General features: G+C 51.2%; 2 protein-coding genes across 5 annotated transcripts in view; both read right to left on the bottom strand.

Annotated features, from left to right (window-relative positions):
* The window catches only part of CACNA1B (calcium voltage-gated channel subunit alpha1 B), a 195,004-nt gene extending 154,306 nt beyond the window's left edge, over nt 1-40,698 (bottom strand). For 2 of the 3 annotated variants that reach the window (XM_065879257.1, XM_065879259.1), the window contains exons 1-4: nt 40,297-40,580; nt 39,222-39,327; nt 36,046-36,185; nt 574-665 (exon numbers count right to left, since the gene is read on the bottom strand). In XM_065879257.1, coding sequence (XP_065735329.1) covers nt 574-665; nt 36,046-36,185; nt 39,222-39,327; nt 40,297-40,580 — 622 coding nt within the window. Of the gene's footprint in view, nt 1-573; nt 666-36,045; nt 36,186-39,221; nt 39,328-40,296 lie in introns of all 3 variants that reach the window. The other variant, XM_065879258.1, reaches the window with a different exon arrangement.
* A 25,131-nt stretch (nt 40,699-65,829) lies between these two features.
* EHMT1 (euchromatic histone lysine methyltransferase 1) lies at nt 65,830-141,022 on the bottom strand. 2 transcript variants are annotated; one of them, XM_065879541.1, is made up of 26 exons: nt 140,962-141,022; nt 136,441-136,997; nt 128,702-128,882; nt 125,260-125,417; nt 124,896-125,084; nt 117,392-117,469; nt 116,117-116,237; nt 113,098-113,229; nt 110,991-111,136; nt 105,138-105,281; nt 104,135-104,361; nt 101,990-102,163; nt 100,836-100,918; nt 99,619-99,725; nt 94,569-94,691; nt 88,822-88,923; nt 87,156-87,260; nt 81,397-81,551; nt 80,451-80,618; nt 80,193-80,337; nt 79,765-79,842; nt 78,710-78,825; nt 77,494-77,580; nt 76,994-77,072; nt 66,131-66,306; nt 65,830-66,004 (listed from the first exon to the last, which is right to left on the bottom strand). In XM_065879541.1, exons 2-26 carry the CDS (start codon nt 136,987-136,989, stop codon nt 65,830-65,832), a joined length of 3,798 nt encoding a protein of 1,265 aa, XP_065735613.1. In that variant the 5' UTR covers nt 136,990-136,997; nt 140,962-141,022. The 2 variants fall into 2 exon arrangements, with proteins under 2 accessions (XP_065735613.1, XP_065735614.1); XM_065879542.1 differs by having other exon boundaries at nt 125,260-125,396.
* Nucleotides 141,023-144,179: the final 3,157 nt, after the last annotated feature.

Raw genomic sequence — 144,179 nt, 5'->3', positions numbered from 1 at the left:
TCGGGCGACACAGCCTCAGAGCCCTGCCACCCAGGCTCTGAGGGAAACCCAAACTTCCACTGGCTTGGAGGAACACGGGCACAGGCGGTCACCAGCTCTCGAGGTAGCCTGGCCACCCCCTGCCCTCGCGTGGCCTCTTGAGCAGCCCAGTCCCGGAGCATGTCTTAACCAGGTCACAGGTCCCAACAGCCCTGCCCAGCCTGAGCCAAGACAGGTGGTCCTTTGCAGCCTCTGAATGTGTTCTCAGGCATCCTGCCCCACCACCTTGGTCGATCTCGCACCTGCCCTTTAACCACAGAAAAAGAAGCAAAGAGCTGGAAATACAGCAGAGGGTGTGAGGAGGATCAAAGCTTCCACATAGGGAAGCCAAGTTACCCTCTGGGTTTTCACGGAGTTGGGAGAGACTGGAGAAGGGCCGCTCCTCCCTTCTTCGTGCCTTGTTCCCCGGGGTCAAGGGCAGCGAGCTCAGAGTCACCAAAGGGCCCACTGTTAGGGCCTAACTGGCCATGACAGGGGTTGGGAGAGAGGTCAGTGTCCAGGTAGGCTGGGCCTGATTGCTTTTGCCAGACTCACTTGGAATCCCAGACACCAGCTTCAGGGGCCTCAGCACACGCACAGCCCGCAGGGTTCGCAGGTCAAAGTCAGTGCCAGCTGTGGCGAGGATCCTGGCAGGAACAAAGACAAGGGGGAAGTGAGGGCTTCCGCATGGAGTTGAGAAGAGGGCACGTCCCTCCCACCACCCATGTCCTGTCTTCCAAGAGCAGTGACACCTTTGTGCCTGTGTCCCCCGCTGTCCAAGCATGGGGGTGGGGGTCGGGGGCGGCGTACTAGGCAGGGAAGGCCAGGAACTGAATTCAGACGTCCTCGCCAGCAATGTTAGGAATGGCTTTTACCAGCATAACCATCCCTCCAGGCATCACCCCGAGAGGACACTTGGTCTCTGGTCCCTGGCCAGGCCTTGAATCTGTCCTTGAATTGAGTCCAAGCCTGAACCATGTCCCCAAGCAACCCCAACTGCACTCCAAGCTGCCTCATGACAGGTGGTGATAGCAGGAGCGGGAGTAGAATGGAACTTGAGGGACTTCTGAACAGATGCCACATGACCTATTCCTCACTTTACCACAGGAGAACACAGGAACAAACAGTGGGGAAAGTGAATAGAGGGCTCAGAGGACTCCCTTAGCATAAGAACATACCCCAACGTCTCCCATCTTAAAACAAAGCAGAAAATTCCATATCTGCCTCCAACCCCCGCACATTTCTCTGCTCCCTTCACTCCAAAGCTCATTGAAAGTGTCAGTCCTTGGTCTCCCCACTGCCTTACCTTTCTGCCTCTCTTTAGCTTTGTCCAACTATGTTCTCACCCGCACCATTCCACTGAAATGTTTTGTCAAGGCTTCTCGCCAATTGCAATGGTTAAGTCTCCTTCTATAAATGGTTTCTTCTCTTGCCCATTGGTCAATTCTCTCATTTTCCTCTTAACATCCTGGGAGTCTCTTCTAGGTCTTCTTTGCAAGCTTTGCCTCCTCTACCAGACTGAAAAATTAGATGCCTCAAGGCTCACACCATATAGGATCTGCCCAATAGCTTTGAACACCACGGTATGCTTATTACTCCCGATTTACACCTTTAACTCAAGTCTGGGACTTTGGGCTCATATATCCATCCAACTGCCTTTTTTACCATTTCCACTTGGATAGCAAAAAAAGCATATCAAACATTAATAAAACTAAAGAATTCTTTTTACAACTTTAATGTAAATATTAAAACACGTACTTTTTTAAGTTCAGAGTTGTTACACGATGGTGACTAGAGAACTTTTTATTCTTTCTCTCAATCTTGCTCCTTCCCCAGTATTCCCCCCTTTCTGTGAACAACACTAGTCAAGTGTTTCATAAGCCAAAACCAAGACTTCATACCTGACTCCTCTCTCTCTTACACTCCACATCCAATTCACTAACAATCCTGTTGGCTCTACCTTTAAAATGCACCCTGGATGCTTGGTGAAAAAGGATTGTTGTCCCCCTACTCTAAATACATAGCAGCAAGGAATAAAATTTGAGATGCAGCTGGGGTAAAAAATAAGATAAAATGGTCAGGGGAGAAGAAAAGAAGGGCAACGAGAAAATCTATACAAACCAAAATTCCATAGCATGTGAGAAAATCCAATACTAAGAGTGATATTCAACTACTAAAATCAACTATTGAAAGATTAATTTTGTTCAGATGAAATCAACAAATTATGAAACAAAAATAGGCAGAAACAGGTAGATATTCTAAAAACTAGCTAGAAGTTTTGGAAATAAACAAATAGTTATTAAAATATTATCAATAATAATAATCATACTCTAGGCTGGAGACATAGTTGGAGTGTATTAATGGTTTAGGAAATAGTACTAAGGAATCACTCACAGACATTGGAAAGACAAAGAAAAAAATGAAAGACAAATTAAGCGATATGGAGGTTAGATCATATATCTAACACACATCAAATGTAGGTTCCAGAAAAAGAGAATAGAGGGAACGTGGTGAAGAAGCAACATTTGAAAAGATAACAGATGAGAAATTTCCAGAATTAAAGACTTGCTTTCTCAAATTTAAAGTGCATTACAAGGTACCAATCACGTAAATAAAATACATCCAACTAGAAATGGTGTGAGGAACTGCAGAATATCAAGCATAAAAAGAAAGTATTAAAGGCTACGAAAGAGAAAAGATAAAATATCTAGGGGAAAAAAGAATAATTAAAAGGAGAGAAAACTTCACCTCAGCAAAAAAAAAAAAAATATATGCTAGAAGACAATTAAGTAATACCTCCAAAAAGCAGCAGGAAAATAATTGACATCTTAGAACTTTATATCCAGCTAAACTGTCAATAAAGAGTGAGGGCAAAATAAACATTTTCAGAGATAAAATAAGTCATCACCCCAGATCTTCAGTAAAACATGGGAACTGAACCCAAAGGGAAAGCACAGTATACAAGAGCAATGGTAGGCACAGAAATTTTTTAAATAGTTAAATTTAATTAATCGTTGATTTTTAAAACTATGATGTCCAATTTTTCATTATTTTCTACATGCAAAACTAACAACCTAGGCAATAATAAAAAAAAAATATTTACAGAAGGGGTTTTTCCACGTGTAGTTGCATCAAATTATGTTATAGAGGCTAAATCACTCTTCATTGTATTAGGTCAGAGGATGGCAAACATTTTCTGTAAAGGGCCATTAGTAAATATTTAGGCTTTGTGAGTCATAGAATCTCTGTCACGACCACTCAACTCCGTCATTGTAGCATAAAAGCAGATAATATGTCAATGAATGGGCAAGGCTGTGTTCCAATAAAACTTTATTTATAAGCACAGGTTGCCAGACAGATGAGCTATAATTTTCTGTCCTCTGCGTTAGACAAATGTATAGTTATGAATATATATTTAAAATGTTAAGGATATCCAGTAAATGGATAGAAATACAGTCTATTTCAAAACCATCAGAGGTGAAAAAGGTATGTAGGGAACAGGTAATATACAATATTTTGTCACACTACAAAAGTCAGGAAAAGACTCCCCCAAAACAAAGAAATAATATAAAGAGGAAAAACAGAATAAGATATTAGGCGTAAGTCCAAACACACAAGTAATAATAAGAAATATAAATGAATTTTCATTTCCTATTAAATCATACATGATTAGATTGGAGCTTTTGAAAGTCCAACTTTCAAAAAGTTGCTACCTACAAAAGCCATACCTGAAAAAAAAAAAAAAAAAAAAAGCCATACCTGAAAAAAAATACAGAAATGTTGAAAATAAACAGATTTTTTAAAAGAATATACTAAGTAAATGCTACAGAAAAGGAAGTTGGTATATAATACTAAAGACAAAATATAATTTAAAGCAAAAAAACAATCCTAAGGTTAAAGAGAGATATAATGCATAATACTGAAAGCAAAATTACACCAAGGAATATGATCATCATTAATTTTTATGCACCCAAACCTCATAAATTCAAAACAGATAAAGAAAAAGAATGAGAACTCCTCCAACATAGTGGAAGGTCCTCACAAAGCTCTCATCAGAACCTGAAAGACTAAACACCAAAATTTAGTAAGGCTGAACAAGATCAAGACAGAATTAGCACCTTGATCCATCTTATTGTTCTAATCTTCTATATCTTTCATATATTACCTTTATCTACCTACCTATCTCTCATCTATAATCTATTTTCCTAACAAAATGTGTTCCTAACAAATAGAAAATATATACTTTTAGGAGTACATGGGAATAGCTTTGAAAATATCCTACATCACAAAAGAAGCCTCAGCAAACTTCAAAAACTTAGTAACATATATTATCGTACTTCTCCAATTAAATAAGAATACTACTATAAAACCACATTTTTAAAAACTTGCATTATAGAAACCTTCAAAATGCACAACTAAATAACTCATTAATTAAAGACATTACCAAATATTTAGAACTCATCAACAACAAAAATACTACATATTATATGTGTGAGGTTCAGTCAAAGTGATGCCTTAGGGGAAATTTATAAACTTAACTGATTTTATTTTTTTAAAGATTAAAAATAAATAAACTGGGCTTCCCTGGTGGCGCAGCGGTTGAGAGTCCGCCTGCCGTTGCAGGGGACGTGGGTTCATGCCCCGGTCCGGGAAGATCCCACATGCCGCGGAGCGGCTGGGCCCGTGAGCCATGGCCGCTGAGCCTGCGCGTCCGGAGCCTGTGCTCCGCAACGGGAGAGGCCACAACAGTGAGAGGCCCGCGTACCGCAAAAAAATAAATAAATAAATAAATAAATAAATAAATAAATAAACCAAGTGTTGCTATGTCTCAAGGATCTTAAAAAAGAATAGCAGGGTAAATTTAGAGAAAGTAGAAAAATGGAAATAATAAAGAGTAGACATGGTGAAAATAGAAAATAGAGAAATAATAGAGAGCTGAATCTTTGAAAGTTTAATCAAATGAACAAGCTTCTGGCAAGAATAATCAAGAAAAAGAGAGTGTACAATGCATACAAAAGATACATGTACAAATAAACATAGTGTATGCATGCACGCACACATCTGTGTGTGCATACATGTGTACACACATGCACAGGAAAATATAAAAATACAGGGAACACAACTAAGACAGGAGAGATTTTTAGAATCACAAGAGAATATTATTAACAATTTTATGCCAATAGATGCTAAAACTTTGAGGAAATGGATATATCCTCTTGAAAAGCAAGTTACCAAAAGTGACAGAAGTAGAAAACCTGAATAAACCATGAACAATTGTATTAGTTTTCTATTCTGTAAAAACCTACCACAAATTTAGTGACTTGAAATCGCACCCGTTTATTAGCTCACAGTTCTGTGGGCACATCGTGGCTAACTTCTCTGCTGCAGGTCTCGGGAACAGCCAGCTGCATCCTCATCTGGAAGCTAAACTAGGGAAAGTGATGCTTTCCAGCCCCTTGAGGTTGTCTGCAGAGTTCACTTCCTTGCAGTAGGAATGGAGTCCCTTTGCCTTGCTGTCAGCCGGGGACTTCTCTTAGCCCCTGGAGGCCACTCTCAGATCCTTGCCACCTGGCCCCTCAACAGTCCCTCTCACACTTCTAAACTCTCTGGCTATAGGAAGAGCCCAGTCCCTTTAAAGGGATCGCCTGATGAGATCAGTCCCACCCAAATAATCTCCCTTTTGGTTAACTCAGAGTCAACTGATTCATAACCTAACCACAGGAGTGATATCTCATCACACCCACAGGACCTGCCTGCACTCAAGGGGATATGGCTGTGCAGGTGGGCAGGCAGGGGACCAGAATCTTGGACCATTTACAAGAATTAATTTGGACTCAGTTTTCCTCTGCCAGAATATCAGATCCAGACAATTTTACAAGTATGTTCTTACAAACATTCAGAGAACAGAAAATTCGATGTTATACAAACTGTTTTAGAGAATAAAAATACAAGAAAAGCTCCCAACTCATTTTATGATGCTGGTATAATCTTGACATCAAGACTGGAACCATCCAATAAAGATGTTTAAAAAAAAAAAGACTGGAACCATAATTCAAAAAGATACATGCACCCCAGTGTTCATAGGAGCATTATTTACAATAGCCAAGACATGAAGGCAACCATGGACAGATGAGTGGATAAAGAAGATGTGGTATATTTATACAATGGAATATTACTCAGCTATAAAAAAGAATGAAATAATTCCATTTGCAGCAACATGGATGGACCTAGAGATGATCATGCTACGTGAGGTAAACCAGACAGAGAAATACAAATACCATATGATACTGCTTATATGTGGAATCTAAAAAAGTGATACAAATGAACTTATATACAAAACAGAAATAGGCCCACAGACATAGAAAACAAACCTATGGTTACCAAAGGGGAAAGGTGGGGGAAGGATAAATTAGAAGTTTGAGATTAACATATACGCACTACTATATATAAAACAGATAGCCAACAAAGACCTACGGTTTAGCACAGGGAACTATACTCAGTATTTTGCAATAACCTATAAGGGAAAAGATTCTGATAAAAATAGATATATATGTATGTATAACTGAATCACTTTGCTGTACACCTGAAACTAACACAACATTGTAAATCAACTATGCTTCAATTTAAAAATTTTTTTAAAAGACTGGAAAAGGGGGCTTCCCTGGTGGCACAGTGGTTGAGAGTCCGCCTGCCGATGCGGGGGACGCGGGTTTGTGCCCCGGTCCAGGAGGATCCCACATGTCGCGGAGCCGCTGGGCCCGTGAGCCATGGCCGCTGGGCCTGCGCGTCCGGAGCCTGTGCTCCGCAACGGGAGAGGTCACGGCAGCGAGAGGCCCGCGTACCACAAAAAAAAAAAAAAAAGACTGGAAAAGGGCAAGAAAAATTTATACACATCTCAATTATGAACACAAATTTTAAATAAAATATTAGAGTAAATCGAATTCAAAGGTACATATGTTAAGAGTTTATAATGGCCAACTGAGTTGTCATAGGAACATAAGAGTAATTCAATAGTAGAATAACTATTAATGTAATCCACCACATGGAAAATCAATATAAAAACCATATAATCATGTTAAAATTTTCAGAAAAATTATTTGATAAAATTTCAGTATCATTCATGATAAAGAGAATTAGGAACAGGAAATTCCTTAAAGTGACAATAGGTACTAAAAACCATTAGGAGCATTTCTCTTTAAATTCAGGGATAACACAAATATACCATTTATATCATATGGAGGCCCTAGCCAAGGCAAAAAGACAAGAAAAAGAAAAAAAAAGTTTAGAAGGGAGGAAACAAACTGTCTTATTCACAGATAATGTGATTTCTACATAGAAAATCCAAAAGCATATACAGTACAGCAAAACTATTAGAATTAGAAAGCTCAGCAAGGTTATGAAATACCAAACACATATACAAAAATAAATTGTTTTCATTTACTATTAGAAAATGCAAATTTTAAAAGCTCTTATTCTAATGGGTATGGGACTCCTTCCTGGGGTAATGAAAACGTTCTAAAATTAGTGGTGATGGTTGTACAACTCTATGACTATACTGAAAATCACTGAATTGTATACTTTAAAAGTATGAATTTTATAGTATGTGAATTACATCTCGATAAAGCTGACATAAAATATTGTTTATAATAGCAACAAAATCTATAAAGTATCTAGGAATAAGCTCAATAAAATCAGTGCAATATCTTGATAAAAAAAGTCATAAAATATTCATGAAGAGCAAAGAGATAATAGAGATGAGCCATATTAATAGATGAGACAATTCGACATTTTTATATGACCCTTTCCCCAAATTAGCCCACAAATTCAATGAAATTCCAATAAAAATCTCAACAGATCTTATATGTAGAAAATCCTAAATTTGTAGAAAATCCACCAATAATTACCAGAACTAATGAATTCAGTAAAGTTTCAGGATATAAAGTCAACACAAAAAAATAGGTTGTATTCTATATACTTAAAATGAACAACCAACAAAGGATATTTTTTAAAAATCCATTTATAATAGCATCAAAAAGAATAAAATACTTAAGAATAAAATTAAGGAGGTGACAGACTTGTACCCTGAAAACTACAAAACACTGGTGAAGGAAATTAAAGAACACTAAACAAACAGGAAGGCATCCCATGTTCATGGATTGGAAAACAATATTGTTAAGACGTCAATACCCAAAGCAATCTACAGATTCAATGCAATACCAACCAAAATTCCGAAGAGATTTTTTGCAGAAATAGCAAAACTCATCCTAGAATTCATACGGACTCTCAAGGGACTCTAGATAGTCAAAACGATAGAATAATAACCCAGAAACGAAGTCTTCCATACACAGTCAATTGATTTTCAACAAGAATGCCAAGACCATTCAGAGAGGAAAAGACAGTCTTTTCACCAAACTGTGCTGGAAAAGCTAGATGTTCACATGCAAAAATATAAAGTTGGACCTGTATCTTATGCAATATACAAAAAGCAACTCAAAATGGATCAAAGTTCTAAATGTAAGACCTTAAACTATAATACTCAAAAGAAAATACAAGAGAAAATCTTCATGACATTGAACTTGGCAATGATTTCTTGGAAATGACACCAAAAGCCTGAGCAATAGAAGAAAAAATACAAAAATTGGACTTCATCAAAATTTTACAAAACTTTTGTACATCAAAGGACACTATCAAGAGCGTGAAAAGACAAGCTACAGAATATGGGATAAAGTATTCACAAGCCATATATCTAATAAGGGATTAATATGCAGAATATATTAAGAACTCCTACAACTCAACAACAATAAAAACCCAATTTAAAAATAGGCAAAGGACTTGAATGTATATTTCTTCAAAAAAGATATACAAATGGCCATTAAGCACATGAAAAGGTGCTCAACATCACTAATTATTAGGGAAATGCAAATCAAAACTATAATAAGAGGGCTTCCCTGGTGGCGCAGTGGTTGAGAGTCCGCTTGCCGATGCAGGGGACACGGGCTCGTGCCCCGGTCTGGGAAGATCCCACATGCCGCGGAGCGGCTGGGCCCGTGAGCCATGGCCGCTGAGCCTGCGCATCCGGAGCCTGTGCTCTGCAACGGGAGAGGCCACAACGGTGAGAGGCCCGCGTACCGCAAAAACAAAACAACAACAAGAAAAAACTATAATAAGATACTAATCACACCCATTAGGATGACTATTATTATAAAAAAAAAAAAGGAAAATAACAGTGTTGGCAAGGATGTGAAGCAAGAAAAGCCCTTGTGCGTTGTCGATGGGAATGGAAAATGGTGCCGCTGCTGTGGAAAACAGTACAGTGATCCTCAAAAAGTTGAACATAAAATTACCATATGGTCCAGCAATTCCACTCCTGGGTATAGATCCAAAAGAAATGAAACAAGGTCTCAAAGAGATTTATTTGTTACACCCAGGATCATAACAGCAGTATTCACAACAGCTAAAACATAGAAGGAACACAAGCGTCCACCAGTGGATGAACGAAGAAGCAAATTATGGTATATGCAAACACTGGGGCATTATTCAGCCTTAAAAAGGAGGGAAATTCTAATACATGATGCAACTTAGAGGAACCCTGAAGACAGTATGCTAAATGAAATAGGCCAGTCACAGAAAAACGCAAATACTGTAGGATTCTACACTGGAACATTATTCAGCCTTAAAAAGGAGGGAAATTCTAATACATGATGCAACTTAGAGGAACCCTGAAGACAGTATGCTAAATGAAATAGGCCAGTCACAAAAAAACGCAAATACTGTAGGATTCTACTTTTATGAGATACTTAGAGTAGTCAAAATCGTAGAGACAGAAAGCAGAATGGTGGTTCTCAGGGTCTGAGGGGAGGGAGAGATGAGGGTTGTTGTTTAATGAGGACAGAGTTTCATATGTGAAAGATGAAAAGAGCTGTGGAGATGGACGGAGCTGATAGCGACCCAACATTATGAATGTATTCGATACCGATGAAATGCACACTTAAAAGTGATTAAGATGGTCAATTTTATGTTATGTGTGTTTTGCCACAATTTTTAAAGTTGGAAAATAAAAGTAGGCCTCAGTGCAGAGAGCAAACTTTAAAACTTTGAAAAAACAAAACAAAACAAAAAGACATGAGAACAGTTCTATGACTATGAGTTAAGGAAGGGTTTCTGAAGAACACATAAAAATGGCAAACCATAAAGTGGTACACTGATAAATCTGACTACAATAAAATTGAAACTATACTACAAAAGCTATTGAGAAAGTGAAAAGAAAATGATACTTGCAATGCAAAAAGCTGACAGAACTGGTTTCCGGAATACATAAAGAATTCCTATACATTCATATGAAAAGTACACATAACCTATATGAAAAATAAGCAAATTACAAAAGAGAAAAGATGTTCAAAACCACCCGCAATCAGGGAAATTCAAATTAAACTAACAAAGAGAGACCATTCCACATCCTGTTTAGCAAACAGTGTTACAGCTGGTGATGCCGAACAGCAGCTCTGCTGGTGGAAGAGAAAACTGTAGAATCGCTCCGGAGAGCATTTGGCCACTTCTAGAAAATTTTTAAATGAATATATGGACTAGACTTGCCTCCCAAACGTTTGCAGAAATGTACACAGCCATGTTCGTTGTGGCACTGTCTTTAATAGTGAAAGACAGGAATCACCTACTGCTCATCGCACAGAGAGAGAAAACATTAATGTGGTCCATGCACACAACGGAACGTTATTGCAGTAAAATATGATGAGCACGTGAAATTAAACAAACTACACATATTAACATGGACATGCTTAAAGCAACGTGAAGGGGTAAAAAGGCACGTTGTGAAACAATTATGTATCTAGGTTTAAATGCATATACACACTCAAACAATTAAAACCATGCAAACAAGACTGCATATTATTTATCAATAGGGACATAGTTAGTACAAGTTGGAAGCCCTCCCCACAACACACACGCACTGGATAATGAGCACAAATCAGGATAGTTGTTGCCACCAAAAGGTGAAAGAGAAGGACAGATAAAGAAAAGAGAATTTGGTTGAGGGATTGTAATCAGAAGACTTCAACTGTATCTAATGTTTTATTTCTCTAAGACAAATCTCCAAAGCTAAGAGCCCATTTACAGGGAGGTGTGAGGGAGGGGAACACACATTTTAAAACAACACACGGGCATGCTGCCCGCAAAAGACAGAAACAATCCGGACGGTGAAGGGCACTGGAGAAGCTCCATGGCCACTCCCAGGAGAAGACAAATCACACAGAAAGAAAAGCCATCCCTCCCTCCGCCTATGGCTTCCTGTCTCCCAGGCATCATGACATTCACAGGGTTGTCACAACCCTGACATGTCAGTAAAATGACCTGAGAGGTCACGCCATTGGCAGACACGAGCGATACAGAAACTCGTTTTGCCATGGCATTGTCGTCACGGGCCTGTGGGACAGGAAAACAACTTTTTGTTTTCTAATGAAGAATACAAAAGTTTTCAGACCCAGGCAGGAATGTCTACAGTCTTAAGAACCATAAAAACACAAAATTTACCCAACTGATGAAAGCAGCCCCATGGAGTAAATCACAACCTAACTACAGCCACTGGGGCTTGAGACCCTGTGTATGAGAGGTCCTGCCACGACATCAGTGTTCAGGGAAGGGTCCGTCCTCATTCTGCCTGGGAAAGCTTTCTGAGGAGGCCACCCGGGAGCCACCAGGGAAGGAAATTCAGTTCATTTGTTCTAAGATGACAGTTTCCTTAGTGGATCAGCAATATTAAACTCCTAGGAAGAATCAGAATTAAATACAGAAATGCTTATGAAAATCAAACCTTCTGTGTTAATAGTACAGTGTTAGGATTAAAAGAATTTACCAGAACACATTAACACGCCAAACAGGGCTGCGTTTAGCATCACATTAGGCCTGTGATTCTAATTTTTAAATGTAATGGAAGAATTGATTTAGACGTGGGATTTTTTTTTCTTTTTTTTTTTTGCGGTACGCGGGCCTCTCACTGTTGTGGCCTCTCCCGTTGCGGAGCACAGGCTCAGCAGCCATGGCTCCTGGGCCCAGCCGCTCCGCGGCATGTGGGATCTTCCCGGACCGGGGCACGAACCCGTGTCCCCTGCATCGGCAGGCGGACTCTCAACCACTGCGCCACCAGGGAAGCCCTAGACGTGTGATTTTAAGTTGAAAACTTCATAAGTTTGTAAAAAGTATTGCAACACTTAAGCAAATGTATGAATCACCATATTTACACTCTAATTAGCTGGATATACAGAACTTAAGTACTTAGGAAAGTCCAGTTACAATAAATTTATAAATGAAATATTAAATGTTTTACATTAAGCTTATGAAATGGAATAAAAACCCTACTTAGAGTCTCCTTTAAAGTGATTGTTAAAAATTGCAAAATGAAATATAATTTTTCATAAGCTGAATCTAAAAACAGTTAATATTTTTTCCAGTTTTATTGAGAAACAACTGACATACGTCACTATAAATGTTTACGGCATACAGCATGGTGGTTTGATTTACATGTATTGTGAAATTATTACCGCAACAGGCTTAGTTAACATCCATTATCTCATGTAGATACAATGAAAAAAAGAAAAAACATTTCCTCCTTGTGATGAGGACTCTTCGGATCTACTGTCTCCACAGCTTTCTTGTAGATCATATCCAGTGTGAGCCACGGTCACCATGCCGCATATCACATCCCCAGGGCTTATGTATCTTGTAAATTGTACTTTTGTACCTTCTGACCATTTTCCTCCAGTTCCCCCTCCCCGACCCTCTATCCCCACTCTGGGAACCACAAATCTGACCTCCTTTCCTATGAGTTTGGTGGGTTGTGTTTCTTTTAGATTCCACATATAAGTACAGTATTTGTCTATCTCTGTCTGACTCATTTCACTTAGCATAATGCCTTCAAGATCCATCCATGTTGTCACAAACTGAATCTAAAATTTCTTTAAAGGAATTATATTTTTGGATTTGTCATGTTAATAAACTGAATGATGATTTCTGGAAATTAAAAATTTTCTATGCACAAAATCCACTCTCAAGAGTACCAACAAACCCACATGTATCATGATTTCCTTTTAAATCATAAATCTCATTTAATCTTATATCAAGAGTTCTGGCTAACATAACAGAATATGAATAAGACATAAGGGAAGGAATAGATAAAAGAAGTATTTCTGGAAGATAATGATAAAACTCCCAGGAACTTGGTCGAGAGCAGAGTTTCTCAAAGCACCATCCCAGGACCAGCAGCGGGTGTGAACTCTGGGCCCCGCCCACCGGCCCTCAGAGGGTGGGCCCAGCACCAGGATTGAGGGAAGCCCTGCAGGTGATTCTGACACCCACTCAAGTTGTGCGGGTCGCTGGTCAGGAACATCACCTTGAACCCCTTCCTGCAGGTTTGCAAGTCTCACCCTCCCCCCACGACTTCCACAGAGGACAGAAAGTAGAGAAAAGTACAGCACAAGAGCAATTATAGAAAAACAACAACCTTTAGATATTGTCATCACAGCGCTGAGAAATCTGGGCTGGAAAAAAAACAAAACTTGGCTGCAAGCTCACCACCAATCAGCAAACAGAGACCAGCGCAAGGCCCCTCAGAGTGGCCTGCAGGGGCCAAGCCTGGGAGCACGACGAGAGTGCAAATTCCCCAAAGCCGAAGTGGGACCAAACGTGGCCAGTCGGAAATCTAATGAAACAAAACTGCTCAACCACAATGGCCTCACACACAAACCACTGAGGAATAACTTTAAACTGTGAGTGAGCGGGACTTCCCTGGTGGCTCAGTGGTTAAGAATCCACCTGCCAATGCAGGGGACACGGGTTCGAGCCCTGGTCCAGGAAGATCCCACATGCCGCGGAGCAACTAAGCCCGTGCGCCACAACTACTGAGCCTGCATGCCGCAACTACTGAAGCCCGCACGCCTAGAGCCCGTGCTCTGCAACAAGAGAAGCCACCGCAATGAGAAGCCGAGTAGCCCCCGCCCAAAGCCTGCACACCGCAACGAAGAGTAGCTCCCGCTCGCCGCAACTACAGAAAGCCCACAAGCAGCAACAAAGACCCAACACAGCCAATAAATAAATAAATAATTAACTAACTAATTTTTTTAAAAAAATGTGAGTGACCTACACCAAGAAAACTACAAGACTTTATTTACCTAGAGGGGAGCATCGAACACATGTTAAGATACATGCTACTCCTGGATGGGCAGAAAAACATGGATTTTTAAAACCTGATTCTCCACAACTTGACTTAGAGATTCTCAATAATTGAAACAACCTCCCAAAAGGAATTCTTTGGACTACAGCAACATGATTTCAGAGTTACCTGGAAAACTAAATAGGCAAAAAAATTAAAGAAAGATTCAGAAAAGAAGAGTAAAGAGAGAAGGTTTTGTTTCATGAGATACTGAAATGCTACTTTGAGCTCAACAGCTAGACCACAGGCCAGATGGGTTCAAATCAAAGCAGAAGCAGCACATGTCACACACGAAAGCACTTAAATATGTGATAAAGGAAAAGCACAACCAAATGACAGGAGAGTGAAGAATTTTTTAATATGATTTATTGTCGTCCAACTTCTAGGCATCTCTCCCAAGGAAATAATCAGAGGTGTGGCACACATGTATGTGTGTATTTTGGTCTTTTCTATAAAAGCAAAATTGGAAATAACTTAAATGCTCAACAATAAGGGGGTGACTGGGGTCAGTCCACATGCAGAAGAACCGTGTCTTCAGCACATGCTCAGTCACCAGGCCCCTGTGTGCAGGGTGCCCGCTGGGGACCCCTCACATGGCATCGTGGGCAACCCTGCCCAGCTGACGAGGCAGCCTGCTCCTACGCCCCTGGTGTATGATACCAACTGTGTATTTTAGAAACTTACACATAGAAAAGGCTCAGAAGGAAGTAACTCAAAATATTAATAGTGGTTATCTCAGGATGGTGGGATTGTGGGTCATTGTTTTTACTCTTTCCAATATGAGCATTTTAAAGTGAGAAAATCAATATAGTTTATTTATACAGAAAAGGAAAACGTGTACCGTCCACTGACATTTTTAAAAATAATAAAATAACTTGGAGGTACTTTAATTAAAGATGTTATATTAACAACAATAACAAAAGGGTAATTATAGCATACATCCTACTACTTCCTAGAGCCTAAGACTTTGGTGACTACTATTCCCAAAGTCTTAGGCTCTAGGAAATCCTGGAAAGCGAGGCAGGAGGTCAGCCTTGCAGGGAGGGCAGGGCTGGCTTAGGGCTGGGGGCCTTCCTTCTCAGCCCACACCCAGCAAGGCTCCTGGTAGGAAGTACGTGCTCAATAAATGTTAGTGAAGAAGCCCTGACGTTTCCAAAACTAAACGGCAAAGAATCCACACATATAACTCATAAAAGTAAACACAATTCAGTAACGTGCAAACACATCCAAACCATCAGTCACCGAAACGAAAGATAAAACAGCAACAATTGTAAGTGGACTTTACACCCGATACATTAGCAAGAGCTTTAGAAATGTAACCCCCAGTGGTGGTGAAGTTGATATTGAACTGATGATTTAAATAGAACTAGTGGGAATGTAAACTAATGCATCCCACTTGTAAAACAACTTGGCAAAATAAAATGCCATAAAACGTTTAAACACTTTCAATTAGTCTGCTCTAGGAATCTGTCCCATCAAAATAATGAAAAATTCAGAAACCAAAGTTACAAAGATAGACATCACACTATTGAGATTAAAACCCCATGTAGAGGGACTTCCCTGGTGCCGCAGTGGTTAAGAATCCGCCTGCCAATGCAGGGGACATGGGTTCGAGCTCTGCTCCAGGAGGGTCCCACATGCCGCGGAGCAACTAAGCCCGCGTGCCACAGCTATTGAGCCTGCGCTCTAGAGCCCGCGAGCCACAACTACTGAGCCCGCGTGCCACAGCTACTGAAGCCCACGCACCTAGAGCTCGTGCTCCGCAACAAGAGAAGCCACTGCAATGAGAAGCCCGCGCACTGCAACGGAGCCGCCCCTGCTCACCGCAACTAGAGAAAGCCTGCGTGCGGCAACGAAGACCCAACACAGCCAAAAATAAATAAATGAATGAATAAATAAATTAACTAATTAATTAAAAAATAATTTTAAAAACTCATGTAGAACCATCTTCATGTGCAACGACAGTGGAACCCTGGGTGCTCATTACACATAATAACACATCACATCGGACCTAATGTGTTTGTGAAATAACGTTAAAAGAAACAGATGAACTGATTCAGCGATGAACCTTAGAAACACTGTACTAAGTGAAACGCGCCAGACACAAAGGGCCACACACTGCATGATGGCATCACATCAGTGTCCAGACAGGCTCGTCTACAGGGACAGACAGGAGATGAGTGAGTACTGGGGCCGGTGGGGAGGGGCATCGGGGCGTGACTACGAATGGGAAGGCGTTTCTTTCTCGGGGAGATGGAAATGCTCTAAAATTAGGTTGTAGTGATGGTTGCACAACTCTGAGATCATACTAAAAATCACTGAATTGTACGCTATAAAAGGATGAATATTATGGTACGTGAATTCTACCTCAATACGCTGTTATATAAAAAAAGGGTAAAATGCAAGTTTTATGCAAATTATGGTAACAACTACTTAAAATATGCAGGGACTCAGGCCCCAGAGCACACACTCACCCAGCTAGTGACTACTGTAGCCCAACCCCCAGGCCCAGGTCACCCCGGCACATGGAGCAACACGGCGTAAAGACATGGCCGGGACTTGGGGACACACAGGCGCGTGGCATGTGCTCAGACACACAGCCCCACGAGTAGCCAAGCGCCCAGTGTGGACAGCAGGAGCCACGGACACACTGCCTGGACCACAGATACCAGGCCCACACGGCGCAGACACATCAGCCAGTCCCTGTGTGGAGTCCCACCCGCACAGGCACCTGAGTTTGGGGGTGCTCCCGGCCACGTGGGGTGGGGAGAGGTGGCAACACCCGCTGCAGTGCTGGCCTGGGGCCCTGACCCTGACCCGGGCACCCCCCACCCGCCCAGAGTCTGGGGTCTCGGCTGGGTCTTTGTAGCCGCATATGGAACATACTGGCTAGAAGGTCACCCTGCCTTTCAACAGCTGTTTTACGATGAGGGGGGGGTCGTCCTCTGCCCTTCCCCCGGCCAAGCTGGGAGCTCCCCCTGAGGCTCCCAATCCATCAAGTCAGCAAAGGGAGCAGAGACACCCAGGACACCCTTAGTCTGGACTGCTGACCCCGCACAATTGCTACTGGTGTCCCTCTGACTCTCAAAAACACCTCAGTTTGGGCAACAAATCAGCAAGAAGGGCCTGGGGTGCAGGGGCCACCCGACCCCTTGAGATGCTGTGACCCCCGCAGTGGTGGCTCTGGCTCCAAGCTGGCTGAGCTGAGCAGGGTCCCGACCCTGCTGGGGCCCCAGGAGGGACGCGTTTCAGGGGTGTCGCTCAGCCCCTTTCAGGGAACTCGCCCTGCCGAACAGGGGGCTGGGGTGCCATGTCCTCTCCACCCAGACGTGAGCACCCCGGGCTCCACAGGGCTTGCCTGGGAGGACCTCAGCCCTGGAACACCAGACCCAGGACCCTGGAGCAGGTGGCCGGGGTTTAAGTCCAAGCCTGGGTCTTCCCAGTCACAGGGAAGGCACGGCCTGTCCAGTCCCTCACCTGAGACATGGAAGCGCCAGCATGAGGGTCCCGTGACTATGGCGACGCTGCTACGAGATGACACTCAGGAGATGCGCCCGGCAGCATCGGGACCCACCAGCACTCAGTGGCAGGGACAGCAGCAGCAGCGTCCCCGGGGACTGTTACTATCGTCATGGAGGGGGGCCGGGGGGGGGGAGGCGCTCCACGGGAAGCCAGCAGCACCTGCTCGCCCCAGTCCTGGCTCCCGCTGGGCAGGTGCCGAGTTCCCCGGTCAGGCCCAGGGGGACACGGGAGCTGAGGGCAGACTCATGGCAGGGGAAGCACCATCTCCAGGAACTGCTTTGTCACTGACTTTCCAGGTGCTGGCTCTTGCCCAGGAGGCTGCTGGCTGTTGCCATGGCGACAGCCTGTGGGTCTCAGCCAAAGATGCCTCAGCCTCCTCCATCCTCCCTACCCCACCCCCCAGCCTGGGCTGAGCATGAAGCACAGGCCACCTGCACTAGAGGCCCTGAGCCTGCTCCAAACCCCAAAGACCCCAGGCAGGGTTGAAGAAGGGCCAGGCCTGGCATGTGTGGGCCGCCATGCCAGAGAACATGACATTCACATCTCATTCAAATAACAACATCATGGGCTGTCTACCACGTGCCAGGGACTCTCGGAGGTCAGCACCATTAGCCCCATCATACAGAGGAAGAAACTGAGGTTCAGAGAGCACATCCACGGGTCCAGGCTCACAACCCAAGAAGAGGTGGAGCTGGGACATGGCCCAGTGCCTCGTGCCCCACATGGTTACACGGTGACACACACTGACTCACGCTGAGGTCAGCCTCACACGCAACAGATGTTGTCACAGTCACTGCCCAAAGCACAGGAAAGTCCAGCCACATGTGATCACCCTCCCCAGCCTAAATAGGGCTACAAGACAGGTGGGGACCACACAGAGTGGACAGAAAGGGTTCCAGGCCACCAGCTTCTCTGGGGCACAGTGGGTGACCATCGTAGGGATGCTCTACAGCCCCTCCCTGACCATCACCACCCCCAATCTGTGCTGGGAAAAGATGTCCCCCAGGTGGATACTGTGCCCTTAGACTGCCTGAAGTGCTCTGTCCAGCTGGAAACAGGCCTACTACTTTGGTCAAGTACAGCAAAGCTCCGACCAGCGAGGTCACTGTGACCCAGGACACTCACTCGCCACAGCCATGGAAACCCCAGGAGGAGACGCCTCCAGGTCACTGCCATCAGACCCCTCTCTTTTTTTTTTTTTTGCGGTACGCGGGTCTCTCACTGCTGTGGCCTCTCCCGTTGCGGAGCACAGGCTCCGGACGCGCAGGCTCAGCGGCCATGGCTCACGGGCCCAGCCGCCCCGCGGCATGTGGGATCCTCCCGGACCGGGGCACAAACCCGCGTCCCCTGCACCGGCAGGCAGACTCTCAACCACTGCGCCACCAGGGAAGCCCCAGACCCCTCTTTTTAGGGTCAATTTTACTCCTCCTGCATATCCTGAGGGTCAGGGTAGCTAGTGGTTAGGAGCTTGGACTTTGGCTCAGTCTAGCTGGAATCCTTACTGGTTCCTGCAGAACAAATTTCTGAGCTTCCTCAGTCTCCAGTCTGTAAAGTGGGAGTGTTACCCCCTCCCTGCAGTAATGAGGGGTCCTGCCAATGAAGGTCGAGTAGGGAACTGGGACTTCCACCCCATGTAGAAGTCACAAGGCAGAAGACCCCTGCCTCTTATGGGTCAGGATCAGAGACTCAGCTAACACAGGGTTAAATAAGATCCAGAGTCTCAGAAAAACATGTGGAAATGTCCAGGTTTCAATCAAAACTCATGCATCAAAAAGCCAGGAAGATCTCAAACTGAACGAAAAAGACAATCAGTAGATTCCAACACTAAGATAACAGAGATATTAAAATTATCTGACAAAGATTTTGCAGCAGTGATAAAATTGCTTCCACAAACAATTGCAAACATGCTTGAAACAAACCAAAAAAATTGAAAGTATCATGAACGATGTAAAGAAGAATCAAATGAAACTTTTATAACTGAAACTACAATAACCAATATAAAAAGCTAAGAGGATGGGCTCGACAGCAGAAGAGAGGGAACAGAGGAAAGAGTCAATGAACTGAATAACAGTACAGTATGAACGTGAACGACAGAGAGAAATTAGGCTGAAAGATGGAGGAGGAGCAGTGGGGGGAGGGGAAGTAGAAGAAGAGAAGGGGGGAGGAAGGAGCATCAAGGACCTATTGAGTGACTCCCAAACAAAATAAACTCAAAGATATCCACAAAATACCTCATAGTCAAACTTCTGAAAACTAAAAACAAAATCTTTTTTTTTGTTTTTGTTTTGTTTTTGTTTTGTTTTTGCGGTACGCGGGCCTCTCACTGTTGTGGCCTCTCCCGTTGCGGAGCACAGGCTCCAGACGCGCAGGCTCAGCGGCCATGGCTCATGGGCACAGCCGCTCCGCGGCATGTGGAATCTTCCCGGACCAGGGCACGAACCCTTGTCCCCTGCATCGGCAGGCGGACTCTCAACCACTGCGCCACCAGGGAAGCCCAGAAAAAAAATCTTGATTGTGACAATTAGAAATTTTTAAATGGAATAAATTAGGTGATAATGGAATTATTTTCTTAGGTATGATAATGTTATTATAGCTACATAGGCCAGTACCCTTATTCTTAGAACACTAGGGATGATACTTCATAATACCTACAACTTTTAAATGGCACAGCAAAATATATAATACAGGAAGGAAAAAGATTGCAAAAATAAAATTTATTGAATTTAGGTGGAGCATATACGGTGTTCATTGTACTACCCAACTATCCTCTGAAAACTTTCGTAATAGAAGTGGATATATATATATATATATATATATATATATGAATATATATATATATATATATATATTCAGGAAGAGCCAGAGAAACACATCCCTATAAGGGAAAATAATTCAAAGGACAGTGGATTTCTGATCATAAATCATGGAGTTCAGAAGGAAGTAGCACAATATTTTCAAATGCTGAAGGACAAGAAGTGTGAACCTAGACGCCAGTGCCCAGCAAAAATATCTTTCGGGAATGAAGGAGAAATCAGGATATTCTCAGATGAAGAAATACTAAGAGAATTTGTCCCAGCAAACCTATTTTCAAAGAGTGACTTTAAAAGGTTCTCTAAATAAAAAGAATATGATGAAAAAAAGGAATCATTGACCATAAGGAAGGAAGGAGAATGGAAAGAATAAAAATAAGGGTAAATATCAATACAATACAGTTTCCTAAATTATGTTTTCTAAACTATGCTTCCGGTTGAAACAAAAATTATAGCACACTCTGATGCAGTTCTAAATACATGTAGAGGGGCTCCCCTCGTGGCGCAGTGGATAAGAATCCACCTGTCAATGCAGGGGACACGGGTTCAAGCCCTGGTCCGGGAAGATCCCACATGCTGCAGAGCAACTAAGCCCATGCGCCACAACTACTGAGCCTGAGCTCTAGAGTCTGCGAGCCACAACTACTGAGCCTGCGTGCCACAACTACTGAAGCCCATGTGCCTAGAGCCCATGCTCCGCAACAAGAGAAGCCACCACAATGAGAAGCCCACGCACCGCAACGAAGAGTGGCCCCTGCTTGCCACGACTAGAGAAAGCCCACGCGCAGCAACGAAGACCCAACGCAGCCAAAATTATAAAATAAATAAATTTTAAAAATAAATAAATACATGTAGAGGAAATACTTAAGATAAGCACACTATAAATTGGAGAGGATAATGGGACATAAGTTGCATAAGATTTCTATACTTCACTCAAACTGGTAAAACTATACCAATAGACTGGGATAAATTATGTATATATAATGCAATACCCAGAGCAACCACTAAAAATCCTCTGCAAGGATACACTTACAAATACTGTAGATAAATCAAAATGGAGTTCTAAAGTACGTTCAAATAACCCACAGGAAGGCAGGAAAAAGAAATCGAAGAAATAAGAAACAGAGAGCTCAAACAGAAACCAAAAATAAAATAGTGGAGTTAAGCCCTAAGAGAGCAATAACTATGTTACACGGAAATGGTCTAAATAAACCAAATAAAAGACAGAATTGGCATAATGGATGAACAAATATGACCCAGCTATATGCTGTCTATAAGAAACTCGCTTCTAATATGATGATGCAGGCAAGTTGAAAGTAAAAAGATAAAAAAAGATACATCATGCACATATTAATCAAACAAAAGCTGGAGTGACTACAGTAACATCGATAAAGTAGACTCCATATCAAATAAGACTACTAGAGACACAGAGGAACATATAATAGTAAAGTCTACCCAGAAGACACAGCAACACTAAACACGCACAGGCACACCTGGGATATATTTTGGGTTTCGTTCCAGACCCCCCCCCCAATAAAATGAGTATCACAATAAAGGAAGTCACACGGATATTCTGGTCTCCCAGTGCATACAAAAGTTATGTCTATACTATACTGCAGTCTACTAAACTGAGTCTACTAATTGTGCTATAACAGCGTTACGTCTAAAACATGTACGTACATTAATCTAAAATATTTTACTGCTAAAATATGCTAACCGTCATCTGAGCCTTCAACAAGCCATAATCTTTTAGGAGTGTCTGAAATATTCCAAGAATTAACGAAATGTGACACAGAGACAAAAAGTGAGCCAATGCTTTTGGAAAAAATGGCGCCAATAGAATTGCTCTATGCAGGGCTGCCACAAGCCTTCAGTCTGTGAAAAAACGCATTATCTACAATAAGGGGAAGCTCAATAAATGAGGTGTGCCTGCATGTGCTCAACAACAGAGCCAAAAAATATGTGAAGCAAAAACCAATAGAAACGTAAGGAAGAAGAGACAAATGCACGACTGTGAATGGAGACCTCAGCACCCACCTCGACAACTGACAGAACAACCAGACGGAAAGTCAGCGAGGATTCAGAAGACTCGGTAACACCAACAGGCAGGATCTAAGCCACGTTTATAGAACACGCCACACAAAAACAGCAGCGTATGTACTCTTGCCAAGTGCCCATGAAACATAAACAAAGACAGACCATACCTTGAGCCTAAAATAAACCTTACCAAATTTAAAATAATCAAAATCATACAGTGTGTTCTCTGACCACATGGAATCAAGCTAGAAATTAATAACAGAAAGATACTGGAACATCTCCAAACATTTGGAGACTAAACAGCACATTTCTAAACAATCTACAGATCAAAGAAAAGTCTACAGGAGAATTTAAGAACACATGGTACTGAATTAAACTGAAAATACAACATATTAAAATGTGTGAGACACAGCTAAAGTGTGCTGAGGCAAATTTAACATGCCACGTGCGTACACTAGAAAAGAAGAAACGTCTCAAATCACGCATCTAAGCTCTCACCACAAGAAGTGAGAAAAAAAAGAGTAAAATACACCCAAAGCAAACAGAATGCAGAAAATAATAAAAATAAGGGCAGAAATAAGTAAAACTGAAAAGAAGGAAAAAAATCATTGAAACTAAGAGCTGGTTCTTTGAAAAGATCAATAAAATTGACAAACTTCTAGTAAGACTAACCTAAACCTCCCAAAAGAGATCAAGAGAGAAGACACAAATTGCCAGTATAAGAAATGAGACAAGGGCTATCGCTACAGACCCTGCAGACATCAAAAGGATAATAATGAGTGACTACTGTGAACAACTCCACACACATAAATTTGACAATTTAGACTAAATGGACTACGTCCTCAAAAAACACATACTACCACAACTCACTCAACAGGAAATAGATCATTTGAAGAGCCCTATAACTATTAGAGAAATTGAATCCATAAGTTTAAAGCTCCCTAAAAAGAAATCTCCTGGCCCAGCTGGATTCACTGCAGAATTCTACCAAATGTTTAAAGAAGAATTCACAGCATTTTTACACAATGGCTTCCAGAAAATAGAACGGAGAAGGGAACACTTCCAAATCCATTTTTGGAAGCTTGTATTATCCTGATATCAAAACCATACAAAGACAGTACCAAAAAAACAAAAACAAAACAAAACAAAGCGAACAAATGACAGACCAATAGCCCTCATGAATACAGATGCAAAAATCCTTAACAAAATATTAGCAAATACAATTCAGCAATATATAAAAGGAATTATATACCATGACCATGTTTGTTCCAGGAAGTAAGTCTGGTTCAATACTCAAAAATGAATCATTGTCATCCACCATATTAACAGGCAAAGGAAGAAAAAGTCACATGATCATACCAAAGCAGAAAGGGCACTGGATGAAATCTGACACTGACAAGAGGAAATCTGATTCATGACAAAAAAACTCAGAAAAAACGGAATAGAGGGGAACTGCCTCAATGTAATAAAAAGCATCTACAAAAACCTACAGCAAACATTATACTTAATGGGGAGAGTCTGAATGTTTTCCTCCTAAAACTGGGAACAAGGCAAAGGTGTCCACTCTCATTCAATTTAGTACTAGAAGTCCTGGTCAGTGTAATAAGATAAGAAAAGGAATGAGAAGGGAGACAGATTGGAAAGAAAGAGATAAAACTGTCCCTATTTGCAAATGACATACTTGTCAACATAGACAATTCCAAAGACTCTTAAAACAAAAAAAAAGAAAAATCTCCTGGAACTAACAAGTGCATTCAGCAGGGTTGCGGGATTAGAGATAAATATACAAAAATGTACTGTTTTTCTATATACTAGCAGTGAACATGTGGACACTGAAATTTTAACTATAATACCATTTGTACTCATGCAAAAATAAAAGAAAAACTTAGATGTAAATCTAACAAAACATGCACAGCTCTTGAATCCTGAAAACTACAAAATACTGATGAAAAAAAATCACATAAGATACTGTAAAACTCTCAGAGGAAAACATAGGAATGACACTCTTTGACATAAGTCATGGCAAGATCTTTTTTGACTCACCTCCCAGAGTAATGTAAAGAAAACCAAAAATAAACAAATGGGACCTAATGAAACTTAAAAGCTTTTGCACGGTGAAGGAAACTATAAACAAGACGAAAAGACAACCCTCAGAATGGGAGAAAATATTTGCAAACGAATCAACGGACAAAGGATTAATCTCCAAATATATAAACAGCTCATGCAGCTCAATATTAAAAAAACAAACAACCCAATCAAAAAAGGGGCAGAAGACCTAAACAGACATTTCTCCAAAGAAGACATACAGGTGGCCAAGAAGCACATGAAAGGCTGCTCAACATCACTAATCATTAGAGAAATGCAAATCAAAACTACAATGAGGTATCACCTCACACCAGTTAGAATGGGCATCATCAGAAAATCTACACGCAACAAATGCTGGAGAGGGTGTGGAAAAAAGGGAACCCTCCTGCACTACTGGTGGGAATGTAAATTGATACAGCCACCATGGAGAACAGCATGGAGCTTCCTTAAAAAACTAAAAATAGAACTACCATACAACCCAGGAATCCCACTACTGGGCATATACCCAGAGAAAACCATAATTCAAAAAGACACATGCACCCCAATGTTCATTACAGCACTATTCACAATAGCCAGGACATGGAAGCAACCTAAATGTCCACCGACAGATGAATGGATAAAGAAGATGTGGCACATATATACAATGGAATATTACTCAGCCATAAAAAGGAATGAAATTGGGTCATTTGTAGAGACGTAGATGGACCTAGAGACTGTCATACAGAGTGAAGTAAGTCAGAAAGAGAAAAACAAATATCGTATATTAACGCATAGATGTGGAACCTAGAAAAATGGTACAGATGAACTGGTTTGCAGGGCAGAAATAGAGACACAGATGTAGAGAACAAACGTATGGACACCAAGGGGGGGAAGGACGGGGGTGGGACGAACTGGGCGACTGGGATTAACATATATACACTACTATGTATAAAATGGATGACGAATAAGAACCTGCTGTATAAAAAATAAATAAATAAAATTCAAAAAAAAAAGAAATCAAATAAGGTCTACATAAATGGAGAGACATACCACGTCCACAGATTGGAAGACTGAACATAGTAAAGGGAACAATTCTCTGCAAATTAACACACAGGTTTTATACAATTCCTGTGAAGATTCTGCACATACACTGACAAGATTGTTGCCAAATCTATATGAAAGCAAAGAAATTAGAATAGCTAAAACAGTTTTTTTTTAATTTACTCTTAAACACTTTTTTTAAAAAAAGAATAAAGTGGGAGGAATGAGTCTGCCCAATTTTGAGACTTAAACAGTTACAGTAATCAATACAGTGTGAAACTGGTAGAGGGATGGACACACGGATCTACAGAACAGCAGCAGACCCACACAGACATGCTCAGCTGACTGCTGGCAGAGACACAGAACGCTTCAGCGGGGGAAATACACCGTACAGCCTTTCCAGCAAGTGCTGGAGCAACCGGGTGGCCACGCACAGGAAGAAAACAAACAAAAGAGAGTCTCAACTTCAGCCTCACTCCTGACACAAAACTAACGCAAAATGGATCCCAGACTTACACATAAAATATAGAATGATAAAACTTTCAGAAAAAAAAATAGGAGAAAATCATCATGACCTAGGGCTGAAAAGAATTCTTAGACTCAAAACCACAAGCCCTACCCATAAAAGGAAAAACTGATAAATTGGACTTCATTAGGATTCAAAACTTTTGCTCTGCAAAAGTCCCTGTTACGAGGATGAAAAAATAAGCTACAGATTGGGAGAAAACTGACTAGTATCTAACAATCCAAGTAGAACCTGAGCAGAATACATGAACTGACACTTCCCCAAAATGGAGATACAGATGGCAAATAAGTCCATGAAAAGATGTCCAGCATCATTGGCCATTAAGGGAATTCAAATCAAAACCACCATGATGTATCACTGCATGCCTATCAAAATAGCTAAAATAAAAAATAGTGACAACCCCAAACTCTTGTGAGGATATGGAGAAACTAGATCACTCATACGTTCCTGGTGGGAATTTGAAAAAATGTAAAATGGTACTGCCGCTCCGGGTAACAGTTTGGTAATTTGTTAAAAAACGAAATATGCAACTGCAATACGGCCCCGTTAATTGCACTCCTGGGCGTTCATCCCAGAGGAATGGAAACTTATGTTCACACAAAACCTGTGCATGGATGTGCAGAGCAGCCTTGTGGGTGATATTTCAAAAACTGGAAACAACCCACACGTCCCTCAACAGGTGAATAGTTAAAGAGACAACGGGCAGTAAAGAGAAACAAAGTATAGACACATGCAACAGTGTGATTCAGTCATCCTCAGAGAATCATCCTGAGTGAACAAAGCCAAGCCCAAAAGGCACGATGCCATTTACATAATGTTCTTAAAATGCCAAAATGATGGACCTGGAGACGACTGTGGTTGTCAGGGATTGAGAAGCAGTGAGATCAGAGTAAAGTGGGAGCAGATACAAAAGGGCAGCAGGAGGGGTCCCGGTGGGGATGGAGTTTCTGCGTCTTGACTGTGCCATTGTCGACATCTTGGCTGTGAAACTGCTGCAGCTTCGCAGGACGTTACCCTCAGAGCCCTCTCTGCATTTTGTGAATCTACAATCAGCTCACAATAAGATATTTAGTTTGTTAAAAGGGGACGTTAGTAACAGCATCTAGCCCAGGATGGTTGTAGGATGATTACATTAGCTGACCAGCCAGCACACAGGAAACTTCATGGAAGAGTCAGCATCTATCTTTCATTCTCCCTTTCATGTCTCAGGAGCTCACGCTGCCCACCTCCCTCTGCCCACCTGCTCTGGTGCTTTCACCAGAGGGCTCTGCACCCCCACTGCCCACCTCCCAGGCTGGGGACCCAGAGAAGCACAAGTAAGTGCACCACCCCAGGGGTCGTACCCCCTGGAAAGAGCCCCTCCTGGAGACCAAGTCCAGGCCATGCGGGCAGGGACGGGGCTGGGGGGGTCTCGCACGTGCCTCTGCCGTGTCCTTGCATCAGTGTGTGTTGCGGGGCTGGCCGGCCTTAGACTGTACCCCGGTGGAAACACTGGGTCCCAGAATTGATTAGGTGACGGGAAGAAGGAAGCTCTTGCTTCACGCCCATGCCCTCCCCATCACTGCACCCTCAGAACCCAGGCCCGAGAGGGCAGGTGCAGGGCCCACAGACAGAGGGGGTGGCAGTGCTGGCGGCTCCCTAGGGATTCCCACCCTCACACCGGAGGCTTCACCATGCCCAGGACACGCCCGGGCCTCCCACGGGCTCAGCAGTGCCCCCCAACCCCTGCCCCAGTCCAGGCTGGAGAGGGTCCTAGGGTGGGCGGGCAGCCCTGCCTGCAGCGCGTCCTCAGTGCCTGGTGCTGCTGTGTGTCGTCAGGCCCGGGAGGCTGACAACAGACCTGGAGGAGTGAGAAAGGGCCCACGGTCAGCGGAAGGTGAGGCGGGGAGGAAGACACTGGCCCTACAGACGTCTCACCCGGGCCCACAGCACGGCAGCCACAGCAGAGCCGGGCCTGGAGCCACACGATCGCCCAGGGTCAGTCACATGGCACCCTGTGCCCATGGGGGCCGGGGCAGGCTCCCTGCTCTCCCAGCTGGATTCCAATCCCACAGTATTTGCTGTGCACTGGGAACCGGGGCACCGAGGCAATGGGGCCAACGGACGCTCATAAGGGGAGCCTGGGGTCTGAGCACAGCCTATTATGGACTATACTGTGTCCACCCCACCCCCAAATTCCGGTGTGAAGCTCTAACCCCCAGAGGGACTGTATTTGGAGATGGGGCTCTTAGGAGGTAAATGCTTAAACGAGGTCATAAGGATGGGCTTTAATTTAATAGGATGAATCTAACAGAACACGAAGAGAAGCCAGAGACCTCAGCACACACGGAGAAGCAGTCCTGTGAAGACACAGTGGGAAGGCCACTGCCTGCAGGCAGGAAGAGGGCCTCGCCTAAAGCAACCCTGTGGGCACCTTGATCTCGGGCGTCCAGCCTCCGGACAGTGAGACGGTGAACGTCTGCTGTCTCAGCCCCCGACCCCCGTCTGTGGCCTCTGTTACAGCGCCTGAACTAACAGTTCTCGGGGGGAACGTCCATCAGCAGGGATGGGTTGTCACGGAGCCAGCCAGTAGGGAAGCCCCTTGGGGCGAGAAAAGGGCAGAGAGGCCCGCCAGGTGGGGAAGGTGGGGTGAGCTGAGAAAAGACAGACGCACAACCCATCCCGCAGGAAGCAGGGGCCCAGCTGCGCACATGGGCTCCTTCTCTCCGGGAGGGGCTGTAGTGTCGGCGGCTCCGGGAGTGGCCCCCCTGGGGGGAGGCTGAGACCCAGAGAAAGAGGGGCACAGTGGGGCAGCAGCGAGGCGCTGGCTGCGTGAGCAACAGGCACCCAGGGGCCTGTGACAGGTGACCGGCGGGACCTGCGAGTTCCAGGTCAGTGTGAGCGCAGATGGGCTGCAGGCGGTGGGGAGGCCCTGGGTGGAGATGAGGCCTGGCCTGCCCATCCCGAGAAGGACCTGCTCTCCCGTCCGCTTCCCCAGGCCAGGGACTGGCTTTGGCTCCAGGCCTAGTAACCCAAGGAGACATTAGCAACCATTCTCACCTCCAGGCGAGTCTGCAGCTCTGGGCTCAGCGGTGTGAAGTGGGGGTGAGGGGAGCCGCCTGGAGCTAAGCAGGAAGACAGCGCCCAGGCAGCTGCAGGTGTACCCACCACCCAGGGGCTAACGCTCCCGCCCTCCCCCGGCATGAACTTGACCTCCTGTGACCTCTGCAGGTGCACCAGGCACAGGATGCGTGGATAGGTGAGCAGTTGCCCCGGGCCACCTCTCAGAGGCACTCGGGGCTTGGCATCCTGTGGGCACCAGGCAGCGGCAGCCCCAGGGGGCCCAGCACCCGGGACCAGAGCCGGCAGCGCGGCACAGCTCAGCTGAGCTCCGGGTCCGAGGCCGGACAGCCTGCACTCCCTGTCCTGCCAGGATCCCCAGGCCCTTGGAGCTGGGCGGAGGGGCCTCTCCCTCAACACCTGGGGTGGGGTCTGCAGGCAGCGGCCAGGAGGGGCCTGGCTCCGGCTCCCCACACCCCCGAGGAGAGTGACAAGAGCCCTAAATCAGAGGAAGATGGGGGGGAACAGGAGGGCAGAGGCACAGGCAGGGGGTAAAAGCTGCTCCTCCATAAACACCCAGCGGCGAGCGTGAGGGCGGATCCCACCCGACCCAGCACGGGGCTCCGGGCCTGTCCCCAGGGACTACAGGCCCCGTGGGCGGCCGGTGTCAGGAGGCAGGCACCTGGGGGCCGGGCACAGGGTGCCTCCACCCAGCTCCGACCCGGCCACACAGCACAGGAGGCCTGCGGAGCCCTGGGGCCAGGCCTGCTCTGAATCATCAGTGATGCCGCGGGGACGCTGCCTGCAGCGTAATAATGGGGACCAGACAGCCTCCTTCTGCTGCTCCAGGGGCCGCTTGTCAGAACTCAGTCCCCTCCTGTGTCCCAACCGTTCCCAGCCTCAGGTGGGGATGGAAGAGAAAGTCCAGCAAACCCCCGACCTGACCAGGCATCACAGACCCCGCCTGCAGGACCGCAGTCACAGGACGCAGGAGGGGCCCACGTGCGGCGGCTCCAGCCCTGAACGTGAGCTCTAGTGCCCACGCTCGGACACGCACTGGGGTCAGCCCACGGACCCACTGCCGCTGGTCACTCAGACACGGTGTTCCTAGTCACCTCAAACCTGGACACGGCGTCACCCATGGCGAGGCACAGCGTCCCTGGCTGCCACACGTGGACACAGGGTCACTGCGCACCTTGGCCCATACCTGCTGGCCCCTCCTCACCCAGGGCGGTGTCCTCCGTGGCCTGGCCTCCCCAGAGCGCTCTCCCGGACCCTCTGACCAACTTCGCGTCCACGCCCAGTACAAACTCCTCTCCCTAGGCGGCGCCAGCCCGCTGGCCTTCCACCTTCCACTTCCCACAGGATGCCCAGGCCAGGGAGGGAGGACCCTGAGCTCTAATTACATGTCCTGGAAAGAAATTCACTCCTGTAATTGGAGTGAAATGAGAGGCTGTGGTTGGAAATGTCCCCTTGGGGAGTCACCTGTCTGAGCTGGGACATGTTTCTCTGCTGTCCCCGAGGAAAGCTCCAGGCTGGGGCTGGGGCTGTGACAGGGGCAGGAACACCCATGGCCTCGGGATTCTGGGGCCCTCTGCCAGCACAGAGAGGCCCCCGGGGTCTGAGGGGACCCTGCTGCTGCCCCTACTCCCAGCTGCCATCAACCTCTCAGGACCGTAGGGTGGTCTGGGGGCTGCTGATGGGATGGGGAGGGCGGAGGTGGTGACGTGGGGACACACCAGCCTCAGAAAGGCTGGGGACGCGGGTGCCACACTCGGGGGTGCCGGCGGGTTTCCTGAGGACAGTCAACCAGACCAGTGCTTCCTGCAGCTCCACCCCAGTCCGAGCCCCATGGCCTCCCTGGGGCACTGCTCCACCCCCAGGACCGGCCCCTGCACCCGGAGCCCCCCAGCAGGCCCCGGGGCCTCCCCACATCCTCACCCTCTGCCCCACCCCCAGCTCAGGACACCTCTGCTCAAGGTCCTTCCTAGGGACCTTCCCTGACCCCCGTGAAGGGGAACTTCACCTCCACCCCGCCCCGGCCTCCTGCTTCACTGCCCTGCGTGGCAAGAGCTGTGCGTCGCCTGTGTCCCCAGGAGACGCAAGCTCCACATCCACTGCCGTGTCCCCAGCAACCAGAGCATTTGACAAATACCTTCCACACGAACGAACGAGTGGATGGACGGCCAGCCAGATGGTCAACGGCGGAGGAGGGAAGGTGACTAGAGACGGGGCCAAGGAGAAGGTGAGAGGCCGAGGCAGGTGAAGGTGCTCCGCACTCACTCTCTCCCCCCCGTCGCCCCATCTCACTCCACCTGCTTCCCACTCCAGCCTCAGATGACAGCCAGCTTCCGGGTTCAGTGGAAATGCAGAGTCAGGGGACGGCTCCTGCCCCAGCCCTTCCTGCTCATCCAACAGCCCAGCGTGTACACTCAGCTCACCCTCCGGTTTCCCGCTGTTACAGAGAGATGAGCGTGGACTCGGGGACGCTGGACCCTAGCTTCCCTCGTCCACCTAGGACATCACTCCAGCGCTCCGGCTGCATCGCCGCTAGCCCCTGCCTCCTGGACCTGGCCCGTCTGCACACAGGCTCCGGCCCCCACCTAATAAAACCCTCTGCCCCTCCCCTCCCTCCTGCCACTGCCCAGTCCTCTGCCGGCTTTGCTGTAAAACTCCCTCAAAGGTGGAAGAGCTGCCCCAGGTGCTCACCACGGACCCTGCCCATTCCCGCAGGGCCTTCCCCTGTAAGCCCTCGGGAGGACCCATCACCTGCACGGCGCCCACCGCCGCACTCAGCCCTCCATCCTCCCCTTGCTCCTGCCCGAGGAGAACATGCTCCCCCTTCCTCAACACCGTCCCCACCCACCTCACTGGCCAGTCCCAACGTGTCAACTCTGGGGTCCCGGGGCTCAGTCACGGGCAGCTTCTCCTCCAAACTCCCCATTCCCTGGGGATCCTGTCTGGTCTCAGGCACTAAAGGCCACGGATACACCTGTGTCCTGGTGTTGACACCACCAGCCAAGACCTCTCCCCAAATATCTAGATGGCTCATCCCCTCACATCCTTCAAAAGTCACCTCACTACGGAGTCTTCTCTGACCACCCGACACCGAGCAACAGCCTCCCGGTCCACACTGTGTTCTCCTTAACCCCCTTCCTACACGGGAAGACGAAGCACAGTACCGTCACAGGAGGAGCAGTCTCCACGGCACACCTGCCCCCAGGCACCGTGATGCGGCCGTGACCTGCCCTTGCCGACCCTCTGCGCACCGAGAGGACACAGAGCGGGGCAGGGAGACTGGGTCCCCCAGAAACACAGCCCACAGGGCAGGGCCTGGGGTTCCTGCTCACTGCTGCACCCTCAGCACCGGGCGAAGGCTCACTGCATCTGAAGAAATGAGCGATCAAGGGATGGTGAGTGGGCGGGGCAGCTCGAGGAGCTGGAGACGCGTGGACAGGATGGAGGGCAGAGGGCGGCCGGCAGGACAGCCCTTCACCTGGCTCCGTGGCCAGGACTAGATGCTGTGCCCCCTGCAACGCCAAGAGTGCACCCAGGCACAGTCTACAGGTGAGTATACGAGGTTAAGAGGCTTCCCTGATGCAGGGAGGGGCCCTCGTTCCATTGGGGACCTCCCACAACCTGCGTGCCAGCCTCAGAAGTAGAAGGGAGCCCAGCTGGCCTCTGGGGACAAGTCAGCACCAGGGCCTTCCCGGCCAGAGCCCTTCCCCTCCCCACCATGGGCCTCCGGCCCTCTGAGCACCAATTAAGTCAACCCTAATCAAAAACAACAAAGTAGGGAACTTCCCTGGTGGCGCAGTGGCTAAGAATCCACCTGCCAATGCAGGGGACCCTGGTTCGAGCCCTGGTCCGGGAAGATTCCCACATGCCACGGAGCAACCAAGCCGGTGCACCACAACTACTGAGCCCGGGTGCCACAACTACTGAAGTCCTCGTGCCTAGAGCCCGTGCTCCGCCACAAGAGAAGCCACCGCGATGAGAAGCCCGCGCAGTGCAAGGACGAGTAGCCCCCGCTCGCCGCAACTAGAGAAAGCCCGCGCGCAGCAACGAAGACCCAATGCAGCCAAAAATAAATAAATTAATGTTTTAAAAAGGGACCAAGAAATAATGTCCCCCCCCCACCCCCGCCATGGCTACCCACAGGGACCTCAGCTCAGGAGGGCTTAGAGTTAGGCATTCTTCCCCGGGTTCCCTGGGGCAAGTACTCACCCCAAAATGGACCAGGGCCTCCCTCCATCATGCACCACACACACACACACACGTGCACACGTGCACAGACGCACGTGCACACGCATACACGAGTACACACACAGGTCACGACTCCCTGGGTGCTGCAGCCAGGAGCAACACAGCAGCTCCCGCACGTGACTCTGGGACACAGATCACCCCCCCATCTGAGGGCTCCCCTCCCAACCCAGCGCCACCCCTGGGGTGCAGAGAGAGGGAGCCTGGAAACCACTGGTGCCAACTCCCAGCAAGAGCGGAGACTCCAGGACCCGGATGAGAGACACAGAACAGGCAGAAAGAGAAAGAGACAGAGGAAGAATGAGAGCGAAAAAGCAAAAAGACACAGAGATACAGAGACGTCGAGAGGCAAAGAAATACCGAGATGGCAAAGGAGAGAAAAAGGGTCAGTGAGGCAGAGAAGATTAGAAACGGGCAGACAAAGGCCAAGAGAACAAGACAAGGGGACAGGGAGGGAGGGAAAGAGAGACAGAAACAGGTAGGCGGGGTAGGAGAGGGGCCCATGTGAAGAAAAGGCAGAAGCGAGGAGAGGTAGGAAAGACGAGGTGGAGAAACAGACGGACTGAGGTCAGGATCTCCAAGTCCGGGCTGGGGGCAGAGTTAAGGTCTCAGGACCCTTGGGATCCCCCTGCTGGGGCTCCCAGGAAAGTGAGCCCATCCTATTCTCTCTTGTGCCCCGGAGAGTGTGGTCAATGGCAAAAGAGAGCAGCCAGCCTTGGAGGTCTCTCTCAGCCCTCACAGGAGGACGGGGCTCCCTGGACCTGGAATCAGGACATGCTTGTTGGAAGACCCAGGGGTCCTGCCTCCCCGGCTTGCTCCCAGCAGTCCAAACACTCAGCACCCCCAGAGGCAGGGTCCCACCGTCCCGCTGGCCCAAGCACAGAGCACCCTAGCTTCAATAGCCCATTAATTCAGCAGATGCTCCCTGACCCTCCTGGGGGCCCTCCCAGAGCTAGGCTCTGGGGACACCCTGAAAAATAAGACGCTGTTCTTATCCTCAGGGACTCACATCTAGAGGGAGAGAGAGATGTAAACAGCCAGCGACTCTCCTCGACAGCCCACGCAGTGCCCACTGGGCTGCGGGAGCACCCTGCCCTCCGAGGGGCCACACCCACCACCAGATCCCCACCAGCAACGTCGGTGGGACCTCAGAGGGCTTTCCGTAAAAGCCCCTGCTGCCACCGCCACCGAGGGCAGCAGGCGGGTGTGGACGGCGCACACTGTACCACAGAACCGCACGGCTCCCAGCAGAAGGCTCCCCACTCCCTTCCCTACTCGGTCATTAGGAAAAATGAAAGGAAAACAGCAAGTTGCCCAGAAAGCTTATTATATCCGATTTCAGTGGCACCCATCCCATCAGAGCCGGTGACAGGCTGGTGCTAAGACAGAAAGGGAAGCTGAGGCGCAAGGCCCACCGGCCCCTCGGTCACCTCCAGGGAGAGACCCTCTGAAGGCGAGGCCACCTCGACTCTGGCCCATGTCGGGCATGCTGCAGGCACCTCTGGGGCCAGGCCACCGGCAGCTCGAGCAGACAGCGGGGCAGGCCCCCCAGGACGGGGCGGGTGAGGGGACCTCATGCGGGAGCCCAGAGGCCATTTAGCCAAGTCTGTTTGTCCTCACATGCAGCACAGGACAGAGACCTGGCCACAGCCTCCTGTCCCTTGGAAGGAGTGTTCTGGGCCACAGTGGGGCTCCGAGCCTCCCTGGGACCACAGGGTCCCAGAAAGCACGGCTGCAGTCCGCCGGGGAGGGGCCTCTGGGACCTGGGCTGTGCAAACAGGTCCTGTGGAGCGAACACCCAGGCGCTCAGCCCCAACCCCAGCCCAGAGCCGGAGCAACAGCGGCTCAGCCCCAGCCTCAGCCTCTACTGGCCAGAGGAGCAGGGCAGAGGCCTGAATACCCATCAGGCCGACGGAAACACCCTGGCCCGAAGGCTGGGGCCTCCATGACGAGGGGCAGGGCACTCCGCCTGCTCTCAAAGCAGCCCAGCCCACGGCGACTTTCTGGATCTCCTGGGTTGTTTGGAAACCACAAGCTGGCACTTGTCAGGGTCCGTCTGAGAAGGAAAGTGGGCGGCAGGACACACTGATTAAGCTCCTTCCTGGAACCAGACACTGTGGCAACACGCCGGCACAGCCTCAGCTGAGCATAGCTCCAGGAAGCCGTGTCCGAGAACCCTTCAGGCAGGAGACTCAGATGCACAAACGTGCCCCCCAGATCACGGGGCGACAGAGGCAAGGCTGGAGCCCAGGATTTACAGAATAAGGCCCAGAGCCCTCCCCTGCCCTGGTGACCTGCCCACGGCACCAGCAGCTCTGTAAGCAAGCTTCACCCGAGGACAGAGCACCATCGACAGCCCCTCAGCCAAGATCACAGCCCAGGCGCCTCCTGGGGAGAAACAATGCCCGTCCCACCAGCACCCACCCCGTGAGGACCACCACGAAGCCGGGGCCTCCAGCGTGCCCAAGCCCGCCCCTCGCAGAGGGCAGCCCGGGCCCAGCACCCACCCCGTGAGGACCACCACGAAGTCCATGACGTTCCAGCCGTTCCGCAGGTAGGAGCCCTTGTGCAGGACGAAGCCCAGCGCAACGATCTTCATCCCGGCCTCGAGGCAGAAGATGCCGATGAAGTACGGCTCCGTGTCGTCCTGAGGAGAAGCGCAGAGCAAGGTCACCCCCGCCGGGGGTGTGGCAGGAGAGGAAACCCCCCACCACCCACAGACTCGGCTCTTCCGTCACGGGCCTGTTTGCCCTCTGCCGAGCTCCCCTACCAGGGCAGGTGGCCCTGTCCCCGTGGCCAGCGACACCCGATCACAATAGCAAGGGGGGGCTCCCACCCCCGGAAGCCCTGCAGCAGGGGAAGCAATAAGAAAATTGGGGGGGGGTCCCACAATCACTAGGACAATCCTCGTTGTAACACTCCACATGCATTAAGCACCATTATCATCCCCATCCCAGAGGAAACTGAGGCACAGAGAGGCCAGGAACGGGGCCGGAGACTCACAGCTTGCTAGAGGCAGAGACAAATCCTAACCCAGAGGTGACTCGGGTCTGATCCTGAGCTCGAACCGCTACAGGGACAACGGCCCAACTCCCTAGAGGACAGCCCAGGACCCACGCATTCCTTCAACACACACCTTCTGGATAATCAAAACATACACATCTTGGTGGGAACGAGCATGGCCGCGCCTCAGGGAGCCTCTGGAGGGTGAGGCATCCAGCTGGGCGAAAAGGAACGGAATTCCAGGCGGAGGGAACAGTGTGAGAAAAGAATGGGGATGGGAGAGGGCAGGGCCGACACGGGCCGGGCCCTGGTGGTGAGCACAGTGGGGATGAGCTGCGTGGACTCAGGGAGAAGACACACAGGCGGCGTGGAGAGTGACCAGGGGCATCACACACTTGGGAAGGGTGGCAGACAGAGCCTCTGTGCAGGTGACCCCACAAGCTGGACAACGGGGACACGGGGGGTGGGTCAGCATGGGAAACAGCCTGAGTGCAGACCACAGACACAGGAGTGGACAAAGGGGCAGCGGGAAGGTCCTGCCCCCAGGACTATGGGGGCCACAGGAGGACTTGTCCTCCGAAGGCTGCTCCGCCAGGGAGGGGTCGAGCCTCCGGGCCAGGGACCAGCCTCCCGGGGCTGCAGGGGAGGGGAGGGGAGGGCCAGACTGGTTCCCTGTGGGTGTTGCCAGCTCCCACTCAGGACCAGCGGCCTGAGACTTCCTCCCCAGAGAAGCCTGGCCCCCCCCTCCAGGGCTCTCCCATCTGACCTGGGGAACCCTCAGCCTGGCGTCCATGGTGGCCCAGTTCTCCTGTCCTACCACCCTGATGCTGACTCACGAAGGATCATTCCCTGGAGACTTCTGGTCTGGTTTAGGTGGAGGGTCCCCTCTCTCCGAGAGGAGAGGCTGCTGACCACCTGCCCTGGGTTAACAGCTGGGCCCCAGCAAACAGATGTTCACAGATGAAGAGTAAGCCAGCGCCAGGAGACGGGGCGGGGCCCCTCCTCAGACCCCTCCCCAGAGGGGAGCTTCCCTCACAGCTCTTCCGCCAGCCCAATCCTTGATCACACTTGGCTGAGGGCTGGCTCAGGGCAGGGGTGAGACTGCAAACCCAGGGCTCCAGCTGAAGGCCACTCAGGAAGTTGATGGGTGTGTGGGAAGCGGAGCCCCCAGAGACAGGGAGCTGTGGAGGCCCCACCCCAGGCCAGGCCGCCCCTGTGCCACACGGCCCCCTCCCAGCCTCTGGCAGCAGCAGCGGCCTCCAGACCTGAGCCCGGGGGCCGCAGGGCGCCTGCTCTCCAGGCCCGCTGTGTTCGGCCTCCCATCCATCTCAGCAGCCTCCGAGGGGGCACGCCCTGCTTACTCTCCCAACAGCTCAGCCCCCAACTCCTACAAGTGTACCGAACCCCATCACCACAAAGCAAACCCTCCTTCACCTGTGAGGCAGGAGCTCAGACGTGGCTGGACACACGGCTGGCCCACTCAGGCCTGCTGCCAGAGCCTGGCCTCCCTGCACCCCCCCCCCCGCACCCACCCCTCCCCCGGCCTGCTTCCCTCTGGCCCCACCCCTGCTGGACTCCCTTAGGGATGTGACCACGCCTTGCCTGGAGTTCAAGGCCTACGCAGAGCGCTGAACAGGCCCTATTTCATCAACGCTTTTCTCCACTGAAGTTAGGGAAGGAGTTTGGACAGAAGTGGTCACTTGCCAGGGTGTGGAGAAGAGGCATCGGCCTCTGGCCGCCCGCGCCCCCAGAAGTGTCTCCTCCTCGGGACCTCAGGACCTCCGGCGGCTCTCCAGCCAGGCCCCAGGCTCCCTCTCCAATCCCCGCAGCTACTCTTCCTTCTCTCTGCTCTGAAGCTCAGTCTCTCAGGCCCCTGGGAGCCCACACCCAGCCCAGGCAAAGGGGCCAGGGCAGCAGGGGTGGCTGGGGCTAGGGGACATACCTCACCCTTGAAATGGGGCTCACCTCCTCAAGCAGCACCCTTCCCTCTGCCCCAGCACCTCCAGACACCCTGACCTGGCATCCTGGCTCCTGTGGGTTCTGTACTCCAAAAGGGGAAACCACAGGGGTCTGGGGAGCTCCGGGCAAGAGTGGGTGGAAGCGATATTCAGGACGTTTGGGAAGAAAGGCTGGGAAGAAGTGCTTCCCACGGGAAGTGGCGGGGCCACAGGGAAGGGATTCCAAGCAGAGCCAGGGAAGACAGCTCTGAAGGAGAGGCTGACGGTCCCAAGACCAAGGGCTGCACCCCGGGGGCCAAAGACTATCACAGCCCTGCAGGGAAGGGTGGGCAGCTAGCCCCCCCTCCGCCGACTCACGGAGCCTGACCCTCCTTAACCTGGGCCATTATGAACGCCCTTCCCACACCCCAGCTTTAGCTCTTAGTTTCTTAGTCTGTGTGGACTGGACAGGTGTAGGGGTGGCGATGGCACACTGGGCAGAGCAGCTGCGGGCTAAAATGGCCCCTCTCAAGCCACCCTTCCCCAGCAGGGGCTGAGCTGGCTATCCCACTCTCCTGGCCCTTCAGGGAAGTGCCAGCTGCCCCCACTGAAAGAGGGGGAGCTGCCCAGACTACCCTGCCCGAGGAAGCTGCGCCCAATCACGGATCCTTAGAGGGTCGTGGAATCAGACAAGCTGCCGCCACCCCACGCCCCGCCCTCAGGCCGGCCGCCACCGCACTCACCAGCCGCTCAGACATGGGCGTCTTGTCTCCATCGGGGAGGTGCTGCTCCAGTGCCAGCACGATACAGTTGGCGATGATGGTGGCCAGAATCATGTACTCAAACGGAGTGCGTGGGTTAAGGACTGGCCGGGAGGCGCCAAAGAGGAGAGGCGAGGAGGCCAAGGCCGACAGCGCGCAGTGCAGCAGCCGGGGCCAGGCCGCCTCCGGAGGGGCTGAGAATGACCGGGTCCGGAGTCCACCCCGCCCTTCCCGCCCTCATCCTCGGGGCCGCCGCGAGGGACGCCTCCGCAGTCGCGGCCACCAGACCCTCAGCACGTCCCCGCGGCCGTCAGCACCGCGGACAGCGGCTCCGCCGCGGCTCCGCCCGGCTCCCGCGCCCCGAGGGAGGAGGCTGTGGGCCCCCAGCGCGCGGCTGGAGGAAGGACCCCGCGCAGGCGCACACTCCCCCCTAAAGACACACGCAGCCACATGTACCTACACAGGCACGTGAGCATACATGTACAGAGAGTCCCGAACGCACGCACGCGCAGCACCAGGTTCATGCTATGCCCGCACACACGCAGGCACCTGCAGCCAGGCGCGCGCACCGGCTCGCGTCCCCCGGGTGCTCACACCTACACAGACACCGATTCGCCCTCGGGTGCCCTCCACGCTGGCCGCGCGCTCTGCGCCCGGACCGTGGAAGCGAAGGGACGAGCCCAGGGGCAGGGGGCTCCGCCCAGCGTCCACCCCGCTCCCGCGGCCGCTGCCACCACGACCACACACACACACACACACACACACAGAAACACACAAACACGCACGCACACGCTGCGCGCGGAGGGGCCCGGAATCCGCCCCGCCCCCTCCTCGCCGAGCCGACCCGATGCACCTCTCCCCAGGGCGCACCCTCCTCCAGCCCCGGGAAAGATGGCCACTGGGCGCCGCACGCGACCGGCCCCCGCCCCGGGGCCCCGCGCCCAGGCCGCCCCTCCCAGACCCGGCGAGGCGCGGACGCCCGACGCCGCACCCGTGGCCGTCCCCGCGACCTCGGGCGGCCCCCGGTCCCCGCCCGGCCCGGCCCCCGGCAGGATATGGCCACTCGGTGATGCGCTTGGCGTATTTGCGGACGACGTTGTCTTCACTGAAAACGAAGAGCGAGCGGTTGACGGTGAAGCAGTTCTGCTTGACCGGGATGGGGTTGTACAGCGCCATGGTCCGCGCGCGCTGGGCGATCGACTGCTTGTAGAGGACCCGCTGGCCCGGCTGCAGACCCCCAGGGCCCGGGCCGCCCGCCCCGCCGGCCCCGCCGCCCCGGGCCCGCTCCCCGCCGCCGGCGCCCCCATAGCGGCCGCCCAGCTCGTCCCCGAAACGGACCATGGCTCCCGGGCGCCGCGCGCATCCCCCGGCCCGGCGGCCCCGCGGAGATGGGAGGGCGCGGGGCGCGCCTGGCGCTCGTAGTGGAGCAGCCGCGGAGCCGCCGGACCCACAAGGGACCTCGCCCGGCCGACCGCCGCCGCACCCGACACTGCCGCCCGCACCACGCCCTATAAGGGGCCGGTCACGTGGCAGCGCCCGACCAATCCGAGCCCGCCCCGCCCCCAGCTGGCCACCCCCGCCCTGTCCCCCTGCCGGGTCCGGCAGCCGGCCCTGGGGGCTGCGCCTCGGCCCTCAGGTCCTCCTGGGCTGCGCCCGGGCTGGGCGGCAGCGGTGCGCGTGCGCCCTCCCGCCTCACGCCCGGCCGGCCGCTGGCCAGATGCTGAACTGGGAGGCTCGGGCCAGGAGCTGGGCGGGGCTGGGAGTCCTCGACGGCTTGCTGAGCGGCACAAACGAACCCTTCCTTCCCCCCAGGAGGCATCACCAGCTGCGAGACGCTGTAGCCCAAAGGGGGGAGGGGGAGGCCCCTAGTTCCCCACGTTTCTTTCCACACCTCACTCCTCCCAGCGGCCACATCGCCTACTCCCCTCCCCCTCGCTGCGGACACCGGCCTCTTCCAAGAAGATGTTGGCTCCTGGCCCTCTCCTGCCATCCTTTCGGGGTCTTCGACATCAGTATGGAGGATGCTTTCAACTCCCTGGTCTTGGGTTTTCAGGATGCACAGCTCTGTCCTGGGGCCCCTCCGCCCTCAATCGTATCCCGGACTTTGCCATCACCACACACCGAATCAGCTCCAAAACCTCAATTCAGAGATTCCTGCGTTCCACCATTCCTTCAATAAAAATTTAAAGAGAGCCTGTTGTATGCTATTCATCCAGCCAGCCAACCAGCCTCTCCACTAAGCCCCTATTAGGTGCCAGGCGCTAGGCTCCCAGCTCTGCCTTCACGGAGAAGACATCCTCATACAAGGAACGGCAATGTTCACACTGGGCTTACTTTGCGCCAGGCACTGTTCTACTCGATTCACACATGATTTGCTCATCTGGTCCTCACAACGTTCAAACAAGAAGCCTTTCCTGAGTCAGTGGCAGAGGAGGTAAGGCGAGTGTCCCTTCCACCAGCATGCGGACAGCAAATCAATACTGCCGGCAGCACCAGGTAGCAGCGCTGTGAAAACAGAACAAGGAGATAAGGATGCCGGGGGTGTGGGGGGAGCGGCTTTTCTACCACCCAGTCAGGGAAGACAACTTTCAGGAAATGATCCTTGAGTGGACCTGAATGTTGTAGAGTGAGACAGGACACTGAGTGCAGAGACCCTGGGGTGGCCATGCAGGCCAAGATCTGGACTCCAGCTTCTGTCTTCAGTGTGATGGGAAGTCAGAGCAGAGATCTGAGCAGACAGGTGGTCATCTGACTCCTGTTCCAAAAGGATCCCTCTGGCTGCTGGGGAACAGATTGCAGGGGTACAGTGTGTGCATCACCTAGGATGTATTCAGAGGTAAGCAACCCAATTCCCAGGTGTCGGTGACTATACAATAGTTTTATCCTCACTTACTAAGTCATAAAGTATGCCATTTCAGGAACACAGACTCTTCGTATCCCTCTTCCCTCCTATGGTCACCACCTGCACGTTTTGTCCTCATGCTTGTCGCCTCACGGCCCAAGGTGGCTGCCATAGCATGAGACATCATGTCTTTATACCACCATCTCAGATACGAAGGAACAGGCAGGTGTAAAAAGGACATCTATTTTTTAAATTTTATTTTATTGAAGTATAGTTGATTTACAATGTATTAGTTTCTGCTATAGAGAAAAGTGGCTCATTTATACATATATATATATAGATATATATAGATATATATATATATAATAGTTTGCACCTGCTAATCCCAAACTCCTAGTCCATCCCTCCCCCAAACCCCTCCCCCTTGGCAACCACAAGTCTATTCTCTTTGTCTGTGAGTTTGTTTCTGTTTCATAGGTAAGTTCATTTGTGTCATATCTTAGATTCCACATATAAGTGATATCATATGATATTTGTCTTTCTCTGTCTGACTTACTTCACTTAGGATGACAATCTCTAGGTCCATCCATGTAGCTGCAAGCGGCACTATTTTATTCTTTTTTATGACAGAGTAGTATTCCATTGTATATATGTACCACATCTTCTTTATCCATTCATCTGTGGATGGACACCTAGGTTGTGTCCATGTCTTGGCTATTGTAAATAATGCTGCTATGAACATAGGGGTGCATGTCTCTTTTCTAATTATGGTTTTCTCTGGATATATGCCCAGGAGTGGGACTGCTGGCAGTCCCACTGCTGAATGGCAACTCTATTCTCAGTTTTTTGAGGAAGCTCCATACTGTTTTCCATAGTGGCTGCACCAATCTGCATTCCCGCCAACAGTGTAGAAGGGTTCCCTTTTCTCCACACCCTCTCCAGCATTTGTTATTTGTGGACTTTTTAATCATGGCCATTCTGACCGGTGTGAGGTGGTATCTCATTGTAGTTTTGATTTGTATTTCTCTAATAATTAGCAATGCTGAGCATCTCTTCATGTGCCTATTGGCCATCTGTAAGGACATCCATTAAAAAAAAATAGACATACAACATCGTTTTATAACAAAGGAAAGGTTTCTCAGAGGCTCCCCAGCAAATTTCTCTTTAAACTCCACTGGGCAGACCTGGGCCACGTACCACTCCTGGCTTCACGAGGATGGGGAAGTGAATGTATGGCAAAGAGGAGTAGGACTGCCGTCGTCCACGGAGGTGGGCAAACAGTAGCTCCAAACAAAATCAGGGCTCACTCAGCTGGGGGTGGAAGGGAAGGCTGCAGGGGAGGCTGCCGACAGGCCTGTCACAGAGAGAAACGGGGAGGCCAGTTAGGAGATTTTAACAGAAGCCCAAGAGAGAGGTGGTGCGGTTTGGACCAGGGCGCGATGCACAGGGGCCCTATTGTAGAGCTGACTGAAGCGCTGATGTGTCCACTGTGAGATGTGAAAGAGGAAATGGAGGCTTAGTTTTTTACCTAAGCAACTGTGGACTGATGCTCCTTACTGAGACAGGAGATGAGGGAAGAGCTCGTTGGTCACAGGATTCTGCATTTAACATAGAAGTGGAGATGTTGAGTGGGCAGTTGGATATCACAAGGGAAGCTCAGAGGAGAGGTCACAGCTGAAGACGTGAATCTGGAAGCTGTGTGAATACTTCCTGTCTGACCGTCCCACCCTCTCCACCCTGCCCACCTTGTGCCGTGTGCGGACCTGTTACCGAACCAAACTTGGGTCTGCCTGGCTGCACACGGTAAAGTCAATCTATTGACACGGGGTTGTGGTGAAGGAAAGTGCGGCATTTATTCCAAGGCATCCAACATGGGGCCAAGCAAGGAGAGTGGGCAGCTTATGCTCAAAGGGCCCAAACTCCCCAAAGGCTTTCTGGGAAGGGGTTTTAAACGCAAGGCAAAGGGAGAGGGTGGCGGGTGCGTGATCAGCTTGTCCTTCTGATGGGTTGGTGGTGAGGTAACCAGATGGTATTTTGAGAGTCAGCACCATAACCCTTCTGGTTCCAGCGGATCTGGGGTCTTTGTGCTGGTGGGCAGCATGCAGTTAGCCTCTCCCACCTGGTGGGGGTTTTAGTAGCTGCAGAACAGCCCAAGGGTATGGCTCAGGATGTAATCTATAGCCCTTGAGGAGAAACTAAGGTCCTGGACTTTGTTCTATGATTAAGCTATTATTGTCTGTTTTCCTTTGTTTCTGCATTTTCTCACTTCTCTGATTACATTTGCTCTTTGGATATGGGAAAGGCCTAGGAGGCTAAAGCTTTTCTACAAACAAGAGGCGGGAGACACAGGGTGGTCTGTCCCTGGGAAAGCCTGCAGGGTCCTGCCCAGTTACATGTAGACCACGCAGCTCATTCCCTCGACCTCTGGCTCCCGCTTCTGCTGGGCCAACAGTGAGCACGTGGAGGGAGGAAAGACTGAAGTCAGGGTCTTCATCCCCCAGCCCCTCCCACTGACCACCTGGGGTGGGCTGTAAGCCCTAAATGAAGGTCCCAGCTCCTGTCAGTCGCCCTCTCCACCCTCCTCTTTCTCCTTCCAGGTCCAGGGTTCTGTCCCCTCCCCTTGTTTCTGCAATGTCCTCTCCCTCGAGGTTTCACTGCGCCCTGCACAATTCATGGTAGATAGTCCCTTCAAACGTGCCAGACCCCCGCCTGAAGCAGCAGTCATCATCACTGAGGGAGTAAGTGTAGACAGAGAGAAGAGGCCCCTGGGGTGCTCGGCAAGGCCGAGTAGATGACAGGGAGACAGAGGAGCGGCCTGAGCCCTCAGAGGGGAGGACAGCAGCGTCCAGTGCTCCAGGGCCACGGGAGGGGCGTGTGTCCAGAGAGAAGTCAGTCATGTGCCAAACGCTGTGGAGAGATCCAGAGAGATAAGGACCAACATTCAATCACTGGCATGAAAGACAGACGTGCCTGTTCCCTTGAGAAAAGCAGTTTCCATAGAGGAGTGGGAAACAGGCTGAGGGGAGTGGATTAAAGAGAATGGCTCATGAGGAAGTACATACAGCAGGTGGACAGAGCCTGTTGGGTGAGTTTTCCTGCAAAGAAGCAGAGACGTGGAACAATAGCTGGAGACACAGGCCATGAAGGGAGTTTTGTGGGTTATTTAAGGAAGTGGATGTTACTGGACCTTGTGTGCCGGTTGGAACGACTCAATAGAAAGACAGGTTCCAGATGCAAGAGAAAGGATGTGCTGCCCCGTCTGAGTCAGAGGCCATCGGACATGAGACAGCCTGTTCGCTGAGAGGAAGGGCAGTCGGAGGACGTGACCGCAGACACAGGCAGGCTGGCGGGTTAACGGGGGGAGGAGGACCACCTCTGGACTGTGACTCTCACTGAAATCAGAGGCAAGATCAGAGCTGAGACTGAGCGGGGCGTTGAGGCTGGCAGAAGGCGGAGCAGGTGTGAAGGCTCATCCAGGGGAGCAAGGAGCTGCGGAGGATGCAGGGCACGGACCCGGGCTGAGCTGGTAGCCCCAGTGACACTTCTCTTCCTCCCTGGCCTCCAGCGGGCTTGCTCCCCACCCATGATCTCAGCACCTCCTGCGCCCCCCACCCCTCCTGGCAGGGGTCTGTGGTCCCTCCCCCTCTGTCCTACTCACCTCGAACCCCCAGGGACGCCCCCACGAGGCTCCAGCCACTGCAGAAGTTCACGCACCAGGCAGACGGCTATCACCCACTGTGCCCCCAGAAGTCCTCAGGGGGCCTGAGTTGGTCCTGTTGCGTGCTGGCAATGGCATTGCAACCAGGCTCCACTATCCTAGCAGCTCGGCCCCCAGCCCGTTCCCAGAGGGTGGGAGGCCCCTTGCCCACCTTCCCCTCCAGCACCTCCTCAGCTCCTCCCCCTTCTTCCCCAGCTTTACTGAGATGCAGCTGACACACGACATCGTGTGAGCCGGAAGTACACAATGTGATGATCTGATACACGCACACATTGTGAAGGGAAGACTCGGTAAGGCCATTCAACACCCCCGTCATCCATCACCTCGCATAGTTTACCTTTGTTTTGTTTTGTTTGGAGAAGGCTTAAGATCTACTGTCTTAACTTTCAAGTACATGATACAGTATTATTAACTATAGTCACCCCACACAATACATAAGATCCTCAGAACCTATAACTGCAAGTTACTACCCTTTGACCAGCATCTCCCCATTTCCCCCACCCCCAGCCCCTGACAACTGCCATTCTGCTGTTTCTGGGTTCAGCTTTCTTTTAGATTTGACATATAGGTGAGATCATAGAGCGTTTGCTTTTCTCTGTCTTACTTCACTTAGCACGATGCCCTCAAGGTTCATCCACGTTGTCACGAATGGCAGAATTGCCTTCTTTTTTTTTTTTTTTGCGATACGCAGGCCTCTCACTGTTGTGGCCTCTCCCATTGCGGAGCACAGGTTCCGGACGCGCAGGCTCAGCGGCCATGGCTCACGGGCCCAGCCGCTCCGCGGCATGTGGGATCTTCCCGGACCGGGCACGAACCCGCGTCCCCTGCACCGGCAGGCAGACTATCAACCACTGCACCACCAGGGAAGCCCTGCCTTCTTTTTTTATGGCTGAACGTACTTCACATATTTCAGTGTATACATATCTCACTTCTTCTTTGTCTATTTATCCGTCAGTGGACACTTAGGTTCTTTGATGACAGCTATGATGATAGCTATTCTAGCAGATATTGCACGGTGGTTTTGATGTGCATTTCTCTGATGATTAGAGATGCTGGGCATCTTTTGATGTACTTGTTGGCTATTTGTATATCATCTCTGGAAAAGTGTCTGCCAGGTCTTTTGCCCATTTTTTAATTAGATTACTTGGGGTTTTTTGGTTTTTTTTTTTTTGGCTACCAAGTCGTGAGTCCCTTATATATTTTAGATATTAACCCCTAATTAGATATGTGGTTTGCAAATATTTTCTGCCACTCTATAGACTGTCTTTTCATTTTGTTGATGGTTTCCCTTGCTGTACAGAAGCTTTTTAGTTTGATGTAGTCCCACTTGTTGATTTTTGCCTTTGTTGCCACGTCCAAAAAATCTTTGCCAAGACCAGTGTCAATGAACTTTTCCCCTATGTTTTCTTCTAGGAGTTTTATGGTTTCAGGTCTTACATTTAAATCTTTAATTCATTTCAAGTGAACGTTTGTGAGTGGTATAAAATAGGGACCCACTTTCATTCTTTTGCATGTGAATATCCAGTTTTTCCAGCACCATTTATTGAAGAGACTAACCTTTCCCCATTGAGTACTCAAGTATCCTTTCCCCTTGTCAAATATTAGCTGACCATACACACATGGGTATATTTCTGGGTTCTTGATTTGGTTCCATTGGTCTTTGTGTCTTCTTGTATGCCAGTGCCATACTGTTTTGATTATTGTAGCTTTGTAGTATAGCTTGAAATCAGGAAGTGTGATGCCTCCAGCTTTATTCTTCCTCAAGGCTGCTTTAGCTATTTAAGGTCTTTTGTGGCTCCATATGAATTTTAGGACTGTTTTTTTCCATTTCTACCAAAAATGCCATTGGAATTTTTTATAGGGTTTACACTGAATTTATAGATGGCTTTGGGTAGTTGACATTTTGACAATATTAACTCTTCCAGTCCATGAACAGGAGGTCGGTGGGGGGGGGGGGGTGGTGCAGTGTCTTTCCATTTATTTACGTCTTCTTCAATTTCTTTCATTAATGTCATAGTTTTCAGGGTACAGTTCTTTCACCTGGGTTGAATTTATTCCTAAATGTTTTATTGTTTTTGATGCTATTGTAAATGGGATATACCTCCCTTTCTAAGTCCCACCTCTGCCACTAGGTGTTGGGTTCCCACATGGAGAATTGGGGAGGGAAAACTTGGAGTAATTTTTCATTTTCATATAGAATTGACACTTAATTTTTAAAACAATAAGGGTAAGTAGTACATGAGGCCAGGAATGGCTCCATGAAGGAGAGGGACCCCTGTACTTCCAACTTATCTGCATCCTCACAGCGTCCAAACACCAGGCAGCCCCTTCCTTCTGAATTAGGGCCCCATACACCTCCCCAGCCTGCCACCTGTTTCTGACGCCCTACCTAATGGCCCCCACCTCCGTATTTACTTTATAAAATCAAACAATAAGTACATGCATATTATAAAATATGTATAAGGCTTAAGGAATAACAATACCACAAACTCCTGTGCACCCACTAACCAGCCCAGGAAACAGACCCAGGAGATCCTGCAAAGTCCCCGTGTGCCCCTCCCAGATCCCGACTTCCCACAGAGGCCTCCCCAGTCCTGAATCCTGTACTTATGATCCTCTCTCTATTGTACCCCTGCACAATATCTACACAGTTTTACACACTTTTACCTTCACATACACAGAAAGAACCGAGTTGTAGATATTCTTCTGCAACTTGCTTTTCCTTAACAGTGCCCATCATTGCACATACGTGAATCATTTGTTGCCACCACACATATTAGTCTTTGGTGTGACCATTTATTTGTCCATTCTTCTTTGATGGAAGTTTGTGCTGCTGTACATTTTCTGCTATTTCAAACAGTCCTGCGGTGAACATCTAATTTAGTTCTCCTGGTATCTGGGCCACAGGTGAGACTGATGCTGCCCCATCAGTGCCAGTGGGCCGATCACACTCCCCAACAGCTCACAGGTCCCAGCGGCTTCCCTCCCCCAACACTCTGGTGTGATCGGTATTTTTGTCAACCTGGTGGATACTTAAAGCATCTCACTATGGCTTTTAATCTGCATTCCCCTGGTCACTAAGGAAGCTGAGCAACTTCTCATATATTTATTACTTATCTAATCTTCCTCTTGGTCAAAGTGCCTGTTCAAATCTTATGTCCACGTTCCAACTGGATCATTTTTTTCTTATTCACTTGTACCAGTTCTTATATGTTCTGGTGTGAACCTTTGTCAGATATGTGTGTTGCAAAATCTTCTTTGATATGCAGAAGTTCTTAATTATAATGTACCTAAATATATTCAAATTTTCCTTTATGTTTTTGAATCATAGAAAATTCTTCCTTCATTTATCATTGTGAAGATATCCTTTTTTTTAATTTTATTTATTTTTTTTGAAGATATCCTTTTGTATATTGTTGAAATGTTGAGAATATAGTCTCCTATCTTCTCTTCTAAAATTTGCATTTTTGGCTTTTTGCACTTTAAACCAGATGCAACTAATTTTTCTGTATGAAGTGAGGCAGGCAGGAGTCCACTTTGTTTTTTATGTAATTAAATTGTCAGAACATCATTTTTGAAAGGTATCCTTTCCCCAATGCGAAGTCAGCCCTGTCACATATCAAAACTCTGTAAACATATGGGTCTGTTTCTGGGCTCTCAATTCTGCTCAGGTGATCTATTGTCTGCCTCTGTGCCAGTACTACACTGTGTTAATTACTAAAGCTTTACAATAAGGTAATATTCCTACCTGGCTTTCTTCTTGAGAATTTTTGCTATTCTTTACCTTTTGTCTGTATAGCTTTTATTTGTTTGTTTGGCCCCGCTGTGTGGCTTGCCTGATCTTAGTTCCCTGACCAAGGGATCAAACCTGGGCCAAGGCAGTGAAAGTACCAAGTCCTAACCACTGGACTGCCAGGGAATCCCGCCTGCATAATTTTTAGAATCAACTTGTCGCATTATACAGACACATACAGTGGGCTTCCGACAAGAGTTGCATGGAATCAATAGGTCAATTTGGGACAAATTACACCTTTGTGATACTGAGACTTCCAGCCCATGAGCAAAATATATATCTTCATTTAGTTTATTTCAGTAAAGTTTTATAATTTTCCCCATAAAGGTCCTGCACATTTATATGAGATTTATTCCTAAGGGGTTCATGTTTTCACACTATAACGAAGGGGTCCACCTGGTTACATTTTCTGTTGCCCGCATTCTGTGCAGTTCTCTGCACATAGCAATACTGCTACATCTTCTGCTTAATAATTCACTGTTAGATTTCTTTGTTTTCTATGTAGATAACACTGAAAAATGCTTCATTTCTTCTTTTTCAATTCTTAGATGTTTTGTTTCTTTCTCGTGTATTCCTGTGCTAGCTGGTACAATGAAGTCCAGAAATGGGACAGTGGGCACCCTGTCCTGTTCCTCGTCTTAAATGAAATACTTCCAACCTTTCACCATTATGAGGTTTGCTATGTTCTTTTAAAAAAAATAGATACCCCCTAACCAGGTTAAGAAATTCTCCTCTAGTCTTAACGTCTAGGAGCTTTTATCATGAATAGGTGAAGAAGTCTATCAAATCATTTTTCTGCACTGGAGATGGTCATATTTTTCTCCTTTATGTTAGGGTAGTGGCTTATGCTAATTGGCCTCCTAAAGTTAAACCAACCTCTCATTCCTGTGGTAAATCAAATGTGGCCATGACTGATTATCGTCGTTATACACTATTGAAATCTGGTTGACTAATAATCTGTCGAGTTGTTGCAGGTTGGTCTCTGAATGACATCGCCCTGTGGTTTTCCTCTGTTGCATTATTTTTATCAGATTTTGGCATCAAGGTTATGGTGGCCTTGGGGAGCATTTCTATAGAGAATCCGTAGTTTGAAAGTTCAGCTGAACTCACTAACTGGGCCTGATGTTTTCTTTGTGATTTTAATTGCTGACTATTTAAAAGTCATAAGACTATTCAGGTTTTCTATTTCCTCTTGGGTCAGTGTTTGTTGCGTTATACTTTTTTTTTTTTTCCGTTATACTTTTCTAGAAATGTATTGGCCTAAAGTTGTTCATGCTATCTTTTTAATCTATGTTGTACTGTGGCTGTATGCCCTTTGTATTCTCCCTCTCTCTCTTCCTTTCCCTCTCTCTCCCCCACCTTCCTCCCTCTCCCCACCCCAATCTTGCCGAGATTTGCCATTGAGTTAATCTTGTCAAAGAGCCAATTTTTTGCTTCACTGATTGTCTCTATCATATGTTTGTTTTCTTTTTTTTTTTAAATAAATTGATTTATTTATTTTTGGTTGCATTAGGTCTTTCTTGCTGCATGGGCTTTCTCTTTGCTGCGGTGTGCGGGCTTCTCATTGCAGTGGCTTCTCTTGTTGTGGAGCACAGGCTCTAGGTGCATGGCCTTCGGTTATGGCTCGCGGGCTCAGTAGTTGTGGCTCGCGGGCTCTAGAGCTCAGGCTCAGCAGTTGTGGTACACGGACTCAGCTGCTCCGCGGCACGTGGGATCTTACTGGACCAGGGCTCGAACCCATGTCCCCTGCACTGGCAGGCGGATTCTTATCCACTGCACCACCAGGAAAGCCCCCATATGTTTGTTTTCTATTCATTAATATCTGCTCTTTATATTCTCTCTCTTCTCCTTTGTTTTAGGTTTATTTGCTCTCTCAGTTGGATGATCAATTTTCAGCCTTTCTTTAAAAACACGCACGCGCATGCGCGCTACACTGTTGTTATTTTAGACAGCTGTGGTTGCCGTGAAAGTGTGCCCCGCAGCACGACTGGCAAAGGGCCTGTTGCTGTGCTGAGCCCACCACTGCTCCTGTGCTGAGGGTCCCGGACTCTGCAGCGGCTTCACCAAGTCAGAGCAGATGCTCAGCGATCAGGGTGTTCCCGCCGGCCTTCTGTCCCTTCTCGTCACTAGAAGTTAGAGCTGCATCATAGTCTGACAGCTCTGCCAGCCTCTCCTCACTCCTTCCCAATTTATTTCTAATAATAATAATGTATATTCATCGTCATGTAATAAAATCTAAGAAAATCCTGGTACATTTAATCCCATCTGTATCTTGGATGAACCATGAAAACATCATGCTAAGTAAAAGAAGCCAGACGCAGAAGGCCACCTAACACATGATTCTGCTTCATGGAATGTTTCCAGAATAGGGAAATCCAAAGACAAGAGGAGATAAGTGGTGCCAGTGGAGGAGGCAAGAGGGGGGAGTGACTGGTAATAGGTACGGGGTTTCTTTTTGGGGTGAAGATTTTCTGAAATTAGATAGTGGTGATGGTTGAACAACACTGTGAGTGTATTAAAAGCCACTGAAGGGCTTCTCTGGTGGCACAGTGGTTGAGAGTCCGCCTGCCAATGCAGGGGACACAGGTTCGTGCCCCAGTTCGGGAAGATCCCACATGCCGTGGAGCGGCTGGGCCCGTGAGCCGTGGCCGCTGAGCCTGTGCATCCGGAGCCTGTGCTCCGCAACAGGAGAGGCCACAACACTGAGAGGCCCGCGTACCACACACACACACAAAAAAAGCCACTGAATTGTACATTTTTAAATGACTAAAATGGTAGATTTTAATGTTATGTGAATTTTACCTCAATAAAACAATTTAAATAAAAAGTGTAAATAATTTTTAAAAATAGATATTTGGGCCCCTCTAACTCTCCATCACCGCGGTCACCTTCCAAGTCGTTCAGCCAGTGGTGGCGGCCACCTTGTGAACACAGCACCTTGTCCCACTCCCACACCTGTCCTCCTCTGCAGCCCTGACCACATCACAGCCCACCTGGGGCCCTTCGTGGTTTTCTCACGGCTGCCGAACCTGCCTGCCGCTCTGGCCTCATTGCTCACTCAGCGCCAGCCAGCCCCGCTGGCGCACAGGTCCCTCAAAGGTGCCACCTGCTGTCCCTGTGCTGGCCCTGTGCCCGGACAACTGGGTCCACCCCTCAGATGTCAGCCAGACGCCGCCTCACTGGTGACTCCCTGCCGGCCAGGATGCTCCCACTGCCCTGACCCTTCAGAGCAACCTTGCCCCTCCCCGTTTCAATTATTTCTCCATCCCAGGGTTGGAGACAGGGCATTCCTCTTGGGGTGCTGCCCTGTGCACTGTGGGCTGTGCAGCATCCCTGCTGGACACCTCTGACTTCAATATCGTCCTCAGCTGTGACACCAAATCTGTCCCCATATCTTGTAAGTGTCCCCTGGGGGCAGAGTCATCCCCAGGTGAGGGCCCTGCTCTATACTGGTAGTTCCCAAATCTTTATCTCCAGTACAGATTTCTCTCCTGAGCTTCAGACCTGGGGACCCATCTGTTTCTAGACATTCTCCCCGGGAGAACTGGGATTTTTAAAAAGATGAGTGGAAGGAAATTGACAAATTTGTAACAAAAGCTAATCTGGAAGTACGAACAAATAAAACGATGAGGACAAATAGAGAAGAATAAAAGAACAGTCCCAACAACATAAAAATGGACAAAAATCAAATTGTGTAGTCTATACAACCCTGAAAAGAAATTCTAGACATACTGATGGGAATACAAAGTCAAATTACAGGACAGCAAAAAGGGTTTTTAATCTTAAAGTGTAGGGACAGCAAGGCCAGAAGCTCCGTGCGGTTGACAGTGAAGTCACCTGGGACGCCTTGCCGACAACACCGCACGGCCACAAGCTGAAAACGACCAGCTTAACGGAAAAGGTTGCCAAAGTGGATTACGGAAGAATTTGAAATTCTAGAAAGGCAGAAGTAAAAAAGAACCCAGAAGCTGATACATATTTTTAATAACCCATCATAAACAAAGTAAATAAACACATTTAGAAAATACTGTCAATGCATAAGGCAAGGGATGAATTTTCTTTATTTCCAAAGAGCCCTTTCTGATCAATAATAAAAAGATTAACAATTCCACTGAAACTAAACAAAGGACATGTAAAGTTGCCTCACAGAGAAAGACACAGATAATCATGAACGAACTTGCAATAAGACAGGATTTTAGGTGGGCAAACAAAGCCTTAGAAGCTTTATGGACCCAATGGGATTACTTATGAGAATGAGGAAACAGCACTGCGGGGTATGGACTCTGAGTCGCGCTGCCTGGGGTCCCAACCATGGCTCTGCCACTCGGAGCTGTGTGACCTGGGGCAAGGTCCTTAGTGTCCTTTTTATCGTCCATTAAGGTGGGGAAAGCCCCCACCATATAGAATTTCCATGAGAATTAAATGATCATGTACTTCAGAAGCACTTTAGAACAGGACCTGGATGTGGTAAGCACTATGTTTGTTAAAAACAGTAAGAGCTTTAAAAATATTACGTATTATTCTTTTATCGATATATATTTTTACATTAAATGTGAGAATATTCATGAAACAGTGATTAATCTAAGGAAGACACTGAAAGTGAGTGGAGTTTTAACTTTTTTCCTTTCTGTATTGTATTTACAATTGACTTTTTAAATTTAAAAACATAAAATCATAAGGAAATAGAATACATAGAGGAACAGAATAAAGCAATAGAATAGTATAACAGAATAAAACGGAGTGTGTGTGTATACCTAAATGTAGTGGGTGAGATTTAAGATTTGTGGGAAAGGAAAGATGTGTCAATAAATGGTATTAGAATAATTGGCTTTCAAGTTGGAAGAAAATAAAGTTCTATTATTCTTTTGCTTCTGGCCACAATGAAGTAGCAGGTACTAGATAACCATCCCGTCATAAAAACTGTAAAACTGGGCAAATATATATATGAAACCATTTTCAGACATTAGACAACGGGAAGTGCAGGAAAAAGATTCCTGGAAAAAGAAAACACAAAGCACACTAGTTCACACTCACCCTGGCCTGTCCGAAGGGGACAATGTTCCAATCGTAGCACGAAGGTGAGGGCACCAAGCAGAGCAGAGTCCTCCTGTCGAGATTACAAGACAGAGGCCAGAGTTCAGGGAAGCCAAGGTGGTGGAATTTGAGGGGCAGACACCAGAGATGAAGGACCGCACAGAGAAAGAGCTCCAGAAATCCATACGGGAGTGCCCTGGGGTCTCTGGCCGAACAGGACCCATGCGTGTGCACAGTAAAAGCCACAAAGTGGGGGTGGGAGGGGCGCCGAGCTGCTGCGACCTGAGCAAATGCCACACTCACGCAGGACAAGGGGCCACCCGAGTCCTAACAAGTAGAGTAGAACACCTTGCTGAACACTCAGGCAACTCAGCAGAGGCCCAGAAAGGCCACATCATGAGATGTGTAGAGTCAAACTTGTCCTAGAATAAAGGCTACTTTACACCTTCCCCCAAAAAAGCTTTAAAAGAAAAGGCTTGAGATGATCAGCTTGATCTAAAAGTCAAGTAATTATTTGCCAGAACAAAACCCAATACTCTCCAGAGACAGAAAACAAAATCCAGACACTTAACGCAAGATTCATACTGTCCAGCATCCCATTAAAACTGATCGGACATGAAAAGAAGTGCAGAAAGACATAACTAGGAGAAAGGTCAGTCAACAGAAACAAAACCAGCTATGACAGAATCAACACACAGAGATTAAAAACAGCCAGTGTAAGTGTGTTCGAAGAGTTAAGGGAAAACATGAATAAAATGAGATAACAGATAGTGAATCTCAAGAGATACTGAAGCTATAAAGAACCAAATGGCATGTCTACAATGGAAAATCATCATATCTAAAATGGAAATTTCACTGGATGGGCTTAATAGAAGATGTGACACTGCAGAACCACCACTGATTTTTCATCGGAAAGAAAGCAGTCCAGAAGACAATGGGATTGCATCTTGAAAGTGCTGAAACGAAGGTGAAAGGTGAAACGAAGATACTTTTGAACAAAAGATGAGACAATTCTTTGCTAGAAAGATCTGTGCTTAAAATGTTTATTTAAGCTCTTTCAGGCTAAAGAAAATGACAGTAGTTGGAAATTTCGATCTACAAAAAGGAATGAAGAGCACCAGAAATTGTAAATGTATATAAATGTAAAATACCTTTTCTCTCATTCTTTAACTTCTTTAAAAGACAACTGAACTTCTTGATTTTACAGCATAAAAGTGAATCTTAATGCATGCCGATTAAAAAAAAAAAAGTCACTTATGAGGCCATAAGACCCCAGGAAGGAATGCAGACAGTGACAAGATAATCTATTACAATGTAGGAGACAACCTCACTGAAGGGGTGGGGGAAGGGGCTAACCTAAGTGACCTTGGAAATGAGTGGGTCCATAAGAGTAAAGCAAATGGAGCTGCACGTGAACACTGTCTCTGGTCAATAAGGTTGTTTCCCGTAGGGAACTGGTTACTGGTTACTCTGATACAGCTACGCATGTATCCTGGAACTGAACAACTGCGTAAATAGACGGTGGAGAGAGCTGGGTTTCTCACGGCTGGAGCAAAAGCCTACAGATAAGCAAGGACAGGAGGCTATGATGATCCACGTTTTTATCCTAATGTAGACACAGATAGGTACATACAGAAACATTTGTAGATTTGTGTATATGTACACACATATATTTCTTTCCCCCGTCAACTGAGAGGGCCTTTCAGAAAAGACACCCCAGGGCTTCCCTGGTGGCACAGTGATGGAGAGTCCGCCTGCCGATGCAGGGGACACGGGTTCGTGCCCTGGTCCGGGAAGATCCCACATGCCGTGGAGTGGCTGGGCCTGTGAGCCATGGCCACTGAGCCTGCGCTCTGCAACGGGAGAGGCCGCAACAGTGAGAGGCCCGTGTACCGCAAAAAAAAAAAGAAAAAAAAGAAAGAAGAAAAGACACCCCAGTAGCAACAAGCACCCCAGCACCCAGATCTTGGTTTCTAACACCATCCCCCAATGAAAGAAATCAGGGCTCCATGGAGAAGTGGCTAAGTCTAGGACTCAGGCAGAAAATAAACAAAATGAGCCTGAAGCATCTCACAGTGCCACAAAGTAAGGAAGTGCTTGGAGGCACACACAAACACAACCCACATTGATGAGGGTGTCAGTGGTAAACAGGAGACACATGAAGAGCTCCTAATGGCCAAAGCTGCAACAATTTGAGCAGATAATACGTAAATAAACACCCAAAATATAAAATGAATACCCATGAGCCCGTACTGATAAAAATGACTGAAACAAATTAATAAATGAGCCAGAAGAGACAAATCTCAAGTGCAGAGGAATTCCAAATAATTTATGTAGATACTCTATCCCAAAGGAGAGGGGCCCTAACCCCAGACCTCAGGTGTGGCAGGGCCTAGAGCCCTCCTTCTAGGAAGCAGGATGGAAAGGGAGGAAAGAGTGGCAGAAATCTGACAAGCACACCTCAGTGAGGTGATCAAGACCCACATCAAGTCATAAATCATGTTGATAGGATTATTTTTATGTGACAGGACAAAAATGGCACCTTATCTCTGTGGTCTTCCTCCCAATAGCCCATAACGTCAGTCCTATCATAAGAAAAACATTAGACAGATTCCAATAGTGGGACATCCTAAGAAACACTTGACCGGTACTCCTCTAGACTGTCAAGATCATCAGGAATAAGTAAAACTGCCACAACCAAGAGGAGCCTAAGGAGACCTGACAGCTAAACACAATGAGATATCATGGAAGGAATCCTGGAAATAGAAAAGACCTTAGGTAAAATTTAAGGAAATCTGAGTAAGCTATGGACGTTGGTCAATAACAATGTATCAATATTAAATAATTAATTAATTATAACAACTATACCATATGCTAATAAGATGTATTTGGAAATCTGCACTATCTTCTCGATTTTTCTATAAATCTAAAAATATTCTTTAAAAAGTCTATTTTTTAAAAGATAATTGGCCAGATTAAACACAATCCCTGTCAGAATCACAGTTGGCTTCTTTGTAGAAACTGATAAACTGGTCCTAAAGTTCATATGGAAACTCAAAGGACCTAGAATAGCCCAAAAAATCTTTCAGAAGAAGAAAAAAACTGGAGTACTCACACTTCTCTATTTCAAAGCTCACTACAAAACTACACTCATTAAACCGTATGATATTGGCACAAGAATAGACATATAGATCAATGGGATAGAATTTAGAGTCCAGGAATTAACCCAATATCTACGGCCAACTGATCCTTGACAAGGCTGCCAAGACCATTCCACGGGGGAAGAATAGCTTCTTTAACAAATGGTGCTGGGGGCTTCCCTGGTGGCACAGTGGTTGAGAATCTGCCTGCCAATGCAGGGGACACGGGTTCGAGCCCTGATCTGGGAAGATCCCACATGCCGCGGAGCAACTAAGCCCATGTGCCACAACTACTGAGCCTGCGCTCTAGAGCCCGTGGGCCACAACTACTAAAGCCAGCGCACCAGCCCGTGCTCTGCAACAACAGAAGCCACCACAATGAGACGCCCATGCACCACAACAAAGAGTAGCCCCTGCTTGCCACAACTAAAGAAAGCCCGAGCCAAGCAACGAAGACCCAACGCAGCCAAAAATAAATATATAAATAAATTTATTTTTAAAAAAGCAAAAAAAAAACAATGCTGGGAAAAGTGAATGTCCACCTGCAAAACGATGAAGTGGGACCCCTACCTCACACCTATACAAAAATTAACTCAAAATGTGTCAAAGACTAAATAGTAGCTAAGACATAAATAGTAAGAGCTAAAACTATGAAACTCTTAGAAGGGAACCAAGGTATAAATCTTTGTGATCTTGGATTAGGCAACAGTTTCTTAAATATGGCACCAAAAGAACAAGTAACAAAAGAAAAAAATGGGTAAATTGTACTTCATCAAAATTAAAATCTTTTGTGCTTCAAAAGACACCATCAAAAAAGTGAAAAGACAACCTACTGAATGGGAGAAAATATTTGCAAATCACATATCTGACAAGTAATTGCTATCTGGGATATATTTAAAAAAAAAAAACTCTTCCCACTCAATAATAAAAAGAGAACTCTACTTAAAACTGGGCAAAGGATATGAATACGTGTTTCTCCAAAGAAGACACACAAATGATCAATAATAAGAACATTGAAAAATGCTTGACATCACTAGTCATCAGGGAAATGCAAACCAAAACCACAGTGAGGTACCACTTCACACCCACTGGGACGGTTCAAGTAAAAACTACAGATAACAAGTGTTGATGAGGATGTGGAAAAATCAAAACCTTCATACACTACTGGTGAGGGCTGCAAGACAGTTTTGGATACAGCTTGGCAGTTCTTTTAAAGGTTAAATGAGAGTTTCCACACGACCCAGCATTTTCAATCCTAGGTATATATCCAAAAGACATCTACACAAAAACAAATACATGAATGCGTATAGCAGCTTTACTCATAAGAGCCAAAGAGTGGAAACAATCCACATCAACTGACAACCCATCCACGTAACAGAATATTTATCATTTGGCCAGAAAAAGGAAGGACCGGCACATGGTACAACACGGATGAACCTCAAAGACACGATGCTCAGTGGAAAAAGCCACAGAAGACCGCAGCATTATATGAAATGTCCAGAATAGGCAAATCTACATAGACAGAAAGTAGATTAGAGGTTGTCTGGGGCTGGGGGGAGGGGGGACTAGGGGAGAAACGGCTGCTAATGGGCCCAGGGTTCTTCCTGGGGTCACAACAACGTTAAATTTGATTGTGATGATGGTTGCATGTAATTGTGGACATGCTAAAAAACCACTGAATGGTAAGCTGTAAAAGGATATGGGATCGTATGGTATGTGCTTATATTTCAATAAAGCTGTTACTGAATACAAAAAAAGAAACCAGTGAGAAAATGAGTAGACAAGGTACAAATTAAGAATAATAACAATAATTGGCTAAATAAAGCAAAAACAATAACAACGACTTGGGGTATAAACTATAGGGACTAAAATGTATGACAACTGGGGAAACGGGATTGTTCTGCTGTGCAGCTCTCACATCAGCTGTAATATGGTTAGCACCTCGGGAGAGCAGACTGGCCAGCGGAAGATGCAGAATGCAAATCCTACAGCAGTTACTAAAAAACGAAAACAAAAAGGGTAGAGCTAATAAGCCAACGCAGTAGGAACGATGGATTATACAAACACACTCAATACAAAAGACGGCAGAGGAAGGGGGAAAAGGAACAAAGAACAAACAAGGTAGGCAGAAAATAGCAAAATGGTGGATTTAAATTTTAGAAAACCCAGCTGTTCCAGGACGGGGGCAGGCAAGGTACCAACGAGCCCGGGACGTCTTGTGCCATAAAGTAAGATGTGCTCACTGAGCAAACGAGGCAATCTCAAAAAGGTGCCACCAGTCCAACCTTCGACATTTTTAGCACCTGAATAATAAGAGTAACAGACTATAACCCGCTGGATGAAGTAGAAAATCATGAGTCCGTACTCCCACAAATAACCGGAAAGTATGAAAAGGATGGGATCTGTTTCCTGCAATGAGAAAAACAAAGCTGGTGGGAAAGGTGGCTGAATCTCAATCAAATGACTCAAGTCTGCATTAACAATAAACGGACCAAACCCAACTTGTGGGCCACCTGATAGGACGCAGGAGGACACAGCACCACTTCTGCGATGTTCCTGCCAAAGATGGCAGCCCTGGACCTGATCCTGAGGAAACACAAACTGAGGACGTTCTACAAGAAAACCGACCGTCATCTTCACGCGCCGAGGCCGTGAAAACCAGGCAGACAGGCTTGCTCCGGACAGAAATAACGAAAGACACGACAACCACCCAGAACAGCAGGCTGAACCGGGCCCGCCTGCTCCGAGGGCGGGAGCTGCCTGGGACTTGATGGTCAGTGCCAGGTCAGAGCAACGTCGTCCCGGAGCTGGCGGTGCGCCCAGTCACGCAGCAGAACAGCCTCGTTTGCAGGGACGATGGAGCATCAAGGTGGCAGTTTGTTCCCCAGTGATTTAAAGAGAAAAGTTGCCTGTACTGGGCTTGCAGTTTTCTGTAAATTTGAGATTGTTTCAAAATTTAAAAACTGTATGTTAAGCCAAAGAAGCCAGACACAATGGAGTATGCTGTGATTCCAATTATAGAAAATTCTAGAACAGGAGATGTTCATCTATAGTGTCATGGGTAGATAAGTATCTCCCGGGGCAGGCAGGGTGGACCACAAAGGGGCACCAGGGGATTCTGGGGTAATGAAGACGGTCATTATGTCTTCGTTGTGGCAGTGGCTACATGAGTATAGACATTTGCCAAAACACATGAAACAAAATGGGTGCATTTTACGATACATAAATGTTATCTCGATAAAGATGATTTTTAAAGCTTAAAAAACCCCATCAGTCTTTTTTGTAGGAATTGATATGTCGATTCTAAAAATTTTTTTTTTTCCCGGTACGCGGGCCTCTCACTACCGGGGCCCCTCCCGTTGCGGAGCACAGGCTCCGGATGCGCAGGCCCAGTCCACGGGATGTGGGATCCTCCCGGACAGTGGCATGAACCCGTCCCCTGCATTGGCAGGCGGACTCTCAACTACTGCGCCACCAGGGAAGCCCGATTCTAAAATTTATATAAAAATAGAAAGAGCCAAAAGAGTGAAATACAGTCAGCCCTCGTGCACGCGGGTTCCACATCCGTAGATATGAGGTCCGTGAGGGACCTGAGCATCTGTGGATTTTTGGTATCCACGGAGGGTCCTGCGACCAAGGCCCCAAGGACACTGAGGGACAACTGTCACCATCTTCAGGAATAAGAACAAAGTCGGAGGCCTTACACTACACATGACTCTAATACTTAAAATGAAGCGACAGTAATAAAGACAGTATGATGCTGGCATAAAGACAGGCAACCAGATCTATGGAAAAGAATAGCCCGGAAATAAAGATGCACACAGCAGGTAATGGTCTACAAAGGAGCCAGCACAACTCAACGGGAGAAGGAAATCTTCTCAAAAAATTACAGCTGAAGCTGAAACAACTAGATACCCACGTCAGAAAAAAAAAAAAAAGTGTATCTCTATCTACCTCAGTCTACTGATGAAAATTAGTTTAAGATGGGTCATATGCCAAAATATTAAACCTAAAACTATCATGCTTTAGAAGAAAGCAAGAGGATACCTTCTCAGCATTGGGGCAGCAAAGACACTGACAGAGAAAATACTAACCAAGGAGGAAAAAAGGTAAATTGGGCGTGCTCAAAATTTTCAACTGTTCCTAAGATAATGAACGAAAGGTTACAGATGAGAGAAAATATTTAAGTACCTCTATGTGACAAAGGACGTACGTGCACTAGAACATGTAAAGAACCCCTACACTCAGTAATGGAAAGATAGGCCAATTAAAAAATGCACAAAAGACTTAACAGGCACTGGGCAAAAGAAGACACACAGGTGGACAACAAGTTTCTAAAAGGTGCCCAGCACGAGTCACCAAGGGATGCAAATCAGAACCATAGTGAGATGCCACCAGGACAGGCAGATTAAAAAGACCAACACTCGGGGCTTCCCTGGTGGCGCAGTGGTTGGGAGTCCGCCTGCCGATGCAGGGGACGCGGGTTCGTGCCCCGGTCTGGGAGGATCCCGCGTGCCGCGGAGCGGCTGGGCCCGTGAGCCGTGGCCGTTGGGCCTGTGCGTCCGGAGCCTGTGCTCCGCAGCGGGAGAGGCCGCGGCAGTGAGAGGCCCACGTACCGCAAAACAAAAAAAACAAAAAACAAAAAAAAAAGACCAACACTCAACCTGACCCAGCAAGTCCATTTCTAGGAATTTACCTGAGACAAACAGACTGGTACAAGGATGCTCGCAGCAGCTTTATTAATAATAGCCCCAAACTGGAAACAACACAGATGTGCATGCCCAGGAGAATGGATAAAGAAATTTGGTATATTCCTACTGTGGAATGCTCCTCAGCAATAAAAAGGATGGATGAACCGGTGCTTTATGAAATGTGAACAAAAGAACAGCTAAGTAAGAGATGCTGGACAGAAGGAGTAACCTACGTGTCCCGCATACATAAGGTATAGAACACGGAATGAATGCGTCTCGGAGGCAGGGACCAGCTCGGAAGCACGGGAAGAGATTTCCCGGGGGATGGGAAGAGTCTGTGTCTCGATAAGGAATGGGTTACACAGGCAAAGGCATTGGCCAAAACTTACTGAGTTGTACGCAAAAGAGCCATGCATCTCACGGTATATAAATTATTCCTCAATTTTAAAATCTTATATTTATTATTTCAAACTATATACCAAATAAATTCCACCTGGATTCAAGAGCTAAACTTGCAAATAAAATACTAGGAAATTGTACTGGAGAATATTTTTATAATTTGGAGGTGGAGGTCTTTCTAAATACAGTACAAAATCAGAAATCACAAGACAGATTTTACCACATAAAAATTTAGGTTCAGCATGGGTAAAAGGCTACAATATATAAAGAGCCCATACAAATCAATAAGAGAAATATAAACAACACAATAAAATTTTACAAGGCAATTCACACAGGAGGAAAGCCCCACCTGTAATAAATAAGACAGACATTCGCGTTTATCAGTAACCAAACAAGTGTGAAGTAGCACACTGATCATTCTTCCTCTAGACATTAGAAAAAGAAGTCCGACAGTGCTCAGTGCTGGACGTGGGGAAATTCACCCTCTTCGAGGAGGCAGAAATCAGCACACGTCTTAGGAATGGGGTTTTGGCGACAGATTCCAAAATGTGGCTCTGCAGTGCCCTTTGGTCTCTTCTCTAAGAGGGTAATTGCACAAGTAGAAAAAGATGACGCTCAGAATTCTTTCCGGCCCCGTGGAAATGGATGCAGCTGTCAGGGAGGAGTGGGTGGGAGAGGCCCACTGTCCAAAGTTGGCAGGGCGGGGGACACCCCCAGGCAGGCGGGAGGCAGTGACAGGTTTGCCTTTGAGGAGTAAGTACAGCCGGGTGAGACCCTCACGCTCCAGCCATGTGTGCCCCGCCACCGTGGGAGTCCCCCCTGGCCTGCCTCCCACCCACCGGCCAGCCCTTCAGAGCCTCATATCTGCAGTCAGCGTCCCATGGAGCAGAGACCCAGGCCTATCCCCCAGGCCTGCCAGCAGGATTGGTGGGGGAGCATCTTGCCAGCGCTGAGGGGCACCACACAGCCCCCAGGACAGGCTGACAAAGGAAGCAGCCCAGCACCCACTGCCGAGACGGCACCTCGTGGGGGCCCTCACCCCACAGACCTCCCCAGCACCCTAAAGGTTTGCAACTAGACTGTCTTGATTCAACAGACAGTTGTTTGGACACCAGCACTGGCCCAGCACATAACAGGTGGACTGCCAACACACAAGGACCTTCGTCCCCTGCAGTCCCCTGGGCTTGGAGCCCGAGGGCTGGGCTGGGGGAAGGCACACAGGGCTGGTGGGTCTCAGGGCCTGAAAACCAGCTGCAGGTGGGCCCTCCCCGCCAGCACAGCCCCTCCTGTGGTCCTGTTGCCCTCAGAAGAGAAAGGCAGTGAGCCCTGAGGACCCAGCCCAAGTCCTCCGGGAAGAAAGGGCTCTTCGGGCGGACCAGTCACAGCTCAGGCTCCTGGCTCCGCACATCGGGCCTTATCCACGTCCACAGGGAAGCCACCCTGTTTGCGCTGTTTGCAAAATGCAGGTTCTGGATAAATGTCTGAAAATGTCTAACTGAATGACGTCTGTGTATAAAAAATAGAGCATTCAAGCTGCTTCTTGTGTTCGGAGGCTCCCGATGAGTTTTGGGACTGGAGGTTCCGGCAGGAGGAGAGGGCCCAGCCTTACCACGTCCAGACACAGATCTGATTCCAGACCTCCGTCAGCCTCCTGAGAGCTTGGCACACACAGACGTGCCCCCCACGCACACGCACAGGCACACGCACACGCACGCACAGGCTGCCTGGGGAGGGGCGGGCCGTGTCCTCTCTGCAGGGATGAGTGGGGGTGTCAGGTCCACCTTCTCAGACTCGGCACAGGGCTGGGCCTGCCCACTGGTCCCCGGGGCCGTGTGGGACCCCACGAGCACCGCACCCCAAGGGAAACACGGGTATTTTGCAGAAACCAGTTGAAACATGATACCATGATGAAACCTCATTTAAAGTACTTCTTTTTTTTTTTTTTATTGATTTCATTGAAAACAGAACAAGAAATGGTCTGAGCCAAAAGACTGCTCTTAGAACTTGTCAAAAACATTTCAACAGAAAAAATAAACATGACTGCATTATGAATGTTTTAGAAGAGTCGCACAAAAAAACCCACTGTTACTGCACTAATTACAGTATTTAAAAAAGTATATGCCAAAAAAAAGTATATGACCTGGCAGGCCATCACATAAAAGGTGATGGCAAATTTATTCACACTACAAGACTAACATTTTAAAAAAAGTTTTCTCCTGCATTTTATTCTAAAATCACTTTGTTCTCTTTATACAGTTGATAGTTTATTTTCACATGGTGAGTAGAAACCACACCAGAATCAGCACCGTTGTCTGTGTTTTCTGTTTTTTATTTTTTGTTTGTCCTAATGTCCAATAATGGTAGAAAATAAATCAGTTTATTCATCATCAGAGCGTGTGGCTTAGAAATCAACAGAAGGTGCCGGCCTCACGGCACTCGCAGGGCAGGTGTGGGTCCTCCGTGGGCCGTGGCCCTCCTGCACCCCCAGACCGCTTCCTCGAAAAGAAACACGTTAGAGGTCTGGTATATAGGACTAGATATAGGATTTCTTTAAAAAGCAAACCCACGTTTTCTCCAAGGTCAGTGGCAGCTCGGCCCTGACCTCTCAGGAGCGGTGGGGACAGGGTCTGCGCGGCCCCAGGAGCCGGCACCAGCCCCTCGGGCTGCGGGTGGGTGACGGTGGCTTTGGCGGGGCCACACGGAGGGGTCTGGGTCGACAGGACACTGCCCACAAGCCCAGCGGTGGGTCAGGAACGACGGAGAGCAGAGGGGAAACGAGAAACGTGGAAACGACAAAATCACCATCAGAAACTCACGGGCGACACCAGTGCAGAGTCCCAGAGCGCCCACCGCGCAGCCCGGCCCCGCCAGCACCAGGCCGGGACCTCAGACGTCGTCGTGTGCGCTTCTCCTTTTCTCCCCGAACCGCAGCGTGAACGGCATCCGCTTGGGCGCCCGGGCCGCGGCTCTCTCTCATAGCGGGTCAGCGGGGGAGGAGCTGGTGTCGGGCAGCCCGTCCTCCTGGGCGGCCTGGGCGCCGGCCTGCCGCTGGGCCAGGGCGGCGCTGGAGTGCCGGCACTTGGGGGAGCCACAGCGGCAGCTGAACAGCTTGCCTTTGATGTCCCAGAAGCGCTCCCCGTAGTCAAACCTGGGGGGAGAACAGAGCTGGGCGGGGGTCCGGGCCCACCAGCACCTCCCGGGAGCCGGGCCCACCTAGCCCCGCCCGAGCCGTCCAGTCTGGGGCAGGTAGCGCGTGCGCCTGGCGGGCACCTACCCCAGCTGCTCCCCGGCCTCGATCAGGCGGGTGCTGAAGAAGGCGATCCTGGGGAAGCGCAGGTCCTGGTGGGACATGAAGACGCGCACGGGCACCAGGTTGGGCTCGCAGTGGTGGTTGATGAAGCGGCTGACGTTGCCATAGAAACGCGCATCGATGCAGTACAGCTCTCCGTCCTGGGGGAGACACGCACTGAGCGTCCCAGGAGGGCAGGCGTGGGCACCGCCACTGCCACGCAGCGGACGCCACCCTCTCCTCCCCCTCTCTCGTGGGGCTTCAACTCCGGGGGTGAAAACGAGCACAAACATGGATAATCTATGTGGCTGGCACCGTCCCATCCGACGCTCTGATGCTGTCAGCACCAGGACAGAGGAGGACAGCGTTATGGGAACCACGTGGGGTGGCTAAGGGGCCACATGGTCCTGTAAGGACCACCGGGCAGCACAACTCCCCAGGGACCTGGTGATGGAGGAGCAGGGGTTCAACTTAGCAGGAGTGGGAGACGCAGGGGGCACTGGGCAGGGGGACAGAGGGACGGGGGGCAGAGAGGCAGAGGGACACGGGGACGGGGGGCAGAGGGACGGGGGGCGGAGAGACAGAGGGACGGAGGGCAGAGGGGCAGAGGGACAGGAGACAGAGGGACGGGAGGCAGAGTGACAGAGGAGTAGAGGGACAGAGGAGCAGAGATGTAGAGGGACAGAGGGGCAGAGGGACAGGGGGGCAGAGAGGCAGGGGGCAAAGGGGCAGAGGGGCAGAGGGGCAGTGGGACAGTGGGAGGGAAGCTGCCAGGTTGCTCACGAGGGGACTCAGAAAACCACAGACCCTTTAGGACAGAGAGGAGCCCCGGGACCGGGGTCCCAACCGTGCCTCTGGCACTGCTGCCGCGGTAACAACACAGGGCAGAAGGGGCTGAGCTGACCGTGAGAAAGGGGCCTGGTCTAACCATCCAAGCCGTGGGAAAGAGTTTTCTCTGGAAGGATCCAGAGCACAAGATCGACCCAAAGTCAGAGGGGCCACACGGCGAGGACACCCACCCAGAACCGAACCCCTGAGTGAGCAGCAAGCAAACCCCCCCAGAGCACCACCATGCCATCGGCCACTGCGGTCTGACCCTCACGCCAGCGGCCAGGGGGCCAGGGGGCCAGGGAAGAGCCTCAACTATACTGATTTTCTCCCCCTTTCTGTGTCTTTATCCATAAAGACAAGAGTGAGAAATCCTTGGATGAAGTGAAACATGTTTTCACTTTTTCTCTTTTCTTTTTTCCTAAGCTGAACAAGAGACTAAAGGAGCAGCACAAAGGGGTGGGTGAGAAGCACGTGCCCGTGTGATAAAGGAAGGAGGCCCTGGGCTGGACCCCAAGCAGCGAAGGGCCGTGCGGACACCGCCTCTACCACCCAGGGGCGCGAGGCGGCCCAGACACCCCCTCCCCCCTGGGTCCCTAAAGGGAGCCCCTGTAAGGGTCCCGCATGGAGACCCTGCCCAGAGCCTGCAGGACCCACAGGTGGCCCCCCAGGGACACCAAGGCTTCCTGGGGGACAAGTGGGGGTTCTGCCCACTGGTCCCTGGCCCTGGGCCCCCGCCATGCTGCCCACACTTCCCAGGAGTTATGTCCTGAGCCCTTGGTCACTGGCCTGCACCAAGCGGGGGCCACCCATCCTGAAGACCCGACCATTCCCCTCTATGAGGACCCTGCGTCCCTCCTGCGACAAGCAGCCTTTCTCGGTCTTTAAGATGTGTCCTTTCAGATGTATGTGCTGCTTTTTTAAAGCTTCTCTGATCCAGAAACCACCCACACCTGGTTCTGAGGCAAAAATACTGTGGGGAGGGAGCCCCACGCCCACACGAGCCACCCACATCATGACTCTGAGAGGCTGAGGGCGTGAGGGCACCCGGGTTAACCAGGGGACTCGAGAAGAGGCTTGAAGCGAGAAGAGGAGATGGGGACAGAGCAGGTGTTTGGAAGGTTCCAGAACAGCAAGGAGAGGGACAGACTCAGCAGCATGAGGACAGGTGATCAGACCCAGGAAACACCTGGAAGGCAGAACCGGAAAGTTTCCTGATGCCTCAAATGGTGGGTGGGGGAGCGAGGCACGGGCAGATGGCCCAGTGGGTATGGGCACTCTGACATGCCAACACTCGGGGACACACAGGCCTGAGCTGGAACGGCTGGGGGACGTGCTGCATCCGTGGCTTTTTACGTGCCCAGAACGAAAGACCCATGGGGCAAGACTGAAGAGGGCTACCTGCTCGGGTCCAGGAGGAGTGGACCAGAGCAAGCAGGAGACCCACACAGCTGGGGGCCGGGGCTGAGGGCCCAGAGTCAGCGGCACTCGGGTTGCCAGGACCCTCCCAGGGGCACAGCCCGGTGTGCGGGGCTGAAGAGACGGAAAGGCCAGGGGTCAAAGGCAGCGGTCGCAGCAACGGGAGGAGAGAGGGTGGCCACTGGAGGGATGTCCCTATGGGGGCCAGGGGCTGGCAGCGGTCCAGGAGCTGCTCAGGGGAGGAGCTGAGAAACAAGCACAGCAATCAGACAGTATAACTCCACGTCTTAGAATCTGATAATTAAGAAACGGGCTTGGAATCTGCAGTGTTTTTACAGAAGCACCAGCCAGAGCAGTCTGGAGACAGAAAGCTCCTCCCAGACAGGTAAGCGGGGAACGTGGAGAGGCCTGTGTGGGGCCCCCTTGGGGCCCCCAGGAACGCCCCCTCCGCCCCTCCCCGGACAGCGTCCGCACATGCCCCATCTGTCAAAGGATGTTGGTGAGAATCAGAGCGCTGACCTGTGGTCAGGCAAGCTGCCTGGTCTGCGGAGACTCGAGACAGCCTGACAGAGCATTTCAGAAAAAGCAACAAAGAAAACGCCTCGTGAAGGAGCGGACGCTCCAGGAAGGCTCCTCCACGGGGGCTGAGCTCAGCGGCTGGCGTCCCTAGCTGTGCTCTGCACAGCGGGCACGAGGCCGGGGGTCTAGGGCCCTGCGAATCCTCCTTGCTGCAGGTGGGGCCCTGAGGGCTGCACCCCAGGGCGAGGGTCACTGCAGGGGAGGCTGGGCTAGACTCGGAGAGGCTGGCGGCTGCAGCTCAGCCCCGAACCACCCTCGTTCCCACAAATGGACCGAGTGATTCCAGATGAGGGCTCCGAAGCCGCAACGCATTTCTTCAGGCAGGTTTGCAAATACAGAGTTTGGAACCCAAACAAAAACTCATCAGGAACAAGGGGCAATGGGCAAACAGAATGAAAATAAGCAGGAAACCCCCAGACACTAGACACAGACCCACAGGCACAGATGCTAGCGGTGCCAGATGGTCGGGGGCAGGCTCTGGGGACACACGCAGGCCAGCCTACGGGCCAGTGCAGGCCGACCACCGGCAGCACAACACCCTGTGCTGAAGCAGGCGTGAGATTACAAACCAGTAATGATGGCCCAACGATGGCCATAAAATCAGATTATCCACCATGTTACTACAGTAAGTACAAGAGAGATGGTAGGGGCATTTCAGCAGATGCAGAAAAACACTGAACACAGCCTAACGTCAATCCAGGTCACTCTTGGTGGACTAGGGACAGAGCTCTGAGCACCAGCGCCCATGGGAGCCTGGGTTCTGGAAGCTTTTCTCCACCAAGGCAGGCACAGCGGCCCGGCCGGGAGGGGACCGTGTGCTGATGACACGATCGTGTCCACTGAGAAGAGAACTCACAAATAAATGCTACATCTAGTCAGTGAGTTTAACAGGTCACAGAGTTAAAAGTTAGTTGGGGGCTTCTCTGGTGGCACAGTGGTTGAGAGTCCGCCTGCCGATGCAGGGGACACAGGTTCGTGCCCCAGTCCGGGAAGATCCCACATGCTGCGGAGTGGCTGGGCCCGTGAGCCACGGCCACTGAGCCTGCGTGTCCAGAGCCTGTGCTCCGCAATGGGAGAGGCCACAACAGTGAGAGGCCCGCGTACAGCAAAAAAAAAAAAAAAAAGTTAGTTGGAAAAAAGTAACTATTTCTATGTATCAAGCAACTAAATCAGGGGAAAAAATGCCATTTACAAGAGCACTGAAATGGTCCAACACCAGGACCCTGCTCCCCACCACAAAGGAGCAGCCAGCACTGGACCTGCCCTCCTGCCAGGACTCTCCAGATGCTTGGGACACATGTGCCAGGGACATGGCCGAGCCTCCCATGAAGCTGCCAGTCACCACCACGCGGCCCCAGGGGATGAGGACACATCCACCCAAAGCCTGACATGAATGCTCTCGAAAGCTGCGCTAACCGCCAACACCTGGAAACAGCCCAAATGTGTCTGGTGGATGGAGGAGCAGCCTGAGGGGTATCCACACGACTGAGCAGTGATGACCCAACCAACACAAACACGTGACACCGCAGACAAGCTCCCAGAGGTTCCCTCCACCAGGGAGAGGGCCAGACCCAGAGGCCATGTGCCGTGGGAATCCACCCATACGACATTCTGGAAAAGGCAAACGGCAGGGACAGAGGGGCCGGGTGTCCCCGAGAGCTGGTCTGCATATCTCGGTGCAGTGGTGCTCACCCCAGCCTCGCTCGCTCACAGAACCCCACCCCCTGGGCAACCTGTGACTCGCTTCTCACAAAAGCCACTCCCGCGATCACATCACACCATGCGTGGTTCTCCTGCTGACCTTCAAGAAGGGGGCTGTGTGCTTGGGGCCCCTGGGAGCAGACAGAGCCCCGGCTGGACCTCAGTCCTGCAGCCGAGAACTTGCGTTCTGACAACCAGCATGTGAGCCCGAGGACTCCGAGGTCCAAGGTCCAGAAAAGACGCAGCCGGACCACGCCTGGACAGCCTGGGTGACCCTGAGCAGAGGACCCTGAGACCACTGATGGGGCAGGAACAAGGAGACGCCTGTCAAAACCAACAGAGCTGGACACATAAATGGGTGAATCTCCTGCATACAAATTAGGCCTCAGTAAACAAATCAGCACCAGAATACTTCTACGAGGGCATCTACGAAAAGCTCACAGCTCACATCACACTTGGTGTTCAAAGAATGAATGCTTTTCCCTTGACAGAGACGGGCAAGGATGTCCCCTCCCACTGCTGAGACCCCAGCCAGGCTCTCAGCACAGACTTAGAAGGGCAAGGAAGAAGTAGAGCTGTCTTTACTCACACATGACACAGTTTATGCATACAGAAAATCCTAGAGAACCGTCAAAAAAGCTACTGGAATTAACAAGTGGATTTAGCAAGGTCGATATACAAAAAACCAAGTATTTCCATATCCTAGCAACAATTAGACAACGAAGTAAACAGCAACACTGTTTACGAAAGCATAAGAGCATGGAATACTTGGGAGTAAACTTAAGGGAACATGTGTAAGATCTACACCCTGAGAGCCTGCAAGCTCTGCGGACACCTGGACGCAACACCAGGGACCAGGAGGAGACCTAATGCTGTGCAGACGCCGACGCCCTAAACTCAGCAACAAACGGGAGGCAACCCCAGCAGGGCTCCGGCCGCGGCTTCCTGTACTGATGCCCTGATTCCAGAATCTACAGGGAAATGCAAAGGACACAGAAAAGGTGAAACGGCTTTTGGAGGAAACAGGGTCTGAGCACAACACGACCTGGTTTCAGGGTTTAGTCTCACAGCCGTACCGGCGCACCTTGGTTTGCTGAACTTTGCAGACACCGCATCCAGTGGGTCTGCGGGCTCCATTCTTCCAACAGTATCTGCTTACTTCCTGTCTCCGTCACACTCTGGTAATTCTCGTAGTATTTTAAACGTTTTCAGTACTGCTGTATTTGTTACGGTATATGTGGTCAGTGACCTTTGATGTTACTACTATGACCCACTGAAGGCTCAGATGGTGGTTAGCACTTTTTAGCAATAAAGCATCTTTTGATTAAGGTATATAATTATTTTTATAAGACAATGCTATTGTACGCTTAATAGCCTATAGTATAAACATGACTTTTAGATGCACTGGGACCAAAAAAAAAAAAAGAAAAGTGTGTACTGTAATACGCTCTACTGCGATATTCGCTATGTTGCTGGTCTGGAACTGAACCCGCAGCGCCTCCGAGGTGCGCCTGTGACCAGGACAGAGCGATGTAGGTTACGGATTGGCAAATAAACCAAAGGAAAAAACATAGCCCAGACAGACCTACTTTCAATAGTGCAAGGAGAGACTTTACATTGACATGGACAAAAGGGAACCTCAACCCCTATCTTACACCAAAAACAAAAATCAATGCAAAACGTGAGACCTGAAACTGTGAGACTTCTAGAAGAAAACAGAGGTGGGAAGCCCTTTGATATTGGTCTTGAATGATATTTGGATTTGACACCAAAAGCAAAGACAACAAAAGCAAAAGTAAACAAGTGGACTACACTGAACTAAAAAGCTTCTGCACAGCAAAGGAAACCATCAACAAAATGAAAAAGCAGGTACCAGGTGTTCCCTGGTGGTCCACGGGTTAGGACTCAGCGCTTTCACTGCCATAGGCCCAGGTTCACTCCCTGGTCGGGGAACTAAGATCCTGCAAGCCGAGACGTGCGGCAAAAAAGAAAGAAAAAGGCAGCTACTGAATGGGAGAAAATATTTGCAAACCATGTGTCTGATAAGGGGTTATTATCCAAAATATATAAAGAACTCACACAACTCAGTAGCAAAAAACAAAAAAGCCAATTTAAAAAATGGGCAGAGGAACTGAATAATCATCTTTCCAAAGAAGACACACAGATGGCCAACAGGTACATGAAAAGATGCTCCACATCACTAATCATCAGAGAAATGCACATCGAAACCACAATGATTAATCACCTCACACCTGTCAGAATGACCGTCATCAAAAAGACAAGAAGCACTGGTGAGGGTGTGGAGAAAAGGGAGCCCTCAGTGCACTGCGTGGGGGGAGGTAAATCGGTGCGGCCACTGTGGACAACAGTGTGGATGGAGCTTCCTCAAGAAGGTGAAAACAGGACTACCGTGTGATCCAGCGATCCCACTCCAGGACATTTACGAAGGAAACAAAACCACAACCTTGAAGAGATATCTGCTCCCCCATGTCCACTGCAGCATTATTCACAGCAGCCAAGATATGGAAACAACCAAGTGTCCATTAATGGGTAAGAAAATGTGGCACACATACAGTGGAATACTATTCCGCCTTAAAAAAAAAAAAAGGAAATCCTGCCATTTGGGACAATATGGATGAACCTCAAGGGCATCATCTGAGATAAGCCAGCAAATGACAAAGACGGCATGGTGTCACTTTATGTGGCCTCTTTTTTTTTTTAAGGCAAACTTTCGTGGAAACCGAGTAGAATAGGGGTTGCCAGGGGGTGAGGAGTGGGGGAAACAGGGAGACAGTAAATTTATAAAATGAAAAAGGTCTGAGGATCAAATGTATAACATGGTGACTACAGTTGATGACACTGTTTTGTACAGCCGAAATCTGCTAAGAGAATAGAACTTAAGTGCTCTCACCAAAAAAAATACGTTAAGCAAAAAAAAAAACAAACCATATACAAACGTTCTTGAAACAGATCACAGATCTAAATGTAATTTTGCTAAAATACAAAAATTCTAGAGAAAGGAGAAAATCTTCACAACCTTGCAGCAAAGATTTCTTAGGACACATAAAGCACTAAACCATTAAAAACGCTTTCTGTTCTGTGAAGAGGAACGAAAGGCAGGAGGGAAATACTCACAACACACGTTGGACAAAGGGTACCATTCAGGGCTTGTGAAGAGCTCTTACGACAAGCGGCCCGACGGAACAACCCACAATAAATTTTTAAAACTTCTCCACGAACGAAGATGTAAGGAAGCCACTAAGCTGTGAAAAGACACTGCCATATAATGAAGATGTGGTGCACACAGTGGAATATTACTCAGCCATAAAAAGGAACGAAATAGTGTCATTTGCAGAGATGTGGGTGGACCTAAAGACTCACACAGAGTGAAGTCAGAAAAACATATCATATAATACTGCTTATATGTGGAATCTAGAAAAATGGTACAGATGAACTTATTTGCAAAGCAGAAACAGAGACACAGATGTAGAGAACAAACATATGGACCCCAAGGAGGGGAAGGGAGGGTGGGATGAATTGGGAGATTGGGATTGACATATATACACTACTATGTATAAGATAGATAACTAATGAGAACCTACTGTATAGCACAGGGAGCTCTACTCAGTGCTCTGTGGTGACCTAAATGGGAAGGAAATCCAAAAAAAAGGGGATGTATGTATATGTATAGCTGATTCACTTTGCTGTACAGCAGAAACACAACATGGTAAAGCAACTGTACTCCCATAAAAATTATTTTAAAAAAAAAAGATGCTGCCATCACGGGGCATCAGAATTAGTGTCTGAGCTGCCCTTTCCTGCTGGCGAGTGTGGGGGGGAACAAGCCCTCCGGAAACTGTTTGCCGTTTCTCCTAAAGTCAGTAAGTGAACACTCACCAGACGGCAGTAATTCCACCCCCAAGAATTTACCGAGAGAAACAAAGACTCACATCCACAGAAGTCAAGTCTGAAAATCCACCGCAGGTGCACTCCTGGCCATAAAAGCCAGAACCAGCACGTCCACCCGCAGGCCAGCACACAGCCCCGCACGGCTATCTGGGTCACCACTCCCAAGGGGAAGGAGCAGATGGCCCAGCGAACCATCACAGGTCAATGCTATGACCCTAACCGGATTCACAGGTCAGTACTCTGAGCCTAACTGGTTCACAGGTCAATGCTCTGACCCTAAGTGGATTCACAGGTTCAAAGCTCTGCCCCTATCCTGGTTTACAGGTCACTGCTCTGACCCTAACTGGTTCACAGGTCAACACTCTGACCCTAACGGGTTCACAGGTCAGTGCTCTGACCCTATCCTGGTTCACAGGTCAGTGCTCTGACACTAACTGGATTCACAGGTTCAAAGCTCTGCCCCTATCCTGGTTTACAGGTCAGTGCTCTGACCCTAACTGGTTCACAGGTCAATGCTCTGACCCTAACGGCTTCACAGGTCAATGCTCTGACCCTAATCTGGTTCACGGGTCAATCCTCTGACCCTAACTGGGTTCACAGGTCAGTGCTCTGACCCTATCCTGGTTCACCTGTCAAAGCTCTGACCCTATCTTGGTTTACAGATCAGTGCTCTGACCCTAACTGGGTTCACAGGTCAGTGCTCTGACCCTAACTGGTTCACAGGTCAATGCTCTGACCCTAACTGGGTTCACAGGTCAGTGCTCTGACCCTATCCTTATTCATGGGTCAATGCTCTGACCCTAACCTGGTTCACAGGTCATTGCTATGATCCTAACCTGGTTCACGGGTCAATACTATGATCCCTAATGAGGCTTACAGGTTCGATGCCATGATCTAATCTGGCTCACAGATTCAATGCTATGCAATCAAATCCCTACAGGAGTTTTGTGGAACTTGTCAAGCTGATTTTAAAACTTATATGGAAACTTTGAGAGACCAAGAAGAGCAGACACTCCCAAGAACCACAAGGTAAGGGGAGGTAAACTAGGATAACTAATAAAGTACAGGCTGCCCAAGGCAGTCGGCTGACAGAGGCCAACCCAAGCTCTCGCAGACACCTGATTTAGGACAAAATCTGCACTGCTGAGGGGTGGGGAAAGGACAATCTTTTCAACAAATGGTGCTCAGTCACACAGATGTCAATACAGGGAAAAAAATAAAGCTTGATCCCCTTCAGCAGAAAAGCAAAATATACCTTCTGGGAAACAATATAAATGTGTAACTTTGTGAGCTGGGTTTTAGAAAAACTTGTCTTGGACGTTATAGAAACCCACCTGTACACATAAAAAGACTGCAAAGTTGGAGGATAATAAAAATAAGAACTTCTGTTCATTAAAAGACATCGTCAGGAAGTAAACAAGCAACAGAGGGAAGATATCTGCAAGTCAAACGTCAGGAGAGAGCACTGATCCAGAACATGGAAAGAACTGCTGCAAACCAGTAAGAGGCAAACTGCTCAGCAGACACAGGTGGGCAGGAAACCCAGCCCGGCTGCAGTGCCACGCACGCGCGCGCGCAGGCCGGGCAGCTGGCCGCGGTGCCGTGGGGAAGGCCTGGCCCCACGGCCCTGGGCTAGAGCCGCGCCCCAGGCTGCAACCTCCAGGAACACAGGCTCCTCTTCCAGACACTTGTCTCACAAATGCTGACCCCTTAGGGTGTGGCTGCAGGGGCAGCGCGGGGTCAGGCGATGAGCAGGGCGCTCTGAAGACACAACCAAGAGTGGCAGGCATGGGAAGGGGAGCGCCTGGCTTCACCCGACCTACAGGTGGCTGTTCAGGGGTCTCGCAGCTGCTGCGGGGGACAGAGTACTTGTTTCCCCGCCGCCACCTGAACTCCCTCCCACTGGCAGCGACGGCGAGTTCTTAGAAGGTCTGAAGTCAGCAGTTTATGAATTAAGGAGCAACCCTGGGAGCCAGGACAAGGCAGGACAGGGCAGCCTGCGATGGCTCAGAAACTGCCCTGGGAACCAGGGCCCGGAGCGGACGAAGCCAGGGTCCAGCTCTTCTACCCGCACCTGGGAGGGCACCGGGGTCACAGAGAGACGCACCCACCCTGTTCACAAGTGCAACCCTCACTCCACTCGAAGGCTCGACCCCCGTGCACATGGCCCCCGAGACTCTTGGCGGCCCTCACCCTTGCTGAGAAGGAAGGTGGGGCTCAGAGGCTGGAGGGACATGTCCGAGGTCCCACACTCTCACGCGAGGCTCGCTGGGCAAGCTCAGGACCTCTGGGATCAGGGACCCAGCGCCAGTCTGGCGGGCGAGCCTCCTTACCAGCCCGGGCCCCGCCAGCAGGCCCCTCCACATGGCACAGTCCCATCAGCTCTACGCCCAACCCCTCAGGACGCATTACCTTGTTGTCAAGGTCAAAGAGGTAAGAATCTTCCTCACGCACGTCAGCTTCCGAGTCAGAGATGAGCTCCCCGACATACCTGCGGAGGCGGAGGCAGACGAAAACGTGACAGGCGCATGTCACCCAGGACCCAGACGCAGGGCACAGGGGCCCTGACGGAGCCCACATGACTGAGAATTCTGCCTGTGACTGAACAGGGACTTCATCCGGGTCCCAGAAAATGATGACACAGAAACCCTCTATCTGACCAGGGGTCCAAAATGATCATCCCCTACACGTCATGAAGTGCTGACGGATCTTCTGAAATAACTTATGAGCTGGTGAGAAAGTGCAGGCAGAAACGCAGAGGTGGGCGGGGGCTGCCCGCAGCGTGAGCGCACAGCCAGGCCCAGGCAGCCCCTCCCCGGTGAGCGTGGGGCCCCTCACTGGCCAGTGTGCACTCCTAGTCGCACCCTCCCCCGTGACAGCAGCAGCCCTGGGCTGACCGGGCCCTCACTTACTCGCAAACAAAAGTGCCCAGTGGGATGTCCTGCAGGGACCGCACGCCCCAGCCCATGTTCTGCGTCCGATAGAGCTGCAGCCTCGTCCTGGAAAACAGGATCAGCCACTCACAGCCACGTTCCACGACACTCAGCTCACACTCATGTTACCACACAAGTGACAGGAGTAAAAAACACAGAAAATACAACTTTCATGTCTGGAGATGCGTTAGAACTTCGCATGCAATGCAGCAGTGACACCTAGAGTTACCCCACCCCGACCCCGCCCCTGCACCAAGGCGCCACTCACAGCATCCTTCACACCCTCAGGGGGCAGGGGAACCTCAGACACCAGCCTGAGGTCAGCGCGTGGAACACGGCCCCCGGCTCTCCCTGAGCCTCAGTGCCCTCATCGCCAACGTGTGACGAGGACCAGAGGGGTTATTAGCAGGCCCGCTGGTCCCAGGCTGCAATGCAGGCGAGCTCGGGCAGCGTGCCAACCACAGGGCTGAGCTGGCCCCTGGGGGCAGCTGCGGGGCCCCTCCCAGGCCCCGAGAGCTAGGGCATCCCGCCAGCCATTTGTGTGTCCAGTGGCATGTCTGTCCTCACCCCCAAGGCCTTTCTGCCACACGCCAGGACACAGAAGTATGGGCTGGTCACAAGTGCTGTACGGTTACACTGATATTAACAGACCCCAAAATACCGTAACGTTCATGTTCAGCTAAACTTACATAGGATACAAATCTTCCCTCGTAACCTTTGATTTTCCAACTCTCGAGCGTGTTCACGGAGAGAAGGTTCATGACCAGAACCCCAGGGTCTGGCTCTGGGTGGTCAGTGAACCAAGTGCCCGAGTACCAAGTGGCAACATGTTTTACATGAGACTCAGTACGTGGGTATGAGGGAACCACATGAGTGTTCACACCAGATCAGGACCTCGTGAGCTTGGACCACACAGCTCTTGGCAAGCCTGCCTCTTGCCTTCGGGCCGTCTGACCTGAACCCAAGTCTGAGCGGGTAGGAAACGTGGAAGGCTTCCGCTCTTTACGTCAACCTCTATAACATCAGCAGAGGCCAAGGGCTCCGAGAAAGCCACCTCCACGTGCAAACACACACACGCTAAACACACGCTGCTCCCGTTTGTGGACACACACGTGAAACTAGAGAGCTGCCCAAGGGACTTGACTGCTTTCAAACTTTACCACGGAGACCCTGGCGCCAGCCCGCGGCACCTCACCTGAGGCCGTTTTGCACGACGCGGTTCCGGCAGGTCCTCCAGCAGGAGCAGGCGTGGTTGCACTCGAAGAGCAGGGGCGGCTCCGCCATGTTGAACTCGGGCAGGAGCCGGCCATCCTGCGGACAGATGCGTAGCAAGGGCTAAATAACTGACACCAACATGCCTCCTCAAATCAAAACACCGCCCCAGAAAGCATGGTTACTGGCCAAACTCCACACCTGGGAGGACAGGGTAAGGCCACACGCTCACGCTTTGCCCAAGGCCACGCAAAGTCTCTGGCCAGGAATCTACATGGCTTTTGGAAACCTCTGGGACAGCTCTCCCTGGTCCCTGACTGTGGCCAGCCTCTCTGCCCCAGTCGACCTCCCCCCATCCCCGTCATCCTCTCTCAGCCTCCCTGAGGCCATCAGCTCGTGGGCCCCTGGACTCCTGCTCTGCAGCCTCCAGCCTGGAACCCCCTGCCAGCACCACCTGCCACTCTGCAAACCCCCAGCTCCCGAGGGACCTGTCACCGCTTTTCTGTCCGACACCCAAGACGCAGCAGAGCCGCTGGGCTGAGCCCAGGCTGTGCAGCTGCGTCCGAGGCCCTGCCAGCTCCAGTGGCTGCTCTGAACAGTTAAGAACTTGCCCCCTCTCAGCACGGCCAGGCTTCGCAGGAAACACCAGGAGACCCGAGTCCCGCCAGCCCTGCCTACGACACCTGAGCCTCCTGTTTGGACGACACTCTTGACGCCCCCTTTGTAATGCTGACTCTGTGCCAGTGGCCTCCACGCCGGGCCTGTGTGCCCTCTCCATTCCAGGACACCCTGAACTCCCCAAATCAAAGCCAGGGAGGGCTCTCGTCTCAGAAACCGGCCTTGGGAGCCCTTCTCTCCTCGGCTCCCTCCAGGCCAGGTTCAGGGATGGCCACCTCTGCCGCCCAGTCAGTTCCCTCTGGCCACCCCCAGGGCCCATAGAGAATGCTGGCTCCATCCCCAATACCCGGCCTCGGTCCCGCCCCCGTCCCCTGGCGGCCTCTGTCGCTCCTCCCCAGCCAGGCCCCCACGCAGGCTCACCTTGTCGTACCAGCAGCGCATGCTCAGCTGGCCGCACATGCAGTTGCTGGAGGAGCAGTCGTCGATGCACACGCAGTACTGGAGGGAGGGGCGTGTCAGATGGAGCCCCGCCCCGCCCCCCAGTGCTGTTCACAACTCCAGTGACAATCCTCAAAATTCTGACTCTTGAGGACACCGGGGGCGTGCAGCCCCTCAGGAAGGAGGGTGTGGAGAGAACGCTCAGGCACGAGGCCTCGGGGGCTCGCAGGAGGGGCTGGGGAGGGACCCAAAGGAGGAAAGGAGGCTCAGACACTGGGTGGGCACAGCCCCAGGAGGGGAAAGACCGGGGCAGAGCCACTGCGGCCCTGAGGGCACCCCTCCCCGCTGCCCAGGCTGCTCTGGGGGCCGCAGAGGCAACATCCCACAGCAGGGCCCCCCCCACCGCTGACCTGCAGGTGGGTAATGTTCCTGTCGATGTTCATGGGGGACGTCACACAGTTCTGAGACACGTACTTATAGTTGCTGGGGCACGGCTCGCCGTCCACACCGTTGACACACGGTATGGGGATTCGCTCATAGCCCCGAGCGATGTCTCTGCCGCAGGAAGGGGCCGTCAGCTTTCCCGGGGAGCCCTGGCCCAGCCCAGAGAGGCTTCCACTCCGACCCTCAACCCCGCCCGGAGGCAGGCCCTGCCTCGTGCTCCTCACCTGCTCACCGTCTTCTCCACCAGGGCGGGCCTGTCAGGGGCCGCATCGCGCAGCGCCTGGCTCATCTGCAGGGCGCTCCACACCTGCGAGTTGAGACTGGCGCACTGCAGGGGCGTCTCCCCCTCCTTGTTCTTCAGTGTGACGTCGGAGTCCCGGGACAGGAAGAGGCTGGAGGGAAACGCAAGTCCACAGAACATTCAGATCTTAAGTCAAAAGATACAAGGATGAGCTTCGCAGGACGACAACGATCAGTAAAAATAAGGAGGAGACGGCATCCGCTTTCAGATGAACCAGCTCACCGGCCGGTGCTTCCGCTCACCACGGACAGACATCATTACTCTTCTCCCCCATTTACTGTCAAAAGTCCTCCTTTTCCTTGAAGGGAAGAGCATGTAAATAACTAGGGATGGTATTTGATTCTTCTTGGCTTTTCCGTTCAAAGGCACCCTCAGGATGAAAAGGGCAGCAATGCCTAGCCAGCCACGTACTCAGTTAAAGCCCAGCAGGCAATCCAAGGCCTGACCCAGTCAGGGCCAGATGGTGCGCCAGAGCCCTGTGCCCCCAAGGTCCCTATCTGAGAGGCCGAGGGCCCCACCACAGGGCATCCCCTAGTCCCAGGCCCCCGTGAGATGAGAAGTGGGGGCCACACCTCCCTGAGCTACCGCCAGGAGCAGAGCAAAGGCTCTGGACCTGACGGCAACGGGCAAAAGTGATGCAGGAGGGGCTTCCAGTGGTGGTAGTGGGCTCCCAGCTGGTCCTCCAGCCCTCCCGTGGGTGCCGCTCCTCTGGCCCCAAGCAGAGGTGTTAGGACGGGGCTCCCCTCCACGTGTGACCTGCGTATTTGGGGATTTTCACCACGATCCTCCCGGAGCCACACTGACTGCAGGTGTGAACAGAAGATCCTCGTCCGCCACAGAAAGTCCCCAGAGCACCCGGAGCCACTCACACGACACAGGCGTAGCGGTCCTCCCTGGCGGCGATGTGCAGGGGCGAGTCTCCGTGGATGTTCACGGCGTGGAGGTCGCACCTGGCGGCCAGCAGGATCTCAGCAATGTCCACACAGCCCGAGAAGGCCGCCCAGTGTAGGCAGATGTTCTCCTCCTGCACGGAAGACACAAGCACGTGAGGCTGAGGGGGCGGCGCGGCCCACCCGACAGAGGCTTCCTTTCCATTTTGTCTTGTTTTCGTTATAAAAGTACATTATCACAGTACAGAATATGTTAAAGATAGAAGAAAACATCAACCTCAATTAGACCACCCTAAACACGACACATTAAGTAATATAACATCTAGGGATAGTTTATTTTTTAAATTATATTGACTCTGGAACACAGTTATGATTGCAGGATAGAGGAATACTTGTACAAGATTTGAAAAAGAGCCTCGGGAACCATCGGCCTTGCAGGCCGGGTAGCAGCGCCTGCGGGCCTGTCGCCGGGCTCTTTGAGAGGGTGGGGGGGAGTAAAAAAAAAAAATTTGAAAAAGACAAATTTGATTAATTAAAAATTTTATTTCATGAAAAACTAAAAACTTTAAATGACGCAAAGAAAAATTCGAAAAATATTTGTGCCATATGTAAAATATATGATTTACCAAGTATAGATTATATACGTGGTAACAAATCTTTCACATTAAGTTTATTAGCAGACTACAATTTTTCTTCTTAGTAAGACTACAATTTTGAACAAATAAATGTGGAAAGAGAAGGAAAATAAAAAACAACTTACATAAGATAACAGTGAAGAATAAGCCTAAAAACAAGAGAATGTCTAAACGAGAACCACCGTACATTCGACCTGCCACACTGGGGACACAGCGCGAGGAGAGCCACGCCCGCCCACGCGGCCGGCTGGACAGCCCAGGAGCCCAGCCGCCCAAGGAGCAGCACCCAACCCCCGCACCCCTGCTCCCTCGCTCACCAGCCCCCCGTCTCCCTTCCTCCCTCAGGGACGTAACCAGTGACGCTGTAGCAGTTCTCTTTCTCTGAGTTAGCCTCAGAGATGGGGCCGCTGCTGCCTGTTCTTTCTGCTCTGCAGGCAGGGCGTGTGCTTGGCTCACACAGCCGACCCCTCGGGAACCACCGGGACCAAAGCGCAGCCTGGGCCCCCGGGCGCCGCCCACACCACCAAGGGGCACAGCACGTCCGGGCGACCGGGAGGCCGGGGCACCCCCTGCACTGCCCAGCGCCCCATCCCAACACCCGCGTACATCCCACACCTCCAGCTCAACCAACTTCAGGAAAGACAGAAGCGAAGCAGGAGCTAAGTGGTGTGTGTCTGTCACCCTCGACATCATCGGTCTGTTTCCAACAGAGAAAACTAAGGGCTGGCCCTGCCGTCAGCCCCGGGGTGTCCTGAGAAGCCGGGGCTTGGCTGGCCTCCCCTCCTGGGCATTACCCTCAGAAGCTCTCTACCCTCTGGCTTCCACCTTCCGCACATCTGCAAGCTCCTAGGTGAAACTGCAGTCTCCTCGGGGCCTCTTTTCTCCTTCCTTCATCAGAACGATTTGTGACTTTATCACCAGAATTAGGTTCTGAGAACTTCCCAGGCCCCTAAGCCCTCCTGCCGGGGGGACTGTACCGTCTCCCAGCCTCTCTGAGGTCCACCAGCTACGTTACAACAGGCCTACACGTCTGATGGGGCTTCCAGCAAAGACGGGGCAAGAGGGACCACACTGGGCTTACCCCCCTCCACACCTGAAAGAACCAGAGTAAGACAGAACAGTCAAAACGTGTGCAATAACAGTTTTCAAGAACTGGACACCAGGCAGTGGAAGGCTGCCCCCCCGAGAGGAGCAAGGGAAGAACTGGACACCAGGCAGTGGAAGGCTGAGCCCCCCCGAGAGGAGCATGGGAAGAACTGGACACCAGGCAGTGGAAGGCTGAGCCCCCGAGAGGAGCAAAAGGGGGCCTGTGGCCACCTGCTCACTGTTCCTCTCGGGCTCCAGGCCAGGGCAGCCAGGGCTGCAGAGCAGGCTGTGGGGCTGGGAAAGAGGCCTCTGGAGGGCTGTACGTTCCAAACCTGGACCTCCAGGAGGACACACCCCTGAGGCCAGGTGTAGAGGGCTCAGCACTGGCCCCACACAGGAGGGCTGAGCAGCCTCGGGCCGAGACCTGCTCAGACCACCTAACAAACCTGGAAGGTGAACCCCAACGACCAGACCATTCCTAGGTCACTTTGGTGCACCCAGAGTAAGGCTCATGACAGTTCCAGGAACACAGAAATTCCCAGCAAGGTAAATTCGCAACGTCTCGTGTCCAGCGCAAGGTTACCAGGACTGCAAAGACGCAGGAAACGTGACCCACGACGAGGAGCAAAACCAACGAATCAAACCCAGAACTGACACAGACCAGCAAACGAGGGCATCAAAGCAGCTGGAATAACTGTGTGTTCAGGAGAGACACATTTCAGAAAATACCAAGAAGACCCAAGCAGAATGTTCAGAACTGAAAACCACGACGACTGACGTGAAAGCACGCTGGATGGAATTAACAGCATAACAGACGCTGTGGAGGAAAAGGCTAGTGAGCTTGAACACAGAGCAATAAAGCCAGCTGAGCAGAAATCCAGAGTGTAGAAATAATTTCAGAAAATGAAAAGCGCTTCAGTGAGCCGTGGAACAACTTCAAGACCCTGGCACATGTGGACCTGGGGCCTCGAGAAGTGGAGTAGGGGCAGAAGCAGCACTGGAAAAAATGACTAGGAAATTTCCAGCTTGATAAACCCCGCACCCACAGGCCCAAGGGGCTCCACGAAGCCTAAGCGCACATGTGCACACACATAGTACCAGCCGCCTCATAATCAAACTGCTGAACTCCAGTGATAAAGAGACAATCTTAAAGCACCTGAAAGAAAAAAGACGTGGTACATACAGAGAAACGAAGACAAGGATGCCACCAAGACTTGCTCACTAGAAATGCATCGAGTGAGAACTCAGGAAAGCAGGATGTTTCAGGTACTGAAATTAAAAACTGCCAAGTTACAATTCTATATCCAGCAAAATACCTTTCAAAAGTGAAGGAAAAGGGCTTCCTTGGTGGCGAAGTGGTTGGGAATCCACCTGCCAATGCAGGGGACACAGGTTTGAGCCCTGGTCCAGGAAGAACCCACACGCCATGGAGCAACTAAGCCCGTGCGCCACAACTACTGAGCCTGCGCTCTAGAGTCCGTGAGCCACAACTACTGAGCTCACATGACACAGCTACTGAAGCCCATGGGCCTAGAGCCTGTGCTCCGCAACAAGAGAAGCACCATAATGAGAAGCCCGCGCACCACAACAAAGAGTAGCCCCCCCCGCCACAACTAGAGGAAGCCCGCGCGCAGCAACAAAGACCCAATGCAGCCAAAAATAATTAAAAAAAAAAAAAGTGAAGGAAAATAAGGACTTCGCAGGCATTAAAAAGCTGAAAGAATCCATCACAAGCCGCCCAGCACAGCAGGAAATGCTAACGGACATGAGACGCACAGCAGCAAACAGCAGTGGATGGACGGACCTGAGGAAGAGGTGACCACGGGAGCTGACACGCCAGGATTACTACAGCCTTTTCCAAAGGTCACCGTTGTTTAAATAAACAACACTACTGTGGTGTTTGTTTAGTAAAATGCACGAGAGGGACAGCATGAAGCTGGGGAGGGAGAAGTGGAAGCTAATACTGGAAGGTTCTCCTTACAGGTCCTGAAGCTGCATTCAACAAGAGAGCACGACCCCAGCACTAAGACAGACCCCAGGTCAAGGCCCAGAGGACTGAGTCCGGCCACAGGGCAAAGCCAATCTAGGGAGAAAGGCTGCTTTCTAAACACACTGCTGGAGTAGCTAGAGGTCCACACACCAGAAGAAAGAGCCTGATCCCTACCTCACACCACGTGTGGACATTAACACCTAAACCTAAGCAACTGCGATCGAAAACACAGAGAGTCTCTAGGGTCATGGGTTTGGCAGTGATTTCACAGGATTCATACAAAAAATAACTGATAAACTGGACTTCACCAAAATTAGAAACATGTGCTCCTCCAAAGACAATGGTTAGGATTTATGAAACACATTATCTGGTAAAGGACTTGTATCCAGAATACACAAAAACTCTCCAAACTAGAGAATAAGAAGACAAACAATCCAGTAATAAATGAGCAAAAGACCTGAACAGACCCTTCACCAAAGAAGATAAGGCCGACTACATTAAGTGCTGGGGACACCGGAAAGGAACCAGACCCTCCTACCCTGGAAACGGCTGCACCCACAGGAGTGGCAGCGCCTGAGCAGGAAGGCCACAGTCCCACCAGGGAGCCCTGCCATGATCCACAGGCGCAGGACAAGCAAGCGGACGGCCTCTCGCAGCAACAGAAAGGGAGGGGGACCCACGCTCAGATGGGACTACGAGGAGCGAGGCCGCGACAGGAAGCAGGCGGGCTGGTCACGTCTGGTTAAGGGGGCTGGTTAGGAGGCACAGGAGGAAACCGAGGGGTAAGTGGCATCCACTGTCCTGGCTGTGTGACGGTGGCTGGGGTTAGAATTTATCTAACTGTACACTTTAACAGCGCAGTCTGCCAGCCACACTTCAACGGAGCTCCTGATATAAAACAATGACGCTGTTTCATCACATAAATAACAAACACACGACTCAATCAGTCCTTCCAACCCCTCAGAACAACCAGAGCCTACACTGCTGGATGCTGCGAGGCCGCGCGCTGCCCGTGTGCCCAGACGGTCCAGTCCCACCCGAGCACCCGGGGCCGAGGCTGCTCCAAACCACGACCCCATCCCTCGAGGAACAAGGCAGAGCGTGGCTGCCGTGTGCTGTAGCTTCCCCGGACCTTGCCGCCTCCCTCCGCGCCACCCTCACCTGAAGCCCCCAGGGTTTCCCGGCCCTCAGCTGCTCTCACGTCCCAGGGCCCAGCTCTGTGGAGTCGGCAAAGACGTCCCCAACCAGCTGTGCCTGGCCCTCGGCTGGGAGCTGCTGCTCCTGTTTCCTGGGTGTGGGAGGGTCCTCACGTGGAGCAGCCAGGAGGACCGACCAGCCACTGCTCCCATCCTTTCTTCAAACAGTCCACTAAGGGCTCCGAACTGAGGGGTGGGCATGCCTTCCTGCCTTATTCCAGTATCAGTTTAACGAGCGTGTGGCTAGACTTCCTACTTATGGCTTGGGTAACGCTGTAAAGGTGGACACAGCTCCACAGGCCACACCCTGTCTGTGTCCCAGGAGCCCTGTCCCTCCGCCTGGGAAGCAGCACAGGGGCTTGTGCCAGAGCAGCCCCCCAACTCTGCCAGCCCTACCACCGCACTGGTTCTGTGGGTCCCTGAAGCCCGCCCGAGAAATTCCCCTTTGAGTTCATCAGATGCGCCTGGTGCTGCCTGTGACCAAACAGCTCCACTGATACACAGCAGAGGGACTGGCGAGTCCCCCGACCTTGGCCCAGGAGTGGGGTGAGCCCTGGGGCCTCAGATGTCACCACAGACATGGGAGTCAGTGTCTCTAAAGACCTCTAAAAATGCAGCTCTGCCCGAGGGGCAGGTCTCAGGGAACTGTGCCCCTCGGTTCACATCCAGCAGCCGGCTGACACACAAAATAACCACTGGAAACCGCGCTGGGTCAACACATGGCTGGCGACTCAATGGGAAGAGGTCAGAGCCACAGGCAGGTGCTAGGACGCTGCCACCCAACACACCCGTCCCCAGTCCTCCAGGGTCCGCCTCCCGGGGGAGACTCACGTTGTCCCGGATGTTGATGTCAGACCCCTTGGACAGCAGCAGTTTCACAAGGTCCACGTGCTTATACTCAGTGGCCCAAATCATGGGCGTCCAGCCGCCATCATCCTAATTTCAAAAGAAACAAATATCCATCACAGCTCCTAGAGACACAAGACGTGAGGCAACTCATCACTCGGGACCTGCAAGGAGGCCCCAGGGGGCGGGAGCCAGCCTGAGTCCCCATTTTGTTGGAGGAAACTGAGGCTCAGAGCGCTGCCTGGGGATCTCAGCGAGCAGGCAGGGCCGACTGGGCAACTCGACACACCTGTGCGCACATGACAGAGTCACCTAAGAAAAAGGCCTGAAGGCCAGGGAGCAGACCCAGCTGCAGAGTCCGTGCCCGGCTGGCGGGAAGCACTGACCGGGACGCACCTGCCCACCCTTCTGGTCCCAGGACAGACTCCACGCACGAAGCAGGAGCAACAGCCAAGAACTACAGACAGACAGACGGATGGACATCAGGCCCAGAGATGAACAGAGGCCATGAAAAGTCCCAGCCTCTTCTTTAAGGGCCGGAGCAGAAGCTCACCGGGGCTGAACCCCCTGCAGGCTGGGCCATGGCTGTGATGAGCTGGCTGTGTGCTGCTCTACCCCGGAGGCGACTCTTAGGAAATGAGTATTACGGTGCCAGTTCCTACTCTGCAAACACTCTAGCATGACATTCTCCACTTTCCAGTCGCCACATTTTCCTGGTGGATGCACACGGCCTCCATGACTAAAGCGAGATGGCCCCTGCAGGCCTACCATGGGCACTGGGGACACGGCAGGGGCAACACAGCCCAGCCTGGGGGGAGAAACTCACAAAACCCGACCGAGTGGGAGATAAAAAACCAAAACAGGGGAAGGGGGCCCGTGGACCCCACTAGAACAGAGGTTGGAGAAACCACACTGCAGGGAGCTGCATTTCTGGTCCGTCTGGGAGGCTCTCACAGCCAGGGTGGTGGGCACGTGAGCTGGCTTAGCAGCAATGGCGGGCCAGAAGATGGGGGGGCGGGGTGCCTGTGATGGGAGATGGTCATCCCAGAGCTTCAAGTCATGGGCGGGCGGGGTCCTAGGGAGCGGAAGGGGGTCTCGGAGGACAGGAGGGGCCCCTGGTGAGTTAGAAGGCCCCACCCTCATTGGCTCTCCCCAGCCACTCACTCGCTCAGCAGACACGCACAGGACCTGCTCTGTAACCAGGCACTGCAGGTTACACAAACACCGCACCGGGGTCCTGACAGCAGGTGGACAAGAAGCAAACACACAGGGAAGGAGGTGGAATGTCCAACAGTGGCCAGTGCTGGGAGGGACGACGAGCTGCCACGGAGGTGGCACTGCACACAGGAGGCCAGAGACCCTGCTCAAGTAGCAGCATCTGAACACAGGCCACATGGAGACCAGGGCAGCCCAGGCGGACACCTCAGGACAGGCCTGCAGCTGGGCAGCGGCACAGAGCTTGGCGAGCGGCCAGTGGGCAGGCCAGGAGGGAGGTGGACGGGGGCGGAGGATGAGGCCAGGCCTTCCAGGACCTGGCAGGGGTGGGGGGTGGGGTGCCTCGGAGGGTGGAAGGGGCCAGGATCACCACGAACGAGGACCACACCTCTGGCCAGCCCGTCAGGTGCCGTCACGAGTGGAGGAGGTGGTTTACCTGACAGTTGACGTCCATCTGCCCATTGGACAGCAGGTACTGAACCACATCATAGTGACCTTTCTTGGCAGCCAGGTGCAAACAGGTGGAGCCCTCTGCGTCCTGCAACACAAATGCATTTAGGTTCTGAGAAATCACAGCGTGATGGGGCAAGCTCGCCGTGCAGCCTGACACTCGTCACGGCGGCTGACCACCTCCAGGTTGCGTCCGCTGGCCACCGGGCACACCTCCTAGATGGCTTTTAGCTCCATCTTCTCAAGGACACTAAGGGTGCCACGTTAACTGAACCATCTCAACAAAAAGGCTCCTTCCAGATCGCCAGTCTGAATGCAACGGCTATTATGCTGACACCGCTCTTGATACTTTTGCTACATGTGTATGTATCCACAAATGACGGCTTTATGTTTTTAAATTGTCTATAAATAACATATCATATACCTGTCTGCAATTCATATTTAGTTCAACATTATGGTTTGGAGATTTCACTTTGTAGAGAACACATAGCACTAGTTCACTTATGACAACTGATGTAAAACTAGCCCAGTTTGTGCATTTGGTCGAGGAAGACTCGTTTTTCACCAATATTCACCAAACATTGCAATACGTTTCCCGGATTCCTCATGCAAGAGTTGCCCACGGGGGTCCCCCAACACCGAGACCCCCCCCAACAATGACACGCGTGTGCTGCTCCCCCAGGTGGGCTCAGCTGTGGGCTTCACGGGATTCTACGGCCAGGGAATGGGGTGTCTTGGGGGCTTGAAAGGCAGGCGCCTTCCCGGCATATCCCGGTCACACATCTCCTCTCCAGGGAACTGCCTGGTCACCTTCCTCACCCATTGCTTCCGGTTACTTTCTTTTATCTGTAGGAGGCCCTGATGCCCTCTGGCTGCAAAACCCTTTCCCGGGTGTAGCTGCCCGTCATGTACCTTGTGACATCTTTTGTTGACCAGAAATTCTGAATTCTAATGCATTTGACTTTATCAATCATTTTTGTACTTTTGTCTTGTTGAAGAAATCTTTCCCGACGCTGGAATCACAAAGCTAATCTTCCCTCTTAACCTCCAAAAGTTCTGTAATTTTGCCTTTTGTGTTTGATTCTTCTGTTTACCACGTGCCTGACGTGTGCCCTGACCCTGCTCACTCAAGCCTGGTCCGCGTGTTAGCGTGCGTTCTCCAGGGAAGCAGAGCTGGTTCTCGCCTGCTCACTGGCTCAGACAAACATCTGCCCTTGGCTGGAGGGCTTCGTCCTCTGACACTGGATGTAAATACGACACGGTTTTAGGATTAGATGACCACCTTCCTATTTGTCCTACCTGTTTCTATTCCTCTTTTCCTGCTTTTTAGTTACACAAGTATTTTTTAACATTCCGTTTTACTTCTTCTACTAGCTTTTTAAAAAGTTTTCCTGAAAGCTATACTTCTTTGAAATTATTGCCTTAATGTTCCGTAGGGATCACAGGCTTCAACTTTCCCATCCACTTAGGTCAGTACTTATTCCCTCCCAGGAAAGAACTAAAACCCGAGGACCCTGCTCACATCCACCACTGGCTCCCCCTGTGCTCCCGCTGTCCTGTCTTACTTCCAAGTTTGTGTAAACTCCATCTTACAAGATTCTTCTTGCTTTAAGCAGCCTCTGTCTTTTAAGAAACTTAAAGAAAACAAGTATTTACCATTTCTAGTATTTTCATTCCCCAAGAACGGGATTTTCCTCCCACAAGCTTTATAGTGTAAACCTGCTGGTAAGTCCTATCAGCTTTTGTGTACCTGAAAATGTTTTATTTCACAAGTGCTTTCTGAAGGACGCTTTTACTGGCTGTAGCATTCTGGGCTGACAGTTTTTTTGAGTTTTTTTTCTTCCCTTTTAGCACAATAAGAATATCACTCCATTGTCTCCTGGCCTCCGTCGTTTCAAATGCAAAGTTGGCAAATGTTCGTAATGTTCGCTTACACGTGCTGTGTGTTTTTCTGGGGCTGTGTTACGGTTTCGACAGGTTACCGTGATGTGTTTAGGTGTGGCAGCCTTAGTATTTATCCAGCTCGGGGTCTGCTGAGTTTCTTGAATCTGTAGGTTATTTTTCACCAAATTTGGGAAATTTATGACCATTTTTCCTTCAATAAATTTTTTTCCACTGGGTTTTCTCTCCTTTCTGGGACTCCAATTACACATCAGACAGCTCAATGTTGTCCTACAGTCTGCTTTTCAGACAGAATGGTCTCTCTGATTGGTCTTGGATTTCAAGGACCCTTTCTTCTACAGCACCCAGAGTGCTGCTAACAAGCTCATCGGTGAACTGTCTACTCCAGACCTCCTCCAATCACTTGTCCTGCAGGCTCCAGCTGCTTCTGTAAAGCCCTGAACACTGACCTCTTGCCTCTTCAGTGGTGCTTTGCTTGGGCGCTGGCTCCTGTGACGAGGCTGGGAAATCGTCCCCTGGCCGAGAACTGGGCAGAACTCACCCACCCATCCTAACGGAGAGGATTAATAACAGTTATCTATAGATAGTCATAGAAAAACTAAAGGTTTCCAGATCTCAAAAACCACCAAAAGCAAAGGACTAAATACCAGCTTGAAAAAATATTCACAACAAATGTAAATAACTATATACAAAAAAAGTTCACTTTGAGAGAAGCAAATTAAAATAGTAAAAAAAAAAAATAATCATTTTTGCATATCAAATTGCTAATTTTTTTTTTAACTGTAATGATCGGCACTTGTAAGAGTACAGGGAAACGAGTGCTCAGACACTCCCGGATGCAATTCAGAGAGAGGGATCAAAAGCCTTAGAAATGATTATATATTTTGATCTAGCAATTCCACACACACACACCCAGAAATCTGTCTTAAAGAAATCAAACGTGCCAAGATTTAGCTATGAAATGTCTGTTGAAGCATTCTGTACAATAAAAACTGAAAATAACATAAATATTAAACTATCAGCAAATCTAAAAAAATGACACAAATTGTATCATGAAATACAACACAGCCACTTGAAATAACGTTATAGAATATTTAATGACATAGAAAAACGAGTGAGAAGTTAATTTGATGGGAACAAGGAGTTGATAAATCAGTATGAACAGACGATCATTTTTTTGTTGGAAAAAATGTGTATTAATTTGAAGGGCTGTGGGATTTAGCATTTTTATTGTTATTGCGTGTGTGTGTACACGACATAAAACTTGCCCTCTTAACCATTTTAGAGTGATTCAGTGGCAACATGAATTGCTCTCACAGAGCTGTACCATCACCACACTCTATCCTCAAAGCCTGTCCATCAGCCCAGGCAGAAGCTCGGTCACCACTCAGCAACACTATCCCCCCCTCACCCCGGGTAACCTCCAACCTACTTTCAGTCTCTAAATCTGCCTGTCCCAGGTTCCGCACAGAAGTGGAATCATACAATATTCGTCCTTCTGTGTCTGGCTTCTTTCACTCAGCATAACGTTCTCAAGTTCACCTGTGTCGCAGCCTTTGTCAGAATTTCCTTCCTTTTTGAAGTAAGGCTGAATAGCACTCCATCATATGGATGGACCACATCTGGCTTATCCATCACCCGTCAATGGACACTGGGTTGCTTCCACCTTTTAGTTACTGTAAACAATGCTGTGAACAAGGTGTGTACATACCTGTCCGTGTCCGTGCTTCCTGTTTCTTTGGGTACATACCCTGGGTTGGAATTGCTGGATCATATAGTAATTCTATGTTTAACTGTTTGAGGAGCCATCATGTTACATTTTCACCAGCAATATATGAGAATTCCAATTTCTCCACATCTTTGCTAGCACTTATTTTCTGATTTTTAGATAATAGGTGTCCTAAGGGTCTCACCATGGTTTTGACTGCATTTCCCTAATGACTAATGATGTTGAACATCTTTTCACGTGCTAACTGGCCATTCAAATATCTTCTCTGGAGAAATGTCTACTCACACTCTGCCCATTTTTGAGCTGGGCTAGAGTTTGTTATTGAGTGGTAGGACTTGTCAATACATTCTGGATAGTAAAGCCCTATCAGATACAGAATTTATGAATATCTTCCCCTCCTGTGGGTTGCCTCTTCACTCTCTTGAATAGTGTCCTTTGATGGACAAAAGTTTATAAATTTTGATGAAGTTTACGTTACCTAGTTTTTCCTTTTATTCTCTGTGCTTTTGGTGTCATACCCAAGAAATGATCGCCAAATCCAATGTCATACAGATTTTCCTGTTTTCTTCCAAGAGTTTTACGATTTTAGCTCTAAGTTTAGATCTTTGATCCCCTTTGAGATAATTTCTGAATACACTGTAACCTCATCCTTCTGCATGTGGAAGTCCAGTTTTCCCAGCACTTGTGAAAAGACGCCCTCTCCTGCCATTGGATGCTCTGGGCCCCCTTAACATTAATCACTTGATCGTATCTGCGAGGGTTTATTTCTGGGCACTCTATTCACTCTTCTACACGTCTGTCTCTAGGCTGGTACCGCATGGTTTTGATTACTGCAGCTCTGTCTTATTAAGTTTGTTTTGTTTTGTTTTGTTTTGTGGTACACGGGCCTCTCACTGTTGTGGCCTCTCCCGTTGTGGAGCACAGGCTCTGGACGCGCAGGCTCAGCGGCCATGGCTCCCCGGCCCAGCCGCTCCGCGGCATGTGGGATCTTCCCAGACCAGGGCACGAACCCATGTCCCCTGCATCGGCAGGCGGACTCTCAACCACTGCGGCACCAGGGAAGCCCCTGTCATAAGTTTTGAAGTCAGGAAGTGTGAGGCCTCCAGCTTTGTTCTTTTGCAGTATTGTTTTGGTTGTTCAGGGTCCCTTAAGGTTCCCTATGAATTTTAGGATGGGTTTTTCTATAAGCTGTAAAAAAAAGGCATTGGGATTCTGATAGGGATTGCACTGAATCTGTAGATCGTTCTCGGTAGCAATGACATTTTAACAATACACTCGGCACTCAGTATCCACGGATGCAGAACCCACGGATATGGAGGGCTGACTGTACTATTAAGGGACTCGAGCATCGGCGGGTTGCTATCTGCAGTGGTCCTGGAATCAATCCCCCGCAGATACTGAGGGATGAATGTACTGTCTTCTTCCAATCCATGAACACCAGATAATTTCCATTTATCTGTGTCTTCTTTAATTTCTTTCAGCATTTTTTAGTGTACAAATCTTTCGCTTCCTCCGTTAAGTTTATTCCTAAGTATTTTATCCTTCTCAATGCTATTGTAAGTGGAACTGTCTTCTTATTTCCTTTTCGGATAGTTCATCACAAGTGTATAGAAATACAACTGACATTTCTGTACTGATTTGGTATCCTACAACTTTCCTGAACGTATCTATTAGTACTAACAATACTTTGTGTGGATTCTTTATGATTTTTTACATATAAGATCATGTCATCTGTGAACAGAGATCATTTTTCTTCCCCCTTTCCAATCTGGATGCCTTCTATTTCTCTTTCCTGCCTAACTGCTCCAAACTGAAGACAGAAGAGAGAAGGTGTGCCTATCCAAAGAAGGAAGCTGGACACCTCTGCACACAAACTCCCTATCAGATGCTTGACTACCGTCAGACATAGTGCATCCAGTGCTCACTAGTATTTTCCACAAATAAACCAGTAACCAAGTAAGGTGAACTACCTACTTCCAGACAACCCGGTGGATGGTTGGTGGCTACCAATTTCTGAAGACGTTCCAGCAAGGAACCGGCCCTGTTCCTCTTCACGAGGAGCTTCTACATGAAACAGGGGTGTGCTTCTGAGCAGTGAGTACCTTCGGATCCACGAGGGCCCCGGCCTTGATGAGGTACTTCACCGCATCTAAGTGGTTGTTTTCTGCAGCCTCCATCAGCGGGGTCCTCTGGTCCTCTGAGCAGGTGTCGATGTTGGCGCCCGCCTGGTGAAAAAAGGGACAGCTCAGGTGTGAGAGCTGCCACTGCAGCCACACCCAGTGAGGAAACATTTCCCAGGCTCAGCACTTGGAAACAGAGGGATCTCAGGGGCTACGCTAAGTCTTTCTATCAACTAAGCCTGAATCTTCCAAAGCAGAATTCAGAGACATGGTTATTCTGTAACTATCAAAACTTTAGTTCAAGAAGAGCATTTCATTTCTAAGCTAATTGGGTAGAAATGCTTACAGTAACATTAGTAACAGCACTTTTAGAAATAAGAAAGAAGGTGAGACCCCAGAACAGACAAAGAAGGGGTGCTGAAGGGGACTCAGCAAGGCAGGGACAGGAGGCAGGCGGTGGCCCAGCCTGCAGGGACCGTGGGGCCCCAGCTCAGGGGCCTCAGAGACCTCTGTCTCTGGCTGTTCTAAACACCTGCCAAAACAAACTGAAGAAAAACTCATTCCCAGGATGCATTTTCCAATGGAGTGTGTACTTGGAAACCAACGAGCCAGGAGGTATGCTTGGGTAAATCATCTGTTTGAAACTGAAACGCCCAACCTTAAAGTGGGTTTTCCACTAACAGCAAAGCAAGTGTTTGAACATTTTAAAGAGCTAATACTTATAAGGCTAAAAACAGTATCGTTTTTACTACTAGCAATTAAAAAACAAAAGTAACCCAGTTTAGTAAGAAATTTAAAAATAGACCTAGAATGGTACACATGGAAAGCCAGGGGAACTGAGGTGGTCAGGGATGGTGAAGGAGACTCGGCTGTTCCCATGGAGCAGAGCTAACGTCAGAGAGCAGGGGCATCCAGGTAGGAGACGAGTGGGGGACACAGGTCAGATGGCCCAACCTGAGCGCGAGGTAGAGCCAGGATTCCACAGCAGCTAACTTTAACAACGAAACTTGGAAAACCACACGAGATAAAGGTGCGGGGTGGGGGTCTGCGTAGCGCTTAACGAGGCCAGCGTGGGGTTGGCCATGCTCTGCCAGGCTGCACAGGCCAGGATGTGCCCTCTGCCGGTGAAAGGCCAGACGCCACCTGTGACTGGGTGCACACACTTGGCAAGACCCCCCCCACCCCCAAACCACCCTGAACCACCCAGGGGTGCGAGAGCCCGGGCCGCAAGCCTGCCCGGGGGATGGCCCGGAAGGGAGGGGCCCACAGGCCAGGCAGCCCCCGACAGGGCCCATATCTGAGAGGCCCAGACGGGCAGATGACCAAGAGCAGAGCCATGGGCCGCACGGTGCAGAGGGTCCCAGGCCCTCCCACCCGACACCCAGGTAGAGTATGAGGACGGCTGCTCGGTGTGCTTGTCTGAAACCTGCGCCGGCCAGTGACGGCCCCACCCACCAGCACGGAGGCCCCGCACAGGGACATGTGGGCAACCCAGGACCACACCTGGGAAGTCAGCCCAAAGGCTAGTGATCGTCACAAGGAAGAGGCGGGGGGGCCAGGAGACAACGCAGAGAGATCTGAGACACAGAGGGAGGTGGAAGGAGGGCCTCCACCCAGAGGGAACAGAGGGCCAGGGAGGTGCGGGGTGAGCACAGCCCACGGCACGTCCTGGGCTCCCAGGGGGCAGGGCAGTGGTTGTCGCTCTGTCCTCCCCTCTGGGCCCATGACTGCTAGAAAACGCACCTTTTCCTATTAGTAGATGCCTCCTGGGCTCACAGCCTGCAGAGCAGGCAAAAGCAAAGCAGGCAAGATGGACCCCAGATGCAAGCAAACACTAACACGGAGGGACAGGATGGCGACAGAGTCGGCGAGCAGATGGAGGCCCAGGTAGGAGAAGCCAAAGCAGTGACCACAAGTGGGGACACACCCAGGCCCGGGCCCAGAGAGCCGCGCGGCAGGTCACTCTGACCACGGGCGTGCCTGGTGCCGGCCAAAAGCTGGGGCTGGCCAAGGGTACCGGAGGGTGTCAGTGGCGGCGACCCGCACAGCTGCCCCTGACCTCGTGCCCCCGCACACCGGACGTGCACCCGAGCGCCCCAGAATGCGTCCTGCTGGGGTTTCGTTTAATGTTGTTATTTAAATTAAGTGTCCACCTGTGGCAGGGCCACTGTGCCGCAGTTGCCTGGATGGAGCTGTTTTCAGCGAGACCTCGGCATGAAAATTAAACAGACCGGGAAATACCCAAACCACTCCTCACAGGTGCTCCTCCACTGACCCCAAGCGTGAGCGAGGGTGCCTGCTGCCTGGGGCCAGGGCCAGAGCCACTCTGGGGGCACGTGAGGTGGGCACCCACCAAAGCTGTGCCTCCAAGAAACAATACCCTCGGATTCGGGGCAAAGCAAAGGAAATCCGTCCCACGTCGGATGGGTTCTAGGGGAGAAAAGGACACAAGAACACAGCCCCCAAGTCGGGGAGTCTGCAGCCTGGGTCACCAAATTAACCACCAGGCTGACAATCTAATCTGAAGTGATGTCAGACGGTCACGCCTCCAGGCTCCGGGCAGACAGTACAGAGTCATAAAGATTGCTGATGTATAAAGCATTGGTTTTTTCCAAAATACATGTTTTATTCTGCAATAGCTTACAACTCACAAGAAGCTGCAAAACAGAACACAGAGCTCCTGTGTTCTTTGCCCCGGACAGTCTTCCACTATCACGGCCAGTGGGGAGAAGCAGGAAACGGGGCAGCAGATCAGTGAATGACTCTTAGGCTTTTGCTCTTTGAATGAAAGAGGCAGACAAAGAATTCACACTGTGTGAGGTTTACAAGTGGACAGAGCTGAGCCATGGGGTTGAGGACCTCTGTGGGGCTGTGAGCGCGCAGAAACACACACACCTGATCGTCACAACACAGGCTAGGAGAGCTGCCACGGGGGAGGGACACATGGTGCTTCTGGGGGGCAAGCAGATCAGGCCATGTCCCTTTAGAACCATTCATTAACCAAGACGTCTACGTTTCAATGATTTTTCTGTATGTATCTCACACACGTTTTTATGTTAAAAAAAAAAAAGTTGGGGTGTGGGGGGAATAGATTCTTTCAAAGGAGTGTGAAACTACCTTTTCCAAAGGAAGAATCAAGTCAGAAGACCATCAATTGTTCCCCCTCCCCCTCTGCCCCTCCTCTTCTTCCCCCTCCTCCTCCCCTCCCCCTCCCCCTCTGCCCCCTCCTCCTCTCCTTCCTCCTCCTTCCCCCTCCTTCCTCCCCCCCCTCTTGCCCCTCCTCTTCTTCCCCCTCCTTCCTCATCCTACCTTCCCCCTTCCCCTCTCCTTCCTCCCCTCCCCCTCTTCCCCCTCCCCCTCTTCTTCCCCCTCCCCCTCTTCTTCCCCCTCCTCCTCTTCTTCCCCCTCCTCCTCTTCTTCCCCCTCCTTCCTCATCCTTCCTCCCCCTCCTCCTCCTCCCTCTGTCTCAAGACTGAGCAAGTAACAGCCACTTGTTAGAATCACAGAGTGACCTCTGGAGGCAAGAAAACAAAGACTATAACTTCCAAGCAAATAAAGAGAAAGGAAATGAGACAAAACAAAAGTCAATCCAAAAGAAGGCAGCAAAGGAGAGGGAAAAAAAAAAAAGAAATATTTGTTTTAAGAGGCTGAGAATCAAAACTACAATATAAGAAATTAGAAATAAATTTTAAATGTCAAAAGTTACAGTAAGCATAAGTAGATTGAAGATTCCTATTAAAATACCAAGGCTGTCAGACAGAGCTTTTTAGAAGCTGGCTACATGCTACTAAAAGAGATCTGTCCAAACGGAGCCTCTGGCATGAGCCAAACTTGGGAGGGGTCTGACAAATGGGTCTCAGGTGTTAGAAATCTAAACCAACAGGTAACCCCACTGTACAACACCAATGCAAAAGCAGGCTCCACACTTCATACAATCACATCTTAGTCTGTGCACACAGCACAGGTGAGAAGAGGATGAAGCAGACACTCCAGGCCGACAGTGACACAGAGCAGCTGTGACTAGACAAGAGACCCGGGGGAGGGGGGTGTCCGTCCAGGGCCCCAACAGAGATGCCCACAGGACGGTCCTCTCCAGACACAAAGCCATCCCGAAGCCCACCCGACACAAAAACCTCCAGCTGACGGGCCCCAGCCAAGAGCCCACCACCGGCATTTCAGTCCCTTCCTTTACAAACAAACAGGATCCACCAGGCATTTGAGGGAAACCTGAAATAAGAAAGACCAGAATGAACAGACCAGTATAAAGCTTCCAAACACTGTGGGAAGACCCAGAGGCTACAGAAAAACGTGGCAGCACAGACGAGACCCCGAGAGGAGCCAAGGGTCACGCCGAGAGCGCCGCCCAGAAAAGCGGGACAGAGCGTGAGTCCAGAAGCTGCAGCAGGTAAACGTAGACGCTTGCGGAGGGACCTGGAGCCCAGACAGAAAATCTCCCATACCTGAACCTGGGCTGTGGGGAAACTCCAGACCCGCGGGTGAAAGGAAATTTCCTGAAGGCTCCAGAGATAAACACATGGCTTAAGGGTGGCCTCCGGGAAACAGGGGCCCCAACACGGGCCAGGGGAGGGATGTCCCAGAGAGCAGCAGCACCGAGAGTGGATGATGTGCTTCCCAGATGACACAGGGCCAATCTGTCTGCTCGGGGTGGATTGGGGGGCGGGGGGGCAGGGGGCGGTGTCCAGGACACATTTACATGACCACGGAATGCAAGCTCTCAGTGCAGGGCGGGGGGTAGGAGGAAGCATGTGCGCACGCCTGGGCTAAACCCTCCCACGCCAGGAAGTCGGTGACACTAAAAACCCAAACGAACTAAAACAAGTCAAACACCGAATGGCAGTGCGTCATCTCCAGAGGCGGCGTAACTGGCAGGAGAGGCAGCAGAGGGGCTGAGGGCACTGGGCAGAGCCAGGGCGGGTGGGCCTGGGAGCCTCTGGCACTACTGGGCGGCCCGGCTCTCGGGACCCAGGCCAGGCTGTCTTGCTTTGGTGGCCCCAAGAAGACCACATCTGACCTGAATCAGCATGTGACAGATGTCCACATGGCCGGCCTCCGCCGCAGCATGCAGGGGCGAGCGCTTGTTCTGGTGCTCCATCTTGAAGTTGGGGTCGATCCCGTCAACTGCAAACAAACAGGAGGTGCCAGTTACCGCAGGTGCAGCCCCCAGAGCCCGGGATGGCGCAAGGGCTGGCAAGGCTCCAGGTGGAACCGACAGGCAGGCCTGTGGTCAGATACCCCCAGCACCTACGCTCCTCCTAGACACCCTCATCTAACTCTGGGCTCCCCCGTCCCTCCCGTCCCCAGGCCTGGGCCCGAGCGTGAGGGTGGCGGGGCCCCAGGATGGATGCTCCACAGGGAGCAGGACCCCCAGGACAGGCCCAAAGGGAAGGCGGTTGCTGAGCACAGCTCCCAGCCTGGAATGGAGACGGGCTACAAGGCCAACCACGGACCGGCAAGGTGAACTCAGCATCGCACAAGGTCCACGAGGAAAATGATTAAAATCGCCACTTCAGTCAACATAAAATAAAACCTTTTTTTTTTCAGAGCAAATTGTTAAGCTTCTTTCTTGACTTACTGTCAAGTTAAACGATTCTTAATCAGCCTTTTCAAGCCAGAGAAATCAAGCCTACGCTGTGAGCTCAGAATCAAAGCGCTGTCCCTTGCTCCGCAGGAGACGGAGCTGGGAAGGACCCGACCAGTACATTTTCAGGTGTTAAAAACCCATAAAGGCAGGTACACACTGAAAACACAAGTGCCAGGTGGGCTGCACCCTGCACACGAGGGCGCCAACTCCATCCACACGGCACAACAGCCCAGCTGGCTAACTCTGCTTTCATGGAGTCGACATCTTGTCTTAATCTAATAATCACATATTTAATTCCTGTTTAAAAATGGGGAATTCCTGGGACTTCCTTGGTGGTCCAGTGGTTAAGACTCTGCACTCCCAGTGCAAGGGCCCCAGGTTCGATGCCTGGTCAGGGAACTAAATCCCGCATGCCGCAACTAAGAGCCCACATGCAACAAAGATCCCATGCGCCACAAGTAAGACCCGTACAAAATAAAACAAACAAACGAGGAATTCCCAGAGAATACTTCCACTGTCGTGACTGAGCATGAACACTGTGAACGGGCTGAACCCCAGGGGAGCCCGTGTGCACCAACCAGAGAAACCGGACAGAGCGGGACACGGTGGACAGTCACCGAGAGACGCTGACAGATATGGCCACCTACCCAGCATGAGCAGCACCTTCTGCAGCTCCCCTTGCCGGGCCGAGAAGTACAGCTGCTTCGGGTGGAAGCGGAGCTTCTTGGGTCTGCGGAGAGAGCACAAGACAGCAGTGAGCACAGGCCACACACACACGCACGCAGGCGCACGCGCGGCACCTGCAGGCTGGGAAGGCCTGGGTTGGGCCCACCTGCCCAGCCTCAAGGTCAAGGATGCCACACCCACCAGGCATCTCACAGTAAAAATAACCAAAATTAGTGAGCATCTCCTTCACCCACAGCACGAGAATGGTTCCTGAGGTTCTGCATTCTGTGCAGGGCACAGAGCGAGCTGCTTCTCTATAGCATGAGGTCAAGGAACCCCCGAGGTGGTGGAGGCAGCATGTCACACCCAGCTACACCCACCCTCTTCACAGTACAGAGTCTGGACCCGGTGAGTAGGGCAGGGGACTGGACAGTCACCATAAGACCAGGGCCAGAGACCAGACTGCAGGCGGACAGAGAAAAAGCTGTGGGGACTCAGGAACGTGTCCCAACACTACAGCTTCCCGAGAAGCAAGACAGGAAGGTGAAGCTCTGAGCGAGGGAGCCGCGCGGCCTGCCCGGAGCCCTGATCGTGGAACCCCATGACCAGTGGGCACCTGTGGGGTCATGGGTTGGTGCACCGGGCCCTCCTGCAGAGCCACAGGTCGGCTGCAGTAATGGGGGCCGCAGGGACAACTGAGGGGCCACCTGCTCCAAACTCTCCTTTCAGAGACAAGGAGCCACAGAGTGGCACTGGCCCTAACGTCCTGAGGTCAGAGCCACGGTCAACGTGTCCAGGGAAACATGTGCCAGAGCCTCCCAGGACTGTCCTCGCTATGCCTTCAGAGGATCACTTTGCTCTTAGTGCAACGGATGACAACCTGCAATCGTTCCCCCAAGTAACAGAAGAGAAGGTGCATGGTCCTGATGACCAATGCTAACAGGAGACCTAAGGAAGGCCTCAGCGACCTCCTGGGAATGCCGTGGCCCTGGGGGCGCAGACAGCGGGGACGTGTGGCCCTGGCCAGCACCAGACGCCGCAGGGGGACAAGGACGCGCGCGGAAGTGCCGGCGGCTGACTCATGCAGGAGGACACGGAGGGGAGGAGTCTGCAGGAAGGGAGCGCCAGGCCTTACTTCTCCGAGTCCAGGGCGATGAGCGCGCTCTCCAGGGTTTCCTTCCCAGGTCCCTGGGAGAGGCCGGGTGCTGGCTTCCCCAGCCCGGCTGGCCCCATGGGGTCGAAGGCCTCGGGCACCTGGGGGGCTGTGCTCTGCGGCTTGTCATCCTCTGAGAGCGGGGGTCCAGCAGTGCTTCGGGGAGGAAGAAATAAGTGGAATTCTGAGTTTTAGAGACGTGGAACTCTCCCTTCTTGTGGAAACCAATGAAAACACAAAACATGATTCACTCGGACCCTCCAACTGCACTGCTCTTCTGAGAGTGAAAATGGTCTCAGGTTCACTGACCATCTGTCTGCTCAGCCCCTGGAGGGAAGAGCCCAGACTCAGAATCAAATCCCAGAGAAAAATGGCATTCAGAGGTGAGGGCGGCTTTCGCAGGACTTTTTGCCCAATGTTCAAATATGCTTTAGCGAATGAACTTCAGGTTGAATCTAAAGTCCACTGCCCTCCCAACGCAAGGGACACCTTGGAATTTTGACTCAAAAATCATTAAATTTAGGGCTTCCCTGGTGGCGCAGTGGTTGAGAGTCCACCTGCCGATGCACGGGACATGGGTTCGTGCCCCGGTCCAGGAAGATCCCACATGCCGCAGACCAGCTGGGCCCGTGAGCCATGGCCACTGAGCCTGCGCGTCCAGAGCCTGTGCTCCGCAACGGGAGAGGCCACAACAGTGAGAGGCCCGCGTACCGCAAAAAAAAAAAAAATCATTTATAGATTAATATGATTAGTACAGAATAATATGAAGGAGTCGACACCATTCCAATATTCAGTTTTGAATGTCTATAATTCGAGTCTCTTAAATGACCTTCAGTGAAGTTTTATAGCTTCCTTTTTCATCAGTGTAGTATCGCTTGCTTTTTCCTAGGTAGGTTACAGGTTTTGTTGCTGTTTTGAAAGGCTCTCTCTCCATCACCCTGGCTTCTAGCTGGACACACTAGTGGGGACGAGGCTTCTGACACCTTTTCTTACCTGATCCTGTGGCTGACTGACTCCATTTAGCTTTATGAGTTCTTCAGCTATTTCTACTGAATACTTCTGAGAAGAAAATTATGTTTCCAATATCAACCCTTCTCTTTTAAAGACTGTTTCTTCTGTGTTCAGCTAGGGCCTCCAAAACATGACGCAGTAAGAGCAGACTACAGCAGCTGACACTAATGTTTCATATCATACACGACACACAGGTACAGATGTTTAGGGACAGGCACACACAGGTACAGATGTTTAGGGACAGGCACGCACAGGTACAGATGGGTAGGGACAGGCACGCACAGGTACAGATGTGTAGGGACAGGCACGCACAGGTACAGATGTGTAGGGACAGGCACGCACAGGTACAGATGGGTAGGGACAGGCACGCACAGGTACAGATGGGTAGGGACAGGCACGCACAGGTACAGATGTGTAGGGACAGGCACGCACAGGTACAGATGGGTAGGGACAGGCACGCACAGGTACAGATGGGTAGGGACAGGCACGCACAGGTACAGATGGGTAGGGACAGGCACGCACAGGTACAGATGGGTAGGGACAGGCACGCACAGGTACAGATGGGTAGGGACAGGCACGCACAGGTACAGATGGGTAGGGACAGGCACGCACAGGTACAGATGTTTAGGGACAGGCACGCACAGGTACAGATGGGTAGGGACAGGCACGCACAGGTACAGATGTTTAGGGACAGGCACGCACAGGTACAGATGTGTAGGGACAGGCACGCACAGGTACAGATGTGTAGGGACAGGCACGCACACGTACACGTGGGTAGGGACAAGCACACACAGGGACCGATGTCTCAGGTGTATACCAACAGCTACCTATGGGAGTCCTGTACTTCGACCGAAAATACTGTGATCCCACGTCAATTAGGATGGTGTGATACTGGTTCGAAATCAGGCAAAGAAATGTACAAAACTACACTGAGTGCAGAAGAGACGTGCACAGTGGCAGCGAGCACACGAACGTCAGCATGCCTCACAGCCTCACGCGTCAGAAATCACGGCGAGTGTGAGCCAGCTGGGAGACGTCTGGCAAGTCGGAAGACATCAGCAACAATTAAAGACGGGCATCGTCAGGTGAACTCTGAGGGCTCAGGGGAAGCCGTACCTGCCTGTGGTGGTGTCGGCCCTGCCCTCCACTGTGGAGCCCTTCTCCTGCCCAGGGGCCAGCGTCACGGTGGAGGTCGTGTCTGCTTTTGCGATGGTCACCTCTCTGGCCTTGGAGGTCTCCTCCCCACAGTGGGGACAGTAACTGGCGTTATCGACTCGAGAGGCGCAGGCTTTGTGGAAACGGTGAGAGATGCTGCTCTCGGGCTGACATTCCATAAAATTACCCTAAAAACAGGGAGGCCAGAAATCTTCTTTTAATTGGGGCTAATACGCGGAAGAGCAAGCAAAGCCCAGAACTGAGCTCTGTGTGGGGGCAGGAAGCCAGAGCCCGGGGGGCTCCCAGCCCCTCTCCGGGTGAGAAGAAATGACGCCCTGCGTCCACGGGGCCCCTCCCAACGCACGTCCACACACGTGCTATTTGAAGGAGAGAAAAATCCCCATCCCCGCGCCCCGAGGAGGCCGAGGCCTCACTCTCCAGCTGCTCTGACCAGGGGACGTGCCGCATATAAGTCCAAAGACGGACCCACGGAAGACACACCCGGGAAGACACTCCCAGAAGCAAAAGCCCGAGGAGGGAGGTGCCGCCAACAGCCCTTGGCAAAGAGCGCCTGACACCACGCCCTTCGGGCGACCCGACCTCAGGCCAGGGCTCTGGGCTGAGGAGCAGCGCTCTCCCTGGGAACCTCTTTTCAGCAGAAGCAGAAAGGCATGATGAGGATGGCGAGGGCACACAGGCGTGACGTCTGGAGAAGCCCCTGGGGGAGAGGCTCTGGGCCCAGGAGCACAAAGGGCCACACGGAGACCAAGCGAGGGCCATGTGAGCCACATGAGCAGCTGTGCACGAAGTCACTGATGGAGAAGATCCCGGAGGCACTGGCGAGCAGGACGCAGTGGAGGGCCAGGCGGCCCTGCCTAGGTAGACACGCGAGCGGCAGGAAGGGAGCCGGGGGCCCAGGTGCCCCCAGAGGCCAAGGGCAGGACAGAGGGGGCCGGGCACTCACGGCGGTGCAGAAGTAGCCGCAGCCGGGACAGCACTGGTGCTTCACCATCCGGCCCCGGTGGTCTTCACACAGCACCAGGAGCGGCGCCTTGCTGGACGGGCGCATCAGCTCATGCTTGACCACGCTGTTCGTGCACCTGCCCAGCTGCAATCAGACGAGACCGGGTCAGCCGCTGCCATGTCACAGGGCGGGGGAGGGGCTGTCAGGAAATCAAAGCAGGAAGGCGGCCGGGTCCTCCACCACGTGATGACGGGCTGTGCCGCCGGTTCACGGACCAGGGGGTCACGGCGGCCACGTGAGGAGAACAGCCTGGGCTAGGGGCTGGGGCATCAAAGGGAACAGGACACATGCCAGGAAGCACGACCAGCAGCAGTGAGCACAGAGAATCCACAGGACCCACCAGCACTCGGGCGGCCCACCTGCGCCCGCTGTCGCCCTGGCGCCTTCCAACAAGGACCCTGGCCTCCTGGCAGCTGGTGCGGGTGACGCGCCCCCAGCCCCAGCTTCCTCCTCGCCTGTTCCTCAAGGGAGCCCGTTCTCAGAGACTCCATGAAGCCCAGAGATCGGGGGGGCAGATGGGGCCAATGCCCCCAGGAAAGAGGCCCGGGCGGCTCTGAGGCTGGAACAGGAGGCCACGAGGGAGGGCACAAAATCAAGCTCTCAGCACCAGAAATAGGAGGGAGAAGTGAAATTTCCATGGAAGCGCTGGGAGACGGAGGGAATTTTCTAAAGTAAAGCAAAAAGTCAAAAATGTGGAAAATGGAGAAGAAGTGAGAAGGCTGGAGGCTCTGCAGAGAGGACCCAGAGGGGGGGCCGGGGCTCCTGAGACGCGGACAGCCCGAAGCAGACGGCGACATGACCAGGACGTGAGAGGAAACTGCGCCCGTGAAGCTGTGGCGACAGGAGAGGATCGGCCCAGACCTTCCCCCCAGGAACCTCCCTCAAGGAGCTGCTGAGGCAACGTGCCCCCCTCTGAGAGGGACCGATGTGTCCGAAAACCCTACAAAGTGAGCAAGTCCATCAGTGTGGGGTGGAATCGGTAACAGGCACAAAGGAAACAATGAGAAACGAGGCAATTACTAACTCCGGGAAAAAGGAAAGGTTGCTCAGGAGAGGAAACCCCTGGCTCAGCTGTGGACGCTTCCACGAAAACAGCGAAGAGGCTCCCTCGATCGACGGAGGGAGGGACAGACAGATGCAGACCGCAGTGTGGGGGCGGGGGGGGGGCACCCTTCCCACAGTAAGAACCCTCAGACAACACCTCAAAGGAGAGGTCAGGAAAAGAGGGTAGAAAGCAGGTATTTGAGAACATGGAGAAAATCCCAGGACGAAAAGTAAAAGGGGCCAAGGGTTGCTTGGGGGGAGGGACCCTGAGACCCACCCACGTCGTGGACATTCAGGATCTCCAGCAGCGGGTGGGGGGCAACAAACAGCCACCAGGACGCCCCCTACCACCACCAGGACCCGCAAGGCCATCAGGAGACACAGGTGGAGGCCTCTGACTGGCTCAAGTACACTCAGCGAGGAGGAAGTTCAACAGAAACCATCGGACCCCAAAATGGGAAGAGAACGCAAGTGCGGAGCCTCCATCAGCTGTAACACAACATCCCACGAGCCCGCGTCGAGTGACTGGTTTCGGAAAGAGAAAAAAATAAAGAGCCACTGGGCAGGAACTGATTTTCTAGGAAAACAGAGAGACCGGGTACAAGTCCAAGAAGCTCAGAGAAACCTAAAGAGGACAAACACCAAGAGAGAGCAGCACAACCCCACACCTCAGCCTCAGAGGTCGGCGCAGAGGACTACAGCAACAAAGGCCGCGGCCTCTCCTCGGGACCTTCGGACGGCAACACCGACCGACGTCCCGAAGTGCCCAGAATTCTGTACCCATCAAAGTGTCTCTCAAAACTGGAAGCAAAACAAGGACTTTTTCAAACAAACAAAAGAGAATTCATTATGAGCAGACCTGTGCTACAGGGGGAAGGGTCCTCAGGCACAGAGACTGTGGTATCAGAGAGAAATCAGATCGGAACAGAGGAAGAACGCTCTGGATGCAGTTTAAATAAAGGGAAACAAGAGATGATTACGTTATTCAGTCTAAAAGATGAGTATGTACAAAAATAATAGCATATATGAAACTGAAACATATGACAAAAGATGGGAGACAGGATTTGGGCCCACGCATCTAAGAGTCTTACATTACATGTTAAGTGGTACGATATCAATTCAAGCAAGACCGTGATAAACTAAGGATTTATGTTACAAACTCCAAAGCAACTGCTGAAAACGTGAGGAAAATACATAAAAAATAAAGCCAACAGTGGAATAAACTGGAATCATAAAAAATTTCAACCTGGGACTTCCCCGGTGGTCCAGTGCTTAAGAATCTGCCTGCCAATGCAGGGAACACGAGTTTGATCCCTGTATCCCTGTCTGGGGAACTAAGATCCCACATGCCTCGGGGCAACTAAGCCCACGCGCTCTGGAGCCTGTGAGCCCCAACTAGAGAGCGCCGGCCCACGCCGCAACAAAAGATCCCACATGCCACAACAAAGACCCAGCGCAGCGGGGGCCGGGGGGGGGGGGGATTCAATCCAAGAGGCAGAAAATGAAGAAAAAGGAGGAACAGATGGCATAATTCTTAGCACTATTAAGATGTCCGACTGTAACCCAACTACCTTGGTAAGTGCAATGGGGATGATCCAAGCAAACCACTGGGAAGACAGAGACTATCGGGCCCTGTGCAGGACACGCTGTCTAAAGAGATCTCCAAACATACAGACAGCACAGGTCCGGCGGCGGCGGGGCGGGGGGGTGTCCTGTGTCAGCACCAGACATCCCGAATCCCCAAGGACACAGTGGACCCCCCCCCAAGACGACAGGAGTCACGTAAAACCGGCCCGAGCTGAAGAGTCGACACCCCTCCCTCGCACAGAAATCAAGAGGAGCGTGTTGGTCGCACGACTGTGTACATCTGTCACACGTGTCACTCGTGTGATCTGAGTCACTCGTGTCACTCGTGTGACTCAGAGACACACAAGCAGAAAGGTGACCTCAAGTGTGTGAATTATGCCTCAATAATAAAGCTGATGGGAAGGAGACACAGGACGAAGGAGCTATTAGCTCTGAGGGGCCGCTGCCAGCTAAGGCCGAGGCAACCTGAGCATCGAAAGAGAAAAATATTTTTGGGAAAATAGCAGCAGCTTAAGAATTTCCTGGAATCCCACAGAAAAACAGAGCAACTAGACAGCAAAACCAAAACCCAGAGACGATATTTAAATCAAAACCAAAGGCCACAGGATGCAAATGGGTAAGGGTGGGTCTGCTAGACGCTGGTGCCCGGGCAGGAGGAGGGGAGAGGATGGGGGAAGAGGGACACAGCGAGGCAGTGTCTCGTGGACCCAAGGACAGGGGGGAACCAAGATACCAAAAGGTCCTCCCTGGGGCTGAGAAGAGCAGGCGACCTGGGAGAAACCCTGCCCAATCCCAGCAAGTCTGGGGCTGCCTAAGACCTGGGGCCAGGGCGGGCCAGCCGCCAGGAACCCTCAAACCCAACGTGCCTGGACCCCCTTCTAGTTCGGGGCACGAGGACGCCAGGACAAAGCTGAGCTGAAAGTGAGCAGGACAGGGACAAGAGAAATGAAGAAAAGAGAAGATCGAGAACAATGGTTCTCAAAATCTCCGGGTTCAGTGCTCTTTTACACTCCTAAAAATCACCAAAGGTCCCAAAGAGCTTGTGTCCAAATGGGGTACGTCTATTAACATTTACCGTGTTAGAAATTGAGAGAAAATTTTTAAATATTAATTTATTTTAAAATAGCAATAAACCTATCACATAAAGAACGTATTTTAATTAAAAAATTACTTTTAAAAAAGTTAATGAGAAATGTCATTGTTTTCTATTGTTCACAAAACTCTTTAATATCTGGTTTAATAAGACAGATGAACCTCATATCTGCTTCTGCATTCAGAGCAGGCAAAGGTGGACGTTCTTCTCTGACACCACAGCAAAACTCTACAAGGGGTAGTTTCTCAAAAGATTTGCTGCAGTGTAAAAATCTCAACCCACTGTCCGCAAGCTTAGTACCGTTACACCAAAATCCATCCACCTGTCTCGCACTGTGAATGATTTTGTAACACCATGAAAATCACTCATTCCCTGAGTTATACAGGTCTTGCAAACGCACAAAATGCCACTGTACACCCTGTGAAAGAGTAAGTGAAAAGGCACTTAACTTTTCAGTATTGTTAAAAAAATACTTTTGACCATGCATATCCCCTAAAAGAGTCCAATATGAAGAGGGTCCTGCAGGCCAAGGGGTGGAGGGGGGTGAAGCTTCAATAATAATAAAAATAACGACAACAACACAAAGGTTAGAACCCGTCAAATCTGTTTAAACACATGAGTTCATAATGATATTTTAAAAGTAAGAACTGGCCAACCTCAGAAGATGACAGAGAACAAATTCATTACCTGGACGACTGGGAAATAAAGAGGAAGGCTCAAGCACCAGTGCGGTCCTTCCTCTGAGATGTTCTGCTGGCTAACAAAAGAGCAGACCGGATGACAAGGCTCTTCGTGAAACCATCCAGCTAATAAATGAGCAGGAGGCGACACAACATCACCGTTTTGGAACCTCTGATGAATTAATAAACACAGGCATGAAGACTCAACAGCTGCCAACAGCAGAAAAAGAGAGGCAACCAGATATCACGAGCCTTTATCTTGGATTAAACTCCCCTCAGCTGAGCCGGGTCCACTTCTGTATAAACTGCAGACAGGGGCGCTGGAGGCCCCGTGAGCACGGGAGCCACTGCTCAGACCACGGGGTCAAATGGCCCGGCTGCTCCACACATAAAGGGAAAGGAAGAGAAAGGACAAGTGGGCAACAGCGTCTAGGGACACCTGTATGGCTGGTGAAACCACTCAGAAAACAGAAGCCGGGTGGCAGCTATTTGCGGACAATCCCATTTCCTGACCCTGGGCAATGGTTACCAGAGGGCCCACCCTAGACAGACTCATTAGGCCCAACACTTGTCTTGCATTGTTTTCTGGATTTATATTTCATTTTACAACAAAAAATTTTATAGGTAACAGGTTGAAAAGAGAAAAGACTGTGAGTTCCTAAGATGAACTCTGCGGAGCGGGTGGGAGGGGCACCGGAAGGCGTCAAGGCACCAACTCATTACTCGGAAGAGCTGCAAAAGAGACCACGAAGTCACTAGTTGTGCTGCGAACGCAGGATGAATGTTTCAGGGGCACAAACAGCCCCAGAAGGTGAGGAAGTTCTGTTCCAGAGACACCGGAGAGTCACTGCAGGAGGAACAAGGGAACTGTGGAGCCGCCACTCCGCAACCTCTCACCTGACGATGGACCAAGGGCAGGAACTCGACCTCACAGTGCCCCCACCAAGGCCGGCCGGAATGCATGACAATTCCCATGATAATGGGAATTACTGTTACTTCTGTTACAGGAGACAAGTGCTAAACGCTGGCTCAAAGCCAAGCGAGCAGAGCGGGACAGACCCAAGTGCTGGCGGCTCGGACGCCGAGCAGCAGGTTCAGGTCAACTGTAACGCTCTCATCACAGACAGTCCTTCTAAAGAAGGTGACGGGGCCTGTGGAGAGGCTGCGAGCACCCTCAGGTGCAGCTCTGCCTCTCACCCATCCACGTCCGAGTTCACAGCAAAGTAGAAAAGCCTCTGGGAAAGCGTGACCTCAGCGGAGCAGCGCCCGCAGCCGTGTTGGCTCCCAGCCACCACGCCTGCCCGGCCACGCACACAGCACCATCCTTCTGAGCAGCGCCGGTGCTGCCGGGTGGGGGCCCCCCTCGCACAGGAACGCAAACCCGCTCACCTGGTGGTCCACGCTCTCCGTGGCCATGCACTGGTTGTTGGCCAGGGTGGTGATCTCTCGGCTTTTCGGGGTCTCCATCCGGCAGCTGCAGAGGGGCACCTCCTGAAGGCCGTCCGTCTCGCCTACGTCGGGACCGTTGGCCAGCCCTGCGGTCACACACAATGCGTGTCGCCACCACGGCCCAGAGAGCTTTGCTACACTCGGCCCCGCCCACCCCACCTCCGCAGGGCAAGAAAGTGGGGACACAGTCCCTGCAGACACGCCCGCGGGCAGCCGCCCAGGAGCCGAGGTCCAGGAGCCAGACCGCCTGGGACTTCGCTTCCCACATGCTTCCCAGCCAGGAAGCGCTTGTCTTCGTCACTTGGTTTTAGAATTGCAGCCACGAAGCGAACGTTCGGTTCAACCTGAAAGGGTTTGGAGGCAGCTTGTCTCCTGATCATCTAGAGCGCTCCTCACCCACTACAACAGCGCAAAGCGCCTGCTTATTAGGCACAAGGAGGAAAGAACTGGGGAACACGAAGAAGAAAACTAGGATCACGAAGAAAGTGTCCGGCGCAGCACATCACCGCCTGACCCAACAGGTCAGGTCAGGGCAGGGCAAGGCGGGCAGCACCGGGAGGAAGGTCGCCCGCGGCTAGGCCAGCTTGCAGTGGGGACAGAGGTCGGTGGCCAGAAAGACCCCTCGACCCAGCCACGGCTTCCAAAGGAAGGCACGTTTCATGTTCCGAAGTAGGGGTGTAGGGTAAGCGGGGGTCCCCACAGGCATGGCAGGCCGGCTCGCCTGGACTCCCACAAACCAGGACCAGTCCCCACCCTCCGCACCCATCCAGGTCACATGGCCCTTCTCCAAGAAGCCCCAGGCCCCCTACCCTCCTGCCCAGCCTCAGGCCCACAGCTGCCCCCCTAGAGGGTCTGGAACCCTAACACTAAATGCACACAAAACTGGAGGACCTGACTCGTCCTTCCAAAGTGCTGACACCCCAGGCCCTGCATGACTGGACACATCCACGGGTCCCTCCAACGGTGGCTGTCAATCCAGGGAACACCCTCAGGGAAGCACCTTACATGGCACCCCGCAGCCTCTCCTCCTCCTCCAAGGGGCCCCCGCCAGCGTGGCCCTTACTTTTACCAGAAGCTGCACATACACATTAAAGGCAGAGGCCACCTCCCTCACCCTCCGGGGCTCAGCTCATATAGGGGCAGCAGGCGCCCCTGCTGTGCTGCCCTCTCACCTCTGACCCCAGGCAATGTGGTAAAACGAGCACTACTTCCTGCTGGCATCCAAGTCGGCACCTTCCTGAGACAAAGCTAAGAGCAGGTTTAGAAACAGTAAACACAGACGTCACTTCATCGGGAAGGAAGGCATGAGGTGATGACCGGAGAGGGGTTTCTGCTCTGTGTGCAACAAGAAGAGAGGCTAACTTCTCTGACAGACAAGCCTACAATTTTCTTCTTAAGCTAAAGATGTGATTTCCTAAACTAAACAAGTAAACCCAAAGTCCTCTAGTGTTCCAAACGCTAAAAGCTGGTTATTTGTCCTTTAAAGAATGATTGGTTATACCCCGACAGCAGCAAAATCCATGGGGTGTAAGTAACAGGGATTTTACATTTTCCCCACGCTTCATTTCAAAGAAATTTTTCAAAAGAGCCAAACAGCTATTAATTAATTTCCACCGGTAAAGATTTTCAGACAGCGAGGAGTGTGTGGCCCCAGCCCCAGAGCCAAGGACCCCCCGAGCTGCAGTGCCAGGGACTTCAAGGCCCGGCTCCAGGTATGCCACCATGGGGCACCACCAGCTCAACATCGACGAGAAGACACATTTCCACCAACACTGCTGGAATCAGGGACCATAAAAAGGCCACGTTGTGCAGAACGACGCCACCTGCATGCAGCCAGGGCACAGGGTCACCTCCCACTGGAAGCCCCATATAAACACGCATGGCTCGCAGAACTCCTGACCTTGGTGGGCAACTGCACCCGACCCCTGGGGCCGCCTCACTAGAGCGCCACAGGGACACAGCACACTGGCCCCGCGTCCTGCCCACTCGGCACCAAACGCACCCTCCCCCACCCCCGCCAGCTGGCCCTGGCCACGCACGCGCTCACCTTCTGCGTCAGAGGCCAGCGTGCCCTTGACTCGGAGATCCAGGGAGTCCAGCGAAACCTCCATGTACCCCGTGCCGTCGCTGGGTGCCATCTGCTCTGCGCTTCCCGAAGACGATGCATACGCTTCGGAACCTGCGTTCAAAGGAACACACGTCAAGCACGGTGCGCCGGGGCCTCGCGACCCACGGGAGGCGCCACGGGATGCTCGCGAGCCACTCAGACAACAAACACACATAGCAACCGGGCCCCCATCCCGCACTTCTGCTGGTTCCCATTTCCGCACGACCTCCCTGGGGAGAGGGCAGCCGTGTCGAGGAAAGCAAAGGTGTGGGCATGTGGAAACACCTTTCTCTACAAACACACCAGCTAGATAAAAGCTGATCAAATAATCAAGGACACATAAAAACGTCGTGCACATACGTTCTGTGAATATTACTTTAAAAATATGAGTAAAATCTGAATGGCAGCTTTGAAAGACCAGCTGCTGTACAGCAGCTAAAGAAGCCCCAGACGTGCAGCATTGCTGTGGAACCAGCCCAGCCTCAGACACCTGGGCTGCAGGATCCACAAGGAAAGGCTGCAGGGCCGCAGGGAGCGTCCTCCTGTGAGAAGGGGTTTACGAAGCACATCACCCACCAAAGGGCAACACAATCTGAACACGCCAAGGAGAGGAATGTGTGTAAGTGAGGAGCCCGTCAAGGGAGGGGGCGCCTGTCCACAAGTCCCAGAAGGCCCACCCAGGTAACTGCCATTCTAAGGGCATTTCACTGAGGAAGCCTGTGAAAACATGCATTTACACAGGATAATAACACCACCAGCAAAGGGCAAATACCCATAGTTCAGAGCCAAGTTTTAAATACTTGTCATCGACATTTCTTCAACGATGGGAAATGAACGAGCCATAACACGGAGAGGTTTGGTGCCCAAAGACTCTGAATTCAGGCCACAGTCTGAACCTAGATCTCAGACAGGAAGGAGCCAACCACCAGCGAGAAATCATCAGCAATCTGAGGAACTGAGCAGCCTTTGTGCGATTTTAAACGCTTTACAGGAGGAAATAAAATTCAAACTCCCGTTTAAATAACTATTTAGGCAGGCGTTCTACACATTACACACAAGATGGTGAAGATGAAGCCTCTACCCGAAACAACTTTTAGTCTTGGATCTACAACGGCTTTTGTCAGCCGACAGCAAAAACCACACGGGGTATTCTGATCTTGGCTGATGATTCCTGGTTGAGAGACAAGGAAACGTGAGTGAAGGAGAGGAGGTTCACGGGACACACCCGTGTGCCTGGTGGGTCAACAAACCCCACCAGCCACCTGACTCCAGTCTGAAACTGACTGCCACACACGGGCCTCCAGCAGTCCTCTGCATTTCAGGGGCAGCTCTGTAAACCTGCTTCTCTATCAGGGGAAGAACGCTAAAATAACTGCAAGACAGAAAGAAGTCCTGCAGCTTTGCGGTGCTGGTATAGAGAAAAATCAATCAATAAAACAGACTAGAAAGTCTAGAAACAGCCACACGGTGACCGTCAACAAAGTTTCAAAAGGTTAAGTGAAGAAAGAAAAGTCAATGCAACCAATGGTGCTGGAACAGCTGGAAATGCACAGGCAAAAACGTGAGCTGCCCGACAACACACACACACACATTCACACACACAAAGTGGATCAGAGACCCACATGTACGGGCTAACTATAAAACTTCAAGAAGAAAACATGGGACAAAAATCTTTGCGTCGTGGGTTGGTTAAGTCGAAGATTTCTGAGATCATGAAAAGCATGAATTTTAAAAGAAAACAATCCATAAATTCGACTTCAACAAACATTTTTTAAAACTTTTAGTAGGCGCACATACTTGCAAAACATCTATCTCACAAAAGACTTGTATCCAAAACACTGAAAGAAGTCACAACTCAGTGAGAAGATATACGCTCGGATTTTAAAGTAAGCAAAAGGTATAAACGCATTACGAGAAGATAAACCCTAAGATGTGCAACCTCGTTCTTTGGTAGGTAACCGCAATGCGACGGCACCACACATCAACCAGCAGCGCTGGAATCAGAGACTGACCGCGCAAGCGCTGCGGGGGCCCGTGCCGGGCTGGACGGCTCCCGTGCTGCTGAGGGAACGCAGAGCAGGACGAGCACTTTGGGAAACAGCTGGCAGCACTAAGTGAGACACACAGCATGACCCAGCCACTCTCCACTCCTAAACGTTTACCCCAGATAAACGGAGCATTTGCTCTAGAAACACGTGTACACAAACTCCGCAGCAGTTTATCTGTAAGGGCCAAAAACTGGAAAGAGACCAAATGTCCAACAGGTGAGGGGTAAACAAACCACAGACAGCTGCACATGGAACACCTCTCGCCAACAACACCACGGACGACCCTCAGTTACTCTCGGAGAAGCCAGAGAGAAGGATCCACCCGTAAACGTTCTCCACAGCGCTAACCCATCTGCGGAGACGACGTGGAGCAGAGGTGCCCGGGCCGGGGGAGGGCTGGCTGCGGAGGGAAGGTCTCCGTCGCGCAGCGAGGGTGGCAGGGGTCTCCTGTCACATGCACGTGGTGAGGCCCACCAACCGAACACCTCAGCAACACACACTTCAGGCTACACCAAGTCCTCCACGGCAAAGCTGCAAAGACGGGGCCCCTGGGCCACTAACTTTGACATCACGCCCTTCCCAGCTGTCCCTTTAACAAGGCTACCTCCAGATCAAGGGAATCTGAGCAAAGGGTTGAGAGCCACTGTGTGGACCAGGGCCCGGCCCGCACAGGACACTGAGGGCGGGACACAGGGAAGGTGGGGGCGGTCAGCATACGGCCATACCAGGGGGGCCTGCTGGAAGGAGACCCCCTGGCATCACCTGAGGGTCTCCAATAAAGCTGTTTCTGATGTTTTTAGTTTTTTAAACAGTGGAGTCTTCTGTTCAAATGAAGTCCTACACAGAATCCCAGCCCCAAGCCCCCCACGGCCTGTTTCCGCCCGGGGTCCTGTGTGTGGCTCTGTGTTTACCTAGCACGGAGCAGGGCTTCTTTTTACTTCTCCGCCTCCTCTTCCTCGCTGGCTTGATCCAGGGGCTGTCAGGCTTCCCTTTCCTCTTGAGAAACTTCTTCTTGATGCTGGATTCAGAACTCTGAGAACCAAGGGAAAGGAACAGAAAGAGCAAAGCATGGGCGCTCTGAAAGCAAAAGTTCTGTTTTCTTGCCATACCGTGATAATGCAACTAGAAAATTAATTTCACTCTTAGACATTTTTCTAGGTCACATTCTTAAAGACGCTCATGCTTTTCCCTAAATATCACTGTAAGCTCAGTTACTTGAGTTTGGCACAAAAAAGAATAAGTGAAAACGTTCTACCAGTAACTAAGTAAGTTCAGTAAGAGAATCCTCTTTTAATTACATGCCCCCATTCATCTCGCTCATGAGAAAAGGAACAATCAAAGCCTCAACGTGCATCAAATCTATGTCCAAATTAGCCATTACATGGAGAACAAGGAAAGAAATTATCATTAATTTACAACATTTCGAGATTCCCGTGAGTACACGTGTCTCAAATCCAGACGCAGAAAGGGCATCTAACTGCCACGAGTTACAGCAGATGCAGAGCATGAACCACTAGCCTTTCTAACGACTCCACCACCAGGATCTCACAACCCCTGTTAACTATGGATAGAAAAAGAAATTGTAAAATGTGTGTTCATGAGATAAAAGGATACACTAAGGGTGGCTCACTGGCCTTTCCAACAGTTGCCCTGGAGCCCGAGCCCTCGTGCTGGGCCCCCTGAGACGCCCAGGTGCCCTGTGCTCCCTCCAGCACCTTGTTCCTGCGCCCCCTTCACAGCAAAGCTCCAGGAAGAAAATCTGCCAAGAGCAGCACCACAGCTCCCTGCGCTTCAGTCTACAACCCCAAAGGAACACGTTTATCGCCAGACACAACAGCCCTCCCAGTGCTCGTCTCCGCCACCCACGTGGCCACTTTCTCCTCGAGGCACAGACTCCCTTCCCAGCCCTGCCCGATGGCCTGGGCGGCCCGCAGGCTCCCCAGGCTCCGCCCTCCCACCACAGCCCCGCCCTCTGACCCTGCCCCCGTGAGGTCGCATCGCTCGCAGCCCTCAGCTCTGAGCCACATCCAGCCCGCAGAGGACCTGAGGTTCCACCTCGGAAGCCTCGATCTTCCCTCGCCCGGTCCACCCGGCGGCCCCTCCCTGGCTCTCTGCTCGGCCGCTTTCTCTGCGGCTCCCACGTGGCTCCTCTGCCAGGAGCCCCGCGTCACCCGCGCACAGGTTACCAGATCAGACTCGTCTCCGTCCTCCTCCTCCTCCCCGGTGCCGGCCGACTCCTGCTCCTCTTCAGATTCGCCCTCCATCTGAGCAGCCCCGCCAGGAGCCAAAAAGAAAACACACCAATGAGAGCCGCTCGCTGGTGGCAGGCGATCTGACCCGACACAACTTGGAGGTGCCCCCGCTCCCCAAGAGCCCGGCCCAGAAGGGCTGCCCCCATGCCAGGCTCCAGGCTGACCTGGACCACCGATCCGACGTGACTCGGACGTACGCAGATCAGTGCGCATGGGAGACTGCACTCACCGCAAAAAGGTTTTCAGAGGCCACAGACTAATATAAAACGCAAAACCTACCCCCCCACCCACGAGCCCGCCCAGCCCCAGGGCCTCGACCTGCTGCCAGTGCTGGGCACCTGCGGGCGAGCACGGGAGTGTCTGCCTGCAGGGGCAGAGCACCCAGCGCGCTTCTGCGTCTTACTCTCTTCTAATGAAAAGTACGCTGTGGGATCTTTCCGTAACAGAACAGCAGAAGCACCTGGGTTCACCTTCTCTACCTACACAGGAGCCGCGTGCCCCCTCCACCCCTCCCCGCGCACCCGGCTGTGGCTCCTCGAGGGGCCACGCGGTGACCGCACCCTCACAATCTCACAGGAAGGGTAAGACCCTCCGGACAAACAGCAGACACGTGCTCCCACCCGTGCAGGACGCTCCGGGTGTGGGGCGCCCACAGGGCACCCCCAGGCCCTCTGAGGGGCCGCACCACCCCCCGAGTGTCTCCCACACGTGCTCCTCCATTTCTCCCATGCGTATTGTTGTGACCACAGCCCCAGCCCGTACGTCCACTGGGTCCTTGCTTTCTTAGTAACTGCGGAAGCTACACACACACACCGTCTGTTAAATATGTTATAAACATTCTCCTATCAAGCTCTATAGGCTCTGCTTCTGCTACTTCTTTTTAAAGTAAAACTTCTGGGGTTTTAATCTGGACAACTCGAACCTCTCAGTCTCTCCCTTCGTGGCTTCTAGGTTTGTGTCTTACAACAGAAGGCCTTCATTTGAGATTAGAAAAACGGTTTCCAACCTTTTTCCCACAGTTAAATATTTTGTGTTGACACTTTAAATCTTCTGGAATTTGCTTTTTTAAATAACAGCTTTACTGATTTATAATTCACCTACCCTTAAATTCACCCTTTCAAAGCACACAATTCAGTGGTCTTGAGTGTGTTCAGAGTTGTGCAGCCATCACCCCCGCCTATTCCAGGATGGAGTGACCATTTGTTGTGCACCTCGACCTAAGGGTCGGCCTTCACTTGGCCCCCAATTTTCCCAACAACGTTTATTGAAAAGTTCATGATCCCTTGCGAACAAACTGAAAACCCAACCCTTACAACAAACTGTATCTCTGCAGACAGACAGGTGCACCGTGGCCACCCTGCTCCGCCCTCTCATGGCTCTGCCGTGCCTGCACGAATCCCCGCTTGGACCCCCTCCGTATCTGTCCAGCTAACCTCTCCCCCACCCCCCAGCCCGTTCTCGCTGTGAACGACTCCCATGTCAGCTGGTCCCACAGAAACTCCTGTGGGAATTTTGACGAGAACAGTTCCGAATTCGTGGATAACATGGGGAAAGGGAGACGAAAGAATGGATCTTCTCATTCAGACAAATAATGGGTCATTCCATGAACTTATTCTTTTCTTTAACCTCTTTCAGTAAAGTTTTACTATTTTCTCCTTATAGATAACACACATTTCTTGTTAAATGTATTGCTAAGCACTGTGGTGATATTAAAGACTTACAGCTAATTTTTAGGTGTGATATTGTGGTTTTGTTGTTCAAAGAATCCTTACCTTCTAAGGACCCACACTGATATACCGGCCTCAAGGCCGTCCAGGTGGAGCAGGGACTCTGGCAAGCACCAGTGGCTGTACATACGCACAGCCTGACGTGTTCCACTCAGCAGGAGGTTAACAAGTATTGTCGGGTGTTTACTGATATTATTGACAAGCTGTCCTTATATTTTCCGACTGGCAGGACCACACAAGCTCAGCTCACTGGCTACAGCAGCCACTCAACTGGTTTCCTTGGATTTTTTTAGATGGGTGATTATATTCCCAGCAAACTCCCTTGTCGTTTAAAATATTAATGTTTCCTTCCAGTTTTCACCTTACAGCATCACAGCAAGAATGACCAATGTGGCGTGCTTATGTGAGGGGAGGAGGTGGCAACCCGCACTTTTCTTTTCTTTCTTTTTTGGCTGCATCGGGTCTTACTTGCAGCACGTGGGACCCTTCGATGTGGCATGCGGGCTTCTCTCTAGTTGTGGCGTGCGGGTTTTCGCTCTCTAGTTGTGGTACGTGGGCTCTGTAGTTGTGGCATGTGGGCGCTCTCGTCGAGTCGTGTGGGCTCAGTAGTTGTGGTGCACGGGCTTAGTTGCCCCGTGGTATGTGGGATCTTAGTTCCCCGACCAGGGATCGAACCCACATCCCGTGCATTAGAAGGTGGATTCTTTACCACTGGACCACCAGGGAAGTCCCAACCTACACTCTTTTTATCACTGGTATTAGCAATGGTTTAAAACTTTCGCCATTAAATATAACCTTTTTGGTAGGATTCTGATATCTTTATAATAAGCTTTATTTAAATGTTATCTTTAAATTTCATTGGGTAGTTTTTTATTTTAAAAATACTGAGCAGTGAAACTACCCATCAGAGTGGGCAGATTAACAACTTCCAAAACTCCTGTGACTGTAAAGGGAGGAATAAGGAATAACTCCTTATAAGGAATAAGTACTTGAAAACCGCACACACAGCAGCTACAGAAACAGACGTGAGGCGCTTGGGGTGAGAAGGGAGGGGAACACCACAGCTGGCACCTGAGTGGACAGACGGTGTAGGACTAAGCCAGGCAGAGGCCACACAGGGTGGGGGACCCGAGCCAGCAGGCCCCGTGAGCGCCCGAGACAACCCGCACCCACCTGCCCCATCCACACCAGTGCGGAGACAAGGACACCGGTCATCGGTGAGGAGTCAGCCCCCTACATGGAGGAGGCACCGTGCTGGCCGCATACACACAGGGCCTCGCTTGCTACAAATCGACTTTTTAAAAGGACAAATAACTACACAGATAAACAGCTGGGTCCCAAACAGGCACTACACAAGAGAAGGCATCCAAACAGCAAATAAACATACAACAAAGTACCCAGGGCTTCCCTGGTGGCGCAGTGGCTGAGAGTCCGCCTGCCGATGCAGGGGACGCGGGTTCGTGCCCCGGTCTGGGAAGATCCCACATGCCGCGGAACGGCTGGGCCCGTGAGCCATGGCCGCTGAGCCCGCGCGTCCGGGGCCTGTGCTCTGCAACAGGAGAGGCCACAACAGTGAGAGGCCCGCGTAGCGCCAAAAAAAAAAAATTACCCAAGCTTCTCGGAAACCAGGGAAACGCAAATCAGAACTGCAGTGTGAGAGCGCTCAGCCGCACCAGGAGGGCAGCCCACCAAGTTCACAAGCCCGTGATGCACACACAGGACGTGCAGCTCCCCTCGCGGATGTGCCAGACATGGGCAACAGCCCCGCTGGAGCCCCGCACACACCCGTCCAGAGGGGTGCGGCCCCACTTGGCTCCCAACGCTCTGGCCTCAGAAACTACCGAGAACAGCCAAGGGCTGTGGGGGCCCGTGAGTCCGTGAACACGTGCCGCTGCAGACACTTACACCTGTGGCGTGGCTCCCTCAAAGGAGAATGAGAAAGGCAGGTAACATCCCAGGACTATTATAACCCTGGAGGGTCTCAGAGACCCTGGGCCACCTTAAAAACCACCGTCACACAACAGTGAAAATGAACTAACAGCATAAATAAATCGCACAAACACAACACAGAGTAAAACGAGCCACACTCGGAAAAAGGAGTGCCTCCTGCGTGATTGCACCGAAGCCCAGAACAAAAGCAGAGGCAACCCTGCCACGGGGACCGGAGCGGGGCGCCACCCGTATGCTCCTGCCCTGGGCACCGCCGACCTGTGCCCCGTCCCCAAGTCCACACGGCAGGGAGCTGGACCCTGTGACATGCCTTCCAGTCTCTCTCCTTTGTTCCGCTACCTCAGCAGGTCCTGTGAAGAGCTTTCCTGGAGGCCGCAGCCTCCCCTGCCCTCGTCCCCTGATACACGGTTGTGTCTGGCTGACTTTAAGGCAGGTTTAGCCTCAGAACCGGCTGGCGTATCTCCCATCTTTCTCGTCTCCGGAACAGGTCACATAACAAATCCATGACTCTTTGTTACTATCACTGATCTGTTTAGATCTGCTCCTGCCATCTTATTTTGTTTTCCACATTTTCTTCTTGATTCTGCTTTTATTTATTTCCTGATTCTTTCGTTAGCTTGATACCCATTTAATTTTCTTCCTTTGTATCAGTATCTAGACTAACTCAGTGTTATTCAGTGTCTAGACTCTTTCCGGAAGATGACGACCTCCATCAAAATAGAGAATCCAGAGATAGACTCACATTCAAATGCCGCGTGGTATGTGACAGAGGTGGCATTTTAAATCAGCAAGGAAGCAAATGTCAGTCAATAAACAGTGCTGGCACACACGGCTCACCATGTGAGGGAGGCCACACAACCCTGACCTCACGTTTTGTTCAAAAAGCTTTACTGAGGTATAATTTATATACCATAAAATTCACCCACTTTGACTGTCTCTACCTCACATTTCATCAAAAATTCTCTATGAATCAAATGTTTATATATAAAGAATGAAGCCCATGAAGAATTAGAAGATAGCTTACATGAATATATTCTAAATCGCCACAGGGAAACGTCTGCGTATTGTAATTAGAACCCCGAACCCAGAAACCATACAGAAACAGACTAGTATCCATGAGCTCTCACATCGCAGCCAAGGCTGGACAGCACACACCTTCGAGCAACAGGTCAGCTCTGCGCTCACATAAGGCTGCCCAGACCACATGACCCAGCAGAAATGGGGTCGCTAGACAACAAATCCTGACAGCCAGTTGTGTGAGAAGCTGCTCGGCACATTGACCTGCAGCAAAACACTGAGATACAGGGACACGCAGATGAAAACCTGTCCCTCCCAACTAACTCACTGCGGCAGAGACCTGGAGATGCCCACATTCTACCTCTCAACAAAGTGCATACTACGAGCCCCGAGTGTCACCTCTAACAACAGGAAATGGCTTTACGGGGCGGGGGCGGAGGGGGGGGCTGCACCCACTGAGGGGCCCGGCCAAGAGCAGCTCGTGGAGCCACAGGCAAAGCTCCTTAAGGAGACTGGACGTCCAGAGTCAAGTCCCCACTGCAGGCGGCGGGGAGTACAGGTCTGTAAAAATCACCGTTCAAAATACCACCGCAAGACTTAGGACACTGCTTCCTTCCTACACGGAAGGGATAAAATAATAAAAGATGGAAGAGAAAAAAGAAATGATATCTTAAATCATTTTAAAATTTCCTTTAAATCTCTAATGTCAGCATTTTCTATCAATTTATTTTTGAAAAATTATACCTTAATAGCTGGGCCAACATTTAAAATTTTGCCCCAAAACCTGCTAAAAAATAGAACTGGCATAAATGGCTAATATGAATCTGAAATTTAAGCAACACTAAGAAAAAACATGGCCAAACTCCAGAAGCTGAAAGAAAATGCTTTACACATGTCAAAGGCTGCACCCACAGGGCTGATGCAAAGTGCAAAAAGCTAATCAACAAAATCATACACTTCAAACAAGTCACTGTTGCAACAAACTCACTGGAACGTCTCTGCCCACCCTTAGTTCCAGAATAACTCGTAAGGTGTAATGGTCCATCTTAAGGATGCTCCAAAGTTTTCTCAGACAAGTCTGAGGCATGGACAGTAAATCCACGGCTCCACACGTCTGCCTGGCTCTCAGCCACAGTTTCGCCTTCGTGTCTAACTCACCCCTCCCCCAACCAGAAGGGCCCCAACAGCAACAGCCACTCTGCTCAAGTCTGCGCCCGGCACCCCTGGGCCCCCTGAATCACTGAAACCATACAAGCCCCGTGGTCCCTGTCATGTTGCGGCAAAGACAGAAATGAGGGTCTTTTCTTTTCTGACAAACAAGGAAAATAAAGGAGCCATGGGCAGGCTATGGAAACAACATAAACTGGCCTGAAAGAGTTAATCAATCCTAGCTTTTCTTTCTTTTTTTTTTTCCCTTGGCTGCACTGGGTCTATCCTTGCTGCACGCGGGCTTTCTCTAGATGCGGCGAGCGGGGGCTACTCTTTGGTTGCAGTGCACGGGCTTCTCATTGCAGTGGCTCCTCTTGTTGTGGAGCACAGGCTCTAGGGCATGCGGGCTTCAGTAGCTGTGGTTCGTGGGCTTCAGTAGTTGTGGCTCATGGGCTCTAGAGCGCAGGCTCAGTAGTTGTGGCGCACGGGCTTAGTTGCTCCGCAGCACATGGGATCTTCCCGGATCAGGGCTCGAACCCATGTCCCCTACACTGGCAGGCGGATTCTTAAGCACTGCGCCACCAGGGAAATCTCAACCCTAGTTTTATTTTAACTGTTACTAATCTGTAGTGTCTGTAACTAGACTTACCCTTCACAAAGCTAACCTCTAACACTCTCTGACACTATGTGAATTACATCCTGCACTCCCCTGTAGGAAATCACCCCTTGTAGCGTTCTGCATTTTAGAAAGAAGGTCGCAGCCGATAACCCAGCCGATAACAAACGGACCCAATTACCGGGCTGCCTGACACCAGCGGTGACTGTTTTGAAATAATGCAAGAAGAAGAAAAATTCAAGACCTTCATTACTTTGATCCTTATCACCTATCCCCAGACTGCAAGCTCCACCTATAAGACCTCTCCTGATTCCCCGGGGGAGGGGGGACACAGTTCTTGAGGCACTAGCCTGCTGTGTTCCCTTTTCGCCTGGCAAAGAATAAAGCTATTATTTCTTTTCCTCCAAAACTCTGTCTCTGCATTTCTGTTCGGCACCGGTGCACACAGAGCCAAGATAAGGCATCACCACCCCCAGCCGGTGCCACGCCTTCAGGGCCACCACACCGCCAACCCCGAGCTCGTCCTGGGTGGACACGGATGAAGCGTCCATAACGAGGACACGCCAGCACACGTACCACCCCACAGGCCTGTCAGCAGCCCTGGGCGCTCACTCCACTGGGAGGACAGAGGCCTCACCTGCGGAAGGACCACACCTGTGCCGGGTGCCTGGGACACTGTGCCAAGGCCAAGGGCAAGCCGTACTGGCACTCGGTCAGCCACGGTTAGCAGTTTGGGTTATTAATGGTATTATTCCTGTCACTCCCAAGCCTAAAAATGCTCAGGCCGTTTACTTCCATGAACGCTGCGCGGGAAGACAAACACTTCTCTGATGAAAATAAACTACCTAAAAATTCAAGAGAAATAAAATATAAGAATCCCAGCCAGAAGTAAACAGGGGGCTTTATTAAGGCCCAGAAGCGCCCAGCCGCCACCCCTACCCCTGCCAGGACCGAGGTCTGCGGTGTGCGTCCCGCCCACCTTCTGGCTGCGGTCAGGCTCCAGCGCACTGTCCTTGGAGGCCCTGCTGCCCTCGGCAGGGAACGCGGTGGCCGGCTGGGCGCCCTGCTCCTCATCCTCCTCCAGCTCCTCCGAGTCATCCTCCTCAGAGTCCATGTCTAGGCTCTCCCCGTTCACATGGAGGGAGCCGTCGCCCAGGTCCTTCTCGCCCTGGAACACGCCAGAAGCCCACATCAGGACCCCGCCAACTCCTCGGGGCAAGGCCCACGGGGCGGGGCAGGGGAGGGGGTGGCGACTGTGCCGGAAGACGAGAGCTTGGGGCGGGCGGGGGCCACCCTGGAGGAGAGATGGAGGGCAGCCCCCGCAGCCTGGCCCGCACCCTTACCTTGGAGCCCACCGTGGAATGAGTTATGCTCTTAAACATCTCAATCACCGTCCTCTGTTTTAACACTTTGGTCTTTTTCTTAGGAACCAGGCTATAGGTTCCCATTCTTCGTTTTTTCTTCCGAGATACTGCAGCTGCTAAAACAAAAGGCAAGCAAGCTAAAAAAAAAAAAAAAGTCAAAAGGGGACGAGAGAAGAAAAGAAATGCCATTCAAATGTTTTTAGAGGTAGGTGACAGTTCACAAACTCTGATCACCAAAATCATCAGCACTCAACAGTGTCTTAAGTTGCACAGAGAAAGCTGAAAACCCGTCACAGATACAGGATCTGTCCACAAGGAGACACCGAGCTGTACGGAGGGCAAACATGAGCACGCCCTCCCGAGCAGGCAGCACAACACCGGGAGACCCGCAAGCTGGCAGGAGCGGGCCCGGGTGCACCTGGGACAGCCTCTGAGCAGGGCTCTCCGAGGGGCTGAGAAGGGAGGGCCTCCTCCAGACGCCCTCCTGCTCGTGTGTCCAGAGGGTCCACCGCTGACGTGCAGCCACTGAAGAGTGGACTTACACCACTGTCACCTGGACCCTCCATCCTCGCTCAGCACTTCACGGACCACGGGGAAGGATACTGGAAACAAGGGCCCAGCGAGCTATCCCTGCACACAAGGGCCAGGGAGGGAGAGGCCTGGGAGCAAGGTCTCCCGACAAGCGCAGCAGTCGAGGGGGTACAGAGCAGGGGCTTGGGGACTCGTGGCCCCTGACGCCATTCTGGGCAAAGCAGCCCCAGGTTTACTGCTTTGACAGAATGAGGGTCTCTGTGATGTTTTATTTTTGTAAAAAGTTCCAGGGTATTAAAAAAAAAAAATCTGAAAACCACTGCTTTAAACACGGAGGAACTCCACGAAAGGGCTGAAAGAAATACCTTACGTTTTATTTCTACGAAATGCAGAGAAGGGATACGGGGAGAAAGGATGCACGTCGGCCATGGGTGCCGGGGGTCAGAATGACAGCCCCTCGCAGGTGCGTGGCGAAGCCAGGACACTGAGGACAATCGCCACATGGGCCACACGTGTTTACGTGGAAACGCCGACCGTCCACGCGCTGAACGGAGCACAGGTGAGCTGGCGGAGGTGCCCCCCCCAGGAGGAGGCGGGTGGGTTGTGAGCTCCGTGCAAACTTGCCATCTCGTCTCCGCTCACGGCAAGAGCAGGCCCTCCGGGGCGGGGCTGTCACCACAGTGACAAGGAGAGATGGCCCGAAAGCGTGCACTTCCTGTGACAGCGTAATGCACTGGCCAGGGGAAGTGGGGAGGAGGAAGGTTTGAAGAACGAGGCAGGCCGTTCCAGGTCTGCAGCGACGCCGTCACACAGGGCCACGTCCCCACGGGCCCCTGCTCCCCCCGGGGTGAGGACGCTGCAGGCACAGCAAGAGGGGCCTGCCACCTCCCTGGGGAGGGAGCCGGGCAGCTGCTGCAGGAGCGCCAGGCACCAGGCCGTTCACACTGTCCTGAGCCCGCAGGCCCCGTCTCCGCCTCCGGCCCTCAGGTAAGGAAACAGAGGCAGAGAAGGACCCATGTGGGAAACTGCTAAACACACTCAGCATTTCTGTTTAGAAAACTTGGATTGAACAGATAAGGAAATAATAAAGCTAAAACAGGAACAATCTTAATTTTTATTAAGATAAAAGATCCTTGTGGCTTGCAGGATCTTAGTTCCCTGACAAGGGACTGAACCCACACCCATGGAGTCCTAACCATTGGACAGCGAGGGAATTCCCCAATCTTAACTTTTTAACAGAAGTACCGACTCCTGACATTCCTCGCCAAGCCCTACACACATGGGTTTAATTCCACAGAGACATGCAACTCTGTCCAGCTTTAACTCTTTGAAACAAATAATACTGAGCTGAAATAGACCAAAAGTTGGAGGTGGTGGGGAGACAGACTGACCCTGTTTTCTAACCAACCACAGCGCTCCAACAAACAGAACACGGACTCCCTGGAGACACAGCTAGTCCCAGGACTGGGGAAGGACAAGACGGGCTGGGTCCACCTGGTGTAGCCAGGAAGTCCTCACAAAGTGATGGGGTCACATTGGAGGACTCAGGAGCCAGCCTGAAGGGCAAACCTGGGACAATTTGAACATGATGGCGACGGACTGGAGCCCAGAGACTCACAAAAGGATCCATGAGTTGAGACAGAGGCAAGGCTGGAAAGGGGAGGCCCTTCATTCCAGCAGAAGCTCCGCTAGGAAGTAAGGACAGGGCGATGGAATTGGAAGCCATCCTGGGGCGATCAGTCTGGGAGTGGGTCCCTAGATGCTCAAGCTGCCAGGTGGGACCATGCAACCCTCTAAGCCCCGCCTCCAAAGACACAAAGGACAACAACCCAAGGGCCTGTAGATCCAGCCCTGCCGCAGCAGGACCAACACCCACACCCCACTCCCAGGGGACGCAGCAAGGACACACGCCCCTCGGAGACGGCAGTGACCTGAGCCTGACCCGGGAAGACAGCAGCGACCCCAGGGGGACGCTCCAGATGTCCAGGCGCACACTAAGGGACTGCAGGAAGCCGGCCAGAAATGCCTCCTGGGACAACTGACTGGCAAAGGTGAGCGGGGCCTGAGGCCTGGACGACGCGTCACACGGGGGGCCCTTCCAGGCTCTGACACTACAGCGACTGCCCGAGAGGGCGCCACGCACAACAGGGACGCGCCCAGGGCCCCATGTCTGAAACTTCCACACACGTTCAGAAGTAAACGTTACACGCTGGGCGGGAGAAGGATGCGCGACTGTGCACAGAGTGGAATCGGGGGAGGGGGACGGGGGAGGCCACAGGCATCCTCTGTAGAACCTCTGGTCTGAAATTACTGATAAGCAACAAGTGTCCTGAAAGTCCTAAGGAAGACAGGCCCCAACCAGCACATGACCACCCCAGGGCAGCCCCTCGGGGGGCCGCCTCCCCCTCGTCTGTGAGTCCTCAGCGATGTGAGCCGGGCCTGGCAGAGAGGCCTGTCTGCACTGGAGGGGTCTGCAGAGGAAGCAGGCTCTACGGGCATGCCTGCCACGGCAGCCTCCCTGGGGGCCGCTCACCAGCGCCCCCCTCCTGCGAAAGGCCCCACAAGGCACCCGATGCTCCTCCACGCCCCCAGGTGAGCGTGAGGAGAGGTGGCTTGGGGTGGGAGGGGGCCGCCCCACGGCCACCCGCACCTGAACCACGGCGCCCCTGCAGTACTGAATCCATGAGCTGGGAGACTCCTCAAATCCAGAGCCCTCCACCCAATCAGACCAAGGCCGCAGACGGTCGGAATGAAAACGATCTTCACCTGGAAGCTGAAAACAAGCGGAGGACGCGACGCAGCACCGGGTGAGGGTGGAGCGGGGCCCGCGTCCTCTGCGGTGCAGGCTCGGGACACGCCCGAGAGAGAGGCGGCGGCAGGTTCCCTTTACCTGTCTGTGCCTTCGTGGTGGCCACGTAGCACTGGTTTTGAGGTAGAGACTGGTGAAGGGGCGGGAAGGGGGGTAAAAGCTGCTGTCGTCCAAAATCCGAGGCGTTTCTGCTCAACTCCTCTTTCGGCTCCTCAGGGTCACGGGCGTCCCGGCCTTCCCTGGGGTCCTTACTGGCCGCGTGCTTCAAAACAAAGACAACGCGACAATGACGCACAGGCAGGCAGCGATGAAACAGCGTGCCTCTCCCACCAAACCCCTCCCCCGAGAGATGTGCGCTGAGGAGAGAGGGGAAAGCGCAGAAACCCGCTGCCACCAGAGCGCCTGTGACAGGCGCGGGTCGGCGTCACAGGCCAAGAACAGAGTCTGCGTTTCTGCAGGGAAGTAGCAGCGGCTGTGACACATGCGGCACCCAGAACCGGGACCGTCTCCCACCTGGGCCTTTACAGAAAGCCAGCCAGCCTGTGATTTAGGTAATAAACTATGACTACGTTTGCAAATACCCAGATGGGGCACATTCCAGGTGATCACGGCTACACAGTGCACATCCCCCAAGTGGTTTTCACGCCACGACAGACCATCATGTTAAACGTTAAAGACGCTTTTGCTCAGTTTTACCCATTTCCTCAGTGTCTCGGCCTTAGCCTTCTGAGACCACAACAGCCTGTGATGTGGATGTCAACCCCCTAGCACCGACCAACAGCCCTTCCTTTGCTCCGGACACCACTCAGCACCCCCCCACCACTTGCTTCCCCAGAGTCACCTACAGCCTTGAGACAGTCTGATCTCAAACCCGATTCCACTGAACCACATTTCGTTGTGCACAAAGCAGGTGTGATCCTTCAATGTACGGGGCAGGGAAACTGGACAGCCACCTGCAAAAGGATGGAGGTGGACCTTCACCTTACACCACTGACAGAGATTAACTCTGAACAGATCAAAGACCTAAAATTGTAAGACTCCTAGAAGAAAACGGGGGAAGCTTCATGACATTGGATTTGGCAGTGAATCCTTGGATATTACAACAAAAGCACAGGCAACAAAAGAAAAAAGATAAATTAGACTTTATTAAAATAAAAAATTTCTTATAGGGACCTCCCTGGTGGTGCAGTGGTTAAGAATCCACCTGCCAATGCAGGGGACACAGGTTCAAGCCCTGGTCCGGGAAGATCCCACATGCCGCAGAGCAACTAAGCCCATGCACCACAACTACTGAGCCTGCGTTCCAGAGCCCACGAGCTACAACTACTGAAGCCCGCGCGCCTAGAGCCTGTGCCCCACAACAAGAGAAGCCACCGCAGTGAGAAGCCCGCGCACAGCAACAAAGAGTAGCCCCGGCTCACTGCAACTAGAGAAAGCCCGTGCGCAACAACGAAGACTCAACGCAGCCAAAAATAAAATAATAAGATAAAAAATTTCTTATAAATCAAAACCACAATGAGACATCACCTCACGCCTGTAAGAATGGCTACCATCAAAAAGACCACAAGTAACAAATGTTGGAGAGGGTGTGGAGAAAACAGAACCCTAGTGCACTGCTGGTGGGAATGCAAACTAGTGCAGCCACTATGGAGGTTCCTCAAAAAGTTAAAAATAGAACTACTATATGATCCAGCAATTCCACTCCTGGGTATTTATCCAAAGAATACAAAAACAATAGTTCAAAAAGATAAATGCACCCCTGTGTTCACTGTAGCACTATTTATGATAGCCAAGATGTGGAAGCAACCCAAATGCCCGTCAACAGACAAATGGATAAAGGAGATGTGGTGTATTTATACACACACACAATGGAGTATTACTCAGCCATAAAAAAGAATGAAACCTTGCTGTTTGTGACAATATGGATGGATCCAGAGGTACTACATTAAAAGAAATAAGTCAGAGAAAAAGACGAATACCATGATTTCACTTATACGTGGAATCTAAAAAGCAAAACAAATGAACAAATGTAACAAAACAGAAACACTCATAAATACAGAGAATAAACAGCGGGTAGAGAGGTGGGGGAGGACAGACAAAACAGATGAAGGGGATTAAAAAGTACAAACCACCAGTTATATAATAAGTAAGTCATGGGGATGTAACACACAGCATGGAGAATACAGTCAACAATACTGTAATAACTTTGAATGGTGACAGATGGTAACTAGACTATTCCTGGTGATTCTTTTGCAATATATAAAGATATTGAATCACTATGCTGTAAACCTGAAACTAATATATTGTAAGTCAATTACACGTCCATTAAAATTTTTTTTTAATTTCTATGCATCAAAGGACAAAATCAATAGAATGAAATGGCAACCTATAGAATGGGAGACAATATTTGCAAATTATATATCCGATAAAGGAATCATACATAGAATATATAAAGAACTCTACAGCTCAACAGCAACAAAAAATCCCAATTTAAAAATGGGTAAAGGGCTTCCCTGGTGGCGCAGTGGTTGGGAGTCCGCCTGCCGATGCAGGGGACACGGGTTCATGCCCCGGTCTGGGAAGATCCCACATGCCGCAGAGCGGCTGGGCCCGTGAGCCATGGCCACTGGGCCTGCGCGTCCAGAGCCTGTGTTCCACCACGGGAGAGGCCACAATAGTGAGAGGCCCGCATACCGCAAAAAAAAAAAAAAAAAAAAAGGGTAAAGTATCTGAATAGATATTTCTCCAAAGAAGACATACAAATGGCCAAAAAGCACATGAAAAGATGCTTAATTTAACATCACTGATCATCAGGAAAATGCAACTCAAAACCGCAATGAGACCACCTCACACTCCTGGGATGGCTACTATCAAACAAACAGAAAACAAGTGTTGGTGAAGGTACGGAGACACCGGGGCCTCGGTGCGCTGCTGGGGGGAAGGTAAAATGGCGCAGATGCTGTGGACAACAGCGTGGGGCTTCCTCAAGAAGTAGATGGAATTATCCTATGATCCTGCAATTCCACTTCTGGGTGCACACTCTGAAGAATCAAAAGCAGGGACTCGAAGAGCTCTTCGTACAACTGTGTTCACAGCAGCATCGTTCACGACAGACAAGGGGTGGAGGCAACCCAAGTGCCCACTGATGGCTGATGGATAAACCAAATGTACATGTGTGTATACGTACACGCATGCAATGAAATATTATCCGGCCTTAAAAAGGAAGGAAGTTTTGACAGAGGCTACATTGTCTCGAGGACATTGTGCTGAGTGAAACAGGCCAGACACAAAAGGACAAATCCTCATATGAGGGACCAAGCGTAGTCAATCCGAGACAGAAAGTAGATGTCAGGGCCCGGGGCTGGGGGTGCGGAAGGGGAGTGAGTGTTTAATGGGGACAGAGCGTCAGTCTGTGGAGACGAGAAAGTCCTGGGGAGAATGGTGGTGGCGGCCGCACGACAATGTGAATGTGCTTAATGCCCCTGAGCTGGACACTCAAAAATGGTTAGAACGGTAAATTCTATGTTATGCATATTTGAATACAGTGTCCACATCTCTGGGAGTCGACATCGGGGAGATGCCAACAGGCCTGCCAAGGACGGCCCTGGACTCGGCTTCTCCCAGCGCGACCCACGCTCAGCCCTCTGGCTCCTCTGCCAGGCTCCCCGCCTGGGCCCGCACGCAGCTCCTCCTCACACTGCACAGGCCGAGGCCTCCTCCGCGGCCTCCACCGCTAACGTGCCCTGGCACAGACAGCCCTGGTAAAGGTAACCTGTTAGCTGGGTCAATTCTCCAGTCCTTCTCAAATATGTGGGCTTTGTCTCAAGGTCACTGCTTTGACACGATCGCTCCCTCACTCCTCCCACGAACGACCTCAGAAACCACGCAGCTACCACCTCCACCAGTGCTTGCAAGACAGACGTGACACAGGAGCTTAAAGGATAAGTGGACAAAGGCAGAAGCTAAATCTGAGAAGGCAACAGCCACGTGAGGCTCGTTCTCACTCGGGCACAAAATCCATTCTTTGATTCAAGGTATTATTTTTGAAAATCTAAAAAACAAAATTAAAAACTGCTGAACTTGAGTGAAGACCCTAAACTCTGTTAGGGCCCCATCATCTGACAAAGCAAACCCACCGAGGCGGAGTGGCTGGCGCCTGACCTCCCGGCGGGGCACCGCAGAGCCCCAGCCAGTCCCCCATGTGGAGAGAGGACCCGCGCCAACACCTACCTGCCACGCGCCCGGGTCACAGCGTGTGACCCAGACGCCCAAGGGCAACTGCGCCTGGCCTCCGCTGGCCTCCCCATCCCAGTGCTCACTCTGCTCAGTGGCTCTCCCTTCCTCACCCCAGCCACTGTCGGGCCTGGCCCAACTGAGGCGAGTCCTCACACCCACCTGGTGCCCCCGCTTCCGGGTGCAGCAACACCCACCTGCACCCCAGCTGCAGGAGGACCCGCCCCACCCGGACCGAGAGTACCCAGCCAGGCCCGCATCTTCTCTCCATCTTCTCTCCAGAACCCAGGGACTACTGGGGGCCGTGTGGAAGGAGCCAGGGAGAGTGCAGGGACACAGCCACCCAAGGAGAAGCCAGAGGTCCCCGTGCGGCACCTCCAGGAATGAGCACAATTCAGTTAGGGAGACGGGTCTACACTGGCGTGCCAATGCGGGATAAAAGGGTCTCCTTCCAGAAGTTCTCACTTCCTTTGCGTGAACGGTGGCTGAGTCTAACCCTGTGTCGGCACCTTCTGATGGCACAGGCATTGGGTCCGAGAGGCAAACTGACTCTGCCCTGCCTGGGGATGCGAGGCCACGAGGCTGTGAAAACCCCTGCATTTTTAAACTCTTAAAGGACAATGGATTTCTTGCCATAAGCATGTAACACTCTTTCTATCATAGGGATGACTGTTTTCAAAACGCAATTTTCAATAAAACATGCTTTCCTAAGAAAACCAAACAAGACTAAACTGGGTCTGGGGGGAAGAGAAGCCAGAGGGCAGGAGAGGCCAGGTCTGGACCTGGGCCGGGAGCCAGGAGGGCACCCCATCTCCACGTCTCCAATCCCCTCTTCCGGCAGGGGTCCCAGGAGCAGATGAAGTTTCCAGGGTGTGGAGCGGATGGTCTTGGTCTTCAGGAAATCAGGTTCCAAAGCCTCAAAATCCTTCCCTTTTCTTTCACTACAAGTGACCAGCCCGAGAGTGCTCAGTAATTTCCAACAAAGTATGTGTTGCAATTGACTGCATGCTGCTATTAATCACAGTAACTCCAACCAGAACGAAGCTAACCCTCAGATAAACCTTATGGTCAGAGATATTTCGTGAAATTAAATTTCAGACTGCTTTTTTTTTAACCCCCTAGAGGGATATAAAAAAATGTTTGAGAATAAAAATACATTAGAATAAAATTCTAAAGTGGGGATGGAATATGAGTACGATTTCGAGGAGATAAATAAACAATGTTGTCTGACATGCATTTTAAACTCGATAATGCTGGGCCAAAACATGGTAGGTGAATAAATAAATGAACTTCACCCTAAGCCTCAAATCTAACACAAAAATTGATTCACAACAGGCCATATATTTAAAGTTCACATAAAACTAAAAAACTATGAAAATTAGAGAAAATCTTCAGGATCTAGGGCTGGGTGAAGAGTTCTTAGGCATGACAGCAAAAGCACAGCCTTAAAAGAAAAAAACTGTGTAAGCTGGACTGCATCAAAATGAAGAACTTCTGCTTTAAGAAAAACCATGGGGGGCTTCCCTGGTGGCGCGGTAGTTGGGAGTCCGCCTGCTGATGCAGGGGACGTGGGTTCGTGCCCTGGTCCGGGAGGATCCCGCATGCCGTGGAGCGGCTGGGCCCGTGAGCCATGGCGGCTGGGCCTGCGCGTCCGGAGCCTGTGCTCCACAGCGGGAGAGGCCACAGTAGTGAGAGGCCCGCGTACCGCAAAAAAAAAAAAAAGAAAGAAAAAAAAAGAAAAACCATGGGGTCTTCAGTAGCGAAAGGATGAAGACCAGCTACAGACCAAGTGAAAATATCTGCAAACCAACACTTGGCAACGGTCCATATCCCAAACTCTCAAAGCTCCCAAAATATTTAATTGTAAAGTAGGCAAAAGATACGAAAGACATTTCACCAAAAAGGACATACAGATGGCAAATAAGCACATGAAGAGCTGTTCAACGCCATCAGTCATGAGGGAGGTTCAAACTAAAACCATGACGAGGAATCACAGCTATGACAGAGAAGAGGCAACACCAAACACCCCTCTGGAGGACGCAGGGACATAGAATGTAGCGGCCTGTGCAGTGCAGCTTGGCGGTTACTTACAAAACTAAACATCCAATTGCCACGTAGCCTTGCAACTGGGCTCCTGGGTATTTTACCCAGAGAAGCGAAAACTTTCACCCAAACAAAAATGTGTACGTGAATGTCCAGAGCAGCTTTAATGGAGCACCCCAAGGCTGAGAACCCCCAAATGTCCCTCGATGGGCGAGCGGTTACACACGTAATACTTGTCGACACGCAAAGGAGGGCCCTGCAGACATAGCCTGGGTGGGGGGTCAGGGGTGCGGAGTGAGGGAAGAAAGCCCCCGAACTCTGCCATCCCGCGTTTCAGAACACTTGAAACAACACGCCTCCAGAGATGGGGGACGGGGTCAGGGACGGCCGGGGTGACCACAGAGGGAGGCTCGCAGTGCTGGGTGGGCACGTAAACCCACACTGTGCTACCCTGGGAGAAACCGGCTGGAGGGGACATGGGCTCTCTCTGTACTATCTGTGCAGCCTCCTGTGAACAATTATTAAAAAGTTTAACTTTCGGCACGTACATAAAAATACTACGAAAGGCAGAAGTCAGGCCAGGGCTGGTCAGGCTGGGGGCGTCAGGGGCCCCATGCTGCGTGGGCAGTGGGCCGCGGCCCAGCTTCCAGCACCACCCCGCCCCCCCCCCCAGCTCCACAGTCACAGCAGGCAGGCGACAGCCAGGCAACAGGGAAGCACAGAAACAAAGATGCACACGCTCCTGGAGGAAAGTCATTTCAGGGGAAAAATCACCCGAACAAGAGGTGTCAAGGCCAGACAGAACCCCCACGTGAGGAGACAGGAGTTGTAACCAAGACCATGCAAGGGTTATAACTGTCTTTTGAAGGATAAGACAAAGATGTAACTAACAATGCAGGTATTCTTAAAAAACTAATCTGAGACACTGGATATGAAAAATATAACTGTCAAACTGAAAACATCATCAACATGTGGAATGACCAGCAAGACCAAAGTGCTGGGTCTTGAGGGACAAATGACGGAGCTGGAGAAGAGGGGAGGTCCAGGGAGGGAAGCCGTGCAGAACCTTCTAGAGCTGGAGAAACACACGGGTCAGGCCGCGGGGCCCCTGGGGAAGGGTCCGACCCGCACCAGCAGCACCAGCACAAGCAATGCCAGGCGTCTGACTGCACACCCGGACTTCGTGCAGGAAGCGGGGAGCAAACCACGCCCTGTGTCTGTAGCGCGTCACTCCCGGGCCCCAGCCGCCCTCCTGCCTACTCACTCCCCAGAGAGACAGGCGGGTGCTGAGTCTCCCAAGCCAGTAACTCCCCAAAGCGGACGAGGAGCTCCCGGTGAGCCCAGGCACCTATGAGGAGAAGCCCAGAAAGCAGGCTGACGGGTCACACTCAGGAACCCTACAAGGCCCGCAGGCAACCGTGGCTGACGACCCCACCACTTCCCGGCCTCTCGCCTCCACGCACAGAAGTCCACTTGCCATCCGCACACGAAACAAAAGAGGAGACAGACAGGAGAGCGGCCCCACCCCAACAGGGACGCGTTACCAGGCCCGGGATGGACTTCGGCATGGTCTTCCGAGCCCTGTGGACCTTGACGTCAGCGCCCGGGGCCGGGGCCTTCTTGTCCTCTGTGTCCTTGCTGCCTTCCCCGGGCTTGGCTGGCATGGCGGCCGGCGGCTGGGGAAAAGCGCCAGGAGTCCTCCCTTTGCCAGCCCCGCCAGGGAGGGTCTTCGCGGCGTGACCGGGCAGGGAGGAGGCCAGGGCGCCAGCCACCCGCAGCGGTGGCTCAGACAGGGGGGCCTTGCCGAGGAAGTAGCCGTTGCTCCCGACGACGGGAGTCTGAGTGAAGCCGTCGGCTCGGATGTGGTTCTGCTTCCCCACCTCAGTGTCTCTGTCCAAAATCCCATTTTCCGCTATCCGGGCCACCGGACCGGCTCCCTCCTGCGGGCTGACTCTCGTGCTTTCCTGAGTGTGCTTCACAGCGGCCGGGTGGCCGTTGGCATCGCTCTTGTCGCAGGACCCGTTGGTTTCCCCGTCTGCAGCCACATGGGCCTCCCCTCCCTGCTGCTCTGCCGAGCCTTCATCAGCAGCCATAGGTGACCCTACGGAAGGAGGAGAAGAGTCAGTGGCTGCCCCGCCTGTGACCCCAACACAAGAGCCCCCACTGCCCTGCTTACACAAAACTGTCTGAAGAAAAACCACTTTATTTCATAGACAAACATTTGAGTTCAGACGGATTAAATATAAAGTATGTCACAGACACTGTCTCGACAGTGAGTCAGTTAAGGGGGGAATGACCCCATCCCCAGAAGGGCGGTCTACGCCCCGCCCCTAGCGAGGTGTGGGTGGGGTGTGGTCCTTGAAACAAACACCCCACTCCTCCAGTGAGTTCTTAAAAGACTTCCAACACATTATGCAGGATTTACATATCCTCCAGGAACAAATTCTCCACTGGAAAACAAAACTGGGTAGGATTCAGAGACAGGAAACAAGGCCTCGGGAGCAGCTTCCCAAAAACAGACCTAAAGAAAACAGGGTGAGTTTTCAGTCTGTCAGCCAGAAGCCTCGTTACAAACCCCTGGTCTCTGAAGCGCGTCTCCTCAACTTGATAAACAAGAAACACACTTCCCACCAGCAGATCGACACACGCGGAGCCTCACTACAGACCCCAGCAGAAAGCTCACAGTTACAGCGCTGGGTGCAGAGGGGCTGTGGTCACGTCCAAGACCCCACCACCCATCACCCCTGTACCCCTGTTTACAGCACATCACCTGCCATGACTCCATCACGACTGTACTGGCCCCTGCAAGGAGAGGTCCACGTTCACTACTGTACCCTGAGCACAGAAACACGAGTGCAGTAAGTACTGTCTGAATGAATAAGCAGCTATTAATTTTTTTAAAAACCCTTGGCAAAACAGAATAGGTGAAAACCTACTCAACTTGGAGAAGGCCGCATGCCAATCTACAGCAAAGCTACACTTCTTCAGAAATGTTGCATGAATTCCATGTAGGATCAGAAACAACATCAGGACATCCATTAACACCACAAAAGTTCACACAAGAGTGGGGTCCCAGATGACCCCACGGGAGAGAGAAACGAGGAGCAAGGCCTGGAGACAAGGGTTGGGCTCTCCTGCATACCTGGTCCGTCAGCAAGTCAAACACGAGTGCAGCAAGGCTGCCAAATCTGAAATCAAGTACAAAAACCAAAGGCATTTTTCTACGCTGGCCTTAACTTTTGAGAAAACATAAGAAAAAAAAAAAAGACAGTATTCACAAAAAAGCAGGAAAAACTATAAAGGATATAAAACTTTAACCAAGATCATGCAAAGTCTCTGCAGAGAAAAAAAATTTTAATGGAAGTATCTCACGACTTTGAACGTGACGGCAAAAACACAAAGATGCATGTCGCCTCAAACTGACTCTCTAAGTTCAATGATACCCTAATCAAAATTCCAATCAGTGTATTGAGGAACTCCATAACCTTATTCTGAAATGTGCAGGGAAAACAAATTTCACAAACAGCAAAGTAAATCGTGAAAAAGCACAGCAAAGGAAGGGGAAATGGGCCTCTCCCAACACAAAGGAGGACGGGGATGCGGACAGTCACAGGGCGTCGAGCACAGCCACCCAGGGGCCAGACGCTGACAGGTGCTCAGAAAGGCAAGCTCCTAGGACAAATGCATCTCAACTTGCAAAAGAATAGAGCTGGACCCTTACCTCACACCATATACAAAAATTAACTGAAAACGTTTCCGAGATCTGTAACTATAAGAAGAAAACACAGGCATAAATCTTTACAATCTTCTATGAAGCAATGGTTTCTTAGACGCTATAACAAAACCACAAGCAACCAAAGAAAAACAGGTAAGTTGGACTTTATTTTGTGTTTCAAAGGATACCATCAAGAAGGTGAAAAGACAACCCATAGATTGGAAGAGTATTTGCAAATCACACATCTGATAAGGAACTTGTACCTAAAATATATTTTTAAAAACCTCTGACAATGCATTAATAAAAATCAATAACCAATTTTAAAAACGGGCAAAGGATCTGAATTGACATTTCTCCAAAGAAGATACACAAATGGCTAATAAGCACATGAAAAAAATGCTCAGCATCGCCAGCCAGCAAGGAAATACACACCAAAACCACGACGAGATACCACTTTGCACCCACTAGGACAGCTGGAACCAAAAAGAAGGTGCCGACGAGTGTTGTCGGGAGCCGCCCTCGCTGCTGGGGGGCATGGACGTGGTGCAGCTGCTGCAGGAATCAGTCTGGAGGCTCCTCGAAAGGAGGACCCAGGCCTGGGCTCAGGGGCCGTGTGCAGAGGAGACTGGCACCTGGCATCACTCATCCACAACTTCTTTTAGAAAAGGGCCCAGGAGGGCAGACAGAGTGGGAGCCCAAGGAAGGGAACATTTCAAGGAACAGGGAGGAGGACAGCGCCAGAAGGAAGACGCTGAGGCAGGTCTTCAGAGGTCCCACCACTGTGAGCAAAGGGACAGGCAGGACAGTGTGCGGGGCAGCTCCGGGAGGGAAGCGCCCCAGGGCCAGCCGGGGTGGAGCAGAGAGGGGCCAGTGGGCCGGATGAGGCACCCTGAGGTGCAGGGCGAGGGCAGAAAGCAGGGCAGGGCCATGGCCTTCCGTCCAAGCTGGGCTGTCTGGAGAAGATGCCCCAGGGAGAGAGGGGGTGAGGCTGGAAACAGCCCTGGGAAGCCAGGCAGGCAGCTGCCCAACCCCCACCCCACTCAGCTCCCTGAGCCCCAACAGCTCTACTAGAACCTGAAGCATTTTGGTCACATGCTAAGCGACACACTCACAGGTAAGACGGTCCTGCCCTGTGGCCTGGGCTGCTGGGTCCCTTCTCTCAAGCAAGGCTGCCCTGCCATCAGCCCCAAGCTGGGGGCCCATACTCTGCCTTCACCCACCGTCACCCTCGGGTGTGCACGGGGTGGTCACAAAAGCAGAGGACCCCGTGGATGTGAAAAGGTGTCAGAGCAGCATGTGGGCCCACCAGGGAGGGGCAGGCCCACGGCAGTTCCCATCGTGGGGGCCGCACCACAGCTCGGGGAAGACGAAAAGCGGCTGTCGGCCTAGGGCACAAGGTGGTCCCTGCCACCAGGCCACTCGAGGCCTCATCCTGGGAGGCTCAGGGCCGCCCACACCGAGCTCACAGGTCTACACGGAACACTGGGGCACAGGCCTCCGTCTCCCTGCAGTGCCTGGAAAGGCAGGGCCCTCGCCTCCCACTGCTGCACACACGGCAACCTCTCCAGACTGGCCTCTGCCACCCACGGGCCACTGTCTGTGTGTCTTCAGAGGATGCAGGGCCGGATGGGCATCTGACAGTCCGGGTAAGCTCGCCTGACCTTGGCCCCGAGCCAGCCTCTTCCCCACCCAGCTGAGAGGTGGGTAGACATCGTCCAGGGACCAGGCTGGGGCGGTGGCGCGGGTGTGCGGCCAGGACCAGGCGGCAATCTCTGTCACAAGGGACAGGAGCGCGGTGCGGGCGCGTTTCCTCCCATGTCAGTGGGGACAGCGCCACACCACCAGCCAGCAGGACGACACTGAGACACGCTTCTTGTCCGCATGGCCCTGCTGTTTGCACAGGAGGGCCTGTGCCGACACGGCCAGGCGGACACCAGCATCTGAGGCTCCCAGGCGCCGGCCTCATGGTATCCAGCCAGGACGCTGCTCTCCAAAGGGGTCTGGCTGGCACCCCCAGGCAGCTTGGGTGGGACAGTGGGGTTTACCTGTCATGGTCTGTCCCAGAGCCAGCACCTCCCAGCCTGACTCCGGGCCTGTCCCTCCAAAAGCTCCCCTATGTACCAGCCCCTCGCCAGCCTCCCTCTACCTCCTGGCACCTCCGCAGCAGCTTCCACGCCCCAAGACCTGGTGCGGCCGCCCCCCTGCTGGCCTTACGGCGCCCTGAGGACCAGGACGCACAGGGCCTCCACCCTCCTAGAGGACCAAGAGCCCCGGGACCCCACAGGAGGAGGCCGCACGGCAGGCCTGGCCGAGCAGGGGTGGCCAGGCAAGGGGCCCCGGGCGCCCTTACCTTCACTCGGCAGCTCGGCTCCCAGGCCGCAGTCCTGCTTGGTCTCCCCCTTTGCCGGAACCGCCTGCTAAAGAGAAATAAATGTCAGCCGGGCTCCGCCAGCAGGACTCCTGTCCGTGGGCATCGCATCCAAACCAAAATTAAACCACCAAGGACAGGACGGACAGGGAACCTCGAGCCAGTGGAAAATGCTCTTGACACCGTCTCTTCGGGAGGAGGACCAGCAGTCAACCACAGCCCCGGGAAACCTCTACTTCAACTGTATTGGGGGGATAGTCTTTTAATAATAAGAATGCATGGCTTACGTAACTAAAATTGCAAATGTTTTCTCTATTATAGGAATGCTACAGTTTATTTCAAAGTGCATTCTGCTGCTGACAACAATTCATCTAAGTATTTCAAATGTCCAACAGCCTACAGAAAAGTCAGAGAAATGGATAAATCAAGAAAATTCAATGAAAACCTGAATCACTAAGTATTTGAGCCTACCATACAGAGACGTGAATTACACGATGCCTCTTGCAATGGTTTTAAGACAAACTTCTTGCCTTCAGGAATGTGAGAGTCTGGTTAGAGAACGAACAGAAACACACAACACACCCTTAAGCGGGGTCTCTGCAGGCGCCCGGTCCACAGGGGGAGCAGCTGACGCAGACCCTCTAGGCATCTCTCTTAGCGACATCCAGAGTCTAGGGGCATAGCTCCCATAACGCTTGCGTAACGTTCTGGAATGTTTTCTTCAAGAGACACCACAACATGTGCTCGCAACACTCCTCCTGAGCCTGGCTCCCACCGCTAATTTCACTGGGGTCAGGCGGCTCCCTGGAGCAGTGCCCACCCCCACGGCGCCCTCCTTCCTTGGCACCACCCCAGGCCTGCGGGCCAAGAAGGGGCACAAGCACGGCAAGCTCCCTCCGGCCACTTCCAGGCTCCACTCTCCTACCTTTCTAGGGCTCCACGTCTGGCCTGACCAGTGGTTTGAAACCCAGTGGTTTTCAGAGTGTAGGCTGAGGATCCCCGGAGCCCCTGAGAACTCCTCAGGGGACCTAAGAGGACTTGCTTTCGGAGGCATGTGTGCACGCACACACAGGGGTAGGGTCTCACCGGCACTACCCGGTCCTGGCCACCAGACCACAGCCAATGGCGCCTGGGTGGACATCCACTCCTAGCTGGTCACACAGGGTCCCTTGTTCTAGGAGCTGAGGAGCTCAGTCGTGTACGTGGCCACATGGATGAAGGCCAGCCACCGTTCCTGAGCACCTGTCGTGTGCCAGGCACCTGCCAGCCCAAGGGGAGGCCTCAGTGGACAGCAGGGTCCAGGCCACAGGGCCAGCTGACAGTGGTTTTTACATCACCAGAGACCTATGAACAATAACGACAAGATGTGACAGAAACCTCTGTGGTCAAAGCCATGTGTGGTCCTTTTCAGAAAAGTCCTTAGAGCCCTGTTCCAGTCGGGGGATAAGAAACAAACACAAACACATTAACTTCAGCTAGAGTGTGGGGTGCTGTGACGTTATAAAACCGGGGTTGCAAGGCTGCAGCGGTGAGGGGTAGCCAGCTGGGGGCTCTTCTCCAGCCCCTCCCAGTGGCCTTGTGCTCATACCATCTACAGGCCTGGATTAAACAGTCCTGGTCTGTTGGCACTGGCCAACTCCCTGCTGCCCCTTCTGCAGTTAGGAAGCTGGAATTTGGTGCCAGGCACTAAGGGAAACTCTTGAGGCCTCACAGCCTTCCTCCCAGAGGAAGGGGAGTACTTTCTTACAGAGTCAGACCTGACACATCCCTCCTCGTCAAGGAGAAACAAGCCTTCATCGTGGATGGCAAAGCCCAGCCTCTGCTCCCCTCAGCACCCCCTCCCACACCCTGACGCCAGCCTCTGGCCCTTGGACCCCGCCACCCCTCAGCAGGCCAAGCTCCACCTTCTCAGACAGCCTCACCTGGACCTCGCCTTGTGGCCCCGCTGGTCCCACCACCACCAGGCACACCACCAGCCTGTCTGCCCTGCCAGCATGAGCACTCAGGGTCCAAAGGGGGGAACCTGTCCTGTCCCCAACCTGTCGGCAGTGCCGGGCGGGAGGAAGAAGCTGAGAAAGCGTGTGGCAGAGAAAAACAGGGTCTTCCTAGGGGACTGGGTGTGGCGCAAGCCTGAGGGGCGCTCTGGGACAGCCCAGACGCACAGTCCACACGTGTTGCGGCCACCCTGCTCCTTGTGGGCACTGCCAGTGCCACGTCTGGAAGCCCAAAGGCCCAGAGACTGAGGCTGCGGGTGAGCTCGGCCCACGACCAGGGCAAGAAAGACAGAAATCTCCTGAACCCAGATGCTCTGTGAGTTGAACCTATATGTACCTAGCAAGAGGGAACATGGGGGCTTCCCTGGTGGCGCAGTGGTTGAGAGTCCGCCTGCCGATGCAGAGGACACGGGTTCGTGCCCCGGTCCGGGAAGATCCCACATGCCGCGGAGCAGCTGGGCCCGTGAGCCATGGCCGCTGAGCCTGTGTGTCCGGAGCCTATGCTCCGCAAAGGGAGAGGCCACAACAGTGAGAGGCCCGCGTACCGCAAAAAAAAAAAAAAAAAAAAAAGAGGGAACATGGTTTTCGTTGCCTTTTCCAAAGGGCCAGCAACCTACAAAATCGACATCAACCAGGAAAGGATTACAGGTGGAACACGTAGCCCAAACCACTAACAAAACCAGAACCAAACAGAACTGCTGGCAGACACTTGAAACCCCTGCCAGCTCTCCCACAGGCAGGGGCTGTGACAATCCCGACAGTAAAAGGTGGATGGGTGACCTCAGTCTCTGCTTTGCAAGAAGAGCCTCAACTAACCCCAGAGTGAGCTTGGGATACGGGGACACAACAGGAGGAGGAAAACCTCCAGAGAAGACGCGAGCCAACGGCAGTGCGCACAGCAGAAGCTCTGAGCAGTGCGAGGGCCCCTGGGCAGCAGCAGCACAGAATCTCGACTCCCACGTGCCACCTCCACGGAGAGACTGAGGCTCCTGGCAGAGAGGACCAACTCCAGGCAGGGCGGGGGCACAAGAGGAGCTTAGAGGGTTGTGTCTGAAAACGAAGCACTCAAACTGGCAGGGGGCGTCCAAGAACCAGGACAGACCCAAGGGATGCCACTCCGGAGTTTGCGACACTTGGAGCATCAAAATGAATAATGACAGGAACAGGAATGGTAAACCAGTGAATAAACACCAGCATCAAATAAAT

This window comes from Phocoena phocoena, chromosome 6 (genome assembly GCF_963924675.1).
Source record: "Phocoena phocoena chromosome 6, mPhoPho1.1, whole genome shotgun sequence".
In the NCBI taxonomy this organism is placed as follows: domain Eukaryota; kingdom Metazoa; phylum Chordata; class Mammalia; order Artiodactyla; family Phocoenidae; genus Phocoena; species Phocoena phocoena.
Note: the sequence above shows the minus strand (reverse complement) of the source record. Positions and strands in the feature narration are given on the sequence as shown.

Excerpts from the sequence above, each read along its gene's own strand:
- EHMT1 (XM_065879541.1), bottom strand. The coding sequence starts at position 136,989 with ATGGCTGCTGATGAAGGCTCGGCAGAGCAGCAGGGAGGGGAGGCCCAT. Across the intron at positions 94,692-99,618 it reads TCTGTCACATGCTGATTCAG|GCGGGCGCCAACATCGACAC; the intron begins GTCAGATGTGGT and ends TTTTTTCACCAG. Across the intron at positions 88,924-94,568 it reads GGGCCCTCGTGGATCCGAAG|GACGCAGAGGGCTCCACCTG; the intron begins GTACTCACTGCT and ends TTTGTGTTGCAG.